The sequence below is a fragment of the Sceloporus occidentalis genome, unplaced genomic scaffold, assembly GCF_023333645.1.
Source record: "Sceloporus occidentalis isolate IW3139 unplaced genomic scaffold, rSceOcc1.0.p SCAF_95, whole genome shotgun sequence".
Classification (NCBI taxonomy): Eukaryota; Metazoa; Chordata; class Lepidosauria; order Squamata; family Phrynosomatidae; genus Sceloporus; species Sceloporus occidentalis.
The window spans coordinates 2,772,520-2,898,908 of NW_028317075.1; the positions used below are offsets into that span (position 1 = coordinate 2,772,520).

The 126,389-nt window shown below is 41.6% G+C and overlaps 7 protein-coding genes across 11 annotated transcripts; 3 read left to right on the forward strand and 4 right to left on the reverse strand.

Annotated features, from left to right (window-relative positions):
• The first annotated feature begins 6,281 nt into the window (after positions 1 to 6,281).
• Positions 6,282 to 14,507, forward strand: LOC149284329 (17-beta-hydroxysteroid dehydrogenase 13-like). Its single transcript, XM_089496871.1, has 7 exons — positions 6,282 to 6,491; positions 9,390 to 9,497; positions 10,168 to 10,299; positions 11,996 to 12,102; positions 12,428 to 12,565; positions 13,264 to 13,380; positions 14,417 to 14,507. Exons 1-7 carry the CDS (start codon positions 6,282 to 6,284, stop codon positions 14,505 to 14,507), a joined length of 903 nt encoding a protein of 300 aa, XP_089352997.1.
• Positions 14,508 to 33,878: 19,371 nt separating this feature from the next.
• LOC149284330 (COP9 signalosome complex subunit 4-like) lies at positions 33,879 to 39,306 on the forward strand. 5 transcript variants are annotated; one of them, XM_089496861.1, is made up of 10 exons: positions 33,879 to 33,952; positions 34,948 to 35,027; positions 35,509 to 35,660; positions 35,794 to 35,897; positions 36,011 to 36,164; positions 36,521 to 36,671; positions 36,871 to 37,071; positions 37,726 to 37,847; positions 38,384 to 38,468; positions 39,173 to 39,306. In XM_089496861.1, the coding sequence occupies exons 1-10, from the start codon at positions 33,879 to 33,881 to the stop codon at positions 39,304 to 39,306; spliced, it is 1,257 nt and encodes a 418-aa protein (XP_089352987.1). The 5 variants fall into 5 exon arrangements, with proteins under 5 accessions (XP_089352987.1, XP_089352988.1, XP_089352989.1 ...); XM_089496862.1 differs by having other exon boundaries at positions 36,871 to 37,049; positions 37,722 to 37,847; XM_089496863.1 differs by having other exon boundaries at positions 36,871 to 37,047; positions 37,732 to 37,847.
• A 588-nt stretch (positions 39,307 to 39,894) lies between these two features.
• On the reverse strand, positions 39,895 to 44,045 carry LOC149284331 (4-hydroxybenzoate polyprenyltransferase, mitochondrial-like). The gene is made up of 9 exons (XM_089496902.1): positions 44,021 to 44,045; positions 43,732 to 43,861; positions 42,811 to 42,938; positions 42,033 to 42,199; positions 41,552 to 41,673; positions 41,137 to 41,222; positions 40,874 to 41,007; positions 40,324 to 40,512; positions 39,895 to 40,044 (listed from the first exon to the last, which is right to left on the reverse strand). Exons 1-9 carry the CDS (start codon positions 44,043 to 44,045, stop codon positions 39,895 to 39,897), a joined length of 1,131 nt encoding a protein of 376 aa, XP_089353028.1.
• A 3,735-nt stretch (positions 44,046 to 47,780) lies between these two features.
• On the reverse strand, positions 47,781 to 55,303 carry LOC149284332 (heparanase-like). The gene is made up of 12 exons (XM_089496914.1): positions 55,116 to 55,303; positions 53,805 to 53,950; positions 53,475 to 53,603; positions 53,194 to 53,367; positions 52,182 to 52,353; positions 51,805 to 51,852; positions 50,415 to 50,508; positions 50,184 to 50,290; positions 49,941 to 50,055; positions 49,721 to 49,848; positions 48,727 to 48,873; positions 47,781 to 47,940 (listed from the first exon to the last, which is right to left on the reverse strand). Exons 1-12 carry the CDS (start codon positions 55,301 to 55,303, stop codon positions 47,781 to 47,783), a joined length of 1,608 nt encoding a protein of 535 aa, XP_089353040.1.
• Positions 55,304 to 67,272: 11,969 nt separating this feature from the next.
• Positions 67,273 to 88,076, reverse strand: LOC149284333 (helicase POLQ-like). The gene is made up of 18 exons (XM_089496903.1): positions 87,876 to 88,076; positions 86,539 to 87,337; positions 85,480 to 85,658; positions 84,692 to 84,892; positions 84,394 to 84,466; positions 83,747 to 83,844; positions 82,939 to 83,037; positions 81,970 to 82,115; positions 81,363 to 81,602; positions 80,632 to 80,773; positions 79,892 to 79,996; positions 77,275 to 77,488; positions 76,488 to 76,645; positions 76,189 to 76,287; positions 75,563 to 75,736; positions 74,142 to 74,255; positions 73,729 to 73,863; positions 67,273 to 67,389 (listed from the first exon to the last, which is right to left on the reverse strand). Exons 1-18 carry the CDS (start codon positions 88,074 to 88,076, stop codon positions 67,273 to 67,275), a joined length of 3,294 nt encoding a protein of 1,097 aa, XP_089353029.1.
• A 1,674-nt stretch (positions 88,077 to 89,750) lies between these two features.
• On the forward strand, positions 89,751 to 94,892 carry LOC149284334 (small ribosomal subunit protein bS18m-like). Its single transcript, XM_089496905.1, has 6 exons — positions 89,751 to 89,853; positions 90,623 to 90,681; positions 92,903 to 92,986; positions 93,338 to 93,395; positions 94,690 to 94,749; positions 94,828 to 94,892. The coding sequence occupies exons 1-6, from the start codon at positions 89,751 to 89,753 to the stop codon at positions 94,890 to 94,892; spliced, it is 429 nt and encodes a 142-aa protein (XP_089353031.1).
• Positions 94,893 to 95,359: 467 nt separating this feature from the next.
• Positions 95,360 to 106,522, reverse strand: LOC149284335 (BRCA1-A complex subunit Abraxas 1-like). Its single transcript, XM_089496906.1, has 9 exons — positions 106,436 to 106,522; positions 105,485 to 105,575; positions 101,664 to 101,700; positions 101,060 to 101,126; positions 99,580 to 99,773; positions 98,471 to 98,590; positions 97,596 to 97,680; positions 97,076 to 97,190; positions 95,360 to 95,787 (listed from the first exon to the last, which is right to left on the reverse strand). Exons 1-9 carry the CDS (start codon positions 106,520 to 106,522, stop codon positions 95,360 to 95,362), a joined length of 1,224 nt encoding a protein of 407 aa, XP_089353032.1.
• Between the last annotated feature and the right edge of the window lie 19,867 nt (positions 106,523 to 126,389).

The window sequence follows — 126,389 nt, forward strand, 5'->3', positions numbered from 1 at the left end:
TGCCGCGCGCATTGTTTCTGAAGGCGTGCCGGCATGGTGGCACCCCTCAGATGAGCGGCAGCCGGGGAGGACCGCCCCCTCCCCCCCCCCGCCAGGTACGCATGACGGCCGCATTCAATCCTGCTCGCGGCCGCTTAGTTTTTAACTTTGCGGCCGCAGCCGCATTGAATGCTCGTCTGCTGGTCGTCCGTCCGGCCCACCGGCCCGGATTTAGGGCGGCCTGGGGGGCAATAGCCCCCCTGCCCCCCGGCCCAGCCCGCCCCTGCCCCTGGCTGACTTATAAAACTAGATATGGGTGAAGACCGCAAGATAACTGAGATATTCCATATAAGCTCCCTCCAAAATCTCCCCCTAGAATAGATTGCTCTAGTATATTTATGATTATAGATATTTACAATAACGATATATTGACAAAGCGATTAAAAGGTTATTACCTTATAACTTATGTTACCATATAACTTATGTGATCAAGAATCTATGTGATGACTGCCTAAATGCAGATAGAATAATTAATTAGAGAGTTAATGTCAGGAATGTTTAGTAACAAGGTATTTAGCTTTATTAGTATTCAATATCTGTAATGAATGTTAATAAAATTTACAATAAATAAAATAAAAATAAAACTAGCAATTGGAGCTAAGAAGCAATCTTTACTCAATCTTTACCTGGGGAGACCAAGTTATACTTCGTGTTTCACCGGTTTCAGTGTGTGAACTGTTAAGCATCCAATGCCTTGTGACTGAACACTTCTACGAGCCAATAAGCTATGGAAGGAAGAAGATTGTTAAATGTGTACACAGAATTTTGCTGATCTCTCTGTTTTTGGATGCATAAAAATATTATTATTTATGGAGACAATCATGTGCATTATAGTACATTAGATGGCTTGTGTAGTCCTTTAACTTTTGTGCTTGTCTTTGGACTTTTTCCAGCTTTATAAAATATTGTACACAAACTGGTGCCAAAAAATAAAAAAATGAGGTGTGGTTTTAACAGCTATTTACAACCATGCAAAATTAAACATAATCCCCACATGTTTTTAACGATTTCATAGAATATATTAACAGTTCTTTGTAGACTTACTGCCCCTCACGGTTTCTGGATCACTAACTACCACTGACTGAAGTCCATTATCAATATTCACATGTTATTATTGAATATCAAGCGGTCATCAACATTATTTGAGCACCTACTATGCTCAGACAATAATTGAACAGTCACAAAGTTAACCAAAGACATTTCAACTTTGTCTAGACCTCAAATGACTCCAAGAGTTGTCTGCCTACTTTCACTTTGGAACATCACACCAACATTTTATGCTAGATTGTCACTGTGCAGCATAATATTTGGGAGGATCTGGTGGAAAACATACTAAAATACCCCAGGTCCAATAGCTGAACAGCATCCTGGGTGTAGTCAGGTTAAAGCAAAACCTCACCCTAGCTGAAGGCTTTGTAATGTGAATAGACAGAAAACAATTATTGATATCATCTGATGTTTTTGCATGAGAAGATCTTGTAAGCAGTTTTTATTTTTAACTGGAAAAGTTATTTTATTTTGATGTGAAAAAGTGTGAACACATTTAAACTTATACCAGTGATGTATTTATAAGGGTTGATGTCCTACTCTCGGAAGTGCCCACAACCACACGCCTACTCTCATCCACCACGTCAAGGGGGTTTAGGTCATTAGTAAAAGTGATTTACTTGGTGTTAATAGTGGCGGAAAACACATTGTCATTCGACTGCTTGACTAATACACAAAACACATTAATGGATTATATATGGGATTGTAAACCGTAACTGCTACAAAAAAAGCTACATTATAATCAAAGGAAAACAATTTATAATATGTGATTCTATGGGATTTTCAGGGTATTAGTGCAAGATAAGTGGATACACTTTACATGTACAGTCCAAGAATGTAAAAGCTTTGTCTAGAATCCATAAAACATGTCTAAAGGAATTTAACACACCATAAAATGTGCAGACAGGCAAAAAAACAAGGTATAACAGCAACATTTTAACCATTTCACCTCCAACTGTAATAGAAAAAGAAGCCACAATGTTGCTTGTTAAATTATATGTCACTAAAGGAGTTATATAGAAGTTACACAGACTTAATTTCTCCATTAAATTCAGAACTACATCCATTGAGATGGCTTTTTATTAAGTCACATATTTTATGTTCATTATAATATTTGAAACATACCTATGTTATTTTTAACTATATCAACTGATATATATTATTTGTTGGAAACACAAAACAAATATCTCAATATCTTGTTATACTACATTGGCTGTAATGAGCTTCTGTTGTGACTATGACCTGGGCCAATATCCATTGGAAGTTTTCCTTTGACCCTGTGAGACTCACAGTAATAGAAACAGTGGACACTGTTTGACAACATTTGTGTCCTTGGAGTAGAATTGTTTACTTGTAATTCTGATTTTAGATTCTAATCTTCATTTTATGAAACTATAGACAGACCCCTATTTCTAATATTCAAGGACTCTATAGTGACAGGGTCTGTTCCCCAGGACTGGCGCATAGCAAATGTTGTGCCAATATTCAAAAAGGGGACAAAAAGTGACCCGGGGAATTATAGGCCTGTTAGTTTAACTTCTGTTGTGTGTAAACTGTTTGAGGGTTTCCTAAGAGATGCTATTTTGGAGTATCTCAATGAAAATAAGTGTATGACTCCATATCAGCATGGGTTTACAAGGGATCGGTCCTGTCAAACTAACCTGATCAGCTTTTATGAGGAGGTGAGCTCAAGACTGGATCGGGGTGAATCGCTGGATGTCGTATATCTTGATTTTTCCAAAGCATTTGATACGGTGCCACATAAAAGGCTGGTACATAAAATGAGAATGCTTGGGCTGGGAGAGAATGTGTGTATGTGGGTAAGTAACTGGCTCAGTGATAGGAAACAGAGGGTGGTTATTAATGGTACATACTCTGAGTGGGTTACTGTTGCTAGTGGGGTACCACAGGGGTCAGTTTTGGGTCCTATTCTTTTTAATATATTTATTAATGACCTTGTAGAGGGATTGTATAGTAAAGTATCAATCTTTGCAGACGATACTAAGCTCTGTAACGTGGTTAACACAATAGAGGACAGTGCACGATTACAAATGGATCTGCATAGGTTGGAGGCTTGGGCTGGGATGTGGCAGATGAGGTTCAACACAGATAAATGTAAGGTTATGCACATGGGGAAGAAAAATCCAGGCTGGGAATATGTATTAAATGGGAAAACACTGGGGACGACTGACATGGAAAAGGACTTAGGAGTTTTAGTTAACAGTAAATTTACCTGTAGCGACCAGTGTCAGGCAGCTGCTGCTAAGGCAAATAAAATCATGGGGTGCATCAAAAGGGGCATAGATGCCCACGACAAGGAAATAATTCTACCCCTGTACAAGTCACTAGTCAGACCACACATGGAATACTGTGTACAGTACTGGGCACCAGTGTACAAGAAAGATATAGTGGAGCTGGAGAGTGTTCAAAGACGGGCAACCAGAGTAATAAGGGGAATGGGAGGACTACAGTACCCAGAAAGATTATCAGAATTAGGGTTATTTAGTTTGGAAAAAAGACGGCTTAGGGGGGATTTAATAACTATGTATAAATATATAAGGGGACAGTACAGAGATCACTCCCAGGACCTATTTATACCCAGGACTGTATCTATAACAAGGGGACATCCTCTACGGTTGGAGGAAAGAAGATTTCTACACCAGCACAGACGGGGGTTCTTTACAGTAAGAGCGGTGAGATTATGGAACTCTCTGCCAGAGGAAGTGGTTATGGCAAACTCAATAAAAGAGTTCAAAAGGAGCCTGGACGTGTTTCTTGAAAGCAATAATATTACAAGTTATGGATATTAGATTAATAGGGACAGAACGTTGATCCAGGGATTTATTTTGATTGCCATATTTGGAGTCGGGAAGGAATTTTCCCCCTGGTATGGGGCAATTGGCATCTGCTTCATAAGGGTTTTTTTGCCTTCCTCTGGATCAACACAGTAGGGACACAATATGTATATAGGTTGAACTTGATGGACTTTGGTCTTTTTTCAACCTTATGAACTATGTTACTATGTTACTATAGCTTAGATTGCCATTGAATTCTTTTCTGACAGTGTTTTGACAGAGCTGTACATTTAAGAAGATATTTAACTGTTATGCCATTTTCCCCATCAACTGTATAATTACCTCCATGGACTTTCTAAACATTTCATTTGTATCACCTGTTACTTAGCGTTAGTATAGGTCCAAATGTTGACTTCTTTGCTTATGGTGCATTAAGGGATACCAGTCATACATCATTGACAAGGACCATGAGGGCTGAAACTTGTATCTAAGGTTGTTGGTGATCTTGGTTTGGATTGAATTTCGTAAGAATTATGTAATAGCATAAATGAGCTTCAAAACATTATACTTTCCTTTTTTCAGTATAATCTTTGGCCTATTTCTACGGCAAATCGTTCTTTAGCTAACTTTAACTATCCGTCCAAAGGTCTTTTAAATACAGGATAATGTATACTGCTATTAAGTTTATCATATCTATGAATTATCAGATTTACTGAGTAAAAATCAAGAGATATGATAAAGGTTTATACATACTTTGACATCATTAATAAAACAAACATGAGCAAAGTTCATGTTTGCTTGGGTGTTATTGCAAGTACATGGATATGGTGACCTTCAAATAGAGTTTTAGCTGCCAGAACTCAGCTAATATGACTAAATACAAACTAGCTCTCAGTTACAGAGTACAATGGGGTTAGAAACTTGTTGGCAGGTGCTGCACTGTTCTGGGGTTCTAAGAGAACAAATGAAGTAAGAAACCCAATACATGTATTACAGTTTACAGTCTCCCACTTGTAAGATTCCAATTATATATTTATGTTTGTATATATGTGAACATGAAGTATATATGAGCATGAATATCTATGTATACTCATGTTTGAGCATGAGTGTGTGTTAGAGACTATAAGTAAGTGTATGTGTAAGCATGTGTATATTTGTTAGCATGTGTAGGTAAGGGCAAAGGCGGCACAGACAAGGTGTTTGGGGGCATTAATGGCACAGGCCATCTGTTTAGGGGCAAAATACGTCACAGATAAGATGTTTGGGGGCACTGGCAAGCTGGGGGCAAAGATGGCGCAGGCAAGCTGTTTGGTTAGGATGGCACTGCTAAGCTGCTTGGGGCAAAGGTGAAGTTTGGGGACCCTGGGCACATTTTTTGCACTAGGGCCCTGTGGTTTGTTTGTAGTTAGGCCCCTGATCACATGCTACCATCCCTGTTCTAACAAGAGTGCAAGGATCTGCTGCCCTTACCTTACCGCCCAAATCTGCAGCCAAAATAAGAAAACGGTGTATGTAATATAACAGAAACAAATTGAGGAGTAAAATACAAAATGGGGAAAAGAGATGGCAGGGGTGTAGGTCACTGTCAGACATAAAGGTCTGAAAGAGATGGCATTGATGGAGGAATATAACTTTTATATTCTTCCATGTCTGCTATCTCTTCCTCTTTCCATGTGTTACATTTCTCCATTCCTGCTATCTCTTTCCCCCTTTATGTCTTATATTGCTCCGTGCCTGCCATCTCTTTCTTCTGGTTTTTTTTTTGTCTTATATTCCTCCGTGCTTTCTATTTCCCCTTTCTTTCTTTTATTCCTCCATGCCTACCACCTCTTTCGCCCTTTATGCCTTATATTCCTCCATGCCTGCCGTCTCTTTCCCCTTTATGTCTTATATTCCTCCATGCCTGCTGTTTTCCCCCCATTTATCTCTTACATTCCTCTATGCATACCATCTCTTCTCCCCTTTTTTGGCTTATATTCCTCCATTCCTGCTATCTCTTTCTCCCTTTATGTCTTATATTTCTCTATGGAATATAATTTGTTTGCTGCACATTAATAATAAATTCAATTGCAGTGCCTTGATCATCTGTGTATGAATATTGTGGTGCATTCAATAGTGTTAACATAAACACTGCGGAGTTCTAAACAATGATGGAAATATCAGGAAATTCAACTTAATATTGAACACAAACATTTTTTGCAAATAAGCTAAAATAACATAATTAACTCCTCCAATAAGTTAAGTCTATTTTCTTTTTTTAAGAGCAGAATGTAAGAGCTGTTTGGAAAGGACAGAGTTAACTTGAATTTGACAAGCCTTGAATGGTGACGTAGTTGCTTGACTTGGTTCCCAAGTTCATGTTTCATAGTCAGCACACTTGCCTTTTACAAAGAAAACACAATGAATGTATTTCTAGAACTTCTACTCTTGCTGCTCACGCTGATATATTCATATTTGGAATCCTTTGTAAAGCTGTTTATACCTGCAAAGAGAAAATCTGTGAGTGGAGAAATCGTCCTGATCACTGGTGCTGGTCATGGCATAGGAAGGGACACAGCAACAGAATTTGCAAAGCTCCAAAGTGTGCTGGTTTTGTGGGATATTAATAAGGTGAGAATAAAAATAATAATAATAATTTACAATACAATAACTAAGAATAATATACTATATTATACTATATTGTATTTAATATACTAAAGAAACAGCATATACAGTGCTCTAATTTTCAACTAATATGAGTGGGTCCTTTAATTCACAACACAAAAAACATTTTTTGGAAGAAAGATTAAGTTGCTGATACATCTCTCTGCTCTGTGCAAGATGTGTATTGCAGAAGATTTTTGCTTGTCTTATTCATTTTTTTGTGTGACTTGTTCCTGTAAGTATTTTATTGACTTTGCATTGATGGTATTATTATGCCCAATGGAAGGGGTGGATTACAAAAGCTAAGTGATTTTTTTCTGAACTTGATCTACTGATGTAAAGCGATCATAAATGTCTACAGGTAGGTAGTGGAGTCAAAGGCTGGGGTAAACCAACCTGCTTCTAGTATAGTTCACCATATTAGAATATTTTACAGTAATGTATTTATCATGCACATGCTAATTCTAGCTCTAATTCTTTAAAGGGACAGGGTCACATTGCAGAAGAGGTTCTTAACCATGGGTATAGGTACACATTTGGGAGTATAGGAACCAAGTGAAAAGGTTATGGCACTGGATCTCTGACTAATTAAAAAATAAAGTTATATTATTAACTATTACCCTTATCAATACAGATTGAGGTGACAAGGCCACTAACCAATCAGCAATCAGATCACTCAAAACTGTTTTCCCACTTCCTACTATTGCCAGTTGATATGTTGGTGTGGTAGGACTTGCTCCCTCTGTCCAGCCTTTACATACACCTTGACATTTTTGTTACAGATAGGGTACAGCTAAGACAGCCAAATGAATGGCATGAATAATTAGGACGACTGAGCACATAGGTTTCCAGAAATGGTGAAGACTATGGTTTAAGCCACTGGGTCCAAAGTATGAAGAAGTATGTAGTTGCAATATCTGATAGCAATGTTTTTTCTTGGCATGTACCAACTTTCCTATTTGCTGAGATGACTATGTATGATTCCACAGAAGTCATTCTACATTCCACGGCTTCTTATCTTACATCTCTGGTCCATTTAGAGGTATCACAGTGCCCAATTAGAGCATTTGCATGCATGGTGGTCAACAGTGGTGAGAATTACCAGACCAGGACAAAAGGCCAATTGTCTGACGTCTCCTAGTAGATCAGACCATTGACAACAATGTGGACCTAATTTAGGGTTGTTAAAGGTTTTCAGTATAATGAGAAAAATATTTTGGCATCCGTAGTTACCAGTAGACAAATCAACTTAGCATAAAGTAATGGAGATTGAGTCTAGTGTATAAATACCGTATTGGCTCGGATATAGGCCGCCCCCGTATATAGGCCGCACCCTAAAAGTTTGGTGCTTTTTTAAAGAAAAAGTTTTTTTCTTTAAAAAAGCACCAAAAAAACATGCTGCCACTCTGTCTCCCCCCCCGAGATATGCTGCCACTGTCCTCCTCCCCCCCGAGATATGCTGCCACTGTCCTCCTCCCCCCCGAGATATGCTGCCACTGTCCTCCCCCCCCCTCGAGATATGCTGCCACTCTGCCCCCCCCCCGACTTACCAGAGCAGACTCCCGGGTGTCTTGCGGGGCCGGCGGGGGACATCTACGCAATACGCGTATACAGCTTCCGGTGCCGGCACTCAGCGGATGTCTGGTAAGTCTTGGGGGCAGAGGTAAAACGCATCGTGCGGACGGTCACCGGCTGCGGCGATGCGGGTAAACAACCTCCGCAGCCGGTGACCATCTGCACGATGCGCTTAGACAACCTCCCGTGCCGGCACCCCCCCCCCCGTGGAAAGTGCTGGCAGGGGAGGCTGTCTGAGCGTATTGGAGAGTAGGATACGGGTCCCCTGCACCGCTGCGGGGGATCTGTATCCTAACCCTGCTGCCTGCCCGGTGCCCGGGACTGCATTTCCCGGGCGTCAGGCGCTAGACCCCGAATATAGGCCGCACCCCCACTTTTAATACGGTATATTAGGCAACCACTGAAATTATGTCAAGGCACAGCTTTCAAAGAAGCAATATTTTACTGGCATCAATCAATATTCTTGTTGTAAGAACATGATTATACTTGTTTGCCAATAAGTATAATGTTTTTGAAGCTGATTACTGTTCCAAAATTAGTTAAGTCCCCTTCTCACCAGCTAGATCCAGCCTCTACAGAAAAACAGCCACCTATATGTACAGTTTTTTATATATGTGTTTAAATGAAGAACATTATTTTGAGTCTACTTGCTGATGTATCCACCCTGGTGCTTTCAGTTCAGTGGGGATTGATTCTTGAGCTGAACTAGGAGGGGAACTTACCACAACTAAGTTGATTTCACATCAGAATTCCATGGTACCATGCCACACACTTGTCTTTAAACCTGAAACGTTGATGAACTTTATCAAAGTATTTTTAAGGGTGGGCTCTAATATTGTTGGCTTGAATTCTGAAAACATGAGCCCACAATTGTTTTGTTACCACCAGATAATTAGGACACCTCATCTCTATTTCAATCCTTTTGAATGTTTCCCTGTTTAAGCTTAAAAGAATCAAGAGCTGAGGAGATGAATTATACTGATTTGGTAAAGGATGTGAATATAAACACATCAAATTACAATAACGCGTCCAATACATTTTCTTTTTTTACTGGTTATATTGAATTCTTTGATGTCATGCCACGATACATTTATTTATAAATAAAGGAAAGACATTTAAGCGATATTTCCTACCTATTTATTCTAGGTATACTGTTATCGTAATAGCAATTTAAATCTTATTTAAATCACTTTGCTTTATTTTTATGATTGTAACCTTTGGAATTTTAAATAATGGTTTTCAATTATGATGATCAAGTCTCGTCACTTCTTGATTTCTTCCTTTGTAAAGAACGGTTTGAAGGAAACTGCTTCAGAGTGCAGAAAGATTGGAGCTAAAGTTTATACATATGTGGTGGACTGCAGCAAACGGGAAGAAATTCATGCAGCAGCAGACAAGGTAAAATGGATACATAAATAAATTGTTTTGCATTCAGGAGTTATTTGCTAAAAGGCAGCATCCAAAGAGTAAATAAAAAATGGACAGTGTACCAACTGAAAAAGAAGACCCTGGACTGAATAGCTCACTAAGAGTGAAAAGTTGAGGTGAAGGAAGAGCTGGCAGGCTGCCCTGATAATAGGATAGAGTGAGAGAGTGTTAGCATGAGTTTTTGTATGTTAGTTTTGATGTGAGCATACGTGTACGTGTTAGAATTTCGTGTTGGCATGCGGAAATGAGTGGGCCTTAGCATGACTGCAAGTCAGTATATAGTATTGGAGTGTATGCAAATGTTAGTGTATGGTGTTAGCATGAGTGCCTGTTACTTTTTCGTGTCGGTATGTGTTAGTGTATGATGTGAATGTGTGTCAAAGTATGGTGCTAGAGTGTCTGGGGTGAGCCTAGGGTTATTCATGTGTGTAGGTGTTGAGTACATGTAATTATGGGAGTTTGTTCTAGCTACAAGGGTGGACACCAAAGAGACCCAGGTGCCAATAACGCTAGACTCACTCCTGTCTATATCCAAGAAATATATATTTTTGGATTTGTATATATATACTAGAAATTGTTGTCCTAATGAATAATAATAATAAAGATAATGAAAATACTAACCTAAATGTACTTTCTGCAGGTAAAACAAGATGTTGGAGACATTGATATCCTTATTAACAATGCAGGTGTTGTTTTCTGTGCCGACCTGCTTACACTCCAGGATAACCAAATCCAAAAAATATTTGACGTGAACATTCTCGCTCATTTTTGGGTGAGTGTTTCTACAATCCTTACAAAATCCTTTTATTCACTAAATCGACAGTTGACATAGGTGTGTGAAAATTTTACTTAATCTAACCAGTGCAATTAATTAGAATTATGAAGAGACACGCCTAATAAACTACTACAGTACAAAGGCTGAACAGGCCTGGCACATATGTGGGAAGATGTAAAATTTGATTGTAGATTATGTAGGGCTGGAGAGGCCTACTGAGATTGGCCCTTTATAATTTAAAGAGTTGGCATGTTTCAGTTTTGATAAGCATCAATGTGACCCTGCTATACATCATGTAATGCAAAATAATATGTCACTAAAGGGTAGTTGAGCCATTGAATATAGAATATGGCATGTTCCTATCCATGCTTAGATAATCTGTTTTGGTGTTGTATTACTCTTTTGTTATTACACCGTGCATGCATCTTTTTTTGTGTGAATCTGAACTATGGTAACTTCGGGGAAAATGGCTTCATGAAAGGACAGGGCTATCTGTGAGTGTATGGTGAAAGCTAACCTCAGACAGCTGGCTGGGAAGCAGTGCTTCATATGGAGACTCTGCATTAAACCCAAAGATTTCTCAGGGATGATGAGCACTTCATATAAAGGGTAGGTCACCAGTTGTTTAATTTTAGGCTCTGTTAACCTTATGAAAATTATGACCAGATGTAGGCAAACGATCATAGAAGTTGTAGTTGAACTGTTGAGCAAAAGTGGGAAAATGCTGAAAAGCAAGAATGCTTTAAGAAATAGGCATGTTAATAGTTTATTTTTATCATTTAATAAAATGCAAAGTGAGAGAACAAAAGAAAAACCTGAATCAAACCAATATTTAGTGTGAACAATCTTTGCTTTCAAAACAGCATCAATTTTTTTAGGTACACTTGCACACAGTTTAAACATCTTGGAGAACTAGGCGGCCTCAGTTGCTTGTCTCTCGTCATATAATCCCAGACAGACTCAATGATGTTGAATTTGCCTCCTAATGGTATTCCATGATGGATAAGTATCTGCCTGTACTTCTCAGCACTGAGGAGAACAGTAATTCAGAACAAATCCCCAACTCAATTTGCGGAAATGCAGCCCCAAACTTGCAAGGGACATCCACCATGCTTCACTGGTGCCTGCAACTTATTCTTGCACCTCTCTCCAGCCCTTCAGCAAACAGCCTTCTGCTATACCCAAATATTTAAAATGTTGACTCATCAGTCCAGAGCACCTGCTGCTATTTTTCTAGACCCCAGTTCCCGTGTTTTTTTTCCACGTATTGGTTTTTGGCCGCAAGTCTTGAAGTCTTGAAGACCACTTCTGACCAGATTTCTCCAGACAGTAGAAACCTGGTTTAACCATACAGCTAACTATATGCCTTCAAAATCCCTTGCTTTGTGAAGGTGTACATAGAATTGATGCTGTTTTGAAGGAAAACGGTGGTCACACCAAATATTGATATTGGCCCGCCCGGCTCCCCAGTTTCTCCACCCCAGGGAACTATATAAATTACTTTTACAGCATCTGTGCACAAAATCCAAACAAAGCATCTCCCTGGGCTTAACCATGTCAATATATATATATATATATATATATATATATATATATATATATATATTATACTGATTATACTGCATATACTGACATCAGACTTTGCACTGAAATAACATTTTATAAAACACATACTGTTTTTTGTTCCCTACAGACCACAAGAGCTTTCCTTCCTTCAATGATAAGGAACAACCATGGACATATTGCTACTGTGGCTTCATCAGCTGGACTTTTGGGTGTTCCGTTCTTAGTGGATTATTGGTATGTATTTTCTTAATATTTTCACACGATTTAAAATTGTGTTTGAATAGTATCAAGTTCTCAAAAAAAAAATTATACTATGTAATCAGGCTCTAATCTTTTTGCATACTAAGTTATTTAGATATCATTATGTATTTAAATAGTTTTATTTCTTTTTTTGTGGACCTTGGAGGCTGGTTCCATTTTTTAGGTTTTTTTATATTTAGGTCTTGAAAACATCTCACAGTCATCCTATGGAAAATATATGGATAGATTTATTCTCATAACAGGAAAAGCTATTCTTTAATGTAGTTAATTTTTCACACTTACTGATTTAAATCCTCAGTTCCACTAAGTTTGCTGCAGTTGGGTATCACAAGGCACTAACTGCAGAGCTAGCCGCCCTAGAAAAAAATGGAATCAACACTACATGTCTATGCCCAGTATTTGTCAACACTGGCTTTGTAAAAAATCCGAGCACAAGGTAAGGACTGTGTGAATTTTTTAAATAACATTGTTTTATTTTATAATTAATTTCCTATTTGACTTTTAATTTTACATTTTATAGCGTACAATCCCGTTACCATTAAAAAAACAGTGTATAAAAGTAAAGAAAACAGCTAATAAATACACTATAATATACTATAGACTATAATCCCTAGTTTCTCAGTGGTATGTATATTCTTAGGGCACATAATACACCAGGTGAGAAATTTCTAAGCTATGGTTTATATTTTTTTATTAAATAAAATATCTTTGGCAGTTTTTTTAAGAAAACTATACTCTCATAGGAATAGGTGAAATTAAGTAGCTGTTCTCACTAGTGTTGTTATCAGTTTAATCTAATTGATAAATGTCTTTAAATATGAGAAGGCAAGTAGTAGTTTAACACAAAATCCTTTCCCCTGGGCAAACTGTGCTGAGGAGCCATATCCCAGGTAAGTATTCTGTTTTCGATCTAAATAGCTACATCTTGGAACATGTTATTGAATGTGTAACATTAGTGCTCACTATGTTAGCAAATGTCTACAGACGTAATAAAATAAGATCACAGATACTTCTGCACTAAGACCCCTTGGAATAACCCTAGCTGTGTAAAATTGTTCTCACATTTTCTTTCTTAAATTAAGCAGGAGAGGTAATATCCCCTAATATCCCTTGATAAAATTTACTTTTTTTTAGATTATCTCCTGTATTGGAGCCAGAATATGTTGCCAGGAAACTGGTAGATGGCATTCTCACCAACAAGAAGATGGTTGTTCTACCTCCCTTTGTAAACATGTCACTTGTTTTGGAGCTGTAAGTATACATAATTGTGTGTGTTTGAACAGATTTTGGCAAGTATCGCTTAAGCTTAACGTGAAGTGCATACACTTCACTGCATTCCTTCTCTTCTTCTACTGTACTCCTTCCTGATAATAAATCACCAGGAGTCCACAAGGAAAGAACAGTGAAGATGGTCAAAAACTAATAAGGGATACATAGAGTGTGACGGGTAGAACAGAAAATAAAAATAAAAAAATAGACAGTATGTTTGGTATGTATAAATACAAATACTTAATAAAGAAATCTGTAACTCCTAAAGTACATGCTGATTACTCAAAATTTTTAGGGGCATTGTTACAACTGCTGGTCTCTTTGAACGAAGCCAGCGTTACTTCAAAGCTTAGTGATACTTTTAGCAGTCACTATTCTGGATCTTAAGCAGAGTCACCTAGGGCAAAGGAGCACAGGAACAACAAACTGGCAAGCAAAGTGTGAGAATCCCAACATAAAAATAAAGCCCAGCTCCCGTTAGATCCCTGTCTGGCTTTTGCTGGTGTTGGCAGTCGATATGTCACAGAAAGACTCTGTATCTGCTCCATAGGAGAAGACTTTGGGGAATTTCCATGAACATGTCCTCTTCCAGCAGCTGGCTACATCAAAAGCCTATACTGGATTCCAAAACTACAGCATGGACTTCGTTGGTTCCTTTATAATGATGCATTACCATGTCACAAATATAGAAGAGCTATAGATTAAGCCTATCTTGCTTCAGCAGGTTAATGTACTCTTTGTGTGTATTATTTTTATGGATGTCAGGGGGTAGACTAGGTACAAAATAACAGCATTGTTCCCTCCATGCATTTCATGCATTTTAAAATACAATCAGTGCTAAAATATATAAATAAATAGAAAATACCCTTTTCAGAGAAAGACGGGTTTAGACTTTTTAGCATTTAAAGATGTCAAATGAATACTTTTTTGTATGTCTGAATTAATATAAGGAAAGCATCTATAAATCAATAATCACAAAAGAATCAAAATAACGTAATATATGTTGTTTTTCTTCTAGATTTCTTCCAGAACGTGCTTTGAAAGCCTTAAGCAAATTCCATCAGGTGAAATTTGACGCCAAAATTTGTGGGATGGACAAAGACAAATAGAAGTGCTCTACAGGACCAATACTGAACAAGTGTTTATTCTCTCTTGCCTCTCTTTTCTCTTTTATCTCCTCTTTCCTCTCCACTCTCTTGTCACATCTCTCTCATTTCTTTTCTCTCCTCTCTTTCTACTAAACATTCTAAAGGTGTTCTGTAAAACCATGCCCATCGCCATAAACTGACCACATGCCCATGAAACAGTTTGACAAAAGATGGTAATTCTACACATTCAATAAACATACTATGTTTTTTTGTGCCAAACAAAAGTTTCAGGTTTGTTATATAGTGAATTATGCATTATACAGGGCCATCTCAAACTATTTTGATGGAGAAATTTGCCAGTGGTGGCTCTTCATAATGAATAGTGAAGTGGTGGATTAGAAACCTCAACTCTCTTGCAAACTCACTTACAAAGCCCCCCCTTTAGTGAATAGGAATGATGGACCTTGTGGTTTGTGAGGCAGAAGTTTCTAGATAAACTGGGGAACATAATTCAGGGAGAATCTCCCTGAGAGAGATATGCAAAAAAGGAAATATCCTGAGAAAAGAGGTGATCTAATAGTGTCAGAGGAGAAAGAAGACAGAAAAACCATAACAGAGACATCCTTTAGAGAGTTCTACAAAAGGAGAACCGGATACTTCTGTGTACAGTCAAATTCTATGATGAGGTTTTATTATTATGGAACCTGAACAACACTCTTCTGTACTGTTCATCTAGCAGACATTGTATGTCTCTGTGATGAAGTGAATTGATTAGTCAACTACCTCAAGATTTCAAACAAGGTGTGAAAACACAAATCATACTTTGGTGAAGATGTTCTATGACGCTGCTTATTGTTTTACACCTAAAGTGGAACATGACTGAGATCTCTTGGACCTTTGCAGGAAGTGCCATCAGAAAAAAATATGTTTCCTTAAAAGGGGGACTCTCATATTTATTTTACTACTAGCATCAAAAGAAAAATACTTTACTAAATATTATGTTTTTTTTAAATCAGTCGTAGTGTTTACATAATATAGCAGGTTGCTGCCTTTTATATGTTTCTTAGTCCAACCTAGTAGGCAAACACTGTGACTTTGATAAACAATAGTATATATATTTCTGACTGATGAATGTCTAAGGAGTCACAGACTTCATTAACATCGCCATAAAGAGTCAACCCAGTATGGTGTATGAGCAAGGAAATTTGCTCAAAATACCACGACTGACACAATGGCATCCTACAGGTCTGCAGATAAATGAAGGTTATTGGAACAAAATAAGATAAAATCAGGTTTTTAATCAATACCAATAACTTTACTGCATAAAGAACACTATAGTACATGCTTCCCAAGTAATGTCATTTTACAGTACTATTTATTCATTACCTAGCCAACATAACAACTCCCGACTTAACACAGCCAATGTCTCAATTCCAAGGCACAGAGACTAATGAGTCACACATTGTCAATGTCATTCTGCCCTGTTTGGGAAGTGCTTTTTGTTAAAATGTGATTCCTGACCAGCTCAGGTCGTTTTGCCTCATCCTATTGTATTATTACCTTCAGAGAAGTTTCATGCATCTTAAGAGATATAGAGACATCTGATGCCCAGAGTCGTAGCAGATCCTTGCTTTACCTGGTGGCAGAAGAGATATATTGTTGGTTTTCTTATACTAGCTGTTAGTTCCCACAGCCGGCATGGGAATCCAAGTAGAAGATATTCATTTTTGCTTAAAGGCAGGAATGAATACCTTGATAATTATTTTCTTACCAATTTGTAATTTAAATAAAGGTCATTATTAAAATAATACACATTAAGTAAATATTATAGCAAAAAAAAAAGAATTCTTATTTTACAACAATATTTTAGATAGAATAGATACATTTAGAGAAAACAGTGTAAAAACTAAACCATTACCTACAGAGGCACTACCTATAGGTCTTATGATGAAACAATTTATTTTTAAAAACAAATTCAGGGCCAACACAGATACAATCTTGTTCTCAAAAATGAGCATCCATGTTTTGTAATGTGTTGGCCTGCTACTGTCCTGAATTACATTTTCACTGACTTACCAATAGAAGTAGGTGGTGTCTGCAGTTTTATGTTGTTTTTTTTGAGAATTCCTAAAAATCTAATTGTTTACCATTTAACAAGGGTTCCTCTTTTAGAAGAGCAGTAGCTGTTTGGGACCTATGTCCATTCTTTGCCTTTCTACACATCCCCACATACATAAAGACCTATCAAGAGTGCATGAAGCCTCCCTGTCATAAAGTGACTGGCACATTTTTTAGACTCTCCTCCTCTCAAAGAATGCTGGGAGACCAACAAAATGGCACGCTGCACCAGAGATTGGATAGAGATGGTGATTAGTAACCTTCAAGGGAAGGTGCAGGCTAAGTGTGAAAGGTAGAGGTTCACAACAATGGGCTTTGCTTATCCAAACCAATCCACTGTCTAGAAAACCCTGTATAATTGTGGCCTAAGCAGACTAAAAAATACTAGAATATGTGAAAGATCAATGCCAAATGTATGACTGTTCCACATATACAGTGGCCAAAAGCAAACATGTTGCTTTTGGCCACTCTCACATATACCCATTTCACAGTCACGTTATGCGGATGTGCCAACTGACACCAACGTCGCCTTGGGCCTGTCTCGCATAATGCGGTTTTAGGCTGGTTAAGCCAACAGACACCACCCTTCTCTCACATATACCCCTACCACAGTCGCCTTAGGCCGGATATGCCAACAGACAGCACCGTCGCCTTCACCCAATCTCGCATACATCCATATAAAGGTAGCCTTAGGCTGGATGTGGCAACAGACACCACCGTCGCCCTCAGCAAGTCTTGCATACACTTCTACTATGGTTGCAATAGGCCGGATGTGCCAACAGACACCACCGTCGCCTTGGGCCAGTCTCGCATATACCCCTACTACTGTCGCCTTAGAACGGTTGTGCTAACAGACACCCAGTGGCTTTCACCCACTTTCACATGTACCCATATCACAGTCAACTGAGGCCGGATATGCCAACAGACACCACTGTTGCCTTTACCCAATCTCACATTCACTCATATCACGGTTGACTCAGGCCGGATGTGCCAACAGACACCACTGTCGCCTTCAGCCAGTCTACCATACACCTCTACCACGGTCGCCATAGGCCAGATGTGCTAACAGACACCCCAGTCGCTTTCAGCCACTATTAAAAATACCCATATCACAGTCACCTGAGGCCGGATGTGCCAACAGACACATCCGTCGCCTTCAGCCAGTCTCACAAACTACTCACCGTCGCCTTCAGCCAGTCTCACAAACTACTATGGATGCAATAGGCCGGATGTGCCAACAGACACCACTGTCGCCTTGGGCAAGTCTTGCATACACCCCTACTACTGTCGCCTTAGAACGGTAGTGCTAACATACACCCAGTTGCTTTCACCCACTCTCACATGTACCCATATCACAGTCAACTGAGGCCGGATGTGCCAACAGACACCACCGTTGCCTTTACCCAATCTCACATTCACTCATATCACGGTTGACGCAGGGCGGATGTGCCAACAGACACCACTGTCGCCTTCAGCCAGTCATGCATACACCTCTACTACGGTCGCCATAGGCCGGATGCGCCAACAAACACCAGTTGCTTTTGGCCACTCTCACATATACCCATATGCCTGTCAGCTTAGGTCTCATGTGCCAATAGACACCACTGTCGACTTCTGTCAATCTCACATATACCCATATCACAATCTCCTTAGGCCGGATGTGCCAACAGACACCACAGTTGCCTTGGGCCAGTCTCGCATATACCCCTACTAGTGTCGCCTTAGAACGGTTGTGCTAACAGACACGCAGTTGCTTTCATGCACTCTCACATGTACCCATATCACAGTCAACTGAGGCCGGATGTGCCAACAGACACCACCGTCGCCTTCAGCCAGTCTCAAAAACTACTCACCGTCGCCTTCAGCCAGTCTCAAAAACTACTATGGTTGCAATAGGCCGGATGTGCCAACAGACACCATCGTCGCCTTGGGCTAGTCTTGCATATACCCCTACTACTGTCGCCTTAGAACGGTAGTGCTAACATACACCCAGTTGCTTTCACCCACTCTCACATGTACCCATATCACAGTCAACTGAGGCCGGATGTGCCAACAGACACCACCGTTGCCTTTACCCAATCTCACATTCACTCATATCACGGCTGACTCATCACATTCACCAACAGACACCACCGTTACCTTTACCCAATCTCACATTCACTCATATCACGGTTGACGCAGGCCGTATGTGCCAACAGACACCACCGTCGCCTTCAGCCAGTCATGTATACACCTCTACTACGGTCGCCATAGGCCGGATGCGCCAACAAACACCAGTTGCTTTCGGCCACTCTCACATATACCCATATGACTGTCAGCTTAGGTCCCATGTGCCAATAGACACCACTGCCGCCTTCTGTCAATCTCACATATACCCATATCACAATCTCCTTAGGCCGGATGTGCCAACAGACACCACCGTCGCCTTCAGCCAGTCTCACAAACACCCATATCACGTTGCCTAGGGACGGATGTGGTAACAAACACCACCGTCGTCTTCAGTCACTCCCACATACACCCCTACTATGGTCGTTTTAGGGCGATTGCCCAAACAGACACCACCATCGATTTTAGCCTGTCTCATGTACACTAGGGCTGCAACAACTAATCGATAAAATTAATAATAATCGATAATGAAAATCGTTGCCAATGCATTTCATTATCGATTAGTTGAATCGATTTTATCAATTATAAGATGAGGGTTTTTTTCAGAGAAAATGCTCTGAAAACTACGACTCATTTTATAAATCGGTTCATTCAATGTCACTTACAGCAGTTACTACTTATGTCCCTCCCTGCAGTCGCACTGATGATTGGCGCCCCTTCCCTTATAGTGCCACACTGCTCAGCAACTCATCAAACGGTAAGTATAAAACTAATATTTGGGCTGCTGAAAATTAGGGGATGTGGGGGTTAATTTAGGGGCAGTTATGGTTTATGGGGTGCTTAGGGTTAATTTAGTTGCAGTTATGGTTAATGGGGTCTTTAGGGTTAATTTAGGGGCTGTTATGGTAGATGGGGTGTTTAGGGTTAATTTAAGGGCAGTTATGGTTAATGGGGTCTTTAGGGTTAGTTTAGGAGCATTTATGGTTAATGGGGTCTGCAGGGTTAATTTAGGGGCAGTTATCGTTCATGGGCTCTTTAGGGTTAATTTAGGGACAGTTTTGGTTAATGGGGTCTTTAGGGTTCATTTAGGGGCAGTTATTGTTAATTTAGGGACAGTTATGGTTAATAGGGTCTTTAGGGTTCATTTAGGGGCAGTTATGGTTGATGGGGTGTTTAGGGCTAATTTAGGATCAGTTTTGGTTAATGGGGTATTTAGGGTTAATTAAGGGGCAGTAATGGTTGATGGGCTCTTAAGGGTTAATTAAGGGGCAGTAATGGTTAATTTAGGTGCAGTTATGGTTAATGGGGTCTTTAGGGTTAATTTAGGGGTAGTTATGGTTGATGGGATCTTTAGAGTTAAATTAGGGACAGTTATGGTTGATTCGGTCTTCAGGGTTAATTTAGGGTCAGTTGTGATTGATGGGGTCTTTAGGGTTAATTTAGGGGCAGTTATGGTTAATGGGATATTTAGGGTTAATTTAGTGCTGAGGGTTAATTTAATAAGGTTAACTTAAGGTGCAGTTAGAGGTTAAGGGGTGCAAACTAAGGGGAATCTAAATAAAGTATTGTGTCAGTTAGCTGTGAACGAGTCTGTGAATCTATGAGGGCACTATGGCATATCTGGGGGGTATAAGGCATATGTGGGGGTATAAGGCATAAGGGGTATATAAGGCATATGTGGGGAGGGCAGAGTGACATATCTGGGGGTATATGGCATTTGTGGGGAGGGCAGAGCGGCATATCTGGGGGTATGTGGCATATCTGGGAGGCAGTGCGGCAAGCCTGGGCTCAAATGTGCATAACTGGGGGGCAGGATGGGAAATAAAAACAACATGCATTTTTACCAAAGGTTTCTTATTCTGCTATTTGTTTTTAACATCCTGTTTGTTTATTAAATTATTTTAAATAGATGCAGCCCTAATATACACCCATATCACTGTCGCCTTAGGCCGGATGAGCCAAAAGACACCACTGTCGCCTTGGGCCAGTCTCACATATACCCATATGAGGGTCACCTTAGGCCATATGTACCAACAGACATCACGGCGGCCTTAAGCTTGTCTCACATACAGCCATATCACGGTCACCATAGCCCAGATGTGCCAACAGACACCACCGTCGCTTTAGACGAGTCTCACATACACACCTACCATGGTTACAAGGATACATAAGTATGAAGGACTCCATAGCAGAGCATAGGGCTCCAGGATTTTGTGTTAACTCTACAGCTCTGCTTACCCTCACATACACCCCTACTACTGCCGCCTTAGGCCGGTTGCACCAAAAGACATCCCATCTACTTTTGGCCTGTCTCGCATACACCCGTACCGTGGCTGCGTTGGGTCGGTTGCGCCAAGAGACACCACGTCGCCTTTGGCAAGTCTCACATACACCCCTTCTACTGCCGCCTTAGAATGGTTGCGCAAAGACACACCACAGTTGTCTTCTGCCAATTTTACATACACCCACATTATGGTCAATTTAGGCCAGTCTCACATACACTGCTATTATGGTCACTGTAGGCCGGTTGTGCCCACAGACACCACCGTCGCCTTCTCCACTCTCACATATACCCATTTCACAGTCACCTTATGCGGATGTGCCAACAGACACCAACGTCACCTTGGGCCTGTCTCGCATTTACTCCTATTACGGTCTTAGGCTGCTTAAGCCAACAGACACCACCGTCACCTTTGGCCAATCTCACATTTACTTACATCACGGTTGACTCAGGCCGGATGTGCCAAGAGACACCGTCGCCTTTAGCCAGTCTTGAATACACCTCTACTACGGTCGCCGTAGGCCGGATGTGCCAACAGACACCACCGTTGCCTTGGGTCAGTCTCACGTATACCCCTACTACTGTCGCCCTAGAACGGTTGTGCTAACAGACACCCCAGTTGCTTTCACCCACTCTCACATGTACCCATATTACAGTCAACTGAGGCCGGATGTGCCGACAGACACCACCGTCGCCTTCAGCCAGTCTAGCATACACCTCTACTACGGTCGCCATGGGCCGGATGTGCTAACAGAAACCCCAGTCGCTTTAGGCCACTCTCACATTCACTCATATCACGGTTGACTCAGGCCGGATGTCACAACAGACACCACCGTGAGCTTCAGTCAGTCTTGCATACACCTCTATTACGGTCACCATAGGCCGCATGTGCCAACAAACACTAGTTGCTTCTGGCCACTCTCACATATACCCATATGACTGTCGCCTTAAGTCGCATGTACCAACAGACACCGGCGTCACCTTCGGCAAGTCTCACATACACCCCTACTACTGCCGCCTTAGACATCCCATCTACCTTTGGCCTGTCTCGCATACACCCGTACTGTGGCTGCGTTGGGTCGGTTGCGCCAAGAGACACCACCGTCGCCTTTGGCAAGTCTCACATACACCCCTGCTACTGCCGCCTTAGAATGGTTGCGCAAAGAAACAGCACAGTTGTCTTCTGCCAATTTTACATACACCCACATTATGGTCAATTTAGGCCAGTCTCACATACACTGCTATTACGGTCACTTTAGGCCGGTTGTGCCCACAGACACCACCGTCGCCTTCGCCACTCTCACATATACCCATTTCACAGTCACTTTATGCGGATGTGCCAACAGACACCAACATCGCCTTGGGCCAGTCTCGCATATAACCCTATTACGGTCTTAGGCTGGTTAAGCCAACAGACACCACCGTCACCTTTGGCCAATCTCACATTTACTTACATCACGGTTGACTCAGGCCGGATGTGCCAAGAGACACCACCGTCGCCTTTAGCCAGTCTTGAATACACCTCTACTACGGTCGCCGTAGGCCGGATGTGCCAACAGACACCACCGTTGCCTTGGGTCAGTCTCACGTATACCCCTACTACTGTCGCCCTAGAACGGTTGTGCTAACAGACACCCCAGTTGCTTTCAACCACTCTCATATGTACCCATATTACAGGCAACTGAGGCCGGATGTGCCAACAGACACCACCGTCGCCTTCAGCCAGCTTGCATACACTTTTACTACGGTCGCCATAGGCCGCATGTGCCAACAAACACCAGTTGCTTTCGGTCACTCTCACATATACCCATATGACTGTCAGCTTAGGTCCCATGTGCCAATAGACACCACTGTCGTCTTCTGTCAATTTCACATTTACCCATATCACAATCTCCTTAGGCCGGATGTGCCAACACACACCACCATCGCCTTGGGCCAGTCTACTATTGTCGCCTTAAACCGGTTGCGCCAACAGACACCACAGTTGCCTTCTATCAATTTCACCTACACTCATACCATGGTCGCCTTAGGCAGGATGTGCCAACAGACACAACCGTCATCTTCGGCCTGTCTCACATACACTCCTAATAAGGTTGCCTAAGGTCGGATGAGCCGACCGACACCACCGTTGCTTTTGGCCACTCTCACATATAGCCATTTCACAGTCACGTTATGCGGATGTGCCAACTGACACCAACGTCGCCTTGGGCCTGTCTCGCATAATACGGTCTTAGGCTGGTTAAGCCAACAGACACCACCCTTCTCTCACATATACCCATACCACAGTCTCCTTAGGCGGGATATGCCAACAGACAGCACGCCTTTACCCAATCTCGCATACATCCATATAAAGGTAGCCTTAGGCTGGATGTGACAACAGACACCACCGTCGCCCTCAGCAAGTCTTGCATAAACCTCTACTATGGGTGCAATAGGCCGGATGTGCCAACAGACACCACCGTCGCCTTGGGCCAGTCTCGCATATACCCCCTACTACTGTCGCCTTAGAACGGTTGTGCTAACAGACACCCAGTTGCTTTCACCCACTTTCACATGTACCCATATCACAGTCAACTGAGGCCGGATATGCCAACAGACACCACCGTTGCCTTTACCCAATCTCACATTCACTCATATCCCGGTTGACTCAGGCCGGATGTGCCAAAAGACATCACCGTCGCCTTCAGCCAGTCTACCATACACCTCTACCACGGTCGCCATAGGCCAGATGTGCTAACAGACACCCCAGTTGCTTTCAGCCACTATTAAAAATACCCATATCACAGCCACCTGAGGCCGGATGTGCCAACAGACACCACCATCGCCTTCAGCCAGTCTGACAAACTACTATGGTTGCAATAGGCCGGATGTGCCAACAGACACCACCGTCGCCTTGGGCTAGTCTTGCATATACCCCCACTACTGTCGCCCTAGAACAGTAGTGCTAACATACACCCAGTTGCTTTCACCCACTCTCACATGTACCCATATCACAGTGAACTGAGGCTGGATGTGCCAACAGACACCACTGTAGCCTTCAGCCAGTCTAGCATACACTTCTACTACGGTCGCCATAGGCCGGATGCGCCAACAAACACCAGTTGCTTTCGGCCACTCTCACATATACCCATATGACTGTCAGCTTAGGTCCCATGTGCCAATAGACACCACTGTCGCCTTCTGTCAATCTCACATATACCCATATCAAAATCTCCTTAGGCCGGATGTGCCAACAGACACCACCGTCGCCTTCAGCCAGTCTCACAAACACCCATATCACGTTGCCTAGGGACGGATGTGGTAACAAACACCACCATCGTCTTCAGTCACTCCCACATATACCCCTACTATGGTCGTTTTAGGCCGATTGCGCAAACAGACACCACCATCGCTTTTAGCCTGTCTCATATACACTAGGGCTGCAACAACTAATCGATAAAATTAATAATAATCGATAATGAAAATCGTTGCCAATGCATTTCATTATCGATTAGTTGAATCGATTTTATCAATTATAAGATGAGGGTTTTTTCAGAGAAAATGCTCTGAAAACTACCACTCATTTTATAAATCGGTTCATTCAATGTCACTTACAGCAGTTACTACTTATGTCCCTCCCTGCAGTCACACTGATGATTGGCGCCCCCCTGCCCCTTCCCTTATAGTGTCCACACTGCTCAGCAACTCATCAAACGGTAAGTATAAAACTAATATTTGGGCTGCTGAAAATTAGGGGATGTGGGGGTTAATTTAGGGGCAGTTATGGTTTATGGGGTGTTTAGGGTTAATTTAGTGGCAGTTATGGTTGATGGGGTGTTTAGGGTTAATTTAAGGGCAGTTATGGTTAATGGGGTCTTTAGGGTTAGTTTAGGAGCATTTATGGTTAATGGGGTCTGCAGGGTTAATTTATGGGCAGTTATCGTTGATGGGCTCTTTAGGGTTAATTTAGGGACAGTTTTGGTTAATGGGGTCTTTAGGGTTCATTTAGGGGCAGTTATCGTTGATGGGGTGTTTAGGGCTAATTTAGGATCAGTTTTGGTTAATGGGGTCTTTAGGGTTAATTAAGGGGCAGTAAGGGTTGATGGGCTCTTATGGGTTAATTAAGGGGCAGTTATGGTTAATTTAGGGGCAGTTATGGTTAATGGGGTCTTTAGGATTAATTTAGGGGTAGTTATGGTTGATGGGATCTTTAGAGTTAAATTAGGGGCAGTTATGGTTGATTCGGTCTTTAGGGTTAATTTAGGGGCAGTTGTGATTGATGGGGTCTTTAGGGTTAATTTAGGGGCAGTTATGGTTAATGGGATATTTAGGGTTAATTTAGTGCTGAGGGTTAATTTAATAAGGTTAACTTAAGGTGCAGTTAGAGGTTAAGGGGTGCAAACTAAGGGGAATCTTAATAAAGTATTGTGTCAGTTAGCTGTGAACAAGTCTGTGAATCTATGAGGGCACTATGGCATATCTTGGGGGTATAAGGCATATGTGGGGGTATAAGGCATATCTGGGGAGGACGGAGTGGCATATCTGGGGGTATAAGGCATATCAGGGGGCAGAGTGGCATATCAGGGGGTATAAGGCATAAGGGGTATATAATGCATATGTGGGGAGGGCAGAGTGGCATATCTGGGGGTATATGGCATATGTGGGGAGGGCAGAGTGGCATATCTGGGGGTATATGGCATATGTGGGGAGGGCAGAGTGGCATATCTGGGGGTTATGTGTCATATCTGGGGGGCAGTGCGGCAAGCCTGGGCTCAAATGTGCATAACTGGGGGGGCAGGATGGGAAATAAAAACAACATGCATTTTTACCAAAGGTTTCTTATTCTGCTATTTGTTTTTAACATCCTGTTTGTTTATTAAATTATTTTAAATAAATGAAAAAATTACATTTATTTTTTTATCCGATTAATCGACTAATCGAAAAAATAATCGGCCAACTAATGAAAATAATCGTTAGATGCAGCCCTAATATACACCCATATCACTGTCGCCTTAGGCCGGATGAGCCAAAAGACACCACTGTCGCCTTGGGCCAGTCTCACATATACCCATATCAGGGTCACCTTAGGCCATATGTACCAACAGACATCACGGCGGCCTTAAGCTTGTCTCACATACAGCCATATCACGGTCACCATAGCCCAGATGTGCCAACAGACACCACCGTCGCTTTAGACGAGTCTCACATACACACCTACCATGGTTACAAGGATACATAAGTATGAAGGATTCCATAGCAGAGCGTAGGGCTCCAGGATTTTGTGTTAACTCTACAGCTCTGCTTACCAGAGCAGAGAAAAATGCTTGTTTTTGCAGTATGGTTTTTTTAAGTATGTGGTTTGAGTGATTAACCATGAATAATTATAGTGTGTGATAATTGGCACTTATTTGTACAAAATATATAGTGTAGATAACAGTGCAGCAAATCCCTTTAAATCACCAATAAAAGATAATAAACTTTAACCATCAAGTGACAGTGTGCATCAAAAATTATAAATAGAAAGCCACTTATCTTAGTTTCTTCCAATGACCTCAAGGAAAGAACCATTAACCATTTGCTTCTACGCTGCTTACAGTGCTTTGCTCAAATCTATTGGCACGACGTATGTGTTATGAACAATATGAACAGCGCCAGTGGTTCAACATGAGCTCCAGTTCTTGGTAATCCTGTCCAACAAACATTAAAATTACACAAGTAATGTTCAGAAACATTAATTGCAAATGGATATGGTTATGGCTATCGTCTGAATGGTAAAAAGTTTAAAGGTTTGGTACACTTTAACCATATTGACATTGATAAATGAATTTGTTTTCTGTTTAAAACACTGCCAAAGAAAACCGTTGGCAATGGTTATCTTTTGAAATAAAGCAAACTAATTCTTCTATACTAAAATGTGTACCACTTTATTGAAGTAGAAATTAAATGCAAAAGCAGAATATCCCTTACCATAAACCCCATAAAGACAGCCTGCAATAAACTGGATAAAGTCATCATGGCTTTAGAAAGCAGGTCTAGAATTAAGTATCTTGCACTAACAGCCATATCTGGAAACACCAAATGCTAAAAAAAATTCTGTTACGAATGATCATCGCATCTCTGACTTGAGGAAGTATTGTTGCACAGACACCCCCCATCGCTTAATCAGATGGCGCCAAAGAGAAAGGTTACAGTAGACACCTGTCTTCCTCCAGCCGAGTGCTAAACCCAATCCTGCTCCTACACAGGGAGTCCAACCTGAGCCGGCACCTACGTAGCTGGCAGCTGTGATCCCTTTAAAACAAAAAGTTCCCATGAAGAAAAAAAACGTCAGACCTGTATCTGTTTGAGATCACCAATTCTTCATCCTATAGAAGAAGTGACTTTCAGATATACCGACTGGAACCCTGACACACACTGCGAGGTAGCTAGCAATATCTATATCTCCCTCCATGTCCCTTCACTGCACACTCTGAGTGTGCAGGGAAGATTTCCAGAAAGCAAGTGTCTATTGTTGCATTATGCTGTCATCAACAGTGTCAACAGTGTCCATGCCATCATTCACTGTTCCCAGCATCTGAAAATGATGGCTAACACTGGCATTTGAATCAAACTATATTTTTTATCTATTCTTCACAGAGATAATTTACTGACAGTGTAACTTCTGCTTGAATAATCTGAAAAGATAGGGAGTCAATGCAGTTTATCAGAGAGTGCAAGACTTTAGAAAGGCTATAGGATTTTCCTGATGGGTGATACTTTGTTGAGTTATTCTGCTTGGTTGCTGCTGAGATGAATAATAGTTTGAATAAAGCATGGGCCAATGCATCATTATGTTTATTCTTAGAGGGCGTGTGGCCTTGTCTAAAATGGTTTGTTTGGTATCGTTGCATTTAGGCTCAAGGGAGAAAATAGGGTCCTCCAGCCCGTGATACAGAGGGATCCTATGCATACAATGTGTTGACATACCACTGGCTTAAATTATGAAAAAAATTGTTTATTTGGCCCATAATATAATTGCATATAAGTGAGCAATACTTTCACACACCTTTCACAATAACACATTTCAAGACACAGCCATTTGGATACAAAATAGGATAGTTACATGGAAGGACTCAATAACAGATCACTGGGGGCCCAGGATTTTGGGTTACACTACTGCTCTGCTTACCAGGCCACATTATTAATATTGCTGCATGTCCATGCATCAAGTAAGCTACAGGACTCCCTGAAATGTATATATTAATCGAATTTTTCTATGGATGCTGTGGTTTTTTTATTGTAAATGGACAGTTGGGGCGACCAGTGAACTCATCGTAACCATCCCATTAAGCAGCAGCTCTCCTGTTTCTCATTCAAAAAGCTGAAGCTTATGTAAAATTATTTAATGTTTTCTACAACAGAGCACTGGAAAAATGGTTATTTATAGGTCAAATAAAGTACAATAGTATATTGTTAGATAATTGGATATCAGCTCATTTGAATCTAAAAATCACACACAATTAAAGACATGCTTATTCCATCCATAATTAATCTTGATGACTTTGCGGCGCCTGGGATGGCTAGCATACCTTAAAATTAGTTGCACACAGGGCCGATACTACCTACGGGCAAGGTAGGCGCCGGCCTATAGCTCACTCAGCCTAGGGCCTTCAGCCAGTCTTGCATACACCTTTACAATAGTCGTCTTAGGCCGGATGTGCTAACAGACACCCCAGTCGCTTTCAGACACTCTCACATATAGCCATATCACAGTCAACTGAGGCCGGATGTGCCGACAGACACCACCGTCGCCTTCAGCCAGTCTAGCATACACCTCTACTACGGTCGCCATGGGCCGGATGTGCTAACAGAAACCCCAGTCGCTTTAGGCCACTCTCACATTCACTCATATCACGGTTGACTCAGGCCGGATGTCACAACAGACACCACCGTGAGCTTCAGTCAGTCTTGCATACACCTCTATTACGGTCACCATAGGCCGCATGTGCCAACAAACACTAGTTGCTTCTGGCTACTCTCACATATACCCATATGACTGTCGCCTTAAGTCGCATGTACCAACAGACACCGGCGTCACCTTCGGCAAGTCTCACATACACCCCTACTACTGCCGCCTTAGAATGGTTGCGCAAAGAAACACCACAGTTGTCTTCTGCCAATTTTACATACACCCACATTATGGTCAATTTAGGCCAGTATCACATACACTGCTCTTACGGTCACTTTAGGCCGGTTGCCCACAGACACCACCGTCGCCTTCGCCATTCTCACATATACCCATTTCACAGTCACCTTATGCAGATGTGCCAACAGACACCACCGTCGCCTTGGGCCAGTCTCGCATTTACTCCTATTACGGTCTTAGGCTGGTTAAGCCAACAGACACCACCGTCACCTTTGGCCAATCTCACATTCACTCATATCACGGTTGACTCAGGCCGGATGTGACAACAGACACCACCGTGGGCTTCCGTCAGTCTTGCATACACCTCTACTACGGTCGCCATAGGCCGCATGTGCCAACAAACACCAGTTGCTTTCGGCCACTCTCACATATACCCATATGACTGTCAGCTTAGGTCCCATGTGCCTATAGACACCATTGTCGTCTTCTGTCAATTTCACATATACCCATATCACAATCTCCTTAGGCCAGATGTGCCAACACACACCACCATCGCCTTGGGCCAGTCTACTATTGTCGCCTTAGACCGGTTGCGCCAACAGACACCGCAGTTGCCTTCTATCAATTTCATCTACACTCATACCATGGTCGCCTTAGGCAGGATGTGCCAACAGACACAACCGTCATCTACGGCCTGTCTCACATACACTCCTAATAAGGTTGCCTAAGGTCGGATGACCCGACCGACACCACCGTTGCTTTTGGCCACTCTCACATATACCCATTTCACAGTCATGTTATGCAGATGTGCCAACTGACACCAACGTCGCCTTGGGCCTGTCTCGCATAATACGGTCTTAGGCTGGTTAAGCCAACAGACACCACCCTTCTCTCACATATACCCATACCACAGTTGCCTTAGGCCGGATATGCCAACAGACAGCACCGTCGCCTTCACCCAATCTCACATACATCCATATAAAGGTAGCCTTAGGCTGGATGTGCCAACAGACACCACCGTCGCCTTGGGCCAGTCTCGCATATACCCATACTACTGTCGCCTTAGAACGGTTGTGCTAACAGACACCCAGTTGCTTTCACCCACTCTCACATGTACCCATATCACAGTCAACTGAGGCCGGATGTGCCAACAGACACCACCGTCGCCTTCAGCCAGTCTACCATACACCTCTACCACGGTCGCCATAGGCCAGATGTGCTAACAGACACCCCAGTCGCTTTCAGCCACTATTAAAAATACCCATATCACAGTCACCTGAGGCCGGATGTGCCAACAAACACCAGTTGCTTTCGGCCACTCTCACATATACCCATATGACTGTCAGCTTAGGTCCCATGTGCCTATAGACACCACTGTCGTCTTCTGTCAATTTCACATATACCCATATCACAATCTCCTTAGGCCAGATGTGCCAACACACACCACCATCGCCTTGGGCCAGTCTACTATTGTCGCCTTAGACCGGTTGCGCCAACAGACACCACAGTTGCCTTCTATCAATTTCACCTACACTCATACCATGGTCGCCTTAGGCAGGATGTGCCAACAGACACAACCGTCATCTACGGCCTGTCTCACATACACTCCTAATAAGGTTGCCCAAGGTCGGATGACCCGACCGACACCACCGTTGCTTTTGGCCACTCTCATATATACCCATTTCACAGTCACGTTATGCGGATGTGCCAACTGACACCAATGTCGCCTTGGGCCAGTCTCGCATATACCCCTACTACTGTCGTCTTAGAACGGTTGTGCTAACAGACACCCAGTTGCTTTCACCCACTCTCACATGTACCCATATCACAGTCAACTGAGGCCGGATGTGCCAACAGACACCACCGTTGCCTTTACCCAATCTCACATTCACTCATATCACGGCTGACTCATCACATTCACCAACAGACACCACCGTTACCTTTACCCAATCTCACATTCACTCATATCACGGTTGACTCAGGCCGGATGTGCCAACAGACACCCCCGTCGCCTTCAGCCAGTCTACCATACACCTCTACCACGGTCGCCATAGGCCAGATGTGCTAACAGACACCCTAGTCGCTTTCAGCCACTACTAAAAATACCCATATCACAGTCAACTGAGGCCGGATATGCCAACAGACACCACCGTTGCCTTTACCCAATCTCACATTCACTCATATCACAGCTGACTCATCACATTCACCAACAGACACCACCGTTACCTTTACCCAATCTCACATTCACTCATATCACGGTTGACGCAGGCTGGATGTGCCAACAGACACCACCGTCGCCTTCAGCCAGTCTAGCATACACCTCTACCACGGTCGCCATAGGCCAGATGTGCTAACAGATACCCCAGTCGCTTTCGGCCACTATTAAAAATACCCATATCACAGTCACCTGAGGCCGGATGTGCCAATAGACACCACCGTCGCCTTCAGCCAGTCATGCATACACCTCTACCACGGTCGCCATAGGCCTGATGTGCTGCTAACAGACACCCCAGTCGCTTTCAGCCACTATTTAAAATACCCATATCACAGTTGCTCCAGGGCAACCGGTCTGGATGTTTTCTAAAGATCAGTGCTGCTTGCACAGAGTAGTTATTGAATCTAATTAGTCCTGGTAAAACAATGGTTAATGGCATCTCAGAAACACACACAATCCCCAATCAAAGTTAATGAAAAAGATTAAGGTTTGTGTTCAAACCTGTTTATGGGTTAATATTTAAATGCACTTGCACCACAGAGGCTTTAAGCATGAAAATGTATATATATATATATATATATATGTGTGTATATATATATATATATATATATATATATATATATATATATATATACCGTATTTGCTCAATTATAAGACGACCCTGATTATAAGACGACCCCCCAAAATCTGAATATTAATTTAGGAAAAAAAGAAAAAGCCTGAATATAAGACGACCCTATAGGAAAAAAGTTTTACCAGTAAATGTTAATTCATGTAAACTATTACATTTTTTAATAAAAGCTATGATTGAGAAAAATATTTTTTTGTTTTTATTTCCTTGTATTTTCCAACCTGCCCCCCAGTTATGCACATCTGCCCCCAGGCTTGCCACTCCAATATGGCACTGTGGCCAATGATATGCCTTTTAACCCTCTATATGCCACTGTGCCCCATGATATGCCTTTTAACCCCCTATGTGCCACTCTGCCTCCAGAAATGCCTTATACCCCTATATGCCACTCTGGCATTTAGGGGGTTAAATGGCATATTATGGGGCAGAGTGGCATATAGGGAGGTATAAGGCATTTCAGGAGGCAGAGTGGCGTTCAAGGTGTTAAAAGGCATTTCATAGAGCACTCTGCCTCCAGAAATGCCCTATGCCCCCATTTAACACTCCCCCCACACACACACACACTTACTGGGGCTTCCAATTTCCTGCTGTATACCGGGGCAGCAGTCTTCCTTCTGTCTCCCCCCCATTTAACACTCCCCCACCCCACACACACTTGCTTTGAAAAAAACCTCGTCTTATAATCGAGCAAATACGGTATATATATATAAACTTTTCTTATGAAAATAAGTTTTCACCAAAAAGTATCTTAGTACCTAGGTACTGTATGCGTGCATTAGGTTATTACTGTAACTGCATATACATTTTTAATAGGCAACTGACAAAATACCAGATAGCTGGTTCATCAAGGTGCTGTGATACACCACCCTGATATAAGCATGTATTGCAAAATGTTATGGGTTATCGGAGAGTCATGGGTTGCCTACTTTCCTGGTTATTTTGATATTATCGTGCTGGGTGTGTACCTGGTTTGTATTTATTTTGTCCAGTGTTATATATTTTGCAGTTATATCATGAGTGCCTTTTTACATTTATGCGTGTTTACTAAGATTGTGGAGGTAGGTGAACCAACAAGTACAGTATCAATTGAGGCAGTTCGGTTTTTCTTCTTCCACTCTTCATAAGCTGGGTCAACCCAGTAGATTGCCCGCCCAGCTATGGCTTCCTTTTCTATGTTGGCCCAATAAGCATACCTGGGAACATCCATGCTCAGACTACCCACAAGTAGGTGGTCCTGCTACTGGTGGGAGGTCCCACTGAGCCCCACCCCCATGCTGTGGTTGGAGGGTAAGTGAGCAGGGAGTGGGGGCGTGCCATAACGCCACCCACGCGGCCCAGAATGTTCCCAGTTAGTCCAATAAGGTATCAACTTTGACTAAAGACCCCAGCTACCGCTTTAGCCATTTTCAGTGAACATTAGGCCAGTTCCTATTATATATAAATATTTTGTGGAGCAGTACATAGACAATATTGGACTTGGCAGTACACCCAATTTCGTGGTTTTTTCATAGTGAGTGCCCTTGACTTTTTTTTACACCAAGTTATGTCTGCCAGATGGGGTAGATTTATTACTTGGGTTCACCCAGCTATACGAATAATCCTTGCCCAACATAATTAAATAAATTCAGCATAGAATCTCTACATACTGCCAGGGAAAAAAGGGTTAAGCTGTCTGTGTTATTTGTGTAAATCCAAGCTAGCTGCTGACATTAGCAACAAAGGACTTGTCACTACCTATAGTTTCCAGAAGGTGTCGCTGTAGCTGTGCCGTGGAACGCAGAATGGAACGCATAGTCGCTCCCCACGTGATCATGGTGGGCGGAAGTGAAGGTGGGATGGATAGCGTCATAGTATGTTATAGCTTCGTAGGGAGCTTCCCTTGCTCATCGATGACGGAAAAGCAGGGGCGTGTCTAGGGATCCTACGGACTGGCAAAGATGGCAGCCTGCGTGAGACAGGACCTGACCCAACTGATGAATTCTAGTGGGTCTCATAAGGATCTGGCCGGGAAGTAAGTGATGGGCTGTTCTGTAATGTAGTGATCACAGTGTGAAAGAACCTCCATGGATTTCTATTACTCGAGGTAGCCGCATTGTAGTAGAGGGTTAAAACTGTGTAAAATCCATAGCATTACATATCATTCCATACATCTGTATCTACACCCATATTGTATGCACATGACTATAGGTGACTGTAGAACATGGACCCATGCAGATTGTAGAATCCGCCGCCAGACCATTTTCTTGGGGTTGTTAGCTCGATTGCTGGCAAACTGTCATGTGTCCTGTTGTTTGTGATGTGTATAGTGTCCTGCTAATGCCCAGTCAGGCTGTGATGTAATCGTTTGCATAGAAGGAACTTATAGTGGATGCCGAGTGTATGGAATTGGGGTTACCGGGCGACACCAGCAATTGCAGACGTTTGGGGCTATGGGAAGCAATTAATATGCCATTGTATATCATGAACTTTAAGCAGATATGGTACTTGTATGTACTTCAGATAACTGAATTGGATTAGATTGTCAGCTTGCAAGACTACTTGGATCGCCTCTTCAGGCATATAATACTTGAAGAAGAAACCTCATTTGCCCTTTAGATTGCAAGCTCACCTGTTGTTCCTGTAAGTCAAATTGTTATGTTATAGACTACTTAAGTCCTGTCTACCCATTGTACAGCGCTACGGAATATGATGGCGCTATATAAAACGGTTAATAATAATCATATGGCCAAGGAAGAGATCTAAGTAGCCTTGAAAGTTTACGGAGGGTTGCAGTTCGGTTATGCAATAAAAGTACCAAAAAGATCCCCAAACTCGGTTATATTCTTTCCATGCTTAATATAGTTCTATGTTACGCTATATTTTAAGGCCGTTATTTTGAAATGCTAGTCTAGCTCCAAACAATGTATTGCTGTCATCACCGAACTTATGAAGACGCTACTGTTTATGATGATGATATGATTAAAAAACTGAAAGATTATTATTGATATTTTTCTCCTTTCTCTCTAGGTACCGGCAGATATTAGAAAAGGCTCTCCAGCTTCCCGGAGCAGAGCAACTTGAGGCTCTGAAAGCATTTGTTGAAGCAAGTAGGTTTAATGGTAAAAAAAAGTAATAATAATTAATACATGCCATTAAATAATAATAGCTATTTAAAGCTTTACTATCATTACAAAGTCTCAGGACATTGGGGTTATTTTAGTGAATGAAACACATTGCGTGTGTTTAATGTCCAATCACAAATATTGTAGTGATCATTGATCATTTCATGTTGGTGTCTGCAAGGTGCTTGTGGGGAAATGGCATGGAGTTCGGACCTTAACTGTACTTATAAGCTTAGCAAGTTCTCTAACATTTAATACAGATAAATGGCTGTTCATTTACATATAGGGGAGTGATCTGCATCCCAAATAGTATGTTCTTTTGTCTTTATCACAATGTACCATTTAGTCTTCTCCTGCCTGTACCGAAAGAACTCTTGGTAAAATGCACCCAACCCGAAAGATGTCTTCTGAAGTTCACTGAATGACTTTATTTAATTTGAACACGCTTGTGTCGCCTTACTTCCAGTGGTCAATGAGAATGTCAGCTTGGTGATATCACGTCAGCTATTGACTGACTTCTGCGCGCACCTTCCCAGTCTTCCCGATGGAATTGCCAAGGAGATCTACCACTTCACCCTCGAGAAGATCCAACCCAGAGTCATTTCTTTTGAGGAACAGGTGAGAGCAGCAGCCATCTGTATAACATAATGAGCCAGTATCCGTCCTCAGGATACAGTTTTTGGGGGATCTACTGCAGAAATGGGGGACAACTTGTTTGATAGCTGGTACTAATGGTCAGTCGTCTCTCCAGGTTGCATCAATCAGACAGCACTTGGCATCAATTTATGAGAAGGAAGAAGACTGGAGAAATGCAGCCCAGGTGCTTGTTGGGATACCATTGGAAACTGGACAGAAGTAAGAGAGAAAACACCCAAGAACTATCTTTTTACTAATTTAGACTATATGTAAATTAAAAATAAGGAAGTAGTGTTCTGTATAACGTATTCTATATATTATATTTATTTCAGGCAATATAACGTTGACTACAAACTGGAGACCTATCTAAAAATTGCCCGGCTGTATCTGGAGGATGATGACCCGGTCCAGGCCGAAGCTTACATTAATCGGGCTTCCTTGTTACAGAATGAGTCTACCAATGAGCAGCTCCAAATCCATTACAAGGTATGTAAGTGATTGCCGTTTATCATAAATCTCCCAGGTGTACATATGTGAAACAAGTTGACGCTCTAGGATCCTTTTCCACGTTGTTTACGTTACTCGATACGGTAGAACAGTATGTGGCGTGTTTCAAAAGTTGAATGGCTATTGTAAAGTCAAGCAGAGAATGGGTTAATTGCCCTTATTTCAGAACACTGGCTTGACATGCCGTGTCTTGAATTATGCTACTTTTAACCCTTTATTATAATAAACTTTTTGGGGGCTGCTGTGGCTTTTTTTTTCTCCTTTGCAAGGGTGCTGCAAATAGTGAATTGACTTGTTGCTGCTCTGTTAAGTACTGTTGATTGTCCTTTCTGCAGGTTTGCTATGCCCGTGTTCTTGACTACAGGCGGAAGTTTATTGAAGCTGCGCAGAGGTACAATGAGCTGTCATACAAAACCATAGTCCATGAAAGCGAGAGAATGGAAGCGTTAAAGCATGCGTTGCACTGCACCATCTTGGCGTCTGCAGGTAACTAACGCAACATAGGGAAGAAGTAGCCAGAAAGAGAAAGACTTGTCAAACTGCCTTGCTGTATGTAGCTATAGTTTCACGGGCAGTAAAAAAAGCAGACAATTTCTGGACATGGAAAATATCTGTACCCACAGTGTATAACACAAATCTTGGTGCTGCTCACTTTGTGTTCAGAGATACGGTTGTGTCTTCTTAGGACAGCAGCGTTCCAGAATGCTGGCTACCCTGTTCAAAGATGAACGGTGCCAACAGCTTGCCGCCTATGGCATTCTGGAGAAGATGTACCTGGACAGAATCATCAGGGGCAACCAGCTCCAAGAGTTTGCTGCCATGCTCATGCCTCATCAAAAAGCAACCACTGGAGATGGTGGGTGTCCACATGCAGTAACGTTTTTACTCTTTCCTTTTTAATACTTCAGAAAGTTTCTTTTTTCTAGAATTTCAAATATTATTTTACTCTAATATTATTCATAAAGTCATTAAATGTGGAAATGATTTATAGCAATATGTGTAGAAGCATGAATTATATCCCATTTGCACCAAGACCCTGCCAAAATGGATTATGTTGATTACACCTGGCATGTTTCTCTAACAAATAATTATATTATTAAACAGGTTAAATAATTTGCTGTATTGTGTGGATTATGATTCTTAATCTTAGGTTCTTAAGTCCAGGATACTATTTCTAACTACTTAGTAGTCTTTAGGGCCCAGTCTAGATTAAATACATCATCAGATATGCTTAACATTTCTAATGTTTTATATTATGATTGACATACATGATTTAAATTAATCTTATAAATCAAATCTACTTTGGCGTACTTGGCAGCTAAATATATAGCTGCGGTTTCCTACTATGCAGCTGTGAGTCTAAATAACTGGTTTTCCGATTTTATATATAACATTTTATTTATTTATTTATATATATATATATATATATATATATATATATATATATATATATATATATATATAATGAGACATGAAAAGCATGGGCCATTCAGCTGTAATTTACTTACAAGCTTTGTTTTGATCTCTACTCTTTCGACTTCCGAAGGGTCCAGTATTTTGGACAGAGCTGTTATAGAGCACAACTTGTTGTCAGCAAGCAAACTGTACAACAACATCACATTTGAGGAGCTTGGAGCCTTGTTAGAGATCCCAGCTGCTAAGGTAAGGTTACTTTATGTTAATTCCAGGTGAAGGGTACAAGGAAATATACACAGTCGCTTTGGGCTTCTCTGTTATTCATGGAGCACAGTCTCGTTTTCCCTGAAACGCTCTTGGCTTGGCTAAGGGCACTGGGTTTTTTTGTCCTTGCAAGATATATCTTCCCAATTTACTTTGAAATGGTATAATAGCCAGATCTGGGGACAAAAAAACCTTATTTGAGTTGGTATGAATGGGTGGTCTTTGCATACTACACAGGGCAGGGTTGCTTATAGTGAATTATACAGTAATGATGTTCTTTGGACAAAGGACTCTTTCTATGAAGGTTGTTTGTAAGAATGAATCTTTATTTAAGATTAAATAGATCCCACCCATAGCCTTACTGGACATATGGATGCCATATGAAAATTGTACCAAGAGCCTCAAATGCATTTATTTCTTTGCCAATAGCATGTAAATACTAAATTGTCCAATAGTCTTATGTTTACTGAATTAATGTGACTTGCATCAACATCTTAAATGGGTTTTTGTTTTAACAGGCGGAAAAAATAGCTTCTCAGATGATTACAGAGGGCCGAATGAATGGGTTTATCGACCAGATAGATGGTATTGTACATTTTGAAAGTAAGTGTCATTGTCCTGTTTAGTCCCTTTGGTGTCTTATATACAGCTTGGTAAATAGGAAGCAACATCTTTAAACAATTTAGCATCCTGCATTCAGGGGTGGACCTGTACTATATGACAATTGGATAGACAATTGGCTCACCGATGATATAAACCTGAGTGTACTACATAAATTATCATCTCCAGCCTTATCTGAAACCTGTTGGAAAATTACTATGAATAAATTTTTCATATTTAGGGTGTTATAATGAGATAAATTAACCGCATTAATGTTGGAGGAATTTTTATGGAGTTCCCTGGGAGAACAGACTTTTTTGAACAAGATTATGAAGCAAATTAGTCGCTACAGACAGGGAGGCAGATTTTTTTTGCATGTGTATATTACAGCAGTTTATAGTTATAATATTGAATTAAACAAAGTTCACATATATTCATTATTCTATATTTAGAAAATACTTTTCCCACCAAACTGTAGAAATTTCTTACAAGAGTAACTTATTTTGTATAGTGAGCTCAGCAACACTGGAAACGTTTACTTTGGTGAATAAACTCTAGCAGTTCTTAGTATTCTGATATTTTGAAAAGTTTATCGGTCATAAATTGTTTGGAGATCTAACTGAAAAGATCAAGGAACAGTCCTAATGATGTTGGTATTTATGGTTCTATACTAACAGATTTTATTTTGTTTATTATTAATTATATAGCACGTGAAGCTTTACCGACATGGGATAAACAAATTCAGTCGTTGTGTTTCCAAGTAAATAACTTATTAGAAAAGATTAGCCAGATCGCACCAGAGTGGACAGCGCAAGCTATGGAGGCTCAAATGGCACAGTGAAAAAAAAAAGTGTTTTCCGCTGGTAGATTATTCAACTTCTCTAACGCACTGAAGATAAGTGTCGTAAAGTTTAAACCCCCCAAAAATGACGACAGAAATATTCCCTTTTATCTTCATCTACTCGCTCTTGCAAAAGCATTTTATTTTTCCTGCTGTTGAACTTTGTTCCCTCCTGCCTGTCACATGTATGGCTGGTTCAACGACAATACAGAAATAAACTGTATGTTGTGTCGACTTATTCAGAGAAATGTATGTAATTCTTTCAGAACGGACATTTGTGCTAGTGTACTTTAAAATGTACCAATCACTTCCAAAAGACAACACTTACACGAGCCAAAGTTTTATTTTTCTCTATGGGGTTGATAATTTGAACTTTTGTAATGTTGCCACTTTAAAATGTGGCACAGATGATTGTTACCAGTAAATTACTAAATACAGTACAGATCAATGTAATCATATAATTTAGCCTTTCACTCCTTTCCCGAAGTTTTCGTTCATTTCATGTCCTCATGATACGGTGGACATTTGCTGAGTACAATTTGAGTTAAATAGTTATTCTCTCTACAAAATTCCGCATAGCACTCAGTTTTATCGCGAGCTATCTTCGGTTTCACCTGCATCTTTTCTTTTCCACAAGTTTCCAAGCACAATCCCCAAGAAAAGCAAAAAGCCCACAGTCCGATTCGCACTGAACTTTTTCCAGCAATCTTCGGCATCGTTTATGTCCAGGGTATAGATCTGATGACAGAAGGGAAGGAAGGACACATTCATTTTATAGTCTGACACTCGTCCTGGAAAGAGCAATAATTTTAAGGCAGAATGCTATATTTATGGCGTAGACTTTGAACCGGTATAGGTGTAGTTTGCCTCCATTCGGGTAAAGGGGATTTAGTATCCGTGTCAGCATATTTTATGCAGCTGTTCTTTTGGAGGTAGTCCGTTCTAATGTGACTGCAAGACTGGTAAATTAAAAACATATTCAATTATCTCAAGCAGCACTGTGGAAAAATATTTTACCTGATGAGCCAGATGAGCCCCGATAAGGGTGACAGCAGTGTAGTAGGGCAAGGTCTGGTCACAGCTTAGTCCTGTTAGTGTCAGTCCTGTTAGCATCGCCACACTGAAACCACTCAACCACTGCTTCGTCTGTTCGTTGAACCGCAGAGCTGTTGATTTCACCCCGACAATCACGTCATCCTTTTTGTCCTGTATAATAAAGGTTCCGGATGTGTATTTGGTTCTGATCATTTCATATGGTCATAATACTGTAAAATACATTTATTCTAAAATCTCAACATTTAGTGATATAGGGACGCAACTAAATCTATTAAAAACTTACCACGCAAGGTAAGAGGCTTTAGTAAACGAAAATCAAGAAAATAAACTCATTATGAACCACTGCACAGGTTACTGATTCCTAAAAGACACTCATTTTATATAATAGTAATCATTATCGAACATACTGGATATGTGTTGGTTTCAAGCTACTATAGAATGCTTTTCAGTCATTCATAACTGTGCAAGCTTTATAAACTTGATCATCCATGCAGCGTAAGCGCTTGTTTACCTGATGTGCGTAGATCGTGTCGTATATCAGTGTCCACATAACGCCAGAGACATATAATGGAAGACACGCTGTCCAATCACATGCGCCTTTCACTGCAGACCACCCTAGCAATGCACCCCAGTTGAATGTTAATCCTAGAAGTTATAGGAGAACATGGTTCAGAAAAGGTTAGTCGGAAGCGTATATCTTAGTTGTAATAAGCAATATCTTTTTTTAATAAAAGTGTTCTAAAGTGACCTAAGGAGATCTATGGTTTATCTTACCTAGAACAAGTTGGGGCCAATAGGTTATCCTCTTCATTAATGGATAGGTTACCACCAGGGACAACGAAGCTGCTCCTAATGCAATACTGAAAAGATACAGCAAAGACAATAATATAAAGCATCCATTAACACAAAGCATAATGACCTACAAAACAAAAATTAGCACATATTAGGGAACAGAGTTCAAGCTCGTACCCAAAGTACAACCTTTCACTTCTCTGTGATCTTTATTACGCTCTCAATGTAATAAGCTGAACAGTCACATAGTTACTACTAGAGATTTAAATATAATTTGAATTTTAAGAATTAAATATGCCTATTAAGTAGCAAAGTCTTTTTTATTAGGTACAAAGAAAAAAGCTTGAATGATAGCAATACATAATAATAAACAATTTTAATAAATTACATTTCCCACCTGTAATTATTAAGACACAAAAGCACACAAAGGGCCAAGCTAAGCTGTCCTCCGAGAAAAACCAAGGACTGGAAACGGGTTATATCCCCTGCGGCAATGGGGCGACTAGCTGTTCGTTCTACCTGTGCGGAAGAAATCACAATGATAATCACCATCTAAGTCACCTGAGCAAAATGTATTCCATGTCACAAGCGTTCGTGAAATTCATCGAGTGAGGGCCAGTTTCCAGATGCCCTCATATGAGGAATGGGGGGGTTATTCCGTACCTCTTTTCTGTGCTTGTATCTGATTCACCATGATTCAGGTTATAAACAATCTTACTAACTCTGTCCTTTAAAAATTACCACGAGGCATCTATCCTATGCTGCTTGTGTGACTTTGCTATGACATTCAGTGGGAATATAAATGTAAGAATGAGAGGCATTACTTAGTACTTACAGAAAATGCCAATATCTCAGTTTCCTGGGTGTACTTAACATACCCTCCTATCAAAGTCTCGGTCCCACATATCATTAATGGTGCAGCCAGCGCCCCGCATCAAAACCGCTCCAGTGCCAAAAAGGGCCAGCATATAGATGTCTGGGAGGCAACCCGGGTCTGCTGCCAAAGCTATACTCCAGGTGCAGGGCAAGTACAAAAGCCAGGTCCCTGTCATAAAAAAACCGACATTGTATCAACACGACCCTAAACGGGATATTAGGAAATTATCTTAACAGTGTGTCACTCTTTATGTATTCCTTTGCCACTTGCCAAGGAATGACATTAAACCCCAGTGCTCTGCCTCTAGGTATAGTGCTAGGGAAGCTGTAAATGGGCCAGTTGGAAGATCAGAAATCTCCTTTCTAACCAAAGGGAAATATAAAAAGTTATATACAGAAATATTTAATGGAACGGAAAGCCATCATCAGGAGTACCGTGGAGTTACAAGAGAGATCTCTGGGGTCTATATGTTATACTGCTCTGTGATCAAGAGCAGTACAAAAAAACTTTTAAGAATAAAAGGTGAAAAATCAAACAATTTGGTTTTTTTAAAAACAGCAATTTTTATTAGTAAATCTGATAAACAAGTGGGCCATACTGTATAAAGGTCAATATAGTAATGGACAATATTATTATACTTTTTTTTTTTTTTAAATATAATAATAATAATAAACTAAATAATTTCTGCGCAATCTAAATGTCCATCTCACAATTCATTTGACACACAGCTAAAAATATTTCGCAATTATTTCAATTTTGTCTGCTGTTAGGCCTCTTACCAATTGGTTTATCCAATCTCATAAGTTTCAGGTAAGGCTGAATGTTTTTTGGCATTGATCCAACTATGCCAGCCGCAGATAAACTGAGCGATCTTCCCTGTTCATGTACCTGCGCCTTGTGATGAGGACTGTGGGACGCAGCAGGCTTCCAGTACCTTTGATTCTTGCTCAGTGCCCCAAAGCTGAGTAAACATTTTGCCCTTCTGTCCAAGAATGAAGTCTTTGTACTGTTTTGATATTTACTAAAGCAATTATTCCATTGGCTATGGAAACCGTGTCTGCAACACTGATATGTGGCTCTGGGGATGAACGTGCAACAAGACAGTATTCTAGCAGAGGCGAGATTCATCTTGGGGATCAGGTCTAGAAATTCAAAACATAACAAATCTGTCATTGTGTTTACAAATACATTTTCCATTTCATACCTAGCAACATCAATGCCATATCAACATTACATTATAATGTTTTAGTCCAAGACAGAAGTCTAGCACAGGTTAACGAAAATGGGATCGTCCCTGATTCTGCATGACCTAGGACAGATGAATTGTAATGAACACTTACAATTGGCCTTATACAGTAATAATAAAAATGACAAATGCTAAATATGTGCAGGAATAAAAATGTTTCCTTTTTTAAGTCATGATAAAATAAAGTAACTTTACACTGACTACATGCAAAAAGATGTTACTCTGATGCTAAGGTAGCCAAGTAAACAATCTCACAACCTACATTATGTTTTCCCAAACCCTGTGGTACCCTGTTACATCTACAACTTGCTGCCTCCATCCAAAGCATAGGGGTGCTATCACCTTAACGGCATTTATTATTCATTTTCCATTTATATAGCTGCTTGCCCTAAAGGTAAGTAAAGGAAAAAATTAGACTGCCAATAAATATCTTATCAGCATACTTACTAAGTACTTTGATACGCTTTCCACGTTGGTGGAGCTGTATAGGGCCAGCATACAGCTACTAACACTGCCACTTTTTAGAAAAGGTGACTTCTTCAGCCTTGGGTCATCACGCACCAGCTTACACTTCAACAAGCGTCCTAAATGTTTACAACAAAAAATGAAAAAATGAATATGGGTTAAGGGTTAAGCAGTAATGTGTATATATATATATATATATATATATATATATATATATAAATAAAAATAAATATGATGGCTGGGGCATCCCCTTAAAATGTTGTGACATGCGGCATTACCATATGCAAATGATGTGCGCTTCATGTAATTGATTTGCATTTTAAAAAGCCAGACACTCACAGCTGAAACAATGCTAAATCTTTTTTTGATCTATGCATTGTTCTAGCTAAACATAATGCAAATGTACAGCTTATGAATCAGGTTTTGCGCCCAGGTGGCACTTTGACAGGGATGGCAATGAAGAAAGAGAAGCATTTCTGCGCCTCTGTTTCTCCGGGAAATCTATCTGGATTATTCGGGTCTCTCTGTGCACTTTCGCAAAAGGGCGGAGCCACAGGGACAGGCTCTCCCCTGTTCATCCAATCGGGGAGATGGGGTGCCCAGAAGCTCCACCCTTTGCAGAAGTGCACTGGGATGCCAGGTTCACAGAGAAGCGGATGAAGAAAAGGAACAGAAGAACGAGAAAAGGTAAAAAAAGGAAAGGTGACGGGACACAGAAGAAGTCGGCGGAGAAGGTAGAAGACACTGTGAGAGAGCTTGAGAAAGTGTAAGAGAGTGTGTGCGAGTGAGCATAAGAGTGAATTTGCTAACAAATGATGTAACATAATGGATGTGGGCATGGTTTTGGTGTGGGGGGGCAACACAATGTCTTGGGCTGTCCTTGGTGAATCTGCTCTGAAGCCTAAGAGGACTGCAATGCCCCTTGACATACTTTGCGTACAGCAGCAGTGCCCATTGACAAATTTGCTAACACAATGCACAGTATGTTTTTTTGTGTATGGTTTAGTATATAACAAATATACAATAAAAAAATCAGACGTGTGTTAACCTATACACTAAAAAAAACAAAAAGGATGAGGTCTCCCTGGTACTTACAGGGTTAATATTTTTCTTAACTTTTTCTGAATATGTAACCTTGGGGCTAAATCAAGGATATCTATCCATACAGTTAAAAATTCCCTTATATTGGATTAAAGTCATGCATATAACACCAATACAATTAAACATTAGCAGCAGATTTAAAAATCATTCAATGATCTCTTGTTCTAACAATGACACCAGCTATAATCTGCCAAAGGCACATTTGCTTCCACTGGAAAGGTGACAGCTTAGTATGGACATAGCTGACAGCAGCCATGGGTTATGTCATGTAATGCTAAATCACCTGCTCATTAGCAATAAGCAAATGCCATGGATTTCTATCACTGAAAAGTGAAATCCTGCGTTAATAGAAACCACGTTTCACCTTAACCATTTTATTGAAGATAACACGCTGCCGTAGCTGGCCACGAGGGGTTAAAAAGACAATCACAAGAGCACACACAAACTTCAACACAGGGGAGGAAGTCACACACATCTGCAGGTCCTTTTGAGCATGGGCTCTCTCTCACACACGGATATCACCTCCCATTTCCTGTTTCTGATGCAACAGGAAAACCAGTCACTGTCTCACCATGGCTGGGAAGAACAGTTCCGTACAGTACAGCAGACAGACACACAAACAAACTAAGCCACATCTCCATAGTGAATCATAAAGGAAAACGAATCGATTCAGCTTTTCCTATCGTTGTTAATCTGCGAGCAATGTCCACATTGTGGGTTAACCATTTCATGACAAAATGTATTTTGCCCCTGCAAATTCCTCACTCTGGGGCTTTATTTGTTATATTTCAGTTCAACTCAGGGGTGTTGCTAGGTTCCAAAAAACATCTGGGGCTAAAGTCAAATAGTTAAAGCGATATGCAGCGCACTTTGCAGGGATTTCGCCAGGAGACTGAGAAGCGCTGCTTTTCAGGGTCATCGGTGAGAAACTTCAGGTCACGGAAGCGGCGTTGTGACATGCAATTCTCCTCACTTCCCCTCCAGCCTCACCAATTTTCTGTTTAGGACTGCACACAAAGTCAGCGGGAGCACCTTAGGGAGACCATATCGGCCATGTCTTCCTGGACACGCATTTTTACATATTGCTGACCAGCCCGGATAAAATGCTGCCCTGCAGTATGTGAGATGGATAGACTTATGGAAGGGAAGCAATTAGGTAGACATCCCATATACTGCAGGGCAGCATGTTATCTGGGCTGGTCAACAATATGTAAAATTATTATTTTTTTTTGAGTAAAACAGGATCTAACTTTATTTTTTATTTTTTTTTGAACTTAAAATTTTTATTGTTTTATAGTTTCTTTTCATACGAAAATGCATGGAAAAATATGTAAAAATTATTGGTGTCAGACACTTTCAAATCAGTGGTCATGCCATCAGACGCTTGTTCTTTAGATTAGCAAAAGGTGCATTAGACCTGGAAATGTGATAATAATCATATAATGTTACAATTTTTAGTGGATTTTGCAGAGTTCTCACACAAATATATCTCCCTGCAAAATTAGATACGTTTATTAAACAAATTAAAGGTAAATATCCGCTCATATCTAGCAAATTACCTTTTATAACATTTCTGCATATATTACAAAATTCCACCATTGGACCAACACATTTACACTGCACATATCTCACACACACACCCCTATATAATATCTTACAATATGGTGCATTTTTACTGTGGAAATTTAAAGATATAGCACCCCAAATAGCAGCGCAGTACTTGATAAATGTCATATTTCAACATTCTACATGGGGTTAAAAAAAATTCCCCCATTGGACCAATACAGTTACACTGCAGATATCTCAAACACATAACCCTCTATTATTTCTGAGAATATGGTGCATTTTTACTGTGGAAATTTAAAGCTATGGGGCCCCAAATATCAGCCCAGTAGACAGCAAGTGGCATTTTTCAACATTCTACAGAGGGTTAAAAAAAAATTCCCCCATTGGACCAATACAGTTACACTGCAGATATCTCAAGCACACCCCCTTCTATTATTTCTGAGAATATGGTGCATTTTTACTGTGAAAATTTAAAGCTATAGCGCCCCAAATATCAGCCAAGTAGACAGCAACTGCCATTTTTCAACATTCTACAGGGGGTTAAAAAAAATTCTCCCATTGGACCAATACAGTTTTATAAACATACCTGGGAACTTACTGGGTTTCGACCAGAGACTCCAGGTGAAGCACCACTTCTCTGGGTCACATCAACAAAGTAATATATTGAATAGTAAAGTTTGTTGGGGGAGAGTATCTACCTATGTGCGCTACTGCCGCAGGAGAAGCATTGGATTGAAAGCTCTCCTGCAAGCCAAGGAGTATCCCTTTAAGGCATTATTGGTCAATATACTACAATTGCCGGTTTACTATTCACATATCTTTGAAAGTTAAATTATGGCTTACTAAGCAGCGTTTACTTTTGTTTTTATAAATGGCTTGATTTTCATTTCAATTTGTGAAACTCAAGCAAGGATAACTTATAACCTGATGGGTAATTGATCTGGATTCTCCAAGTGGTAAACACATAAAGGACTACATAAAAGTTAATTTACAATAACAGAATATCATCAAGCCATTCAAGATAATTAGTACTATTATCAGTTTGAAGCTTTCTTTACTTTTATAAATATTAATGACTTTTATACAGCAGCTGTTTAGAGCAAAGTCCCCGTCCAGACAATGAAGATGACATGTTGTCTTTGACCCATTTTACACTTTAGCAGCAAGTATATTCCCTGATATTTTTTGTTTAGTGCCACAAATTTGAGCAATATGTGCATTATTTTCTCCAGTCTTGCAGCGTAAAAGCTTAAATGCCAGTAATTATTGTCTGGATGGCACCAGGTGAGAATAAATGCATCAATGTGATTTCGCCATACGTTTCTAATATAAAGGCACCAAGTAAGGTTAGAGACAGTTCCCTGTAAATGTTTACAGGCATGCACTAGCTTTAGCATTCTTCACAACAAAGAAGCCAAAGCTGAGAGGAGGAAGAACTAGTGGTGAGCCAGGGTCCAGCGATTTCCCATTTAATATTGGAAGTACTTTGTCATCCACCATCTTCAAAACTTGGCCATTCAAGAGGACAGACCTAAAGAAACGTATGACACTTAGACATTAATAATAGATCACCACAAACACAAATAAATGGCAGAGTTGGAAACCTTGAAACAACATTTTTTTTTCATATTAATCAAAGTTGGCAAATTATGCTCGTTTCCATCACATAATGATACAGTTTCTTTATTAACCCCATTGCTTAGTAACCAATCAATGATGCTATATACTACAATTATAAAGTCATTGTTGGACCTTATAAAGTAGAATAGGGGACAATATTGAACTGAAATGGTAAATTTTTACCACAGGCAAACTCACAAAGAGAGCCATCCTGTTGTGGGATAATATAACACTAGGACTACTTACTAACATGTAATCAGCAAATCTTTGACTGCTTAGTAACATCAATAGATATTAGTTGGTAGACTTGTGCATTCGGATTTGTACGAACTGCAAATTTATAGAATTTTGGTAAATTCAGTAATTCGTACATAGAAGAAGAAGATGTGGATGAAGTGGTCAGCAGAGAAGGAAAAATTTAGAGCATGAATGAGAGCGTGAGGAACGAATGGGCTAAAAACGAACTGAATAATTCATCCGTATCATTTTTGGACATTGGCACATTTGTTACATTAGCCCCATTACATCTGACTCTTACTACTTAGTAAGCAATCATTGTAATCCTTGTTAATTATTGGGTTTAGCTAGGTTATCTTAAATAATAATTCAACTATCACTCATTTAACTGAAGCCCTCCTGTGACTTTTCCCTTTAGTGAAAAGACCCCCTTAGTGTTTGTGCTTACATAGACACTTACGCAGAAAATAGTCCTTCGTCATCTCCAGGTAACAGCAGGTATTCATCTACAAACTTTTGGGATAAAATGCTTGGTAGGGTCATGATCTGCGTACTGTTGTATAAGTTAATGGCAAATAGAGTAACATCTCCCAGTGCGTAATTTGGGCTGAAAGAAAGTGACCCCCCCACAACAAAAAAACAGCATTAGTATTTTATTTTTAAAATAAACACTTATTAGCAAGCGTATATATGATGTACAATTGTATGTTCATTTTTATGTATTACTATGGTTTTGGTGATGGTCCACAGAGCTTCTAGTCATATGGTCCTTGTCATATTTTAATTGTTGAAAGAGTAAGTCATTGTTTGGTTTTCACACTAATGGTACAAAGAACTAACCAAAGTTCTTCTATGTGAATCAATTTTATTTTCCTCTTAAGGTTTAATCACATAAAAACACAGAAATCTTTAAAATGCATTTTCTATATGACCAGAACCTATCAGTACCTGCTGTTGTTCCCTGTACCAGGAAAATATACTGAATGATGCAGAATTCAACACAACTAAATTATTTCTGGATAAGGCCAATAATGAATACCAGGAACAATGCTTCTAATGATGTGTTTTGTTATAAAAGTGTCTAATTCAGCAGACTAGTTCTCATTCTTAGTGGCGTCCAAACTTTTTGTGTGATGGGTGTGAAGTTTCTCAATTTATTATTTGGTGGGCTAGAACCTATTAAGCAGTTAGGAATATCATGTTTTAGTTGCAAAATAAATACATAATTACATTATTTTAGAGCCCAGCCCTAGCATTCCCATGGATAGTTCTCCACACCTGAACACAGAAATATTTCATCAGTGTCTACAAACAAAAGTTAGAATTGTGATGTTTGAGACCAATTATCCTGAAATTATTATATTACTATAACATCTCGATTCCCAAAATCATTGCAGGATTTTGGAACAGATGATCTCCCACATGGATAGACAAAGTGAGATGAATATGCTTACTTGTCACTGTTTGTGCAATGCATGTAAACGCGAAGCATTCGGTCATCTCTATTCTCAGAACTTTTGAAACTGGCATCCAGAACAATGTTTCCAACTAGTTTCTTAAACAGCAGCGACAGCCAATAATCCTGGTTGAAAATTAGGACACACATTTGAGGAAATACCCCTTGTTTCTGGTATTTTTTTTTCTAGATCTATTTATGTTTTTGGAGTGACTTACTGGTAAAGGCTCAAAATCGGAATCCACAAGATTATACGATCCCGCTCCAAATAATGCTTGCCTCATCACCACATTAATTCCTAGTTTAGCGGATATTCCCAGTTTATCCAGCCACCTGTAAATTAAAGCAAAAAGTGTTCTGATCTTGACGAAGCTAGTCTCACCCTTTTCTGCAAGCATAAGGGCTTTCACTACCATCATTTATGTATAAATATTAAGATATTTTTAGTACCGTACACTTACATGAAGCCATCTATGTATGTGTTGGACAATCCACGTGCTCCACCGCCGTATGCCGAACTGGTTTCTCCCAACCATATGAGTTTCCCAGGAACAGTTTCATTTACAATCTACATAAAATAAATAAAGTGCTTAACAAAAGTATAATCAAATGTCTGAATTTTCAAGCTTAATCAAAACAAGGTAAAAATGTCAGATAAACCTCCTAGCATAGGACAAAATTGGTTACTGTACCTTGAACACAGTGGTTATCTCTGAGATGAGGGAGTCCAATATATCTGGACTGAGAAAATCCCTCTCAGATGCAGTTCGGCCGTCAACATAATAACTGTATATTGTAAAGAAATGAAATACATCTAAATGAAATACAAAAAATATCTAACATCATAACTCCCAATACGACCTATTTCTACCAATTGCAAATCTATGCAGAGAGAATGTTATACGATAACATTTTAGCTGCCTTTTTGGTTGTGGATACTATGCTAACTGGCATATTGATTGTTTAGAGAGTACTCTGGAGTAAAATTAAGTTAACCGTTTATTGGGAAAAAATTAGTTTTATGCAGCATCCTTGTTTCCTGTAATGTAAGCATTTTGGTTTCTCTTAAAATCTATATGGGTGGAATAAAAAAAACTAATTTGTTATTCAGTAGGGATGCCACATTGGGACATACTTGTATTTCAGGCAGATAAGAGTGATACAGTTTTCCCTAAAAGTTACCAATACATGTTACATGAACCATGCATGCCAGTCTAAAAACATAAAAGAACTGCATGGTGGATCAATAAGACATAAGGGTTCAGCTTTCATTTTTTTTTTTGGATATGTGGTAAAATCCACGTCACATAGGAAATTCGGAAGAATACTTTCATTTAAGGCCACATGAACGCTGTGCCCTCTAAACGATTCATGTGAAAGGCATAATAGACGTGGGAAGGACATGGTCCTTTGCCTTTCAACATTGTCTCTAAAGAAGTGTGCCAAGGCAAATGTTTAGTGATCCTACTTCCATACAATGGCCAACTCTTGGCCATGTTTATTCATCATAAAACACTGTTGTAATGGAGTGGACCTTGTTGGATGGAACACCAACCAAATATATCTTTTATTTACAATTTTATGGAGTTCCCAACTCCCAACACTGTTACATTCACAGTAACATAAAATAGCAGGTTACACATATAACAAAACCTCACTGCTGCTTAGCAAAATAAAAGGCTCCCAAACAACATAGATCCAGGCTGCTTGGTGTTGTTACTGCCTGCATGAGATCCACAAATGAATTTCTTGTTTGAGTGAAGATGTGTTTCTTTTAAGCACCACTACCGCATTTCGAAAAATTATTGAACATTTCTGGATCATTAGGGTAATGGCACATTAAAAACCCAGACTCTTTTAGGCACAACATGGCACGAGCTGCAATTGAAGGACATCAATGTATTCTTTGACAACTCAAAGCTAGACAGTCACACGTGTTGCTCAACCTGCATCAAATATTAGCGTGTATGAGATATAGATGAACAAGCAGGGGGTCTTAGAACCTAGAACGCTGAGTGACCCAATGCCATTTGCTTTAGAGACAGATTACATTTTGAAACCTTGGATAACGGTTATACTTACTGATGCCAGGTAACTGAATTAATGATTTTACCCCCATTAGTTAAAAATCTGCAAGAAAAAAAAGAGCAGAATGAAAAATCTCATTATCTGTGTTTCCATGTTTTCATATGTTTTCTATCAGTTTCTATGTTTGTTTGATGTAGGAAACTCTTGCCAACAAATCATTTGAGGCTGAGAAGAAAGTAGGAAGACATCATTTGATGAGCGCTCACCTTAAGACAGGTCCTTGTACCACCCATCACCTATTTTATGTACCTAACTAAGCCAATTACATACATTTAACTCTAGGGATTAAAGGTCAATAGTAATTAACAAATGTCAAAACTAGGTGTGTGTTAATAATTTATAGAAATGTTATCAAATTCTTCAAACATCACCTCTTTAGCATCTTTTGGGACTGTTTTTTAGGCTGGCCAATGTCAGGACCAAAAAGCCCAGTGTTCCTGTAGCTACTGTACTTGAGAAGGAGGTTATGTAAATCGACAAAATCTTTGCCAAGTTGAGATCCATCAATATAAACTCCAGATTTCTTTCTGAAGCTGTTGGGTTCTGAGAACACAATTGAAAATAGTGATTATGCATTGTTACTAAAGAATAAAAACACATACACTTCCGTTTTGGGTCACTTAGTTGTTTTCATGGACAATAAAGGAAATTTTTAGCTGTAACGTAATTGCAAAAGGTTGTTTTTTTAATAATAAATTAACTTTTAAACTTAAATTTGGATACTGATAAAGGGCCTCTGTACGACTATGAAGATATTCAATTAAAAAAAAAATCAACCGTTTCCAGCTACAGTAGTCACAACATTAACAACATCTACACTGTATTTTAATGGACAAAATGTGCTTTTCTTTAAAAAAAAAAAAAAAAAACAAGGACATTTCCAAGTGACTCCAAACATTAAATTACCATATGGGATTAACTATACACAATGAGCTAGATGAGCATACCTGGGAATTTCCCGTGCGGGATGTGGCCAGGACTGCACACTGACGTCAGTGGGCGGTCCCGTGATGTAGGTGGGTGGTCCGCGGGAACACCCACAAGGTCAGCGGGAAACACCCCCATTTAAAGGAAAAATGGGCAGGGAACAGGGCGTGTCCGGGTCAAACCAGGAGAGTTCCCAGGTATGTAGATGAGGCTTTTTTTGCTACTAATGCTTCTAACTATATACCTCAGTGCATTGCTTGCACTTTATGTCAATTATTTATGTTACCTGTCTACCTTTAGTTCTCAGAAATAATTGCTCCAACCCCCCCCTGAAGTGAATAAACAGGTTCACAACTTTTCAGAGGGTTTAATCTTCCTTTGTAAACATTTGAAAGACGTCTTATGAGAACCTGACACCTATGACAACAAAAGAAGTTATTACATGACTTCACCTACCATTGCCAAGTTCCCAGGACACATTATACTTCTTAGAGGAACAGTAATCTAGCAGTAACTTGGCATTTGAGCTGTTCCATTCATGGTTTCCTTTTCTCAGTAAAGCATTTAATCCAAAAATAAGATTTAATCCTGAGCAGTGTGCAAACCTGTACAGCAGATCCATAGTAGTTGCTGCAAGAAAGAAATGAAAATAGAAAGATATTGCATATCTTCATCAATGAATAATCAAAGCCAATGATTTTAAGTAAAAAGAACACATCGCTGTCACCTTAACTTACTTGTGATAGTGGCGTTTCTGTATTCTTCCTGAAAAATCTCCTTCAAGATTTGATCTTCTTGTGAAGGCCACTGGGATTTCAGCTTCTGCAACACATCCACAGGTAGGATTCCTTCGCATAAATCAGCCACTTCAAACAAAAAAACCCCAATAATTACAGTGTTTTGTATTATTCGATTATGTATGATGTATGTATGATGTATTGTATTATTATTTGTTGACAATACAATGGAGGACACTTTTGGCTTGAATCAGTGGGAGAGTTAACTACTCACGTGCACAAGAAGTACAAGTCAATGAACTGCAATTTAAAAATAAATGGCAAGCTCACCTTGGTTTGGTTTTTGGTCCCTATAAACAGTTTCTTCAAGCGATCCATTTTCCCGTGGGTCAAATATCAGAAAGTCGGATTTTGTTCCTCCAAATCTCAGATATGCTGGGGATAACCCTTTGGCTAAAGTGATTAGCTTTTGAGACCTATGGGTTACATACAAAAATATTACAGCGGTTTAAGGCTACCAAGTGGGTGATATAACAATATTATATTCAATAATTCAAATAAATTTGTTGTGATAGAGTGTTACATACAAAAAGCATGCAGATGCATGGGGGCGATTCTGCGTACATAATTGCCTCTTTTCCCATCCCATTCATCTTCCTTGCAGAAGATGTGTTTGATGATATACTTGCCACCAGTCAGCTCCAGGGCTGTCTTGGCGAACACTCTAGACAACCAGTGGCAAGAATCTAGGACCACAAAGGAGCTTCTGTCTTCTGGATTCCCCCCATTTTTGAAAAGTGAATATTAATGTATTCACAGAGTACTTTAATATATATTGTTCTTTAGTCGGGTTGTCCCTTTAACACTGCAGTTATCAGAACAAGCAATTCCATGAGAGTCATCAAAGCTTTGTAGAACATCATGGCAATATATAAATCAATAAAAAGAAAATGTGACCCTTTAGTAGTCCACGACAAAACTTCTATTGGTGATCACAACCATGTGGCAACCACATACTTCTCATAACTGACAATATCAACGTCATTAAGGTGAAAATAATATTTTGAATTGTCACCTGTATATATTTTACCTTTTTTGCATGCAAAACTTCCTGTATACATTTGTTCTGTATCCCTATGAAATGCATCTCTGCTCAGCATTGAGCATGCTCAGATACTTACCCCAGCTAGCTCCAGTGATGACTTGAATAAGAGTTCTATGTGGTCTCGTAAGACATGTGCGGAAATTTCTCCCAATTATTTCTTCTTGCAGCCAAAACTGAGCTCTTTGTCTCTTACAAGTAAGTACTAAGTACTTTCTATGTACTCTTTGTTGGTTGACTGTTTGGACCAGCAGGCTGTCCCTTTCAGGAGATTCTAGGTGTTCATGGAATGTATGGATATATGTTGTTTACTACGAATATAGGTGGCGAGACCATGTTACATTTTTGGCAAGGCTTGCTAAGGGCTGGACCCTCACATCTATAAGCCCTAAAATACCCCTGATCATATAAACGTGTAACATACACTGGCAACAGCATTCACTACAGAGAAGCAAAGTGAGGATACTGGTAACAAAATGCGAGGCTAGGGACTCTAGATGGAGATCCAGGTCAGTGATCGCGCATGAGATGAGACTTACCCTAGAAATGCAATGTATTTGGGCTCCGAAGCAAGACTAGCATCAATAGTCACAGAGAGAAACCTTGGATTTAAGACAGATTTACTCCTATTCTTCAACTGTAATTTAAGATGTACGACATCGCCGGCACTGGGAGAAGCCTTTACTAAAGCACCAGCCAGGAGCACTAAGCACACCAGCGGATACATTGCTCTGCCACTTATCAGAAGAGCACTGATGGAGAAGAAAGAATCCAAAAATCCACTTGGTGTAGAAATCTATTAAAGAAAAACAGCTATGTCCAGGAACTAACCATTTCCTCTCTAGAGTATTATGAAAGGCAGAGCAAATCTCTGCAGCTCTCCCTAACCAATCCGTGCTTTCATTTCTGCTGGGGTTGCAAATGTTTACACTCTGTTGCCCAAATAAGTCAAAGGGCGACCTCAACTTCCTTTTATATTTAAAAAAACCACAACCAAAAACAGCATACACAGACAAAAGCGTGTTCATGCGTTGAAACTGTAGAGCCTCGAGGAAGTAAATCCTTCCTAAGTACTGTACGTAAAGAACCATCCCTCTCGAGAGTCACATGATCTCTGGCAGGTAAGGGAGGGCCCGTGTCCAAGTGCATCACGTTACACCTGTTAAAGGAACAGTGGTCCCAGAAATAAACAAGCAGTGCATTGGGTGACATCAACCATGTTTTCCAGGACACGTATAATTTTTACATTCTGCTGATCAGCCCAGATAAAATGCTGCACTGCAGTATGGAGGATGTATAACTGCATAACTGGCTGCCTTCCATAAATCTATACACCTCAGATACTGCAGGGCGGCATTTTATCTGGGCTGGTCAGCAATATGTAAAAATTATATGTGTCCTGGAATAATTGGTCATTGTGGTCATCCCTGTACATTCCGGTGCATTTTAGTCTGGAAAACTGCTAAAAGAAGTCTGTTAAAAAAAATAAATATTGGAGCTCTTGAGCATTTATCGGTTGTTTCTTATTTAAAAAAAAAAAAATTGCTGTCTAAAAACAATTGCACAAACTATAATTCATTTTTAATATATTTACCAATGTTAAAAGCTATGTTGCCAACTGTCACTCTTTAAGGGCCTGTGTTCCGAACATTAAATGTATTTTTGTCGTTAAAATGAATTGTGCTAAAGCAGATAGCAGGTAGGAGTCTCGGGGGTGTAACTAGGAACCACAGGGCCCTGGTGCGAAAATTGACCTGGGCCCCCCAACTTCAACAGCTGGTCTGCACCATCATTGCACCCAAAGAACTTGTCTGTGCCTTCTTTGCCCCTCCTTCCAACATACACTCTGGCACACAAATTACACCCACTTACTCATACTCACTAACACATATGCACACATTCATACCTTCTGTAGCATCAATTACTACAAGGTTTCAAACTGCCTTGGATGATTGCAACATGTCGCGGAACCCAATCAAATCATCTCCCATTGAGGGAGCTGCAGGACACAAGGAACATACAAGAGGGCAGTGGCGACTCTAGAAACAATATATAGGGGGGGCACACAAGATGCCTCAGTCAAACTGGGGGGGCATTAATAATTTCCAAAAGTAATGTGCTATGGAATTATACTTTTGTTATTGGACTAAAATAATACTTGATCATTCAACATCGGAAGCCTGAAGCCACAATTGAGTGCGACTAATCCTTGAAATAAATATTATAACACAATAAATAACTTTTCCACTAAATGATTTCAGGGCCTTGAACGTTTTGTCCCCTGAAGTCACTACAACTTCAGGAGGGCATTTTATCTCTGGATAAATATAAATTAAATAATTCCTACTGTAAGTTAAGTGCCAGGAAACAGATGACCAAACACACACACCAACACAGGCTCTGTCACACTGACACCCAGACACACACACCAGGACAGGCTCTGCCACACCGACAACCAAACACACACACCAGGACAGGCTCTGCCACACTGACAACTGAACACACACACCAGGACAGGCTCTGCCACACAGACACCCAGACACACACACCAGGACAGGCTCTGCCACACCGACAACCACACACACACACCAGGACAGGCTCTGCCACACAGACACACACACAACAGGACAGGCTCTGTCACACCGACACCCAGACACACACACCAGGACAGGCTCTGTGACACAGACACACACACCAGGACAGGTCTGTCACACCGACACCCAGACACACACACCAGGACAGGCTCTGTCACACAGACACCCAGACACACACACCAGGACAGGCTCTGTGACACAGACACACACACCAGGACAGGCTCTGCCACACCGACACCCAGACACACACACCAGGACAGGCTCTGCCACACCAACAACCAAACACACATACACACCAGGACAGGCTCTGACACACTGACAACCGAACACACACCAGGACAGGCTCTGTCACACCAACACCTATACACACACACCGAGGACAGGCTCTGCTACACTGATAACCAAAAACACACAAACAGCAGGACACAATCTACGTCACAGACGTCTACATCAGGATGGATTTTTCACACTGCATTGTCGTTTATACCCCCCTTAGTGTTTTTGCCCCTTGTGTATTGATGCCCCTGCTGCCCATATATATTAACATTAGCCCCAGTTGCCGATAGCAGGTATAGATCATTAATACACAAACTAAGCTTTGCATGTATTGATCAACTGAAATTCACTTGTGATCTCAAATAAACAGAATCAGACATACAAATCCTGTATTTGCAGGTATACAATAGTATATGAAACGTAGCATTGCAGGTATAGATCAAATAAATACATGGAAACAGCATTGCAGGTATTAATCAACTGAATAAGACATATTAACCCTGTATTTGCAGGTATACATAAATAATGTATGGAAACATAGCATAGCAGATATGGATCTACAGAATAACTGTCAGGTAGGGGGGTGCGGAGCGTGGCGCAGGCACCACTACACAAAGTCCAGTACGCAGTACAAAGAGGGGCAAATCCAATAGAAGAGTCGGGGTCACGGTCCAAAGGTCAAGGCAGGCAGCAGACAGCATAAACGTGGGACGAAAGCCAAATAGTCAGGATACCAGGGATTCAAGGAATACAGAGAGGTTATACGCTATGATGAAGCTTAACAAAGAAGCATTGGTGCAGAGGCTTGTGGGGATTATATAGGGGCAGGTAATGAGTGATCCACCCCTAGCACCTGATCCCCTCCCACACTAAGGGCTTGTTCCCCTCCCTGCTGCTACACCTGAGTGGAGGGAGACAGAGCAGTGTCTATCTCCTCCCCCTCCCTCTGGTGGCTGTGGAGAGGGAGGTTGCATCAACGGGGCTAAGCCCCGCCCCCTCCTCTCCGAGAGCGCGGCGCGTGTGCGGCACTCCGTGCACGCAGACCGTGAGGCCGGGAGGTCCGCGGGCAGGAGTAGACCTGGGACCGTGCGGCCACGTCGCGAGGAGGCCGGCCGACGGGGATCGTGGTCCGGGCGGATGGACCCCGCAGCGAGGTAGGTGGTCCCCGCCGGGTCTGACATACCCCCCCCCCGTACGAGCGACCCCCGGGCGCAACGGGGAACGGGACGACCCGGATGGGTGCGATGGAAGGATCGGATCTTAGCAGGGGCGTGAACGTTGGCCAGGGGTTCCCAGGACCGTTCCTCTGGGCCGAATCCCTTCCAAAGTACGAGGTACTCGAAACGACCCCTGCGAATGTGTGAGTCCAGGATGCTCTCCACCTCATATTCATTGTCGTCGTCCACCAGGACCGGAGGAGGAGGAGGGGTGCTTCCACAGGCGTCCCTGGGAGGGACCCATTTCTTCACCAAGGATACGTGGAACGTGGGATGAAGACCCCAGGAGGCAGGGAGCTGGAGCCTGACTGCCGCTTGAACGACCAAAGCGGTGACGAGGAAGGGTCCTAGATAGGTGGGACCCAATTTCTTGGAGGGTGTCCGCGTGGGTATGTATTTGGAGGAGAGCCACACCTTGTCACCCACTTGAAGAGGGGCATGTGGCCGGTGGTGCTTGTCGAACTGTTTATTGTGTTGTGCTTGGGCTTTTTGCAGCGTGGCTCTGACGACTGGGACGGTTTGTTGTAGGCGCTGGATACGGTCCCGGGCTGGAGGGACCCCCTCGGTGGATGGGAGGTCAAAGAGAAAGGACGGGTTGTACCCGTAAACCGCTTTGAAGGGGGACATCCCTATGGACCGTTGTAGGTGGTTGTACGAGAACTCTGCCAGTGGTAACAAGGAGAACCAATCATCTTGGAGATGTGAGACGTAGCAGCGTAAGTATTGCTCCAGTATTTGGTTCACCTGTTCAGTCTGGCCGTTGGTACGGGGGTGATAGGCGGAGGACAAACAGCGACGGATCCCCATCCCTTACAGAACGCCTTCCAGAATCGGGACGTGAACTGGGTACCGCGGTCCGACAACACGGTGTGGGGAGTCCCATGCAGTCTGTAGATGGATTGCAAAAACAGGTCGGCCGTCTTGGCAGCGGTGGGGACGAAATGTGCCATCTTTGTGAGACGATCCACCACCACCATGACTGTGTTGTGGCCTTGTGAGGGTGGTAGGTCCACGATGAAATCAACGGTGATGTCTTGCCATGGTTGCTCGGGGATGGCGAGGGGTTGCAGGAGGCCGGCTGTTTTGGTGGTGGGTTTCTTGGATCGTGCGCACACGGAGCATGAGTGGACGTACTGCTCGATGTCTTTCGACATAGTCGGCCACCAGAAGTATCTTTGGGCGAGGTCCCGGGTCTGACGGTGTCCTCCATGACCGGAGGAAGGAAGGTCATGGACCGCGCGGAGTACTGTACGTCTCGCCGGGAGGGGTACATATACCAACCCATCTTTCAGGAACAGGCCCTGAGAGGCCCCGCAAGTCACTGTCTCTGGTTCGGAGCGTAGGGTTCGGCTGTGTCTGCGGAGGTCATCCATGAGGTACGTCTGTATGCTCAAGAAGTGTGCTGACTGCAGGATACCGTCTTGTGACGAGACGGGTTCCTCCACTGGGTCGTGTAACCTGGATAAGGCGTCGGCCTTGGCGTTCTTGGTCCCGGGTCTGTAGGTGATATGGAGTTGAAAGCGAGTGAAAAACAACGCCCATCTGGCTTGCCGAGGGCAGAGTCTCTTGGCTGTACGAAGGTATTCCAAGTTGCGATGATCGGTGAATACTGTGATGGGGTACTGTGCTCCCTCCAGCAGGTGCCACCACTCCTCCAAGGCCATCTTGATGGCCAGGAGTTCCCGGTCCCCCACGTTGTAGTGACTCTCGGCTGGGGAAAGACGTTTGGAGTAGGTCTTGTGCTCCGTGGCGCTGTGAGAGAACGGCCCCCACAGCGGATTCCGACACATCTACCTCCAACCAGTAGGCCGTCAGAGGGTCAGGGAGTACGAGGATGGGGGCTGTGGTGAACTGCTGTTTCAGCATGTCAAACGCCTTTTGTGCGGGTGGTGTCCACCGAAACGTGGTGTGTTTCTTGGTCAGACTGGTGATGGGAGGACCAGGTGAGAGAACCCCTTGATGAACCGCCTGTAGAGGTTGGCGAAACCGATGAACCTTTGGACTGCCTTGACAGAGTTCGGGATAGGCCATTGCTGGATCGCCAACACCTTCCTTGGGTCCATCTCTATCTTCCCAGGGGTGATTATGAACCCCAGGAACTCCACCCTGGTGGTTTCGAAGGTGCACTTGGACAGCTTGGCATATAGGTGGTTCTGGTGGAGCCGAGTCAGTACTAGTGCCATGCGCTTTCGGTGTTCTGTGAGTGAGGATGAGTAGACGAGGATGTCGTCCAAGTAGACCACAACACATGAGTCCAGCACGTCCCGGAAAATGTCGTTCAGGAAACGCTGAAACGTGGCTGGTGAATTACAGAGACCAAACGGCATGACCCTGTACTCGTAATGTCCGTATCGGGTACGAAAAGCCGTCTTCCATTCGTCCCCTTTCCGGATGCGAACCAGGTTGTAGGGACCAAGGAGATCAATCTTGGAGTACACTTGCGCCCCCCGAAGGCGGTCCATGAGTTCGGGAATCAAAGGCAGGGGGTACTTGTTTTTTATGGTTATGTGGTTTAATTCCCTGTAATCGACGCAAGGTCGAAGTTCTCCGTCTTTTTTCCCGATGAAGAAGATCCCGGCGCCAGCTGGGGAAGTGGAAGGTCGGATGAAGCCTTTCCGCAGGTTGTCCACAATGTACTCCTTGAGGATCCTGAGTTCGGGTTCCGAGAGGGGAAAGATAAGACCGAACGGTATGGGAGCCCCCGGGAGGAGGTCTATCGGACAGTCATATGGTCTGTGTGGGGGAAGACGTTCGGCTTCCTTAGGGTCGAAGACGGAGGCAAAACACCGGTATGGGGCTGGTAGCGTAGGAGCCCCAGCAGAAGGAGGCGACGAGGACTCGAGAAGGGAGAGCGTAGCACCCGCAATACAGTGTTGCACACAAAAGGCCGAACCAAACGTGACTTTTCCTGAAGACCACTTTATTGCTGGATCGTGTTTACAGAGCCAGGGAAGACCCAGGATGAGAGGGTACGTGGGGGTGTGTACAAGGTTGAGGACCATTGTCTCGTGATGTGCCGTTCCGACGGTAAGGCGAAGAGGGACGGTCTCGGTGGTAACTGGTCCGGATGATATCGGTCTCCCGTCCACCAGTCTTACTTCGAGGGGTTGGTCCCGGAGACGTGTGGGGGTGTGTAGGCGGTGTGCTAGGTCAGAGTCCAGAAAGCTTTCGCTGGCCCCGGAATCCAGGATGGCGTGTGGGGGTACGGACTTATCGCCCCACTGCAACAACACCGGAAGGGAGAGGTGAGAGGCCGCACCGTTGAGACATAGAGAGGTACGTAAAGACGTGGCCTTACCTCGAGGTGGTGCTAGGGGGCATACACGAACCAGGTGCCCCGGCTTCCCGCAATACATGCACAGGATGTCTCTTGTCGACAGGGGTCCTCTTGCCACACCGATTTGCATGGGTTCAACGGCATTCGCAGTCAGAGGACGGTTGGTGAAGCCAGGACGAGAGAGAGAGGTTGCGTCCTTGCCTGAGGTTATGGAGGAGGTTCTCAGCAGTCCCCCTTCTGTGGGGGTCCGCATATAAGCCGTCCATGGCCTGGCGAAACAGTACCCAAGTCTCTAAGGCAGGGTGTTGCATGAGCAACAGGTGATGGGCCCAGATCATGGGTCCATTGGACAGGAAGGAGATCGCCGAACGCACCTTGACAAAGTCTGTAGCGTACGTGCGGGGCTTTAACGCAAACAACAGTTCACACAAGGTCACGAACGCCTGGTACTTGGTGCGGTCTCCGTCAAAGACAGCAGGCAAACGAACAGGGGGTTCAGGGTGGGCCCCAGCCCCCAGCCCCCAGCCCCCAGCCCCTTCCGCCACTGGTTCCCCAATGGGTACGGGAAGAACACCTTCTGGGGGTGGTTGGGGTATGGCCCCTTGGACGACTTGGAACTGTTGGCGGAGCAGGAGTTGATTCTCCTGTAGGTCCATCATGTTTTGGGCCATAGCCGCAATCTGCTGGCTCAGGGTGTGGAGTGCATCAGCAGCGCCTGCAGGCTCCATATTGGCTTCTTTGTTTTGTCAGGTAGGGGGGTGGAGGAGGCCGGCGGAGGGGGATCGTGGTCCGGGCGGACGGACCCCGCAGCGAGGTAGGTGGTCCCCGCCGGGTCTGACAATAACACACAACCCCAGCTTTGCAGGTATAGATCAATTGGAATTCACAAAAAAACACGTCATTAAAAGGTATATTTAAAACCCCCTAAATTACACGCATAGATCACAGGTTGCATACCCCAAAGCCAGCCCTGGCGTCAACACTGCAATCACACTCCTATCATGCCAAGTCAGCCAGTACATGCTGGTACAGGGTGGCTGTAAGTGATGTGCAGACCCCATACTTCTGGCAGCATCAATACACAAGGGGGGCAGCTAGGTTTCAGCATGTACTGGCTGACTTGGCATGATAGGAGTGTGATTGCTAACAGCAATCACGGTCCCATCATGCCTAGGTTCCAGCATTTACTGGTCGGATGTGTAAGTGCTGGAACCTAGGCATGATGGGACTTTGATTGCTGTTAGCAATCACACTCCTATCATGCCAAGTCAGCCAGTACATGCATGTTGGACGCCCCTGCCTTATTACTTTCTAACCCCCTCTCCCTCTCTTATCACTTTCTAACCCCCTCTCCCTCCCTTATCACTTTCTAACCCCTCTCCCTACTCACTATCTACCCTCCCCCTTTGTAGTTCTCTCACCTTTAGGTCCAGCGACGGGAGCACGAGGCTTCTGTCTTCGTTCTCTGCTGCGGTGGCCGCTGCTTCACTGCTGAGCGCCGAAATATGACGTCATATTTCGGCACTCAGGATGAAATGCCGGCACCGCGACGGAGGACTCGTGGAGGAGAATGGGGGGCGCCGAGCGGTTGCGGTCTCCGCATTAAAAAAAAAAAAAAAAAAAGACGGGATTTAAAGTCGCATTGCGACTTTTTTCCAAATTCGGCAGGGGGGCAACAGGGGGGGGGGCAAAGATTAACCTATGGGGGGCAATTGCCCCCCCTTGCCCCCCTGTAGCGACGCCACTGCAAGAGGGGCATGAAGGATTTGGTATGTATATATATATATATATATATATATATATATATATATATATATATACACTGCTCAAAATAATAAAGGGAACACTAAGTTTACACATCCTAGATCTGAATGAATGAACTAATCGTATGACATACTTTCGTCTTTACATAGTTGAATGTGCTGACAGCAAAATCACACAAAAATTCTCAATGGAAATCAAATTTATCAACCCATGGAGGTCTGGATATGAAGTCACACTCAAAATCAAAATGGAAAACCACACTACAGGCTGATTCAACTTTGATGTAATGTCCTTAAAACAAGTCACAATGAGGCTCAGTAGTGTGTGTGGCCGTATGACCTCCCTACAATGCCTGGGCATGCTCCTGATGATGAGCATCCGCCAACTCCTGGACAGTCTGTGGTGCAACGTGGCGTTGGTGGATGGAGCGAGACATGATGTCCCAGATGTGCTCAATCGGATTCAGGTCTGGGGAACGGGCGGGCCAGTCCATAGCATCAATGCCTTCCTCTTGCAGGAACTGCTGACACACTCCAGCCACATGAGGTCTAGCATTGTCTTGCATTAGGAGGAACCCAGGGCCAACCGCACCAGCATATGGTCTCACAAGGGGTCTGAGGATCTCATCTTGGTACCTAATGGCAGTCAGGCTACCTCTGGCAAGCACATGGAGGGCTGTGCGGCCCCCAAAAGAAATGCCACCCCACACCATTACTGACCCACCGCCAAACCGGTCATGCTGGAGGATGTTGCAGGCAGCAGAACGTTCTCCACGGCGTCTCCAGACTCTGTCACGTCTGTCACATGTGCTCAGTGTGAACCTGCTTTCATCTGTGAAGAGCACGGGGCGCCAGTGGCGAATATGCCAATCCTGGTGTTCTCTGGCAAATGCCAAACGTCCTGCACGGTGTTGGGCTGTAAGCACAACCCCCACCTGTGGACGTCCGGGCCTCATACCACCCTCATGGAGTCTGGTTCTGACCGTTTGAGTGGACACATGCACATTTGTGGCGTGCTGGAGGTCATTTTGCAGGGCTCTGGCAGTGCTCCTCCTGCTCCTCCTTGCACAAGGGCAGAGGTAGCAGTCCTGCTGCTGGGTTGTTGCCCTCCTATGGCCTCCTCCACGTCTCCTGATGTACTGGCCTGTCTCCTGGTAGAGCCTCCATGCTCTGGACACTACGCTGACAGACACAGCAAACCTTCTTGCCATAGCTCGCATTGATGTGCCATCCTGGATGAGCCGCACTACCTGAGCCACCTGTGTAGATTCCGTCTCATGCTACCACTAGAGCAAAAGCACTGCTAACATTCAAAAGTGACCAAAACATAAGCCAGGAAGCATAGGAACTGAGAAGTGGTCTGTGGTCACCACCTGCAGAACCACTCCTTTATTGGGGGTGTCTTGCTAATTGCCTATAATTTCCACCTGTTGTCTGTTCCATTTGCAGCCACCAATTGTGCAAGTTCTCCCACTTACAAAGATGAGAGAGGACTGTAATTTTCACCATAGGTGCACTTCAACTATGAGAGACAGAATGAGACAACAGAGTCCATAAATCACATTGTCTGATTTTTAAAGAATTTATTTGCAAATTATGGTGGAAAATAAGTATTTGGTCAATAACAAAAGTTCATATCAATACTTTGTTATATACCCTTTGTTGGCAATGAGAGAGGTCAAACGTTTTCTGTAAGTCTTCACAAGGTTTTCACACACTGTTGCTGGTGTTTTGGACCATTCCTCCATGCAGATCTCCTCTAGAGCAGTGATGTTTTGGGGCTGTCGCTGGGCAACACGGACTTTCAACTCCCTCCAAAGGTTTTCTATGCGGTTGAGATCTGGAGACTGGCTAGTCCACTCCAGGACCTTGAAATGCTTCTTACGAAGCCACTCCTTCGTTGCCCGGGCGGTGTGTTTGGGATCATTGTCATGCTGAAAGACCCAGACACGTTTCATCTTCAATGCCCTTGCTGATGGAAGGAGGTTTTCACTCAAAATCTCACGATACATGGCCCCATTCATTCTTTCCTTTACACGGATCAGTCGTCCTGGTCCCTTTGCAGAAAAACAGCCCCAAAGCATGATGTTTCCACCCCCATGCTTCACTGTAGGTATGGTGTTCTTTGGATGCAACTCAGCATTCTTTCTCCTCCAAACAAGACGAGTTGAGTTTCTACCAAAAAGTTCTACCTTGGTTTCATCTGACCATATGACATTCGTCCAATCCTCTTCTGGATCATCCAAATGCTCTCTAGCAAACTTCAGACGGGCCCGGACATATACTGGCTTAAGCAGGGGAACACGTCTGGCACTGTATTCTTTCCCCCCATTCTGTCTCTCATAGTTGAAGTGTACCTATGGTGAAAATTACACGCCTCTCTCATCTTTTTAAGTTGTAGAACTTGCACAATTGGTGGCTGACTAAATACTTTTTTGCCCCACTGTATCTGAAGACATTCTGATCTATATTTCCTCTCCTGGCCTTTCACCTTCTCTTCTAACTCCCCTGACTGACTGACTTTCAGGAATTGTGTCATTGATGTAGTCCCATTATCTAAAGCTCAACATCTCCAAGACTGAGCTTATGGTTATCCCGCTATCCCCTCTGTCCGCAATTCTTGACATCTCTCTTAATGCTTCCCAACACCTCTATCCAACAGACAAACCAAGTTAGCTGCCTTGGTGTCACACTTGACTCTGCTGTCGCTTTCATCCCTCACATGCAGTCTCTCACCAAAGTTCTGAAACCTTCACCTTAAGAACATCTCCCCAGTTCGCCCATTCCTCACACAAGAGCGTCCAAAATACTTGTGATATGCCATTTGGATTATCTGTCCCTGTTCTTCATCTGCCAATCCATTATGCAAATTGCTCCATTGGTCCCCATACCCACATGCAAATAATCGTAGGAATAATAGACTGTATTCAAACCTTTGAAAGCTCTGTCTTGAAAGTGATTCAGTCAAGTATGCAGTTTCTATTTGCACTAAAATAAATTTTTTGCCATCCAGTTTTTTGTCTAACCTCAACTTGACCAGACTATACTAAACGTAGACACCGTACAAGAAACGACAAAAAACACTGCATACGCAGAGTCAAGCAAGGACATTTGACCTTCTCACAGCTGACACTGAGAATAATAGACTTCAATTAACAATAACCAGAAGAGAAATGTTTCTAAATTTGAGTTGGCCAAAATATTTTTGGCACCTGCTGATTTAATTTGCACTCATTAGTGGTTAAGTGGTTTTGCCATTATTCATGTCATGATTTAACATGCCTTTTTGGATGAGAAGCCTTGTTGTTGTGCCTTACAAATTGAACGTCAGCCATTGTATCTACCAATTATGAGGGCTTTGCACTTGCTTGTTCTAGACATTAAGGCACGGAAATCAAACATTTTACAATCCCATACATCTTGCTTTTAAATATATGAACCCGAACATATCATTGTCCAAAAAACATTAAGAATGCACATACAATTACTTAATAAAAATAAAGTTTGTATGATTTATTACATTTAAGATGGTTTTGTGTGTGATAAAAAATATCCTAGAACATCTTTGTTTATTCATTTATCATAGGGTTTTCTGTTTCCTTGATAGCTGCTGGAAGGTCTTGCGGAAGTCGCAAAAGTTCCTCCACCTCTTCTTGAAGAGCTTCTGCTTTTTCATGTAGAAGGATCTATATGTAAAAAAAAGTGCAACAATGATACATGTATATGCAAAAAATGCAAATACATATAGTCATACTACCATAAATCAGTTTCTTACACTTTTTATTTTTAATTTAATTTAATTTGAAATCATTGTTGCATTCCTCAAACCATTCCTGAACCACTTTTTGCTTTGAGGCAGGGCGCAATATGCTGCTGATAGAGGCCAATGCCATCAAGGAATACCATGTCCATGAAAGAGTTTACATGGTCTGCATGCTTAGGTAGGTGGTATGTGGCAAAGTAACATCCACATGAATGGCAGGACCCAGGGTTTTCCAGCAGAACATTGCCCAAAGCATCACAATCCCTCCGCCTGCTTGCCTTTTTCCCATAGTGCATCCTGGTACCATGTGTTCTCCGGGTAAGCGACGCACATGCACCTGGCTATCCACGTGAAAACGTGATTCATCAGACCAGGCCAATTGCTGCCATTGCTCTTATGCTCACTTGCCCATTGTAGGTGCTTTTGGCAGTGGACAGGGGTCACCCTAACAAGTCTGACACCTATCAGGACCAGCATTAACTTTTTTCCAGCAATTTGAGCATACAGGCCAGACTTCACCCCCACGTGCATCAATGAGCCTCGGCCTCCCATGACCCTGTCACCGCATTTCCTTCCTTGGACTACTTTTGATATTTGAAAAGAAAAAACCCCACAATAAACACCTAAACAGCTCTCTGACATAAAACACTATGCATAACCAGTGGCGTCGGCAGGGGGGGGCCAGAGGGGGCCATGGCCCCCCCTAAATCATGCTGTGCCCCCCGGTGTGCCCCCCCAATTGAAACGCCGTCTTTTTTTTTTTTTTTTTTAATAGATCCGGAGGAGAGAGAGAGAGGGGCCGAGCGGTCGCTGAGGAATAAGTTCTCAGCGACCGTTCGGCGCCTCTCACTCTTTTCCGCGACCGCGAGGCCTCTGCCTTGGTCGCAGTGCCGGCATTTCAAGCCGAGCGCCGGTATATGATGTCATATCCGGCGCTCAGCAATGAAGCCGCGCACACTGCGGCAGAACCAGGAAGACAGAGACCTCGCGATCCCGCCGCTGGACTTCTACAAGCCCAAGGTAAGTGAACTTCAAAGGGGGGGGGAGGAGGGTAGAAAGTTAGGAGGGGGTTAGAGAGTGAAAAGAGGTAGATAGGAAGTGAGAAGAGGTAGATAGGGATACATTGGGAGGGAGAGAGGGGGTAGATAGGATAGATTGGGAGGGAGAGGGGGTAGTTAGGATAGATTGGGAGGGAGAGGGGGTAGTTAGGATAGATTGGGAGGGAGAGGGGGTAGTTAGGATAGTTTGGGAGGGAGAGGGAGATATTAACATATATTGGCAGCAGGGGCTAATATTAATATTAATTGGCAGCAGGGTCTAGTATTTATATTCATATTGGCAGCAGGGTCTAGTATTTATATATATATCGGCAGCAGGGGCTAATATTAATATATATTGGCTGCAGGGGCTAAGTTTATATATATATTGGCTGCAGGGACTAATAATATATATTGGCAGTAGGGGCTAATATTAATATATACTGGTAGCAGGGTCAAATATTAATATATATCGGCAGCAGGGTATAATTTTTATGTATATCGGCAGCAGGGTATAATATAAGTATATATCCGCAGCAGGGGCTAATATCAATATATATCGGCAGCAGGGGTTAATATTAATATATATCAGAAGCAGGGTGTAATATTTCTATATATTGTCATCAGCAGGGGCTAATATTAAAGAATGAGAAATAACTGCCTAACGTGTGTGTGTATATATGTGTGTATATATATATATATATATATATATATATATATAGTGTATATGTACCGTTTTATAATTGGCCCCCATACTTTGGTTCCTGGCCCCCCATGTGCCCCCCCTAAATATGAAAGCTGGAGACGCCACTGTGCATAACTGCTAAGCTTCCCCACTTTATTAATACTTGTATCCAATGATGTGTAGCATGCGCTGTGACTGAGGGCTATGAAACGGACATTAAAAAAAACAAAATGGCTACCCCTTTTGTAACATTGTTCAACTTAAAGCAACTCACTCATCACTGCATCCCCCTAGTGATGTAATGGGTCACTATTTAGTGTGGTGACATAAGTATTGTTGTCAATGTTTTAGCCAGTTGAACTCTTCCTGTATTACATGTCTTTTGATATGTTAACGAGGGCACACCTACAGTGATTCAATATGCCTGTGGAATGAAAAATCTTAGTTCAGTTTCTCTCTGCCCACCATCCTGCATGGATGGGGTAATCGGTGGTGTGCTGGGTTATGTTGGACCTTTAGGTTGCAGGTTAGTCTTGGAAAGTGTTGCATTGTATGTTGGGCTGTCACTCATTTATTGTATGTTACTGTGTTTCTGTCTCTTATTAAATATCTGTTAAATGTAGACGAACCTTTGTGTTATATTTTTATATTTGGTTTAAACACCACATTTGGCGACCACGAATATCAGACTTCTACAGCAGATATTTATGAGGCCAGTGACTAAATTGCATTTTTAGTGCACAGCGCAACTGCAGTGCAGCATTTTTACAAGACAGGGGTGGAATTACTGATTTCAATATATATATATATATATATATTGTGCATAATCTTGGTGTTTCAAGGTTTCTTGTTTGTTTGAAATCTTGGCCTGATTTGTGTATGAGGCCTGGTGATAGTAAGACAGTATCCCTCACGGTGGAGATATCTTCAACATCTTTATTGCAAATGGTTTCTTATTTCGTTCTTACATTTGTGCATAATTTTAGTAGCAATTTTATTTGTAATTTTTTCTTTATACACCAGTTTTAATATCTTTGCCATTGATCGTGAGGTAGGCCTGGTGCATGTGTGAGGCCTAGTTGAATACAAAAACCCTTTGCCTCATGGTGAATTGAATTATGTGTGTGGGGGGGGTTTTGTTTGGTTTTCTCACCATTTTCTTTGTTTCTCATTTCAGGATAGGCCATCAAAGGGGAACTTTTCTGTATTCGCCTTAGTTAACATATAAGCATTGTTACCATTGTCTGCACTATTTAAAGTGGGTTTGAATTTGTTTTTGAAGATTAACAGTTTTACAATGGCATTCCCAGGTGCTAACTATTTTTCTGTAGAAGTGCACAATTATTTTAGAAATTATATTCAAAAGCATAATGGTCCATACATGCTCCCAGAACCAATAGATTCAAACTGTGGGAAATATGAAGGATTTATGGATGTTTTAACAAACATTATTAAAGTAAAGCTAAGTGCTAAGAAAAGAAAAAGTTTAATTGCACAATCTGTACTGTCTACAATTGGAGGTTTGGCAGACATGGTACAGAAATTAAAAAAAGAGAATATGGAATTAGCAGGCAAAATGGAGGAAGCACAAAATAAAAAGGACTGCATTATGATAGCTGCCTTAAAGACCACCACTATCGTGGATAACTTACAAAAGGAATTAAAAGACATAGAGGAACAGAGGGATGCATATTTGGTTAAAATCACTGAACTCCAGAACATGGTAATGGAGTATAAAAATAAAATAAAACCTGAAAACCCAAGGAAAGATTTACATAATAGCCCAAAACTTAATCTTCCACAAGCCCCAATAATTGTCTCAGAAAATTTTAATGTGCAACAAATGCCAATAGGTTTTTCTACTCAGACACGTCCTTTGTCTATGGCTGAGAAGGATAGTTTCCAAAAATGGTGGGGAAACATGCCAACCAATGATTTTAACAATTTTACACATTGGTTTCAGAGGGGAGCAGAAAGAGCTAGTAAAGGAGGCCTTAAATTAGAGGAATGGACGGAGCTGTTAGAGTATGCTATGGGCCCCATAGCTAGTCTTTTACTGGGATTTAATGACAGTGTGTCTAAACAGGCAGGAAGAATTGCAGCAAAACAATTCTATTTACTCAGTGTAGAAAAAGAATTGGCTAATATTACAATGAAACAAACAGATGGTCCTAGAGAGGTAGCTCAGCGAATATTATTCTGGTCTACACTACGCCAGCCACAGCAGCCAATGGTGTTGGGTTCACCAGCACATATATCCAGAGTGTTGGATGCTCTACCCCATGAATGTCAGGAGTTTGTGAGGCTGTTTGACCAAAGGCCCACAGACCTAGAACTGCTGCTAACTAGAGCAGACAAGTGGTGGATTGATCATCTTCACACTGAACATGTGTTTGTTGTCTCAGCAGTGAGACGGTTTCAAAGAGAACCTAGAGATTTGACATGCAAGGAGAATAATTGGAGAAATCGGCAATGGGAGGAGCTTCAGGGAAACAGACATAGATTTAGTCAGAATTGGAGGAGGAAATTAGGAAATAATTGGAGAAACCAGAGATTTGGAGACTGTAATAATAATGGAAGAATCAGGGAGACTGGTAACTGGAGGAGAAATGAAAAGGAAGATAAGTTTAAAAATCTGAGATGGGAAGAGCCAGAGAAAGACATTAGATACTGGGGAAGTTATAATTGGAATACCAAAAGAAGGATAGGTAATCATTTAGGGAAACAGAGATGGGATGAGCCACAAAGGTACAACTACTACTGGCAAGATAATAACTGGGACACTAAAAGAGATAGAGAGGGTAACTGGAGAAATCAGAAATGGGGGGATCCTCGGGAAAACAGCACTAGGCAAAATGATAATTGGAGGAGGAAAGAAGGGGTGAATAACTATAGGGAACCAAGACAACAAACTGAGAGAATGAGGGGTGGTGTAGAAACATTGGGAGAACAGGCTAGGGAGTTAAGAAGGGGGATCAAGAAACAGGAAGAAGAGCATAAGAAGTCAGAATTATTGGCAGTTCCTGCATCTGACTTAGACGATGGATTATCTGATTGTTCCTCCAGCTCAGGGTCACAAAGTTATATGAGTGAAGTATTGCCTGGTTGTGAAGGATATTCTGAAGAACAATCTCCACAAGACAGAACAAACCCAGCAGATCAACTTCTCTTTGGGTCTCAACCTAGACACTAACCCTGCCATCAACCCCACAACAATTATTTTTTGATCTTACAGGACATCTCAGAGCTTAAGAGACAGTGGTGATGGACCAGTGGATAAGTATACACTGTATCAAATTGTATTATTGTAAAGAGAAGAAAATCATGGTTTAGGTTAAATGTTAAAAGTTTTTTTAAAGGGGGCGAGTGGGATGCTGAAATACATGTTCATCCCAACATAAAGTAATTAGTTACTGGAAAAACTGAGGAGAATGTGTTCTGGCAATAGTTTATTTCGATGGCCAAAAGAGGGATTGCCAAAAAGACAATATAACTTTTTGATTTTAATATTTATTTTATTCTTTTAAATCCATAGAACCATGAAAGAGCTTACAGCTATAATCCTGGACCACCACTTCATTACCATCACTTCATTTAATTTATGCCTATGCTTTGTATAATAAATGTACTGTAATTTGTGGGTCACGGGTATTGTAAAATACATTGCAGGAAAACTCATGTCGCTGAGGGAATTTATTCCGGAGGGACGGTGGGCTGAATTTTTACCTATAAGGTTTTTTTTGCTCCCACTGGGTTTTCTTGCATTTGGGTAGGGGGAAGTATTTAAGATTGTAATGTAAATTTGTTGATATATGCATGTTTTAATGTAAAGTGACAGTCCTAGGTCAATTGCAGAAAAACTTACGTCGCTGAGGGAATTTATTCCGGAGGGACGGTGGGCTGAATTTTTACCCAAAGGGTTTTTCGCTCCCACTAGGCTTTCTGCATTAGAGGGGGGATACTTAGAAAATGTGCAACACAGGAGAAAATAAAGTGGGGGAATGTGGTGACATAAGTATTGTTGTCAATGTTTTAGCCAGTTGAACTCTTCCTGTATTACATGTCTTTTGATATGTTAACGAGGGCACACCTACAGTGATTCAATATGCCTGTGGAATGAAAAATCTTAGTTCAGTTTCTCTCTGCCCACCATCCTGCATGGATGGGGTAATCGGTGGTGTGCTGGGTTATGTTGGACCTTTAGGTTGCAGGTTAGTCTTGGAAAGTGTTGCATTGTATGTTGGGCTGTCACTCATTTATTGTATGTTACTGTGTTTCTGTCTCTTATTAAATATCTGTTAAATGTAGACGAACCTTTGTGTTATATTTTTATATTTGGTTTAAACACCACATTTAGCTGCCTGTTACTGGTGCCATAATGCACTAAACCGATTTTATTCCCATTCGCCTCAGCAGGCCTATATGGAGTTTACGTTATTATCACAATTCTTATTCTGGTAATTCTCCTAAAATTAGATAACGATTACATTTGTCCATTTTTTTTACATCATACAAAGTGAAGCGATTTGTGTGTTCTCACCTTTGCAGAGGAAACTATCTGTCTTGCCTGACGCCTGGACAAATTTTCAATGGCTTTGACCATCGTGTCTGGGTCACCATTGGCCAGGTGTGCTAGAGAGGTATAACCAGCATTATAAAGCTGTTTTGCTCGAGCCTATGAAAACACAGACAATTGCGTTATTTCATGCACAGACTTCAAACATTGTAGGCTGCAAACCTTTTTAAGCAGTTAAAACCCAAATGAAAAATAATGTCTGATATTGAAATCTAGGATAAGATATGTTCATCTACTCTATAGGTCAAGCATAAATCTGTATGGAGTAAGCTCTCTGGTACAGCCAGGTTGAGTGACAGATGTTGAGAATGATTTATATTTCCACAAGGTGAATTCTACAAATGATAAATACAATATTTCAGCTGAGGTGGACTTACCTCTAAAACGCCTGCTACTTCCATAAGTGGGATGAGCTCTGCTTTTACACAGTAACTAAGTCTCTTCGTAACTTCCAGAAGAAGGGTTTTATATGCCCAGAATTCATCTAGCTCCTAAACAGAGAATAATTAATGTCTATCGATTGATTTCACTCGCATTACTAATATGGTTATATAGGGTAGAAGGGGAGAATGGGCAATTGCTACAGCGAAGCCTGTCCTTGCAGCCCTATAACTTCACCATACAGTACCACTCTGGAGGGAAAAATACAGAGGGACTGTCCAGGCACCAAGACCCCGGGAATAGAGTTAAACAAAGCCACAGTGTCAGATAGATCCATTTGGGATCCTGCTTGAACTGTGTGGACTTTATGACAGAGGAGCGATTTGACTGAGTGGCCATGTTGGGTGTGGAAGCATTTGTGAGCATGCCCCCAAGGATTTGGCATGCCTCGTTTCAGTACTACTTACACTCTCCATATTACTCAGATTGGCCGCCCTCCCAAAGACTTAATGTCTTCCCCATTGCATAGTATGGGGAAAGTAGGCATCCATCCGATTGGTTGCAGTTTAAATAAGTGACTCTCAGGTGCTTACACATGCCCACTAATGTTAACGGGTCCCTGTGTGTAACCTTTCATCGTTTATTGCTTCCCATTTATCTACCATTCTCTCAGTAAAAAACTACTTATTTACATCACATCTAAGCTTCTGACGCTGTCGTTTTAGACCATAACCTCTTGTTTTAACATGTCTGCTCCATTCAAATAAGCTTGCCTTGTGTTAAATCCCTTCAGGTCATCAGATATAATTACTCCTAAGTCCCTCTCTTCCATCGCCAGAACAGTGTCCTCAACGCTATATTATGCCTTAGGATTTTTGTCTTATTATCATTTTACATTTTTCAACATTAAACTGCATACTGGAGCTCAGACCAAAAATCAAAACTTAAAAAAAAAAGGAAATAACTGCTAGCGTCTTTGCTGGGTCTGTAACAGTAAGAGCAGACCTTGGAGTCACTCAGGGGCTTCTTCAAGAAGGAGCAGGACAAGGTCTGAAGCACCAAGGCGAGTATATCCAGCCCAAGGGCCCATGTTAGTAGAAACCCAGGCATCCTACCAAGAGTGACTTTTCTGGTTTACGTGTCTTTTCGCTTCCCCAACTGCTCTACTGAGAGCATGCAGGGAGCTAGGGATCAGGTTCTCCATGGACCCAGGTAAAACAAAAAAACACAGAGGGACAAATATTTGTTTTTTCCTGTGCTACAGCTCATATGCGTGTGGTGCTTGGATCACAAGGGAAAATATGTTAAGCTGGTGTGTATTATATTATCTATTTAAGTGTCAGGGGTCAGCTAGTATGTATCAATCAGTCTCTGCAATGCATTACCAAGAAATGCTTTGTTTTCTGGCAAACCTTACCTCACAGAAATGCAGCACACAGGAAGAGAAGGAAGCAGAAGAACTGAGCAAGGTCTGAACAGATCCACGAGGGATGTTGAATTTTCTAGATACGCTCCATATATCAGTATCTTTCAACAGGTTGTAAAGTATGAAGGAGAGATAAAGTCTATTGACGACCACGCTATCCGCACTCTAAAAGACAGCAAAACCATTTTTGATGTAGAAATATTTTGTACAAACAATTGTTATCTATGCTGAAAAAGAATACGCCAGCTTTATTTTTTGTAGACATTGAAGGGTCGTATCTAAAGCATTTCCATGTAGAATTTACACAAAAAAAAATATTCAGAATTAGACAAATAGGAAAACTCCAAAAAACAAATCTGGTAAAGGGTATTGTCAGTTTCCAGTGGCTTTTATGGTGACTTGACAAGGGATTATGTAATGTGAAAATGACTCAAAGGATGTCCTGATATTTATCCACTGAATATTTTCCTATTCAATGACCTATGCAATAATCATCTCAAAAATAAATTTAGATGAGTCCGCAGCATTACTACTGTACACAGACGTTTTTTAGTGTAATCAAAAATCAGGGATAAATGAATAGTACATATTAACATCCTAAACCTTGCTTAACTTACATTTTTTACCGTCTGACATGAAACCTTGCGAGCAAGAAAACTTTCAGGTACACCCACAGTCGCAACAACTTTCTGTTCTGTTGGATTGAGCTGGTTAAACTGGAACAAAAGGTTAACAGACATGTTAATGTAATACATTTTACCTTTAGCAAGATGAAAAATGCTATAAAAATTTGAGCTAATAAGTGTCTCTCATTTAAAAAAAAAAAAAAAAAGAAATCTTCACTTGCCATTAGATACAATGCAGAAAAAGTACCTATATTTAAACAGGACCCTACATGGCCACCACCAAAACACACCTGTCTGAAATAGATCATCCAGTCTGGACTGCACTGCGACACCATGTCATAAGGGGTCACCAGGTACAGAAGGTGGAGGAAGCTCTCAAGAACTAGTCCTTCTAGCCCTTTTTTCAAATCTTGATACAGAACATCACAATAAGCCAAATCAATGGATCCTAAAAACACATTAAAGCGTTTTTTTTTTATATTTTTGCATTAATATTCCAATAACAAAGCTAGACATTTATATGGAAAACATGAAAGTTCTTCTGGGACGTCAAGAAAAGTCTGTGTGTCTGTAAAGGCCAAATGGTTAAGTAGCACATTTCAGCCGCAACAGTTACGTATCCCTTACATTTAGCAAACTGCTTCTTAATCTTAAAGAGATGTCACAATACCGTAAATTGATCTGCCATATCCTTCCCATATGGTTGACTGCTAATGGTCAAAACTTGTAACGCACTGATACTTATGTGCACGGCTGGGATCTCTTCAGGCTGTACCCTCTCCTGCTCTATGTGAACAGGTGAAGACAGTGCCAGGTGGGCACTCCTATCTAAAACAGCATTGCACCCGAGTCTCAGTAACCATCTGTGTTACTACAAGATTCCTGGGCAAACCTCAAGGAGTTCAGCTACAGGGATGTGTCACTGTAGTGTACTCTTTTTTGTTTCAAAGACTATTGTTTTCTCGAGTGGTTGCACTAATGTTGAACATGGGGATGACTAAAAAGAACGTCCAAACAAACAGATTTGAAAGCTACTAAAAACCAAAAACAGGACCTACTTACAAGTAACCCCCTCACCTTTATATGTGGCTTGACCTAATTTTGATACCTCAAATATCTGCTGTTTGGTTTCACTGCATAATTTGCTGCATATTAGACCTTTGTTCCCAAGGATCTCTAGTGACTCTTTTGTAATGTCCCAGAGACTTTTTTCTTTGCAGAGATGTGATTGCTGAACACTGAACAACGTGTAGCAAACAAAGTGATAGATTTCCTCCGTTGTCTTTGCTATCTAAAAAAAAATATAATAAAATATAATAATATTTTATTTTTTTTATTCCAGGTGAAGATTATATACATTAAAAATATTACATCTAGAAGAAAACAGTATATATTAAAAAAAAAAAACAGCTATACCTCTGTATTTGATTAAACTGCAAGGCTATACTGTTAATAAAGAGGCACTGGATATCATTGAATGCCATATTTGTGATGTTCTAGCCTCAATAATAAATACCAAACAACCACTACCTATTACAAAAAAAATGTTACTTTACATTGCCCAGTCTCAGCCACACAAACACACAGCTCAGCCATGCTAATGTAAACTCGAACACCTTGAGAACCAAAAAAACGATCTTATCTTTTAGGCTAGAGATCATTTTAATAAATGTTTTAGTTTGTATATACAAAAATGTGATTAACCCCTTCGTGACAAAGGCTGATTCTATTTTTTGTACCCTTCGTGACAATGGCTGTTTTATCGTTTCTGCGGTGTTTGTGTTTAGCTGTAATTTTCTCTTAACCCATTTACTAAACCCACACAAGTTATATATTGTTTTTTTCAGGACAAGAAGGGCTTTCTTCAGACACCATAATATTTTTTATATATGATGTAATTTTCTATAATAAAAATAATAAAATATGACGAAAAATTGAAAAAAAAAAAAAATTTCTCACTTTTATTTGAAAAATCTTTTATTCATCATAAAAAACTACTGAAAAAACCTGCTAAATAGATTCTACTATTTGTCCCGAGTTTAGAAATACCCAATGTTTTTATGTTTTTTTGCTTTCTTCTACACGTTATGGGGCAATAAGTACAAGTAGCGTTTTGCTATTTCAAAACCATTTTTCTCTGAATCTGGTAATTCTGTCTCCATGTGGTATTTGGGGCATCTTTGAAGCCAGCAAATTAAATTTACCCCACCAAACCATATATTTTTGAAAACTAGACACCCCAGGGTATTTTAGATGCTGATAGTTTAACCCTTTCCATGCACTAATCCTACCACCAACCCTTGTCAAAGTTTGTGATAGTAATTGTTTTTGCTGTTTTTTAAACATACTTTGTACTTCAGGTGTAAAATTACAGCTCCTGGTATGTTGTTGCTGTCACACAACACCCCGATATGTGTTCAGCAACATCTCCTGAGTACATTGATACCCCACATGCATGGGTTTGTCAGATTGTTTGGGGGCAAAAGGGCCAAATTTGGAACATGCCTCCTCAGCCGTATACCGCTGCATGGCAACAATTGCAGCAAAAATAGTGGGGAAGGAAAGGGTTAATGGCTCTAATAAAAAAAATTTAAAAAACCCTAAAAAAAAAGTACAAAAAAAAAAAAATAGTAAAAAAAAATGTAAAAAAAAAGAACCCCCAAAACAATTGCCACTATGCAAGATCACTGTTTATGCAGTGATCAATGGCAATGAAGGGGTTAATATTAAATGGGTGGCTCTTATAAGAGCCTTTGGATCAATATATATATATATATTATTGAGAATACCTAAAAACACACTGATCTGTCTCTCTCCCTCACTAGAAGCAAGTGAAGGAGGGAAGCAGATCCAATACTGATCAAAGGCAATGTTTAGAAAACATTGCCTTTGATTTAGCAAATCATGATCACTCTTATGAGTGATCTGACCACTAGGGGTGTTATTCACTGGATGTCCATGACATCCAGCAACACCCCCCCCCCGATGATGACAGCAGGCTCCGCCCCCGGCTTGATGGGCGCCGCCATCTTGAAACACCGCATGTGTTTCGAAGACGCCGGCACCGGGAAGGTAAGTTGAGCATTTAGGAAGCGATCGTGAGTCGCCTCCTTTGCTAAACAGGTGTTGCAAAGATGCCTCGATACTGAGGCATCTTAGCAACACCAGCTAAGCAAAGGAAGCGACTCGCGATCGCTTCCTAAACCCGTTTTTCGGCGGCGGGCGCCGCCATGTTTGAAAGACGTGCAGTCTTTCAAACATGTTTTTTTATTTGCTCCTAGGAGCGATCGGGGGGGGGCCGGGAATGTTTTTTTTGGTGTTGCTCAATGCCTCGATGTCGAGGCATTAGAGCAACACCGTTTGAGTGAAAAAATCGATCACGGATCGATTTTTTCACCCGTTTAAAGACGTGCCGGTCCTGGCACGTCAATTGTCATAATCGTCACGATTTTCGGTGACGTGCCCGGACCGGCAATTGTCATCAAGGGGTTAATAGAAAACAGGAATCATTTTGTAGGCTTTTTTTTTTTTTACTCAAAACATGTTTACTTTGGGAAAATATCTCAAGGTGAAGTAGACAAAAGCACGCACTTAGGCAGTTGTTGAATTAGGTTTACTATGGTTAACCATTGACTGGCCAAACATAGTTGTTCGTCCCTTGAAAATTGCTATCCACCTTTTTGTGAAAGAATACCTTAAGCCCTATTAGGGAAAGGAGGAGGCTTTGGAAACCCTTCCCGGTTTCGTGCATAAGATTGCTGTAGCAGTTCTCCAGTGGTTTGCTTACTAAGTCTTGCACCTAGGGACAAAAAAAGCCAAAAATTAATTGAGTTATTACTTAAAATAAAAAGGACATCATTACGTTATCCCATTATTACCTCTAAATAAGTTTCGCTCTCACAGTCTTCTGCTCTACTCTACCTTGATATCACAGCTTTGCAATATGTATGTAAGCAACAAGATGATCTGACCCGTAGTCAACAAATATTATTGTGGCATTGTTTAGGAAGCTCAGTGAGCAGGCATTTGCTCTTAAGAAAACAACCTGCAATTTATTTACTAAAAAGAAGAGTAGTATGTACGTTTTAATAAGATGAAACATTTAATTGTACTATACCCACTGTGCTTTACAAATTAACATTCCCAGTATGCAAAAAAGGCAGAGTAGGGACTGCATACTATAGAGTTGAGCGAGATGAAAATGATCCTTAATTAAATATAAATAAACTCTATTGTCAAAATCCCAAGCAAATGCTTCAATAAGACACATCAGGAAGGCAGAGGACAAATAGAAGTTCTTACCACCAACATAGTATTTTGAATAAAAGTAAAAATGCCTTACAAACTACAAAAATCATTGCAGAAATGTTATCATTGTAGACTGGCATTTCATATTCTAATAAGCTGTGCCCCACAAAAAATTAGATATATCACCATTAGCTTGTCTTTTTCCTGTATGATAAGGATGCTCTCTCCTGCGCTGTCAATCCCAGCTCGGCCAGCCCTGCCAATCATTTGCTTGTACTGGGCTCTCTTGAGGAAGTCTCTGGCAACATATGGTGCTCGTAAAATGACCCTACAAAAACATACAATGATCAAACTTCTGCATAATCATTTCAGTTGTAAAAAACAAACAAAACAAAACAAAAAAACAAACAGTTCCTCGTGCTTCCTATTTCTCGGTCACATACGTACTATCCTAACCACCAAGAATTATCATATTATAGGCAATATACGTTCAACAACCTAAATTACTTAAAAAAAAACAAAAAACAGTGCCCCAGTGATTCACGGGAGTTGTGGTACTTGCTTCTGGCTCTTCCTACAAAAATGGGGGCTCCTGGTATGGGCAAGTAGGCTCTTATTTAAAACCCTGTGTAGTATTTGCACAGTGGTCTTGATAAAAATTCTCATGAAGGGGACTACAATAAACTAGATCATTGACTTTGTGAATAGTTCCAACCTCCCTTTGTTAATAATCAAAGCAACATTGTATTCTTACTTCACCTATATCGTTTTTTTACATCCATTCACCCAGACAACTGATCAGACCTATGCAACCAAATGATTTTGTCTAAAGATTAAGATTAAAGGAAAAAGCTTCCTTTAATGTTGATCACTGTCAAAGTAAGTATGGCTTCCGAGTATGTTCACCCATGACTGACCTTCTAGCTGGCAGGTTAACTCCTGCTGCTAACGTTGAGGTACACGCAAGAAGGCAAAGCACCCCAGATGAGTAAGCTTCCTCCACCAGTTTCCTCTCGTCACTCGTCAACCCACTGTGGTGGTAAGCGATGCCAAAGGGAACTGTGCGTTTCAACACGGGGCACACGGAACCATTTCCAGTGCTCTTCAGGAATTCTATCAAGGTCTTCTTTTCTGCTTCTCTGCGACTTAAATGTGCTCTTTAACAAGGAAAAGATATAGAATTGTTTTCATAGTTGTACAGTTGTGTTAGTAAAAATGTTCAAACTGTTTCTGCACGTTTTCAATGACATGCAGCATGTGACCCTTCTGTTTTTGTTACTACATATACAGAGATTTGAGCCACATATAACCAGAATCGGTACAAAAACCATAGGTCTGTAGAAAAACTGGTGAAATTCCATGCCACAAGGCTTGTTACAATGTCTTGTACAACGATCGTTCAAAAAAATATACCATTTTACTGTGATCAATTATAGAGACCACTCATTTTACAAGGAAATTAAGCAATTTCTCCCATTTTGTAATTATAATTTTTTTCAAACAGGAGAAAACATCTGTACCTACTTGCTCAAGTATTTACAAATCATCTCTGCTACATTTTCACAATTCTTCTTTGTAGGACAGAAGACTAGGCAGGAATTGTTTGGAATGACCTCTGTCACTAAAGCAATTATATGATCTGGATCAATCCTCAGCATGTTGCTGGAATACTAAAAAAAAAATAAATATATATCAGTCCTGCATAGGGCAACTGCAATGGATCAATGTTATTTTAATGCTTTATTTTTATCTTTTATTTATAATGTGCCAAAAACTTTTGCAGCGCTTAATACAACAAGGGGGGTATTGACAAGACGAGAATTGACAGACTAAGACAAACCGATACAATAGGGGGTAAACAGCTGTTTGTTGCCTGATAAAATATTTATTGTTCCCCTTCACTTTGAGCGCGACTTCACCTGTCAGTGGTCATAATGTTATGTTATATATAAACAAACATACATACATACATCTCTCTCCTGCCCGCCTCCGCTTACCCCTCACTTCCCCTGCAGCTTTCTTTCCGGCTGCTCACACCCAGACACTTCCTGTCTCCCTGTGCCGTTCAAAATAGTTTTGGACAAAGGGGTCGCCACTAGCTAATGATGGTAATAATGGTTATACAAATTAAATAATACAATGTGTTTTTGTTGTTTTTTTTTAACCTGGGTTACCCTCGCTCTGACAGGTGTCACTGATGGGACGGGAGCGATCTGATCATCACCGGCCCACGTCTGATTGGCTTTGACCTAACTGACCTGGAACCACCTTTGACTTCCAGCTCAGCGCCATTGAAAATGTCTTTCATTATTTACATAACTATATCAATGCTGCTGCTCCATATGAGCACAACAGTGATTGACAGTTGGTCCCCACAAGCCTGTAATGACTAAAGACATCTACTATCTTATTATAACCAAGGTTTTATGGGTATGTGTAGAATTGCTCATTCAGATTTCTGTCAAACACTGCAAGATATATATAAGACTTTACCTTATAGTTAAGAAGCCTTGAAAATTTGAAGTTATCCTCCTCTTTGTTGTCAACTTCATAGATGCTGTCACGGACTTTAACATACTCTTTCAATTCAACCTGGAGTTACAAAGTTATAAATTTGTACATGTTGTATACAGTTTTTGCATTGATACCAATTTAATTTTAAAATTAAAAGAAAAACAAATATTTCGATTTGGGAGAGGATCACCAGAAGGGCCAGTATTAGCAGCAGATGTTCCCGCCAACTGTGTGTGGGGTGCTGAGCAGTGGCATATTCTTCATGGGAGACATTTCGAAATCTATTTTACAGAAAGGAGGGACACCATGGCGAGAAAAGAGGCACACTTGAATTTGAGTCCCAATAGGATGATCTGTTCCTTCGAAAAGAGGCCCAAGGCTGCAATCACCATGGACCATGTCCCTAGGAAAAACATGACACTACCCTGTGTGTCCCATGTCAGGTACCCTAGGCAGTTGTCAGTGAGATCTGGTGCCAAGACCAGCTGTCTTCGGTGTTTGCGTCAGACATGTATGCATACATTATTTTAATAAAAATCGACTTTTCTGATGAGTAGAAGTTTTTTTGTAACACTATACTTCTTACCCAAAAGGGACAAATAAGTGTAAAAAAACATATAAGAGAGTCCAACATGCAGTTTATGTGCAATTGTATGGACTGGAGTGTACAACTACGAAAAAACAATCTTATTTGAAATAGATAAATAGCAAAACCAAAGCACAACAGAGAATACAAAAGGTACATTCAAAAAGGATCACCAAAAACTGGATATACTTATTTTCTTACAGGTCTAAAGTTATTGGTATAATATTCCGCCTTAAGAAACTGTTGCAGGTCACCAACATTGTTTAAGGTAGCACTCATCCCAATAATTTGTGTAGTTTCTGAAATAAATGAAGAAAACAGCTGATTTTCAAATGATTAACCTTAAATACATTTAAAGTCCACTAATTAATGGTCTTCACAAGGCCTCTTTTGGCCAAACATTGGTACAAATGTTGCCTGTCGTTTCCACAGAGACACAATAAAAAGAAAACTTTTGATTGACCTAGTGGACCAGCTTTTGATGTTCACATGCAATATATGAAATTCCAAGCAAAATATTTAGGTAGTAGCTCATAATTTTAAAAGGTGTACAAAGAGCTCCCGTTCGAAAACTGCATATAATACAACCACATTATAGACTTTCTTCATGAGAGAGAATACACATATACACCCATGTACTGAGATGGGTGATCATCTGGAAAGAATATCATCATCATTGGTCTGATGAGCATACCTACTGTGCTGAACATAGCACTGGACACCACAGGCAACATTCACCAGGCTGCCTGGCAATAATGCTACTGTATTTTGATAGATCACCAAACCAGGTCCTTTCATACATAGATTCAATTTCTGTAATGTCACACAAGCGCAACATTATTACTCACCACTGGTGTAGAGTAGCTTAGCTAGAGTCATTTCCAAAATGGCTCCTCGAGAACCATCCCCAAGCATGTGCAACTGTAAGGGAAAACGGAAAAAGTATAAGATATTCCCAAACTGTGGAATTGTACATTAACTAGAGAGTCCTGCCCTCTCATGCACAGCTTGGAAGGGTAATCATTTTGGACCCACTACAAGATCAAATTGAAAAAGCTACAAGGATTTGTAGTGATGCCGTTAATGATGACGTGAGCCCAAAGAAAAATTTAGAGGAGAGGACAATCCTATCCTGTAAAATAGTACCTCATCAACTACAACAAGACCCAGCTCACTGATCCTTCCATTTTCAATCAAGGCGTTGACGAGGCTATGGCCCTTCTCAATGGTCGCTATGTATAGGGACTTTTTTGTTCTTCTTTTCATGGGAGGGAAACGACCTTTGCTACCAGCATATTCTTCTATCAAGAAATCCAACTCCACTCCAAAACTGGATAGCCCTCGTACCTGCAAATCAACACCAAAATTGGAATTATATGGTAATATAATTGAATAAATTCAAATTAGCACTTGAATAAGTCATTAAAGCTTTGTTAGCAACAATGAAAAAGAACTGACTAATAACTAGCCAAATGTATACCTCCCCCTGACTGTTCCGAGTTAAATATAACAATAACTACATTATTTCAAATGTTATAGAATTATTAAAAGTTAAAAGAAATCAAGCCACATTAATGACTGTGGCTGAAACTACCCTATATTGCAAAACTATATTTTTGCTATTGATGAACACAAAAAAAGTGTTCTCATACACATCTAAAGTGTAGCTGCTAATGTGCTGCTCCCCTAATACATCGTTGTCTGTACATCAGGGGGCTCAAACAGATTTCTGGAGGAAAAGGACGGCGTATGTACCGATACCTTTCCAACTAACCTTCAGAAAAAGAAAATATATATATTAAAATAAATATTGAAATGTTTAAAACGTATCCTTAATCAATAAAACGTATCTTTTCCCATCCAATACGTTTTGTAAGTAGTTTTCCAATATATATGATATAATTTTCCATATGCAGTTCAAACATGGAGCACACCTTTTCCTGTACAATCGCTACATACGGCAGGATCATCAATACATCTTTCTGCCTACACAGCAACTCCTGAAAGACGACGATTTCAGCAACAAGTGTTTTCCCTCCACTGGTTGGCAGCGAATAGATTAAGTTCTTCCTCTGTTTCAGTGATTCCAACGTCAAACATGTGTGCTGCCAGTCTGAACAGTTTAAATTTAAAAAAAAAAAATACAACCATTAACATCTCCTTAAATCGAAAAGAAAAAAAAAATATAGGAAGACAAAAAAAGTCAAAGAAATCTTAGTTCCACAGCAGTTTTCTATAATTTGCCTATTTTAGGACAAATGCCTTAAATTAAACAAAGCTAAAAAAGAACACGCATACTAAAACAGGATAAAGGTTATGCATATAGAACAAGCTTATATAATATATATATATATATATATATATATATATATATTATATCCTGTAACATTATTAGAAGCTACTAATAAAATACGACTTGTTCTCAGTGCATGCAGCAACTAAATTTTGGATGTTCCAAGTCTGACCATTTTCCCCACTCTTGACAGGTAGGTTGATACAACGGTGCAAAGTTTGGTACATTTACTTTAGAAATTATAAAGGGACAAATCATCTGGCATTTAAGACCAGCCTAAATTTTGACACCATGACACATAGTTTAGTATTTTTCAGCTCAAGGCCAGCTGAAGACAGAGTATAATCCTCTTCACTAAAGAGGGAGTTAGCCTTCCTGGTATCACTATGTATTATTAAGGGCAAACACCATAGCATTAGGTATATGTTATGTAGGATACTTCTTAAAACTTTCCACACTGATTTAACTATACATTGTTAATGGTCAGCCCAGTCCTCAGGGGTTTAAATGTTCAACTCTATTGCCACCTTTCTCTTTAGTGAATAGACCTCAAGGTTGCATAAAAAATGACAGTTTTTTCCCCCTTTTTATTGCAATTGGTTTGGCTACTATAAACATACACAGTACCAATATACCATTACCTACTGTAATAATAATAACTGTAATAAATTCTGTAAAAAAAAAAATAAAAAAAAATTACCATAGAGTTTTTTTATTCCCCTAAACTGATGAATAAGGTCACCGACCCTGCTAGGTAAACCATAAAACGGACCCAAGTCAATATCAGAAGATGTTTCCAATGTCTTTTTGGCAACATTTATTTCCTCCATAAGAGTAGTTTCTTTGAGTTGCTTCGTTCTTGAGACCTGGGGACTCTGGCCTTTGGCGTTCCCAGCCAATGCATTTTTTAAACTGTCCTTTAAGCTTTTTCTTCGTCCCTGCTCATTGTCGTAGCGAGAAATACTGGAAGCGCCAATGCCAACTGCTCTGCTAATATCTGCACATGTGTCTTCTCCTCGTGCAGTAGTCAAGCAATTACTGGAAGAGATGTCCTTCGGTGAAGGGTCTGATCTACCATCCTTAACCGCACAAGGGAACGTGTCACGTGTTCCTAATAGATTGAGATCGCTAGGATATGAGGAATCCTCATTTGCTGCAACATCTGTGAGTTGATATATCTCTTCAGAAGGTAACTGTGAACATGGAAAGTCATCTACAGAATCTTCACTCACATTTCCAGTTTTATTTGCGGCATTTGCCATGCACACTTGATTAGACTGGTGTGGCAGAACTTGCGCTGCACCGGATAATATGGTATCTTGTTTTTTTGGCATACATGAACTATAGTCTTCAGCTTCTTGCCGTGGATTTCCATGGGGACTGTCTGCTGCAGAATCCTGCTTCCATTGCTTCTCCAAGTTATCCACCTCAGCTAACAATGATGCTTCCTCAGCAAAGCTGTCATATTCCCCAAAAAGGTCATCATCGCTGACGCTATCCTATATATTTGAAAATAAAACAATCAGATTACAAATTTACGTTGAAGGCGAGTAGACAACTTTGCCATTGTACATTTTCTTAATATATATAAATCAGACAACGTTTTCCTGGGTACATGGAATTAGACAGCAGATACGAACTGGCCAATCTTGTCCTTGCATTTCTCATGAGGTAAAGACTTAATTAGTCCCTGGTCACATTTTTTTATCCGATTTTCCGCCCCATCTACGTTAAACTAGCAGCTAGGTAATAAGAGCCCATACGCATACACATTTATCGTTAAGGTGGAAAGATTTTCTAACTTAATGCTTGTTTGTTTTGTTCTCAGATATTAATAAACAACACAGTTTTAGACTGCAGAGTGTATAGACCCAGTTACTCAGTTTAAAAAATGAAAGGCATATTAAATCCAGATTTGGACATGATAACTATATTTTTTTCCTTTGCTACTTCTAAAATCACACATTTTAACTGTGCCAGAATATTAGGAACTATACAATCCATTTCCCAAACATCCATGAGCACAAGGTGCTACACCTCTGGTTGTGGTGGCAGCCCAGGGTGCTCTTCCTCCAGACCACAGGCCTGGACCATAGTCCTGGATGCGCATGTGATATTCATATCCTCGTCCTCTCTATTTGTCTTCTTCTTTACTGGGGTTAAGAGGCTACGACCCGCAGGTAAACTTCTTTTTCGTACAGAAATCCGCCTCTGGACTCGAATCCCGCCGACTTCCATCATCCAATTGTATGACGTTTCATAATGGTCAACAAAGTACGTTCAGTATAATTACTAGAAAGTTTCCAAACTTTCCAAATGCAAAGTTCCCATTTTAATATTGGTCACTTAGTTTGCTGCATATGTTGTTCTCTTCTTCCAAAGTATACTTTCTCCATGCAAAATGTGTTATTTCCACTAAATTTGGTTTTGCTCATTGTAAACATGGCACACAGCACTTATGCAGTAAACATTATCCATATAATATCCATATTTTCATGCGCCATTCAAATATTGTGCTGCAGAGTACGTAGAGACAAATGTATAGATAGAATTCTTGGTTTTTTTTCATATACGACCCCTGGAGATTCTCAACCATCTGCCAAGAGAGAACTCAGGTAAGGGATGGGAAGAAAGTTTTAGGGGAGTTGTTCTGCAGACGAGCCTGGATGAATTACATGATTACAATTTTTTTACTCTGGTAATATATCTTTAGGCTGACATTTCACAATAGCAAGCCGACCAATGATTCCAGTAATAATGGAACCCTAAAAGGACGGGGGAAAAGACATTGCAAACATTAGTAACATTATTTGTAGAGAAAATTGTGCAGTACATTATTTACCATTCTATGCATGTGTGTGTATTTCCAAACAATGCCACAGGTGGAAATGCATGTCCTCTCGTTACTAAATAACGTAACATGTAAAATGATTTGCTGTGAATAAAACAAAGTATCCATTTGCGAACCCGCTGGCTATTTAAACCAACGAATGGATAATATGTTTCTCCTTCCTTCAGAAACACAGTGGAGAAAGTGTTCCACATCGTTGTATTTACTATTGTAGCAAATCAGCTGGCTCTGTACATTACACTGTACAGCCTGGCATTTACCCCATCGCTTCCATTATTCATTATCCCTCCATTAGGTTACTACTCACGTCAGCCTAATCCGAGGAAGACAGATTCAAGCTCAGCCACACTCTGCATTAGCCTGGCCAATGACAAGCCCAAAATGCCTTTTTTTTAAATAAACCGGAAGTTTTACTTTTTCCATCGATTGACAGGTTACGTAGAAACCGGCATTTCAAATTTGAATCTCAGAGTACTAATCACGAAGAGAAAAGGCGAGGCCAAAACGTCTCCATTGTGGAGTCCAGACACGTCCATTTTCACGGCGACTACTTTTATTCGAGTACTCTTTTGTCGATAGCATATACTGGCCCGTGTTATAGCTCCGGTGTTTATTACTCTACGGTTCAAAAGTCGGGAATCACTGGAAGTGCTAGAGAGCGTAGCGATTTTTTTTTTTGGGATATAGTATTTGTATTTTCAATATGAGTATGTTTGCTTAGTCCAAAGAACTATTTTATTATTGCACAATTTAAATGAATCGTGATGAATTCGATACATAAACAAATGTATATAATATATAAATACATCGATTTAGATATATAGATATATACTTATACAGTATATACTTAAACAGGTATAGACTGGAATGAATATATATATATATAATTTTGCATACTGTATTGCATATTTTACTCCCGTCAGTGTGGTTTTCTTGAACTGCACGGAACAGTAGTTTAACAGACACTGTTTCCGGTCGGACTCTTATGTTGGTTACCAAAACAGGAAGCAATAGGATTCCTCCTTCTCTCATGCAGGTCATAGGACAAGCTTTGCTGTAGGATGCTTCTTATAAGATTGTCGCTAAATACTTTTGCTAGCAGACAGCTACCTGTAAAGCTGTTCAGTCCCTCAGCATTGCATGGTGCCGGAGGCTGTGGCACAGGTAGGTTCCCATTGTAGTGGCAGCTCTACAAAAAAGTGCTATGGATGAAGTGCCCGCAATTCTTATAATGAAATATATGTTGATTAGTCTTTTCAAGTGCATATAAAGACATTTGTTTGCCGTTACTACAATATATATACCGTAAGCCCTCCTCACCTGTTGTTTTTGTAAGTCAGTACTACTTGTTATGTCCTGTCTACCCGCTGTACAGCGCTACGGAATATGATGGCGCTATATAAAACGTTACACAATACGTAAGTGGCATCACTGGTGTTTATCGATTTGTTTTCCCTACTGATCTTCCTAAAGAGTTTTGGAAGCTGAGTATCCCTGGCACATTTTTCTACCCCTAATTGTATTACATAATTACCTTTCTTTTTTTATGGGGTACTTGGGAAGATGACCTCCCCCCCATTCCAAGATCAATTACATTATGTATCTTGGTGGTGTGATTGTAAGCTTGAGAGCCGGACCCTCGGTGTCAGTTGTATAAGGACGTATGTTCTGTAAGAAGTGCTGTGTGAAGGGCTATAATAATAATCTTAACATTTATGTATGTAAATCCATGCAGTAAAAGTTCCCAACTCCAAGGGATGGCTTTTCAAGTCATGTAGCAAATGAATATGTCTTGACAAGTAGATATACAATGTTGATTAAACAGTAGACGCTACTACAATTTTCTCAATGAATTAACAATTTTTGTCTATTAATAGCAACAATTATGAAGTAAAGTCTGACTCTGATGTTTTTTTTTTCTTTCTTTCTTTAGTAATATGCCTTAGAAACCAGAGTACACATCAAACTACACAACATGTGCATGATGATATGGTAAGATATTGTATTTAAATAAATGCTATATATATAATAATTTACTTTGGTATAATAGACCATGAAAGAATCCTGAGAGGGAGGTTAGTGGTACCTGGAGTCCTTCCTAATCCTTTTCTTGTAGGAGATGCTGCCTTTTTCTTTTGACACCAGTTGGTGGGGTTGTGCAAAGAAAATGTGTGAGGACTCCTCGATGAGACAATATCCTTTGATGCTTTCCCAAAGCTTGTAAAACGTCACCCCATAAGTACACCACTTTGTGAGGATATACTGTGTGAAATGCAGCGTGCCTTTGAAGTCTGCCCCCCCTGGTCAGGGGGTGTGCATTTAAAAAAAAAAAAATGTACTATGAAAAACAATCTTAAATAGTTTTTATAAATGGTCAAAATATGGGTCACCCATTGGGCATTAGCATTAAAATGGAGATATCTGAGCAGGCTATACCTGAACCTGAGGTATTCAATGGAATATTTGAGGGCAGAAAAACTATGATTTTTCATAGAAATCACAAACTCATGCTCGCTCTTGCCACAGATCATAAAAATGGCGGAGAGAGGCACAGTAACCGATGAAACATTCATGCTGTCGGTGTGATAACATGACTGTTTCGTCAACTTATTGGTTCTTGTGGGACTGCCTTCAGTGCAGAGCGGTCTCCTCAACAGCAGGATGCAGCGCACGACGGAGCTCGCCACAGGATTTTCTTCAGGGCTTACCGGTACGTCCATCAGGTAATCTTACCACGTCTTTTGTTGACGTACCGGTACGTCCATAGGTAAAGAAAGGGAATAAGAAACCGGGTTAATGGGTTGCTCTATTTCCCTGCATGTGATGCTTTTCATTGCCGGATCACAGTTTAGTTCTGTATTATTTACCGTATTTGCTCGATTATAAGACGAGGTTTTTTCCAGAGCAAACGCTCTGAAAAATACCCCTCGTCTTATAATCGGGGTCGTCTTACAATCAGACCTCAACTAGGTCTATGAGACCTGGATCCTCCTGCCCCCCCCCCCCCCCCCCCCAACTTACCGGTACTTCTGAGTCCCCGGTGCTTAGTCCTGGCAGCGTGTAGAGCTCAATGCGATTCGCGTAGACAACCTCCGCTGCAGCCGGGAGGAGGTGTGGCTAGCAGCGGGGGTTGTCTTCGTCCATCGCGCAGACCTTCCCCGGCTGTCAGAGATCACGGGGAACTCTGATCTCTGACAGCCGGGGAAGGTCTGCGCGATGGACGAAGACAACCCCCGCTGCTAGCCACACCTCCTCCCGGCTGCAGCGGAGGTTGTCTACGCGAATCGCATTGAGCTCTACACGCTGCCAGGACTATGCACCGGGGACTCAGAAGCTCCGGTAAGTTTGGAGGAGGGAGGGGGAGGGAGTGTTAAATGGGGGGCATAAGGCATTTCTGGAGGCAGAGTGCTCTGTGAAATGCCTTTTAACCCCCTTAATTCCACTCTGCCTCCAGAAATGCCTTTTAACCCTCTATACGCCACTCTGCCTCCTGAAATGCCTTATACCTCCTAAATGCCAGAGTGGCATATAGAGGTATAAGGCAATTCTGGAGGCAGAGTGGCACATACTGGGTCAAAAGGCATATCATGGGGCACAATGGCATTTAGAGGGTTAAAAGGCATATCATGGGGCACAGTGGCATATAGGGGGTATAAGGCATTTCTGGGGCAGAGTGGCAAGTCAGGGGGCAGATGTGCATAACTGGGCAGGTTAAAAAAAAAAAGGAAATAAAAACAAAATATTTTTCTCAATCATAGCTTTTATTAAAATAAAATTGTTCACATAGTTTACATGAATTAACATTTACTGGTAAAACTTTTTTCCTATATGGTCGTCTTATAATCAGATTTGGGGGAGGGGGGTCGTCTTATAATTGAGCAAATACGGTAGTTATTTCTGTTACTTAAATATGGTTTTACTATGTGGAACCAGGACTGGCGTGCTACTCTGTAAGTGCGCCCAGTCATTCTTCTTGTCATGATTAGCTCTGTGTTGTGCAATAGGCTCCCACTTTTCTTTGGTACGTGACTAAAGATTAAGTATTTGACATGTATACTTTGTGTGAGTCATGTACAATACCCATGTGTCGGTACATTGTATTTCTGTATTTTCCACCCTTTTGTGCAATAAGAGAATTGATTAAGAAAAGAGGGATAAGGTGTAAATATGTTTCAAAATATTTTATGTATCCATCTTTTTGAATTGATTACAGCCCCAGCAGATGGAGAATCCATATAAAGAGCCACCCAAGAAGTGCATATTGTGTGGGGTGCCTGTAGATTACAAGAACATACAGGTAAGGTGTGCTGTACCCGTCTGCAGTCTACTGCTGTACCCGTCTGCAGTCTACTGCTGTACCCGTCTGCAGTCTACTGCTGTACCCGTCTGCAGTCTACTGCTGTACCCGTCTGCAGTCTACTGCTGTACCCGTCTGTTTCTGCAAAAGTTGGAAATGGGCTTGTGTGAAGTGGCATTTAAATAGCTGGGTTGCATAAATAATTCACTTAATGACCAGTTGCCAGAAACATTAAATGTCTATAAAACAATGTAATTTTTTTTTAGTCCTTCTTAGTGGGGTTTATTGACAACCTTATTTGTCCAAGTTGATCTAAGCTATAATAACCATTGTGCCATTTCATTCCAACAGCTATTGTCTCAGTTTGTTTCACCTCACACTGGGCGTATCTATGGCAGACACATAACAGGTAATTATTTGGTTTATTATAATTTGATTGGTGCAAAGTCTTAAAATGTTTTATCTTCATGGCCAGCAATTAAATGGTCCACCCAGCTGGAGCATACCAAGACATCACACCAGCGTGTCAATTGTTTACATTGTCTTTTGAGCCATTTCAAATGATAAAATTCAGGTATTGTCTCATTTAACCTAATCACAAGTCAAATACAATTTGGATAAAAATGAGGTTTTTTTTCTTATGATTTTACCACTTTTTGCAAGCTGATGGAGGAAAATACCTTTAAGTCAGGAAACAGGATCCCGAAATAACCAAAACATGCTCTTCAAAACCAGATATAGTTTATTGTGTCAAAGATAATAATAATAAAAAAAAAAAAATTACTCGGCTGCGAGTTACAGGGGGGAAGCCTGTGTCAGCATTATCAAACGCCCCCGATCGAAGGTACACTACTGCTGGACACGAAGATGCAATTATGAATATATAAATGCTAAAAATGTATTATGTTCGGAGCATATTCCTTTGTTACATAAGTATATAATTTGAAATGCAGGTCTAGTTCACGACATCTACTTCCGTTTAGCGGTTTTAACACATGGTCAGACAAATTCCACATTCCCCACGGTACTTTGTAAATCCATCGGGTGAACTACTGTTCCTCAACAAAGAATCCATTTAAAAGGCACTTTGTAAATATCTTAATATGCATTTGTTAAACCTGTGGACAAAAAACAAATCACTTAACGTCAAAAGGAGCAACTGTTGCTCCTCTGTTGTCCAAAGTTTTGTGCCGCTGCACATAGAGGTCTTGTTGGATCGGCATAAGTAGGTAAGAACGTAGAATTTGGTGGAAGAACCGTTAGGCTTATCTAGTTCACCATTTATTTTTTTCTAATGTAAAGACTCAAACCTTCAATCAGTCCTTGATCTTAGACTCGGAATAGTCATATACTTAGCTCACGTGTGTTTAAATTCTCTCACTGTATTAGCCTCTACTACTTCTGCTGAGAGGCTGTTCCCAGTATCTACCATACTCTCTAGTAATGTAAAACTTTCTTACCTTGCATCTAAGCCTCTGACCCTCCAGTTTTATATTATGACCTGTTGTTCTAACCTTTATCCTCTTTTACCCTCCTGTATTGTTAAACTGATTAGATTACATTTGTATAGCACCAGCAGTTTATGTAGTGCTGTTGACATATTGGTACAGAAGGGTAAGCAATGGGGGCACCAACAAAATTTTAAAAGACCTCTGGGCTATGATTAGGGTGCATATGATGACTTATTTTTTCCTCCTTTTCAGGGTTGTGCGGGAAGAAGCAGAGGGAAATCTCCAAAGCCATAAAGAGGGCACACATAATGGGTAAGAATTTTGTAACTCCTGTCTTCTCGCGATACCTGTGCTAGTTAGTAATCTAATTTTTGATTTTTTATTTTACAGGTTTTATGCCTGTTACATTCAAGGATCCTGCATTTCTCAAAGACCCCAAAATATGTGACATATAAACGTAATGCAATTTAATAAATATCTATTTGAAATATGTTTTTTGTTTACGTTACTGTATTGCCTGTAAACATCAACAGAATATATACAATACTGCCAGGCTGCTGGTATCTTACAGCTAACACTAGATGATCTTCTCACTGGAGTTGGACCTTGATAATATATAGTGAAATAAATGAGTTAAAATCACTCCTGCACTCTTACTTTAGTGTGCAGTGCTAAGTGGAAAAGGGGGAAGCAGCGCTGTTAGGGATGGCATTAGATTATACTGTATTAGAAAACAGTGTCTTCATTTGAATTATTATAATAGCAAAAACATTATATTGGTAAACCACTTTTTCCCCAGTTGGCTAACCATGGGATATAGAAAAGTTACCACGTGTTTAATAAAATGTTTTATTATGTATGTAGACATACATTTCTCCTTATCTTGCCATAACTTAAGAGCAGTGACGTACTTTAAACAGATTTAGAATGTTGGGGACTGTGGCACGGAGCACTCCATCTTTAGGCTATCACAAATATCATCATCTGTTTCCGTGCCACTAGTAAGTGGCAGCTTTTCGCTGTCGCTAGTCTCACCCTCTCCCCTGAGAGAACGGGTCTTGCGAAGATGCAGAAACCGGGTCTTTTTTACTGCTTGTGCTCCATCTTGAATAGCCATTGCTTTTCTTTTTCTTGTCCGCCTTTCCCGGGTTTCTACGAAGTCACTTTGGCTGATCATTAAAGTGAGCTTGTCGGCCTGATGTAGGTCGTGGTTGACGCTGCAGCTATGTAGGATTGGCCTTCCGCTCGCTGAAAGCCGGCATGTTTGGAGAACAGAACTTGGAAAAAATTTATGTAAGGCTTCACATAAGAGAACATTTTCCGGAAGTTCATTTGCAGTATGCTCTTCCCCTAAGAGAAGATACAAAAAGAAAATACGATAGACGTACCAATCTAATCATTTTTAAGAGGCAAAATGGGAAACGTCTTTTGTGGATTCACACGTAATCATCAAAGCCAGGAGTGGAGCCTATTTGGTTCAGACCAGTCCACACCAGTCCACACTCCCTTCTCTGGCCCCAGGCACTGAGTTGGTTAAGTGGCTACCTGGTATTCCTGCCTGATCTGAAGGTGTGTTTTCATCATCAAGTGAGCATAGGGGCTGCACAGAGCTGGCTATAGGTGATACTTGAGATTCAGCTCTGCGTGGCCTCTACACGTTATCAAAATTGCCAAGCAGCCTCTGAATGTTTAAATCTCTCCCAGAATACTGGAGGATATGAAATGACTAAGCGTATGTGAGTTGTGTAATTGTCTATGTGTTGTGATTGCTGTAAGTTATGTCTGTGAGAGATGCGTGCCTGTCGGTCCTGTAACTTGAATGAGTGCTTGTCTGTGAGTGGATCTTGTTTTAATGTCCATCTCAAAATGTTGTGCATGTCTGTGAATGCTTTATGCATCATATCTCTATATATATATATATATATTTGAACTGGATTTTTTTATTTTTTTTTATGGAGTAAAAAATATGCAGCCCCCAATATGTGGCTGTAGATTCAAACCAGCCCCCATGTCCATTTGACACCCCCTGATCAAAAGGAAAGCACAATCCGACCGTATTTTCGGTTAAATTGAACTGTTAAATTAAAAGTATACTTCCTTCAACTACACAGTGTCCTGCGGAATTTAAACACTGCAAGGCTACTTGAAACCGTCCCTTTTAGTTACATTGAATGGACAGATCCCGGCCGCTAGTGGAGCGCTGGGTCCATGTTCCTGGTTATTAAGACGTTTCCTACCTTTACGTGTAAACAGTCAATACATAGCCTCATGCTCCTGGCACAACTCTGCCGAGGAAATTGCTGTTTGCCGCTCTCCCAGTTAAATAACTATTTTATTTGAAGCAGCAAAACATGTTAAAAATGGGGTGTACCTGATGAGCTACACCTTATTTTCTGAGTCTTTACGATTATCAGCTGGAGGGGAGAACGCAAACATCTTAAAGGGGCACTGTGTGACTTGCACTAACCAGAGACCTACAGCGCATACAATGCAACTTCATAAGGAAGATTTGTGGATTTTAAAAATAAGCAAAACTAAGGTAATCTTTGGTGGACTGTGTGGTGCTTATCTCCATTCATCATCAGAAGTTTTGCCCATTTTATTACGCTGTTAATTGATATTGTTGTTATAAAGTTACCTGACTTCAGACAAAGCTGCCTTTTCTTTTCGGCAATTTGGTTCTTAATATCATTCACTTCTTGCAAAAGCTTTTCCACCGATCTCTCGCTTTCTAGCACACTACTGCATGTTTTCTGCAAACCGAAAGAAAAAGGGGTTTTCTGTTGAAAATTTACACTTTAATGCAACAAAGTGATTAAGCTAACAAGCAAATTATCACGTCACAATTAACCCCCCATTACTATTCATGTGCACAAGCATCCAGTCCTTTCACAATGTCTATACCAACGCCAGGTAAAGAGACATACAAATCAGAAATCCTTAAAATTATACCCTGAAATATGACTAAGGAGAAAATATTACGGTTATGTTTACAAGAAAAACGTAATTTGAGCTATAGATTTGCTTCCAGCACAAAGGATGGGCCATTTTTTATTACCAAGGGATAAAATATTGACATTATGCAATATTTAGATTGTTAAATATCATAAAGCAAAATATTTCCATTAAAAGCTGATGTGCGGTACAATCTTAGTTACCTTTAGCTCTTCCTGAAGGCTCAGATACAAATTGTTGATTTTATTAACTTCTTTTAAAGTGTCATCTTCAAGAAAGAAGTGCAATCTGTTTAACACAAAAACAGTGCGTGAAAACCAGGTCTACGGTTATTTGGCACATTTAGCGGTGAATATATAAAAGAAAAAGTGTCGTGAATTTCAGATAACACATCTAGTATTCCAACATGCAGACTATGGACATAGTTGCATTATAAGAGAAAACGGGATATTTGATGTCTTACAGGCTTGTAGGGAACAAGAACCATTTCTGGGCCTGCAACATATTCCTTGCATATTTACAAACAAAAAAAAAAAGTCAGAGAGAAAACAGATTAAGTTTAAGAACAGTTACACTGTGGTCTGAGGACATCTATGGGACATGATCTACTTGCAGCTGAACTTAAATATAAACCCAGTAGTGTCCCGTCCCTGGATGCCTGTTAAATGGGATGTCATGACGGCATGAAGATGGCTTAGATAGCACAGTCTTTTCATCAAATGATTTTAAAAAAGGAGCGTTTTCCTGCCACCTGACGGTGTCACTAGATAGGAGATATATATATAATACAGTAGTAAATGTGTACTTCCATCTAGTGGCAGAGAAAGAACCACATGCCCGTTATACAGTATATAGATATAGACTAAGTAAACCTGCAAAATGTTTGAAACTAGCCAGGTAAAAAATGCACTCACAATTGATGAATGCTACCGGATACAGAACATTAATCTTGCATCACAACTGTCAGTTGAAATATAAATACAAATGGATATAATTGGAAATGTGGGATATTTAAAATGGAGATAAAAACATATACAGAGCGTTGAAATAGCATTTTGGTACAGTGTCCGGTGACCACCTGTGCTTGTTCACCGCTTGGCTAAACCCGATAGAAATGCATGATCCAGAAACCGTCTTATAGCCCTGCTGCTCAGACATCCCGAGGTTGGAAACTACCAGTGGCACTCTCTGAAAAACACTGATAAAAATATGAAAAAGTTAGAATATCACTGCACAGTTGGAAAGATGTAAAATGAACTCGCAGGAAAAAAAAAACAAACAAAAGAAAAATAGTTTCCCTCAGGAAAAAAAAACCTGAAATATGTATATGTGCAAACACAAAAACTGATCTGGAGGTGTATCCAAAGACTGGTGCCAAGAAAAGGAACTCGTCCACCCACTGGCACAATTTCGCTCAACTGGATATTTTGTTTTAAACGTGAAGAATCAGATGTCCCTTCAAAACATTTAAGTTCATCATTCAAATTTATTGCATATAATTTATGTATTTCTACAAAACACTGATCTCCACCATCACCAAGGCACCCTTTTTGGGAGTATATAATGTAAATAAGGAGATGTACTTTTATACTTTACAGTGAAAAAGCTTATCGTGTTTCGTAGACGCCTACGTCCCGGGTGAAAGAGTTCATAATTGTACCTTGAATTGGCTCAGATGCTCCAGGACTCAGATCTCATTACCAGATTCATCTGCCCATGTTCTGTCTAATACTGCCCTTTTTATTATTATTTATTGTTTTATATAGGGCCATCAAATTTCATAGCGCTGGACAATGGGTACTGCTAATCACATCTCTGTGCACATCTGGCCAAGTTATTGCCTCCATGCTCCCAGGTTCTCAGGTATGTTGACGATAAAAGAGAGTATCGGTGCCTTATCTTATACGATCTTTCTATCATATCTCAATATTGAGATGTCTCTTGTCTAAGAATCACAGGATAAGAAACCCATTGTCTAGTAAACTCATAAGCTATTTCAAAGGGATTGGGGCCACAAGCTTTACAACAGAATTGTTTAATAAAATGCCTCCAAGTGAAGTGAAACATTACTATAAACTCCAGTTTTCTCCCCTTTCCATATGAACAATTTACACTGCCAGGTGTTGTGGTGGTACCAAATGTTTCATTGCACTTTAATAGAATTTCAGCTAGTAGACCATAACTTGCCTGTCTTGAGGTTTATGTAAAGAATATTCCATCCGGTGGGTGGATTTTGTCTCTGTTGTCGAACTCGATGTTAATAATAAGAAGACGAGTCCTCGGTTTGACAGCTGCTCTTGCAGGTTCTTGTGAAGCAGCCTTTCCCGATACGTCATGGTCTGATCAGTGTTGTGTCGAAATCTGTACCAGCCTATCACATTCTGTTATTGCAATCCAAACAGAGTCTGAGCATGGTTAACTGTACAAAGTGTACAGATCATTTAAGATGCAACAAACTGGGTAGTCGCTTAATATTTAAAACCCATTTTGCATTATATTGACCAGAAGGTGTACAAGTAAATTCACAAAGCATGTCACTTGTTCAGATGAATCAACTGCCATTAACTGGGTTAGGATATCGCATGGATAAAAGCAGCAAGCATAAACCAACACGACATCGTAATAAAGTATGATTTAACGCCTTTATCCCTGACCTATTGCACACAACAGCAGGAATATCACTTCAAAACAAAATACCGTATTGGCCCGATTATAAACCGCACATTATAGTTTGGTGCTATTTTAAAGAAAAAATACAATAGTGGAATGGTAAAACAGTATTTTATTTAATGAACAGGAATGCATGTTTTTTAACATGTTTGGTATCTATTGTGCGGTTAGTCCTGCTTTTGACAGCATTTGTTATATACAAACAGAAATTTGGAAAGCCAATAGCCATTTTAAGGTCCCCCCATAATTCATGCACCTTTCTTATAGATATGCCACTCTGCCCCCCCAGACTTGCCCCCCCCCCATGCTCGAGACTCCCTGGTGTCTAGTGGGGGTAGCTGGCTGACATCTGTGCGATGCGCGTAGACAACCTCTGCTACTGCCTGGCACTTCTATGATGAAGCACCGGAAGTTCATCGTGCATTGTGCAGAGGTCAACGGCTGCCAGAGAGGAGGATATAGGTCCCTTGCAGCACCACGGGGGACCTGGATCCTAGCCCTGCTGCTTGCCCGGCTAAATGTGTGTGTGGGGGACACCTGCCCAGCATCAGGTCGGAAAATACGAATTGTGCATTACATTAAAAAAAAATTACATTTTATTTTTTTTCTGCAAAGGTTGGTTCACATAAAGATTAAGAAGCTTTTCCGCTACTGTGTCACATGACAAGTGTTCCAAGCAAAATTTATGAATGTGATAGAATTTTAACTGGCTAAAGAATTATTTCTGGGAGAGTTTTGGACATTCAACAGTACTAGGAATGAGGTTTTGGATGCGGCAAAAAAGTGGTAAAGTCAACCAAGTAGGTGGAATAGAACTTTTAAGGAAAGTATTTCTTCATTCATGGGGTTGCCATAATGCTATGAATAATAAATCTTTTGGTATGGAGCCATTAGTTTTTATTGTCAAATCAACACACTACCAGTGGTGATTGCCTCAACCACCATTCCTTGCTTGCCCTGAAGTATACTGCTCAACATTAATAAAACCCACACTTACCTTTCTATGGCATGCAAGTAACTTTTTCAAGGCTGGTTTGTTGAGCTCACCCAATGAACTGTAAAAGCTAGACAGGACAATTATATTTAGAATAATCCTTACTCTACATTTATATTTTACTACATAATGTCTACTAATTTTATTAAACTGGAAAAGAAAAAAAACCAGTGGAACATGAAAGCTTGTTAGTTATCTGTAACTTGTTAAAGAAAGAAAACTTTTATTGGAGCTACATCTCCATGATGAACACGAAGAAGATGAAATGAGCTCATATTTTTTACTGAAATAAGGACATATTAATTAAATTATGAGTAAAAAACACTGCAGCTCACTAAGGTTGACACCAAAGGCTAATCAGCCCCTTTTGGTCAGAGAAGCTCCCCGAGGGCTGGCCCTTCACAATACATAGTACATTTTTCTATACTGAATCTAAAATGAGAACAATGACTAATTACATTTTTTTTAAACGAAAAAAGAATTAAAAAAAAAAGTCTTTCCATTAAGAAAAATGGCCAGACTGGTTAAGTTTCATCTTAATTTTGCATATCAATAAATAAACTTTGTTTGGGATTCTTAGTTATTAACGTTTAACATGTATACAAACCTTGAAAGTCGATAACATGGTATATGTTTCTGAATATCTGGGCAGAAGAATGAGAAAGTATATTTAAAACTAGTTACATACAAAATGCATTTAAGTACATTTAGTAGTACACAATTTGCAACACTTATGTCTAAGACATAAAAAACAAAATATAATGTAAGTATAGTTTGTATGTAACATTTAAATTGTATATTTTATTCCTTCCAATCTTAATTGGAAAACATGCCTTCTGGCTTGTCTGGTGTTTAATAATGCTTCTACATACCCTTAAATTTTAGTGGAACGGTTTTCCATCACCTTTACCCACCATAACTTATGTAATAGTATTTCTTGGTTACCCCAAGCCTCAAGCCAGTGTCACAACCTCATGTTGACGAGTCCTATTAAGGACGAAACAGCTGTCCATGAGTGGTGATCTGGCTATCGCACCTCTTCCCGAGTTTGGTCTAAAGGCTGTCTTGTACAGCGGGCAATTACTTTCAAGCGATCCATGTATAAAGTGGATATAGAGGCAAAAGGTGATCATTGTTGCGCCTACACGGGATCCCTTGTGGTTGTGGCAGCACCATGAGATTTCTGAGGGAAAAAACAAGCCTTCTGGCTTGTCTGGTGTCTGTAGATGAGTGTTAATTAATGCTTCTACATTGAATATATATATATATGAATGCAGGCACTCATGAGTCTTTGTAATTAAAAAACTTGTTTTTTCAATAAGAGGTATAGATGAATTGTATGTATACCTCTTTTTTAATAAGTTAATTTATCACAAAGACAAAAGTATTGGGACACCTGACCATTACACCAACAAGGACTCTTATAGAAACATAGAAAGGTGATGGCAGATAAGAACCATTCAGCCCATCATCTGAATACTTTCCTTAGTCCCTCGTCTTATCTTCTGTCTAGCTTAGCCTTGTGCACATTCCATGCTTGGTTATTCTCCTTCACTGTATTAGCCTCTACGACTTCTGCTGGAAGGCTATTCCACGCATCCACTATCCTCTCAGCAAAGTAATAGTTCCTGATAATAGTTTTAAACTAGAGGGGAAAAGGTTTAAAAGTATGTCCTCTTGGTGTGGTAGTATTTCTTTTGTTAAATAAACTCTCTGTTCATTCCCTTTAAGCATTTAAAAGGTTCAATCGTATCCTGCTGTAACATCTTTCTTCCAGGCTATACATGTTAAGATCATTTTAGCCTTTCATGGTAGGTTTTATCCTGCAATCCATGAAACATTTTAGTAACTCTTCTCTTAACTCTTTCCAAAGTGTCTATATCCTTCTGGAGATACAGTCTCCAGTACTGCACACAATTATCCAAGTGAGGTTTCACCAGTGATCTGTACAATGGCATGAGCACTTCCCTCTTTCTACTGCTAAAACCTGTAGCTATATAACCAAGCATTCTGCTAGCATTACCTGCTGCTCTACTGCATTGTCTGCCTACCTTTAAATCCTCGGAAATAATTACCCCTGAATCCCTTTCCTCAGATGTTGAAGTTAGGACAGTATCTGCATTATCTTGCACTTATCCTGATGAAACATCAGTTGTCCCAGCTCTGACCATTTTTCTAGTTTACCTAAATCATTTGCCATTTGGCTTATACAGGAACATCAGCCATGTTGCAAATCAAGACATTTTTGACAATGCTGTGCTCCAACTTTGATGGAACAGTTTGCAGAAGGCCATTTTCTATTCCAGCACAAAGCAAGGTCCAGAAAGACATGGTTGGATGAGTTTGGTGTGGAAGAACTTGACTGGCCCACAGAGAGCCGTGACATAAACCCCAACGAACACTTTAGGAATTAACTAGAATGGGGAGATTGCGAGCCACAGGCCTTCTCATCCAACATCAGTGCATACCCTCACACATGTTCTACTGCATGAATGGGCAACATTTTTTAGAAACACTCCAGCCTTCTCAGAAGAGTGGAAGCTAATATATCTGCAAAGCGGGACCAACTACATATTAATGTCTATGCATTTAGAGTGCAATTTCATAAAAGTCCCTGGTGGTGTAATGGTCAGGTATCCTAATACTTGTGTCCATATAGTGTATTTCAAAGACCCAATCTGGCAATGGTTTGGATTTATTTGGAAAAGGCTGAGTGCAAGCATCTTGGACTATATATACCGATCACCATAACATTATGACCATTGACAGGTGAAGTGAATAACACTGATAATCAATCTTGTTATCATGGCACCTGTCAGTGGCTGAAAGATATTAGGCAGAAAAGTTGATGTGTTAGAAGGCAGAAAAATGGACAAGCGTGAGGATCTAAGCGACTTTGACAAGGACCAAATTGTGATGTCAAAAGTGGTCCAAGGACCTTGGCCGTCCGGTGACAGGGTCATGGACGGCCAAGGCTCACTGAGACATGTGGGGGGAAAAGGCTGGCCCATGTGGTCAAATCCAGACAAGCTACTGTAGCTCATTGCTGAAAAAGTTAATGCTGATTCTGATAGAAAGGTGTCAGAACACACAGTGCATCGCAGTTTGTTGTGTATGGGGCTGCCTAACAACAGACCAGTCAGGGTGCCTATACTGACCCTTGCCCATTGCTGAAAGCACGTACAATGGGCACATGAGCATAGGAACTGGACCACAGAGAAAGGGAAGGAAGCGGCCTGGTCTAACGAATCACGTTATCTTTTACATCACGTGGATGGCCAGATGCCTGTACATCGCTTACCTGGAGAACATGTGGGACCAGGATGTATCCACGGAGTCTCCACCTCGCAACTTAGACATAAAGGATCTGCTGCTAACGTCTTGGTGCCAATTACCACAGCACACCTTCAGAGGTCCATACCTCGAAGGGTCAGGGCTGTTTTGGCGGCAAAATGGGAGGCCTACATGATATTAGGCAGGTGGTCATAATGTTATGGCTGATCAGTGTATATGTGAGCATGGATGTGTGTTTGTGTGTGAGTATGGATGGAGAACACGGAGCACCAGGATGCACTATGAGAAGATGGCAGTGTGATGCTTAGGGCAATGTTCTGCTGGAAAGCCTTGGGGGCGTGCCATTCATGTGGATGTTGTTTGACACCCTTTCGTGGACAGTATTCCCTGATGGCATTGGCCTCTTTCACTAGGATAATGCATCCTGCCACAAAGTAGAGCCCTGCGCGGGACTGCTTTTTCAATCCAGCTCCCTCCCACTGATTTTTTGTGGCCAATCCTGCCTGCTCCCGCCACATTTGTGGCCAATCAAGCCCACCTCCTTACCCGAACTGCAGATTTCCCGCGCGGTCCCGCAAGGCTGCCCACGAGTTTTCCCTCACAGTGTCTCTTCTCTTGCCAGGAACAAGGCGGAGTCACGGGAAGTGACGTCACATCACGTGACTCCGTTTTGTTCCTGGGCGGAGCAAGACAGGAGACACTGTAAGGAAGTAGCAAGAAGGCAGCCTTGCGGGACTGCGCGGGATTACCGGAACCCGCAGGTACAGTGCCTGACCGCCCGCAACCCCAGCAAGACCGCTCGCAAGTTTTTTTGGCGGGTCCCGCCTCCCAATGCAGTCCTCTACCACAAAGCCAAAACAGTTCAAGAATCTGCTGCTTGAATCTTTGTGCCAGATACAACAGCACACCTTCTGAGTTTTAGTGGAGTCCATACCAGGACTGTTTTGGAGACAAAAGGACCTACACAATATTAGGCAGGTGATTATAATGCTATGGCTGATCGGTGTGTGTGTATATATATATATATATATATATATATATAATATACACACACACACACACTATTTTGAACAACAACATTTAAACATAGGGATTGATCTCACACGCACACCGAGTAATAAAAATGTAGCACACCTATTGTATAAACCACTTCGACATCATCCATTTGGGAGTCGGTGATGCTATTCTTTGCTTCTCCTTTCACTTCTCCAAGAAGAAATCCTTCCTATATCACCAACGGAAGTACAAATTATTCACAGCAGATCCTAACTGCCAACATTTTTTTTAGGATTGACTATATAGCATACTGTAGAAAACTGGATTTACACAATTTAAACATGCATCCTTATGAAGTCCTGTTTGCATTGTTTGTTCCTTTCTTTTCCTGTTACATTCCATTTTATTTATTGAGCAATTACTGATTCTGTAGCACTATTACAATAGGGAAAAGTGAAAATGAACAACAAGAATACTAATATTAAGACATAACGGTACCGAACGAGAAGAACTTACTTAATATACATCGAATAATATAGTGTGTCTTTAGACATGAAAAACACTGGAAATAGTAGGAATTTGGAACACTAATATACAGTCCAAGGAAGAAATAACTTTTACATATATTGCTTAAACATGCAAGTGCAAGGCAGGTAACTTATGTATGGATACTCAGAAATGATGCAGGTACATAATGTAACATAATAATATGATGGTGCTATACACAAAACAAGGATACATTAACATGATGCTTAAAATAAATGATATAACAATATCAGCCTATACTAATAATCAAAGTCTACAAATGTATAATGACACAAAAACAATGACACAAAAAATATGATACACAGGACCACCAGGATCAATGCAAACTATCTGCATTTCAGGACAGACCCTCCTATCCCCACACAACTAGCTCACAGCACGGAGACCATTACTTTATGCCACAGTTCCCGCCCACCTTTACTAATTTAACCTCTTCGGGACCGTGCCAAAGAGTTTATGCAAAGCAGGAAAAAGTGGTTAAACATGGTACGCAGCACTGAAAGGGTTACTACCCCTCTTCCTCCCAAATGCTCGCCTACTTACGGTGTCTGATCCGGAGTTCAAATGGTGGAAGGCGAGGGCGCCAAAAACAAACCCACCGAGGAGCGCTGTGGTGCTTTCTCCCTCCATACCGCACACACTGCCCACTAAGGCTGCTGGTAGTCAGAAGAGGGTAAAAGAAAGACACGGGGCAAAAAAAAAAAATCAAATAAAAAAAGTGCTATTTCAGATTATCTTTCCTAAACTGAAACCCCACAAAAAAAACAAAGCAATTTTTTTTAAAAAAATCCAATACACAGTAGATAAAAAATGGAACGTAGGAGCGCACAAGCAGGAAGCAGGCAGTGCGATTACACGAACACACACAGCTGGGTGAGCTTCGGAGAAGAGGCAGGACGGGCAGGCTGCTGAATGGGAAGACACAGAGACCTCTGCTGGGCAAATGGTGCACTCAAGCTCTGCAAGCCAATTCCTTGCCTGTCAAAACACCACCGTCCCCACTGACAGCCAGCTTCAAAGAGAACAACATGTTTCTCTTTAATTAGATAATATAGTGTTGTATGCAGTAGTATAGATAAGCACTGACAAAACATGATTTTTGTAAATCTCATTTTGTTGCAATAAACGTCCTTTCGATGCAGACCCAGAGGCTGCCGTTCTTGTCGATCATGTGGTGTTTTGGGTAACTTTCCCTACTTTGATGCCACATTGTGTAGATTCTTTATGGCCATGGTAATGATGTCCTGCTTGTATAATGATGTCTATTCCTACATAGACTTTACAACAGCCCTTAAGAATTGATGCAGAGGCTGCATGATGGCGCATGTAATGGTCATTGAATATAGACAGTTTTAATGCAAAATGCAATGTGTATAGGTGTGAAGGGACGCCCTGTACCCCGACTGGGTACATCCGCCAAACTATGCTTCCTCCTGCCGGGACACCAGCGGTTAACCCCTTCAGCGCCAGACAGAACCAACATTATAGAGAGAAGGGGAGCCGTAGCAAGCCGTAGCTTGGCGTATTCAGCACATGTACTGTCCTGAAATGTCCTGAAAGTGAGTTATTACAACAGCCCACCCCAAGCATCAGACAGCATCAATGTTGAGGTGAAAACAGGACTTGGTTTATTTGGAACAAGCACAGCTATTTATACACAGAAACATAATTGGATCAGGAGTTTAATCCCATCACTACCAGACAGCCCGGCTCCTCCATACAGTTCTATGGCCAGCAAGGCTCACCCGACAAAGAGTCACTATTTCAGGGTGATCCAGAGGGAGTAACAATGGAGAGCTAAGGGTCCAATGATGTTATGTTCCAAAAAGCAACGTGATCCAACCTCGGGACCCTGAGCGACATAATCAGAAACTTCCCCAGGAATCGTCCGCGCAGCAGCCGGGCCAGAGTTCCATAGCCGTGCCTGGGTAAACCCCGGTCCTAAATATTGGTAATAAAACCATGATTCCCAAATGAGCTCCCTCAGCATAACCACTGCCAAGTGTTGCCCACCACAAGCTTGATGTAACCTCAAAAGAGCTACGTGGTGGGACAACAAGTATCTGTAGCGTTGCAGTTCCAATTGTCGGCTGGTATTGCCACAGTTTCTAGCCTCCGTATAGTTTCATGAATTTGCAGCTAGTCTCGGTCAGGCACATCGAGCGTTTCAGTGCATGTAGATCCCCCATAGCCGGCTAGTTCATAGGAGTCTGGTTAGGGTGACTTAGACACAAGAGGAGATTGGGCAATCAGGTATGGAGTCTCCCCAGGAATCCATCAATGCCCCCCTCCCAAACTCAAACATACCCCCATGTGTCCTCAATCATAGGTCTCTTATCTTATTACAGACCAGCAAGCAGCGTTGATGATGAGGCTGCCTCATCATATCTTAAAAAAGAAAGATACATTTCATGTTTCAGTTAGAGCTTTTCAGGTACTATGTTTAACATTAACAGGGCTGCTTGAGTGGATGGGAATTCATTACGACACAGTATAGGGGGGTTTGGGCTGTAGAGTTAAGATGATAGCCCATGATTCTGCGACAATAAGGGGCTGCTTTATTTGGCATGGAATATCATTAGCATAAATAGTGCTAAGGTTCAGATTAATGTGGATAGGGCAGAAGGAATTTTACTGGAGGAAGGGCTGGTGAGCAGGAACGATGGGAGGTTATAAAAGGTAGGGCTTCACTAAATTCAGACTTCTTTGGATAGATCTGCCACAAGATGTGTTTCCCTCTCAATGTCATCTGGTTTAAGGTCAGGATTAGTGTGGGCAGGGGGGGGTCCCTGAGGGCTGGCAACGATGCAGAACTTTGTCTGAGGTACAGCTAGTTTAAGTGGCACTCGCACTAGTAGCTAAGTGGATCCCTGTGAGTGACAAGGGGAAGTTACAGGGGAAGTTACGCCGGTAACAATGCCTATATCAGCAGACCTCAGCCAATCAAGGAGCACATGAGTTAGCAAGTTTATCACTTAATCAATATATTTATTACAGTTTGGCCTTTAAATACATAGTCACAGTGTTCAGTACACTGTGGCCTTTTACTGCCACGCCTCAGCATCTGTTTCATTATTTTTATATATTTAATGTTGCACAACTCATATTTAGTAAGGCACTATAATAAGCAGTCAGGATGCTTGGCTAGTAGATTAGGCCAAGATAACACAACTAGAACGTATAAATAATTACTTATTTGTAGCTGTATGAGAACATTATATTATACATAAACTGTTTTGTTTTTTTTTTTAAAAACCCCAATACGTTTAAAGACTTTTGAAGATAATCTGATACTAGTAGTAAAAAAATTAATTACGTTCCCCTTTACAGTGCTCTTCCACTTACACAAATGTTAACTGACCCACTAGTATACTAAGCAAATAAAACCATATTTTTATACTGTGCAAGCAGCAGCACTATAACTCTGGCCAGTTTTGTGTTATATGGGAGAAGTAAATGTCTAAGGGTGTTGCAGATGAGTCAATGGGAAGGAGAAGGCATCCATGTGAGAAGAAATCATCATAAACCTGTCCTGTTATCGTGGAGAGTGAAACTGTTCAGTGAAAATATCCGTCTACTATCTTGTTTTGTTCTCCCAGAACATACTCCACAACTCCATACTCCTGTTACTTTTGCAATTAATATGGGATCTTTGCCAAATACTTGTTATATGTAAATATGCATTATTGAATAAGAAGATATGTTGTATCAACTCCCTATTCTGTTTAAGCTCAAAACCTACCAATAATTTGGTACTTTACTTTCTTGTGGACATTTAAGAAACAACAATCTCAAGAGATTTAAGTGACTTTTACTCAAAATGTATTTCATTTGAAAAAATGTATACACAGCAAAATAAAGATTGACTTTAATTGAGTTCCTGAAATCAGGATTGACAACTATTCTGTGAAACACATTGGATAATAGTTCCCAATTATCAAAGACATTAGGTTTGCTGAATGGTTGTTTCCTGCATTTTTCTCTGGAAACAGAACTTTGGCACTTTAAACACGATGATCCATAGGACCTAGAAAATGAAAGGGATTCTTCATCCTGGGCTTGTTGAGAGTATAAGTTTGGAAACTGTAACGCCTTAGGAGCCTGATCAGCTGTCTCAGCCTTAGAGTGGACAGGGGGCTATCAAACCTCTGAATTAGGGTCTAGAAGCCTTTTAAGGCTTATGAGGCTGAAACATTGATTAACCCCTTGAGGAGAACTGGCGTGCCAGACACATCACAACAATTGGCACGCCTGGCACTTCATGAGGTTAAACAAGCTTGGAAAGCCATCAATGGTCACTTTCGTCGCTCAGCGAAGTGGTGGCTTGTTTTCAAAAATATATGGTGTGATCAGGTAATTCAATTGGCCAGCTTCAAAGGAGGACTGGACTCAGGATGACCAAATGTCAAAATTCCAAGTTGAAAAGCTGAATTTTGCATGTCCCAAAAATGGCCTTTTTATCCCCATACCAACTACTAACTGTCACGAACCGGGGGAGCAGGTCTGATAGGAGCCCAGGTGCAGGGGATACAAGGGGCTCTGTCTGTACCCCACGATGCATGATGGCCTGGGGTTGTTACAGACAGGTGCAGGAAATAAACCACAGACAGAAGATCAGGATTAAGAGTTGTATTGTATATGATGGTACAACAATCTAAACAAGGAAAGTCACTTGGCATGAAGCCCTCGGGTTGGGGCACACACGGCAGGAAGCCCTCGGGTTGGGGCACACACGGCAGGAAGCCCTCGGGTTGGGGCACACACGGCAGGAAGCCTTGGGAGTCCACTTAGTGGGGCGCTGGCCGCAACTCAGGAACAAGATCAGGAACCAAAGCAGGAACCGATCAGGAACCAAAGCAGGAACCAAACAGGTAGTCCTAAAACGTAAATGTCAAGGCCCAGACTGCAGGGCTGGGCACGTTTATAAAGGCTGTCTTGATCATGAAATCAACTGCAGCTGGACCTGATAATCCGTCAAAGTGGTTCTGAGTGGCAAGGGCGGCCACTAGTGGCTGGGAACGGGAGTGAGCAACTCAAAGTTCAAACAAGTCCAGCCAGCGAAGGGTGAACGTTACATACCCCCACCGCAAGGAGCAGCCTCCGGATGCTCACAGACCTGTGGTCTCACCATCTGTGGTGAGACTTCTTTCTCGCACGTAGCGCTTTCTCAAACCCTTCCAGACCTGCACGACATATCACGTTTCCATTGGAAGTCACAACGAGATCTGATGGTAGGGGTTCTGTTGTGCTGAGTTGGGCTGGATAGACTTCAGCTACTGGATACACGGATGCGATGGTCCCGGTAAGTGCTTGTCTTGTCCTATCTCGACTCCTGAATTCACCAGGGGTTAGGCAATCGCCCTGTGCACGAATCTCCCTCGATCGGCGTTGAATAGCACCAAGACAGGGCTGAGTTGCAGGTGGGATGGAGGAACCCTTACTGGACCTTTGGTCACGGAGGAGTCGTTCATACTGTTGAATCCCTTTTCTTTGTACAATATTTCCATCTGACGCAAGGACGTCGCTAGGAACCCATAGGGAGTGTCGTGCGGTTTGGAGCGTCCTATTCCTACTCCTGTGAGTGGTAGGAGTGGTGTTCTTCACCGCACAAACAGCTGGGGGGTTGATATCCATGGATGTGTCTGTTACATCTGTCTCAGATGATGCACTGTCCATATCAGACCACTCGGGGGCGTCAGACAAGGTCTGGAGGTCATCTGAAATCACGATGGAGGGCGTAGGAGTCTCAGGTGCCGAGGACTGGTTAACCCCTGCATCACCTGTCTGTGGATGCAACAGGGTATGCTCCTGCTTTGTGACATTGCTGGCGTCATATGCAGGTTCCAGGGCATGGGGTTTCTCCAGATGAGTTGCGGACGGTTTGACTGGTTTGTGCGGATAATACGTTATCCTGTGGCCAGTCTCTCCGCAGTAAAAACATAAGTCGTCCTCTTGTCTTCTTTGTTTTTCTTTTTTGGGGAGTGGCTCTCGCTTAATGCTCTTTGTAGCAGCCTTCTTTCTTTGTGTCTGGGTCTTGGTGTCCACGCAATCAGCTTCCAACACAGTCCTTACTGACTTGCATAAGTGGAGTACACATTCCGCCAACAATTCCAGTACAGCAGGTATCCCCGCGGACTCCTTGTAATGGCATTGACATTCTGTCACGAACCGGGGGAGCAGGTCTGATAGGAGCCCAGGTGCAGGGGATACAAGGGGCTCTGTCTGTACCCCACGATGCATGATGGCCTGGGGTTGTTACAGACAGGTGCAGGAAATAAACCACAGACAGAAGATCAGGATTAAGAGTTGTATTGTATATGATGGTACAACAATCTAAACAAGGAAAGTCACTTGGCATGAAGCCCTCGGGTTGGGGCACACACGGCAGGAAGCCCTCGGGTTGGGGCACACACGGCAGGAAGCCCTCGGGTTGGGGCACACACGGCAGGAAGCCCTCGGGTTGGGGCACACACGGCAGGAAGCCCTCGGGTTGGGGCACACACGGCAGGAAGCCCTCTTGCAGGGCACACGACTTGGGAGTCCACTTAGTGGGGCGCTGGCCGCAACTCAGGAACAAAATCAGGAAGTCCTAAAACGTAAATGTCAAGGCCCAGACTGCAGGGCTGGGCAGGTTTATAAAGGCTGTCTTGATCATGAAATCAACCGCAGCTGGACCTGATAATCCGTCAGAGTGGTTCTGAGTGGCAAGGGCGGCCACTAGTGGCTGGAAACGGGAGTGAGCAACTCAAAGTTCAAACAAGTCCAGCCAGCGAAGGGTGAACGTTACACTAACCTATGAATGGGAAATATATATCTGTACTTAGCAGATGTTGCTGAAGACAAATTGGGGTGTTGTTTGGCAGTGACATATACCAGGCAGTTGTAAATTCATACCTGAAGTACAATATGTCTGAAAAAAACAAAAATAAAATTAGTACCTCATTAACACTGACAAAGGCTGGTGGAAGAATTTGTGTGCTCAAATACTCATTTTCAAAAATATATTGTTTGACCGGGGCAATTTCAATTTGTTGGCATCAAAGATTTCCCCAATAGGACATATACTTGAAGCTGTAAATTCATATGGTTTTGAAATAGCAATATGCTACATCCACCTCGTTCCCTATAATTTGCAACAAAAAAACAAAACATGAAAACAATGGGTATTTCTCAGGGTAGAATGCTTTTACCGTGGGTTGTCTGCTTTCCAAAAACATATACTCTGGTCTCCCAAATTCTGGTTTCCGAGCCACACCTCAAAAAATGGGGCTCAGACCAGGATCAACCATGAGAGAGGTGGCAGAACGAAGAAGACCCGCACAAGATCTCAGGGCAGGTACTCAACTCGTCTCCAAGAGGGCTCCTAATTACAATTAACTATAATCAGTCTTCCCACAAATTACACCAGTGGAAGAGAGACTTCTGAGCAAGGGTTTGGCTTTTGCATCCACTAGTTTTTTGAAAGTACAAATAACAATGCTGACACTAGTATGCCTGACTCAAATATACCTACTTTGCTTTTTGATATGGAGAATCTCGATGTATGCATTAATAATGATAATTAATTTTAAACTGATTTAAATAGATCTAATGTATCTTCTCAAGTTGCCTTTAAGCATCTAGCTGATTTAAGTGATATGTGCGCCCTCCAGACTCTTAAAGCTTTGGTTCTCTTTGTGAGAGGAAAGTTCAGATGGACAAGCATTGTAAATTTCAAAATACCGGTAAATCAGCATGTTATCCTATTTGTTCCAGTAGACCTGGATATTTTTCAGAGTGTGGTTGGGAAAGAAGTATGCATTTTAGCTAAAAGCAAATTAATTGAAAAACAATCTGAGAAAGGCTGAATGTGCTGCTCTATTTGACCTTAGAAACAATAATAGCATTGTGATTAAGAACTTAGACAAAGGGGGTGCAGTTGTGTTAGACACTGTGCAATACAGAGAAAAAGCAGTAGCTCAGACTAACTATCTGACACTAACTCATAGGTCAAGCTGAAGGAAATCCCACAAATACCTACAGCAATAAAGAGTAGACTTGGGCACCAGGGGGCTCTTCGTGTTCGTCTTCGTGCTAGTCTTCGGGGGAAAAAAAAACTTCGTATTCCGTAAATATTCGCCCGTTCCTGTCTTCTCTTCGGGCGAATATTCGCGGACATTCTTCGTGCTCGTTTAATCTTCGTTTCCTTCCCGGTTGCCTAGTAGGGGTTAATAACACATCGGAGCAGCAGCAGCTGCCGTGAAGGAACATGTGCAACTCTATTGGTCGTTTCGGCAGGGGGCTGGTCTGGCATCAACGAGTGAATTGCAGAACGCACTTCATTCGTTGATGCCAGGCCAGCCCCCTGCCGAAACGACCAATAGAGTTGCACACACGTACTGAGGTGTACTGTACACAAAATGACCTAGAGACAAATGCTCCAAGGAACTTGGCCTCCGTTTATCATACACAGTCACACATCCATAGATGTTTAATAAAAAAATAGGGATTATTTTACATTTTTAAATTGATTTTGTACCACTTGTAATACATGCCTAACATTTGCTACCTATTCACAATGGCATACTTTGCAACAACCCAACTTTAACTGGACAGGACTGGAAAAAAGCAGGACTGTCCACCAAAATCTTGGGTGTATTGGCAGGGATGCGGATGGAAAAATGTTGGACAAGAACTAAAAAATAGCTTAGGGTTAATGTACGGTTATGTTTAAGATTAGTAGCAGTGCACTGGTTTGGTTAAAGATGTATTATGTCTAAATAATAATTTAATTTTAATTGGTTTAAAAAAAAAAAAAATTAGGGGTTTATTTAAATGTATTTTAAAGTTAGATTTATTATTTAGTACTTTATTATATTTATTTAATGTTTATACTAGTGCTACCTACCGAGCTATAACTACCAACGTGTATTTACATACCTAGATAGCTAAATTAGATGGGACAGGACTGGAAAAAAGCAGGACTGTCCCTGAAAAAGTTGGGTCTGTTGGCAGGTATGTGGATGGAAAAATGTTATAGTATGAAGTGTGAGTTATAGCGTTAATGCTAGTGAGTGTAGAAGTGAAGGCCAGGACAAAAAACAAGAGGAAAGGTCCTTGTGATTTGTGCATTGTACGTGTATGTGTTATGTGTGTTATGTGTGTTGTCACTGTGTGTTATATGTGTTGTGTGTTATGTTTGGTTGGTTGGTTGTGTATCAGAAGGAAAATAATGAAATGGAAATGGAAAAGGAAATGGAAAAGGCGAATGAGTGGGCAATTGGCGACCCACTCACCTGTTTCACCCCAGAGCAAAGCATCCAAACACTGTCAGTCCTAGACGTTTGGCAGCGGACTTCCAGAGCTTAGACATAAGGCCCTAGCGTAAGCTGGCCACTCCGGCGGAGGTAGCAGGCGTTGCCACACCGCAAACAAACGCAGCCAGGGGGGAGAAACTGCCCTTACCATTAGGGACATTTTGGGCATGACTCTAGCCAGGAAGCAAACTGGCACAGAAGAGATGCTGGCACCACCACCACAACCACCACCACCACCAGCAGCAAAATGGGAAAGGCAAATGAGTGGGCAATTGGCGACCCACTCACCTGTTTCACCCCAGGGCAAAGCACCCAAACACTGTCAAGTCTTAGACGTTTGGCAGCAGACTTCCAGAGCTCAGACACAAGGCCCTAGCGTAAGCTGGCTACATTGGCGGAGGTAGCAGGCGTTGCCACACCGCAGCAAGTGCAACCAGGGGGGAGAAACTGCCCTTACCATTAGGGACATTTGAGGCATGACACTAGCCAGGAAGCAAACTGGCATTGAAGAGACGCTGGCACCAGCAGCAGAATTGGGAAAGGCGAATGAGTGGGCAATTGCCGACCCACTCACCTGTTTCACCCCAGGGCAAAGCACCCAAACACTGTCAGTCTTAGACGTTTGGCAGCAGACTTCCAGAGCTCAGACACAAGGCCCTAGCGTAAGCTGGCTACATTGGCGGAGGTAGCAGGCGTTACCACACCGCAAACAGACGCAGCCAGGGGGGAGAAACTACCCTCTCCATTAGGGACATTTAAGGCATGACACTAGCCAGGAAGCGAACTGGCAGAGAAGAGACGCTGGCACCACCACCACCACCAGCAGCAGCATTGGAAAAGGCGGATGAGTGGGCAATTGACGACCCGCTCACCTGTTTCACCCCAGGGCAAAGCATCCAAAGACTGTCAGTCCTTGGCGTTTGGGAGCAGACTTCCAGAACTCAGACACTAGGCCCTAGCGTAAATTGGGTACACCGGCGGAGGTAGCAGGCATTGCCACACCGCAGCAAGTGCAACCAGGGGGAGAAACTACCCTCTCCATTAGGGACATTTGAGGCATTATTTCAGCCAGGAAGCGAACTGGCAAAAGATACTGGCACCACCACCAGCAGCAGCGTTGGAAAAGGAAAAAGGTGAATGAGTGGGCAATTGACGACCCGCTCACCTGTTTCACCCCAGGGCAAAGCATGAAAGTCTGTCAGTCCATGGCGTTTGGGAGCGGACTTCCAGAACTCAGACACTAGGCCCTAGCATAAATTGGCTACACCGCCGGAGGTAGCAGACGTTGCCACACCACAAACACGTGCAACCAGGGGGAGAAACTACCTTAAACATTACAGAGAAAAAAAATTAACTTTCCAAGCTAAGAGCTGGGTAACCCAACTTGGGCAGATTGAATTTAAGAAAGGCAATCTGCTCCATCAGATGAGGTGCCATGCGTGAGCGCTGTGGACTCAGTATGTTTCCAGTCATAGAAAACACGCGCTCACTTTGAACAGTGGTTGGCGGACATGATAGTAGCTGCTGCGCAACCCATGAGAGTGCAGGCCACACAACACTCTTCTTTTCATCCCATTAGCTAAGAGGATCAACATTAGGCGCAGAAGGAACTTCACAAAGGTAAAGTTTGACCATTTCAGCAGCACTACTCTCCTTTCTGCTGCTAGCTCTGTCAGATGGTCCAACTATACTCCCAAGTGCCTCTTCCCAAAACGCAGCTGCTCCACTCAGCTGTGTTGTGCTGCTTGTGGCACTGCTGCTGCTAGGAGTAGCAGACCACATCATCTCTTCCTCCTCCTGCACCTCTCCCTCCTCGGACAGCATTCCCATTTTACGCTGCCAGTCACGCACCTTGTTGACCAATTGCTCCCGGTAGCTACTGAGAACATTAAATTTCAAAGCTAGTGTCAGGACTCGGGTGATCAGGTCAGGTAGGAGCCCATGTGCAGGGGATACTTGGGGTTCAGTATGTAACCCACGGTGCATGATTATGCAAACAAAGACACCACAAACAGAAATCCAGGTAATGCAGTGTATTTCATGTATATAACAGGACCAGCAAATAAGGGTAATATAGTCTAAGCAAGTAACCGGACGTATGGCAAAATAAAATACAGGGAATAAGTCTTTTGGCAGGGAGCCCGCTTGGAAGGGCGCAACAGACAGAGAGCCCGCTTGGAAGGGCGCGACAGACAGAGAGCCCGCTTGGAAGGGCGCGACAGACAGAGAGCCCGCTTGGAAGGGCACGACAGACAGAGAGCCCGCTTGGAAGGGCGCGACAGACAGAGAGCCCGCTTGGAAGGGCGCGACAGACAGAGAGCCCGCTTGGAAGGGCGCGACAGACAGAGAGCCCGCTTGGAAGGGCACGACAGACAGAGAGCCCGCTTGGAAGGGCACGACAGACAGAGAGCCCGCTTGGAAGGGCACGAAAGGCACACAGCCCGCTTGGAAGGGCACGAAAGGCACACAGCCCGCTTGGAAGGGCACGAAAGGCACACAGCCCGCTTGGAAGGGCACGAAAGGCACACAGCCCGCTTGGAAGGGTACAAAAAGCACACAGCCCGCTTGGAAGGACACAAAGCAGGGAGTCCACTTGGAAGGACACAAAGCAGGGAGTCCACTTGGAAGGACACAAAGCAGGGAGTCCACTTGGAAGGACACAAAGCAGGGAGTCCACTTGGAAGGACACAAAGCAGGGAGTCCACTTGGAAGGACACAAAGCAGGGAGTCCACTTGGAAGGACACAAAGCAGGGAGTCCATTGGAAGGACACAAAGCAGGGAGTCCACTTGGAAGGACACAAAGCAGGGAACCAGGAACAGTACAGGTGCAGAGCCACAGGAGGAAGGTCCATAGACTTCAATAAAAAGGCCCTCACTGAAGGGCAGGGCAGGTTCATAAAGGCAGGGCAATCCAGGTAACAAGACCCAGCTGGATGTAGACTAGGGCTCAACCCAGGTAACAAGGCACACCTGAGTTCTGAGTGCTCCAGAGGGTGGAGGGTGGCCACTAGTGGTTGCAGATGTAAACACCACAGGTATAAAAAAGCCATGGTTCAGGTAGCGAAAAATTGGTTCCTGACAGCTAGCTTTCCCTTAATTCTTGGATCGCAAAGGCATGCTAGCATCATTTCGGGACTCTCTTCCATTCGTTTGCGAAGGTGTACTTTTAGCAGATCCTTCAGCTTCCTGACTATGGCTGCTACGTCAGGATGTAGAGTGCCGCCTTGAACAGCCTCACGGTTTCCAAGGAACACATCCATCTTGCTGCCTAGATGGGAGAACACTGGGATTACCTGGGCCAGACTGGCAGTGTTTGAGCTTAAATTTTCTGTGGCATCCCTGAATGGTTTAAGGACTGCCACTAGCTGGGCGATCACTGTCCAATCCTCCCTATTCAATGGAGAGGTAATCCCAATATTGTGCTCTGAGGCAAGATTATGGATTGCCCTCTGCTGCTCCAAAATCCTCTCCAGCATGTCTAACGTGGAGTTCCACCGTGTACTGACATCCTGACGTAGGCAGTGTATTGGAAGACCTGACCTCTCTTGCTCTTCCCTCAAAAGTTGGCTAGCCTTAACACTATGGTGAAAGTGCCCAGCGATCTTTCTGCAGCGGGACAGAACTACTGCTGCCACATTAGTTCCTTCTGACATTGCTGCCTTCACTACAAGATGGATGATGTGGGCTGCACAGCGCACACCAACAATATGACCATCTCGCAGCGCTTTCACCATATTGGCACCTCCGTCAGTTACCACAAAACCAACTTCAACATTGGTGCCCGCCTCTGCTCCCACCCAAAGGCTAAACATTTTCCTCATTGCATGCAGAATATTTTGCATCACTTCTGCATGGAGAAGGAAAGATTGGTAGCCTGCTGCAGCAGCTTCCTTAGACACACCGGGCTGCCACCAGTCTGCTGTCAAAGAAAGAAAGGCATGCTGGCCGCTAGGTGCACTCCACAAATCTGTAGTGAAATGAACACACTGACCAGCAGCCTTGGAAAGCTCCTCTTTCACTGCTGCAACACAGGACCGATACAATGAGGGGACAATGTTCCTGCTGAAAGTGGAACGTGACGGAACTGTATATTGTGGAGCCACAGCCGCCATCAATTGTTTGAAAGGCTCCCCTTCGATCATAGAGAAGGATGCCCCTCCAACAGCAATGAACTGACCAATCAGTCGCGTTACTTTATTGGCCTGCTGTTTGGGCATTGACCTTTTGGATTGGAATGCCACAAATTGTTCCAGGGTGGGCTGGACATGCAGTGCTCCAACCTGCCTTGGTCTCTGGCTGCCAGCACTAGCTGCTGCTGCTGCTGCTGCTGCTGCTGCTATTGGCTCAGAAGAAGAAGCTGTTGGGGTTTTTCCACGGCCACCAGCTATGCTGCCTGCACTAAGTTTTACTTCTGCATCTTTCCCCAATAGCACAGCGTTGTGTTGAGTGCTGAGGTGATGCTTCATGCTAGCACTGGTAAAATGGCCAGACACTTTCCCTCTGCTTATTAGCTTCCCACAATGTTTGCACTTTCCATAGAGCCCTTCTTCAACATTTTCAAAGTGCTCCCAAATTGGGGCGCGCATAGCCTTGGAGTGTGCCTTGGGTGCTGCTCCTACTGCTCGGGGTGGATGAACAGAGGCAGAACTAGTGGTGGTTGGACTGGTGGTAACAGTACTGGCCATAGTGGGACTGCTAATTGCTTTAGATTTGCTAGGTTTTGCTGCTGCTGCTGGTGGTGGTGGTGATGGTGATGATCGTAGCGGAGAAGGTGGAGGCTCAGGGGAAAATTGTGCACTAGTCATTTGGACACTGCTCCCTGAGGAATCTGATTCCTGACCACTCATCTCCTCTACTTCCTCTGGCTCATAGTCTAGCTCTTCATTAGCCAGATCGAATGGAATTCCTGCTAGGCTGGAGCTAAGACTGATATCGTCGTGAGACTCGTGACTAGTAGTAGTGCGAGCAGGAAGAATAGACTCTGCACTTGGCCTCTCAGTCTCAGGCTCCTCTGCTACCTCGCTAGGTGGAGTTCCACTATGTGTAGCCCTCTCTCTAACTGTCTTTACAAAAATTTTGTAAGGACTTGGTGGCTTGCTAGAGGTACTAGGAGGACATGGCGTGGCGGTACCAGTGGGAACAGTAGGCGCAGCACTAGTGGTGGTAGAGGCGGTGGGGGTGGTGGTGGTGGTGGTGGTGGTTTTCCCTACAAAGGAATGAGATCACTTTGGTTTGGGACCCCTCTGAGTCTTGCTGCTAATTTGGCTCTGCTTGGTACCTTGCATGCTGCTTGTGGATGGGGAAGATGCTGCTTGGGGCAAAAGGCACTTCTTTTTAGTCACTGGGCTGGTACTACTTGTGCTACCCTTTAACTTTGAATGTGCTTCTGGTGCTTTAGTTTTTCCGTAAAAAACCATAGAGCTTGTGGGCCTAGCCGCACTACTACTGCCTGCTTTTGGTGCCTTTCCTTTACTTGATGATCCTTCAAGCAATGCTTCCCCAAATGATAAGCGAGAGCTTGGCCTACTTGGCCGACTAGACTGACGCAAAGCCTGCATCTTAGAACTGGTGGTGGTGCTGGTGGTGGTGGTAGATGGAGTTTGTCCCTCCTTAGTCCCAAAAGGAGGATCCATTTCAAATTTTGTGTTGTGTGTGTGTAGTGTAGTGTAGTGTTTAAAAAACTATAAAAAAAAAAAAATTACAAAAAAAAAAAGGAAAAACGAATTAAAGACAAAAAAATTAGAGGAAGTTCTCTTCAGTGCTACTGCTTAAAAAGTAAAACTATGCACTACTGCACTGTGCTGTTGTGTGCAATCTGCCAAAGTGCTAAAGTTATTTAAATTATTAACTCAAGATTAACTATTTAATAACTAGCAGTATTTTATTTTTAATTTGAATTTACACGGGCCTAAGAGCTTAGCCTACTACTATGCTAGCCTAAAGCTATATTTCCTTACTATAAGTCTACCTCTAGGCAGACGCTCTCAAACCCACTAAAATAAAGTGAGGTTAAATCAGATTCAGTATATGATTTATTAATTAATATTAAGTTATATAATATTAATAGATTAGAAATAATTTACTTATATATTATGTATTATAGATAGAAGAATATAGATTATGAATTAGAATTTAGAATTAGAATTACTTATATTATAGATTATGAATTAGAATTTATATTGTTATATATTATTTATAATATATTATAGATTAAGATTAAAGAAGATTAGAATTATTTTAGTACTACAGCTAGTAGCTTGAAGCTTTGTTTAGTACAGCTCGTGACAGTCAATTTTTCTTGAAAAGAATTAGAAATAAAATAAAATGTCACAGCAAAACAGTTAGCTTCACTGCTTGCTGAACAAAAACACACAGCACTTATGCGGCTGCACTCACTAGCCCAACAAGTTCACGTCACTGATGGACTGAGGTGAGCAAAACACTAAGGGTACTTTTAATAAAATTGAAATAAAATGTAAAATAAATGAGAAAATCTTTGCAAAACAGTTAACGTCACTGCTTGCTGATCAAAAAAAAACACAGCACTTATGCGGCTGCACTCACTAGCCCAACAAGTTCACTTCACTGATGGACTGAGGTGAGCAAAACAAATGAAATAAAATGAAAGATTATTAATTAAGAAAAATTGACTTGGTCTCTTGCTGTTGCTAAAACAAAGCACAAACTATAGAGCTGCAGCACCAGTACTAATAAGATTAGCTGAACTATACGCTAGTAGTAATTAATTAATGTTATTACTTTTATTTATAGCTAACTTAATTAACTATTAAGATAAGAAAGAATTATAGAATTATTGATATTACTGATTTTAGATTAGACACTAGTAGATGTCTTGAATGTCTACAGTACACTCTACACTAGTATACTATTACTAACTATAACTGACAAATATATATATAATTTTATAATGAATTCAATTATTAATTATATTAATTAATATTACTGATTTTAAATTAGACACTAGTAGATGAATGTCTACAGTACACTCTACACTAGTATACCATAGTATATATATATGACTGACAAATATATATATAATATTATAATGAACTATTAAATTATAGATTCTATTAAATTATTATTTATAAATTCTATTTAATTTATTTAAGCAGGACAGGCAGTAGGCACTAGTGCCAGCCCAGGGCAAGGGCACCCCAGTGCCACTGAGACACTGGGTGCACTGTCAACTCAACAGCACTTACACTACAGTTGATGACAAATTAAATTAAAAAAAAAATTTAAATTAATCAAATTATTATTATTAATTATATTAAGTAGCACTGAAGTGAGGATGAAGTACACTGTGACAAATGGCAGGCTAAGGCTTACCAGTCTCACACAGAACAGAACAATCTCTCTGTAACGCTCGGATGCAGCACAGCAGTGTTGCCAAAGCAGTCACAGCGAAAAATGAATGGATCTCTCAGGCAAGCTCTGGTCTTATAAAGGCGCCTTCAGAATTAAAAAAACAGCAGCACAGGCATTGGACGAGACCCTTAGCGTGACGTCACAAGAGTGAGCTGATTGGACAGACGAGATCAGCTCACTCCTGTTTGAAATTTTGGCGGCTGTGCGGCAAAAACGAAGACGATCACGAAGAATCTTCGATTCTTCGTGGTTGTGAGTCTTCGTCTTCACCTACGTTTTGCCGGCACTGTATTCTCTTCGGCGTGTCTTCGGAACGAACAAAAAAACGGCCTCTTCGTGATCGTTTTCATGTTCGCCCGAAGACGAATGCGCAAGTCTAATAAAGAGATTTGATAGAGGATGGTCTTGCAGCTAACATCTTTTTCCAAAATAGCTGAGCACCAGTTTTCAATCATCTGCACAACACGCTTTCTACTCCACCTGGCAGACTGATCGTATATAAGGTGAGGGCTCGCTCAACGATAACCTGTCACAATGGTTAGACTGCCATCTACAGGACTTAAGAGTTACTTTCCCTGGTTATCTTAGCGATATGAGGAGACATATACATTTGGTGATGCTAATAGTACTGAATTTTAGATACATTGATGATCTGATCCTGATTTGGAGAGGTGATCATCTACAAGTGTTCAATTGTGTTGCTCTGCTTAACCGAAATGAATGTAATTTGAAATTCACGTTTGAATTTCATTGTGTTAAAATACATTACTTGGATGTGTCTCTTACAGGAAATCTCCCAGATATATAATTCTGAACATGATGTCTTTACTGCTGAGAGAATAGTCTATAGGATTAGTAGAACGTCCCTTTTAGGGGGTTCAAATAAAAGTCTGGACAAATCTTTGCAGTATTACAAGATATGTGGCATAGTTAAGGCACACTTACCCAGGGGCATAACTAGAAACCACAGGGCTCTGGTGTGAAAATTGCCCCGGGCCCCCCAACTGCACTAAGCAACATGTCATACAGTGCCACCTTTGCCCCTAACCCCAAACAGCCTGTTTGTGCCATCTTTTCCCCAGTGTGTCAGTGCCCCCAAACAGCTTATCTGTGCCCAAACAACTGGACTGTGCTTTTATTGCCCTCAAACACCTTGCTCTCACACAAACACACATACACAAATATACATCTATGCTCACACACAGAATTACACATCCATACTCACACACAATTACATATCCATGCTCACACACACTTATACATAGATATCCATGCTCACATACATATATACAAACATACATACGTCAGCCCTCGCTTACCTCTCCAGCAGCTTTCTCTCCAGCTGCTTGCACACTACGGTCCCCTGTAGTTACGCCACTGCACATACCTGTGCTTCTTACTTACTTGCAGTTTGAGTCCGAAGTCAAAATAAGCATCACTTTCTCGGGAAGATGATCAAGAACGTTTCTTCTCCCAGTATATTTTGTCTTGGCTTAAGGCCATAGGTGATTATAAGTGTGGCCTTCAGTTTTTTTGTTGTGCTGTTTTCACATTAGTAGTGTATGGTTTCTACAAACCATGTACTACTATGGTTTTTACACAAAGTTATATTATTTGCTTCTGATGTATAGAAAGTAATAGTGAGATATTTAAGTTTTATTATTGTTTGGGTGTATTTAATTTACTAGTGTGATATTTAAGCTCTATACATGCCTTTGGGGTTTGATCCCGAAGCACCACTCAGAGTTAAGAATGTTTTAAAACCCAGTTAACATGAAATTTTAGAGCTGGTGGTTGAGGCATACATTTAAGGGGATGTTGATGAGTTTTGAATAATAGTATTTACGGATATGCTCACTTGGTTTGCCTATCGCCCAAATCAGTGGATATCTCCTGTTATTAGCATAAATTTGGTAATTTTAAATAGACGGGCTGCATCTTTTATTAAAAGATACACTTTATAGACAAAAGTATTGGTACAGACCTCTTAATTATTGAATTGAGGTGCTTTAATCAGACCCATTGCTACAAGCGTATAAAATCAAACTTTACCTGCCTGACTGCATTGTGCCAACTGTAAAGTTTGGTGGAGGAGAGATAATGGTATGGGGCTGTTTTTGCTTCAGCATACAAAGACATTTTGGACAATGCTATGCTTCCAACTTTGTGGGAACAGTTTGCCCCAGTGTATAAAGCAAGGTCCATAAACACAGTTTTAGATGAATTTGATGTGGAAGGACTTGACTGGCCCGCACAGAGCCCTGACCTCAACCCTTTGAACATCTTTTGAATGAACTGGAACAGAGATTGCGAGCCAGGCCATCTCGTCCAACATCATTGCCTGACCTCACACATGCTCTACTGGATAAATAGGCAAATATTCCCACAGAAACTCTCCAAAATCTTGGGGGAAGCCTTCCCAGAAGAGTGGAAGCTGCAAAGGGGGGACAAACTAGTAATTAATGTCTATGCACACATTCACCACACACTCACCTAAGGCCAGTCCATGTCTGGGGGAGGGAAGCCCCTCTCACCATAAATGCTCCAGCTCCCCTCTCCGGGACACCTGTAGTGATGGTAAAGTCCCCGTCCCTTCCTTGGCGCTGCCTCATGTTGGCTCTGCTTCACATTACGCACTCAGTTAACCATGTCTGTCTTATTATTGGTTAAGAAGTGATGTTACGAGGTTGGCGCATAGGCCCCAGATGTACTGCCTGGGGCGCCTCAGATGTGCTTCCTGGGATTTTCTAAATTTATATTGAAATCTGTTACCCCTCGAAACTCCCAAATTACTTCTAATATAGTTGGTGGATATATTTTGCTTGAATCAAGATGAAAACACAGGGCAAGCAATCAGCCCAGACTAAAGCCAGAACATTTTGTGGCATAAGGGTCATTAAGGATCCTAAATGCGTTTCCATTGTTGTATCAACTTGTATGTATGTGAGCATAGTGATGTCTGATTTCGGCACACTTATTTGCAGGGCCGGCAGACCAACATTCAAATCAGCCGCTGAGCGGCTGCGAGCGAGATTGAAAGCGGCAGCCGGACCGGCTTCTTCTTCAGCTGCTGGCACCTAAGGAAGTTAAAGGGGCCGGCCCCTTTTAAGATGTGGAATGAAGTGCTGAGGCACGGCCATTGGACGGCCAGCCCCTTTAACTTCATGAATGCCGGCCTCAACCCGCTGCCCTCACCGGACACCAGGGAGTCAGAAGCAGTGGTAAGTCGGGGGGTTAAATGAGAGGCATAAGGCTTTTCTGCCACTCTGCCTCTAGAAATGCCTTTTAGCCCCCCATATGCTACTCTGCCTCCAGAAATGCCTTATACCCCCCTAAATGCCACTCTGTCCTATGATATGCCTTTTAACCCCCTATATGCCACTATGTCCCATGATATGGCCCTGGCATATAGGGGTATAAGGCATTTCTGGAGGCAGAGTGGCATATAGAGGGTTAAAAGGCATATCATGGGACAGAGTGGCATATAGGCGGGTATAAGGCATATCAGGGAGGCAGAGTGGCATATAAGGGGGTATAAGGCATTTCTGGGGGCAGAGTGGCAAGCCTGGGGGCAGATGTTTATAACGGGGGGGCAGGTTGGCAAATAAAAGGAAATAAAAACAAAAAAAATATTTTTCTCAATCACAGCTTTTATTAAATATGAAAAAATAGTTTACATGAATTAATAAAGAAATAAAAGTTTCTTACAAGAATATCGTGAAGAATAATGTGATCACTGTTTTGTTCCACTGAATAAAATTGAACTTTTTCATCTAAACATTTTTGCAGTAGCAAATGTTTTGATTCCATT

What these genes read in the sequence shown, in the direction of transcription:
- LOC149284330 (XM_089496860.1), top strand. Translation starts at nt 33,879, where the DNA reads ATGGCAGCCTGCGTGAGACAGGACCTGACCCAACTGATGAATTCTAGT. An exon ending in CCATTGGAAACTGGACAGAA is followed by an intron (nt 35,898 to 36,010) that starts GTAAGAGAGAAA and finishes TATTTATTTCAG; the next exon opens with GCAATATAACGTTGACTACA. An exon ending in TGGTATTGTACATTTTGAAA is followed by an intron (nt 38,469 to 39,172) that starts GTAAGTGTCATT and finishes TTAATTATATAG; the next exon opens with CACGTGAAGCTTTACCGACA.
- LOC149284334 (XM_089496905.1), top strand. Translation starts at nt 89,751, where the DNA reads ATGCTTCTTATAAGATTGTCGCTAAATACTTTTGCTAGCAGACAGCTA. An exon ending in AACATGTGCATGATGATATG is followed by an intron (nt 90,682 to 92,902) that starts GTAAGATATTGT and finishes AATTGATTACAG; the next exon opens with CCCCAGCAGATGGAGAATCC. An exon ending in CTATGGCAGACACATAACAG is followed by an intron (nt 93,396 to 94,689) that starts GTAATTATTTGG and finishes CCTCCTTTTCAG; the next exon opens with GGTTGTGCGGGAAGAAGCAG.
- LOC149284335 (XM_089496906.1), bottom strand. Translation starts at nt 106,522, where the DNA reads ATGGAGGGAGAAAGCACCACAGCGCTCCTCGGTGGGTTTGTTTTTGGC. An exon ending in CCATGTTATCGACTTTCAAG is followed by an intron (nt 101,127 to 101,663) that starts GTTTGTATACAT and finishes TGTCCTGTCTAG; the next exon opens with CTTTTACAGTTCATTGGGTG. An exon ending in GCCTTCAGGAAGAGCTAAAG is followed by an intron (nt 97,191 to 97,595) that starts GTAACTAAGATT and finishes TTCGGTTTGCAG; the next exon opens with AAAACATGCAGTAGTGTGCT.
- LOC149284333 (XM_089496903.1), bottom strand. Translation starts at nt 88,076, where the DNA reads ATGGAAGTCGGCGGGATTCGAGTCCAGAGGCGGATTTCTGTACGAAAA. An exon ending in CAAGGCTTCTTAACTATAAG is followed by an intron (nt 82,116 to 82,938) that starts GTAAAGTCTTAT and finishes TTTTTTTTTTAG; the next exon opens with TATTCCAGCAACATGCTGAG. An exon ending in AGATAGTTTCCTCTGCAAAG is followed by an intron (nt 67,390 to 73,728) that starts GTGAGAACACAC and finishes TTTTACATATAG; the next exon opens with ATCCTTCTACATGAAAAAGC.
- LOC149284332 (XM_089496914.1), bottom strand. Translation starts at nt 55,303, where the DNA reads ATGTATCCGCTGGTGTGCTTAGTGCTCCTGGCTGGTGCTTTAGTAAAG. An exon ending in GGACCAAAAACCAAACCAAG is followed by an intron (nt 53,604 to 53,804) that starts GTGAGCTTGCCA and finishes TTTTGTTTGAAG; the next exon opens with TGGCTGATTTATGCGAAGGA. An exon ending in CATTGCACAAACAGTGACAA is followed by an intron (nt 48,874 to 49,720) that starts GTAAGCATATTC and finishes ACTTTCTTTCAG; the next exon opens with CCCAAATTACGCACTGGGAG.
- LOC149284331 (XM_089496902.1), bottom strand. Translation starts at nt 44,045, where the DNA reads ATGAAGCGCACATCATTTGCATATG. An exon ending in GAGATTGGATAAACCAATTG is followed by an intron (nt 42,200 to 42,810) that starts GTAAGAGGCCTA and finishes TTTTTATGACAG; the next exon opens with GGACCTGGCTTTTGTACTTG. An exon ending in ACACGATCTACGCACATCAG is followed by an intron (nt 40,513 to 40,873) that starts GTAAACAAGCGC and finishes TTTATTATACAG; the next exon opens with GACAAAAAGGATGACGTGAT.
- LOC149284329 (XM_089496871.1), top strand. Translation starts at nt 6,282, where the DNA reads ATGAATGTATTTCTAGAACTTCTACTCTTGCTGCTCACGCTGATATAT. An exon ending in ACATTCTCGCTCATTTTTGG is followed by an intron (nt 10,300 to 11,995) that starts GTGAGTGTTTCT and finishes TGTTCCCTACAG; the next exon opens with ACCACAAGAGCTTTCCTTCC. An exon ending in ATGTCACTTGTTTTGGAGCT is followed by an intron (nt 13,381 to 14,416) that starts GTAAGTATACAT and finishes TTTTTCTTCTAG; the next exon opens with ATTTCTTCCAGAACGTGCTT.